This window comes from Lathyrus oleraceus, chromosome 2 (assembly GCF_024323335.1).
Source record: "Lathyrus oleraceus cultivar Zhongwan6 chromosome 2, CAAS_Psat_ZW6_1.0, whole genome shotgun sequence".
NCBI lineage: Eukaryota > Viridiplantae > Streptophyta > Magnoliopsida > Fabales > Fabaceae > Lathyrus > Lathyrus oleraceus.
The window spans coordinates 132,520,447-132,664,625 of record NC_066580.1 but is presented as its reverse complement, the minus strand read 5'-3'; the positions used below and the strand labels follow the sequence as shown (position 1 = coordinate 132,664,625).

The following is a 144,179-nucleotide window of genomic DNA, read 5'->3' as shown; positions in this document are numbered from 1 at the left end:
TCCACTCTTGAACAATCCTTGCTTGTTGAAGACCCCAGAAGAATAGCTTATGCCAGCCCGGGACTTATTGTCTTCCAACTTGATCATTTTCCCCAATCCAGCAGTTGCGCCATGCTCAATGGCCAACTTTGCGTCTTTGTAGGAAGCAAATGAAGGAGTTCTCTTCTCAACAGGTTCAACAATAGATAAAGCTTGGAACGGAGTTCCAACTTCATCCTCAACATCTATATAAGAGAAGGAAGACAAATGGCTTACTAGGAGAGCCTTTTCTCCCCCTATCACCACCAGCTTCTTATTCTTTACAAATTTTAGTTTCTGGTGTAGGGTGGATGTCACGGCGCCAGTCTCGTGAATCCATGGTCTGCCTAGGAGACAACTATACGATGGGTGAATGTCCATAACCTGGAAGGTAATCTGGAAATCACTTGGTCCGATTTTGACTGGGAGATCAACCTCACCAATCACAGTTTTACGAGACCCATCGAAAGCCTTCACAACTACTCCACTCTACCTCATGGGAGGGCCCTAATATGATAATTTCGCAAGAGTGGTCTTTGGCAATACATTCAACGATGACCCCGTGTCCACCAGCACCTTGGACATGGCATCATCCTTACAGCTCATGGATATATGTAATGCCAAGTTGTTGTCTCTTCCCTCCTCGGGGAGATCAGCGTCACAAAAACTCAAATTGTTACAAGCGGTGATGTTTGCAACAATGCTGTCAAATTGCTCTATCGTGACGTCGTGATCCACATACGCCATATGCAACACCTTCTGCATAGCTTCTCGGTGTGGTTCTGAATTCAATAGCAATGATAACACATATATTTTGGATGGCGTTTGTAGAAGCTGATCTACAACGTTGTACTCGCTTCTTTTGATGAGCCTCAGCATCTCATCACAATCTTCTCTCGTATTGCCACTCGGGCCAGCAAAAGCAGGAGTTCTCAACATAGAGGAGGGCTTAGCAACAAGTGCCGGATTCGGAGCGCTCATAGTACTCCCAATCGGGGGTTCAACAAAATCAGCATCAACACTTCCTCGAGTATCAGCTTGAGGCTTCAACGGAGCCGAAAAAACACGACCGCTACGGGTCAAATCGCTGACGTCGGCAATATTAACGACAAATGAAGAGGGCAAGGACACTTCTTTCCCATTTTCCACTGCTACAACATTGTAGCGATAAGGAACCGCCTTCTCAGAAGAGTACGGTACAGGGCCGGCTGGCTTAATAGTCAAAGCAGGAGAAACCTTCTGCTTGCTACCATCATACTTGATGACAAAAAACTCAGGTATCCGGAATACCGGAGAAATTACGTTGACTTCAACAACATCTTCGTCAACATTTCTGTTTTGAAGGATCTCACTGACTCCCTCATCCAGCATTTCTTGAACATCTCTGCGCACCTGGCGACACCCTCTCTGATTAACAGAACAGACTCGACATCTATCGTGGTCATGCTCATAATGGCTATAGTCACACAGCAAGTGATGCATCTCAACCAGTGATTGTCGAATATGACTGACATATTTGACTTTATACTTACCAGGACATCCCTGGACCATATTGACAGATTTCCCATGCTCGGGCAATGGGTTCTTCTTCACGTTCGGACCTACGTCCTCGAAAAACAAAATCCCACTTCTCATAAGGTCTTGCACCTTGGGCTTCAAGGGATAACAATTCTCCACGTCATGTCCGGGAGCACCGGAATGATATACGCAATGAATTTCTGGTTTGTACCACCACTGGGGGTTAGCAGGTACAGCGGGAGGGTCTCGTGGAATGATTAACTTTCTATCAATCAAAGATGGATAGATTTCAGCATAAGTCATCAGAATGGGATCAAAAGTGACCCTCTTCCTCTCGTAGTTGGTGCTGGCATTGTTGTTGTTGTTTCGAGGTTGGTAGGCCTGTTGTTGTGGATGTTGTTGTTATTGCTGATATTGCTGAGATTGTGGTTGTTGATAATGTTGAGCTTCCCTGAAAACAGGTGCTATATGAGCCACCTGATGTTGGTTGTTGACTGGGCGGGCAATCTTCCTCTTCACAGAGGGTCTTCTCTTGACATGGGAAGACACAACATGTACCTCTCCCTCCTTCTTCTTTGCAAAGCCTCCATATCTCTTTGTTGAAGAGCCTTCCTCTTGAGTCAAACGTCCTTCACTGACCCCCTCTTCCAATCTCATTCCCATATTCACCATCTCGGTGAAGTCTGAGGGAGCACTGGCTATCATTCTCTCGTAATACAACAAACTCAAGGTCTTCAAAAAGATCTTGGTAATCTATTTCTCCTCAAGGGGTGGTACTATTTGAGCTGCCAATTCGCGCCACCTCTGGGCGTATTCTTTGAAGGTCTCTTTCTCTTTCTGGGACATTGCCCTTGGCTGGTCCCTATCAGGAGCCATATCCACATTGTATTTATATTGCTTGACGAAGGCCTCGCCAAGATCGTTGAAAGAGCGGATGTTCGAACTTTCCAGACCCATATACCACCGGAGAGCGGCACCGGACAGACTGTCCTGGAAATAGTGGATGAGCAATTTGTCATTATCAGTTTGCGTCGACATCTTGCGAGCATACATCACAAGATGGCTGAGAGGGCACATGTTTCCCTTATACTTCTCAAAGTTAGGTACTTTGAATTTAATAGGGATCTTCACGTTAGGCACAAGGCACAACTCAGCAGCACTTTTACCAAAGAGGTCCTTCCCCCTCAAAGTCTTCAGTTCCTTGCGAAGCTCAAGGAATTGATCTTTCATGTCATCCATCTTCTCATAAACGTCTGGGCCCTTAGATAGCTCAGAATGGTAGATGGTATCTTCAACTTTTGGTAATGTGTGCACGATGGGAGGTGGCACTGAAAGGACCGGGCTAGATGCCAGCAGAGAAGCAAGAGTAGGAGCAAAACCCTCTGGCACAAAATTGGCAGGCATTCCCCACGGGAACCCGGCTGACATGGATGACACAAAGTGGGCTGTTGCAGCAGGCATGGTAGAAGTTGCAATCTCAGAAATGACCGTCCTCTGGGGAGGAGTTGAGGGTGTTGGAGAAGACTGGCTCTGAGCGGCCAAGAATGACTTCATCAGGGCAGTCAATCTGGCTACCTCTTCTTTCAGCTCGCGGTTCTCTTGTTCCAAATGATCCATCAGTCTCGAAGAGTTGGCTCTGATGTAGTACCGGCGAGTCAGCTTGTCTTCAAAATAAATGAAGAACACAGAGTTAGACCATAGGACAAGAAGCCGGGAACAAAACCTGCTTATGCATATGATGCATGCAATGCTTGTGCATATGATTTGTTTTTTTTATACCAGAGGAACGTTAGAGTTCTATTTGCAAATTTTGGGAAATATTACACTTTTATCATATATGGAAACATCTCATAATATCTGGAAAATATATATATATATATATTTTACACCAAAGAAGTACAGCATTGGTAACCAAATACAAGAGAAAAGGAAAATAATCATCCTATGGATCCCTAGAAACAATCATTTAAAGCTCGAGAGACTGGAAGATAAGATGCACGAAACCTCTTCACCTCCTCCTCATAGGCTACCTCCATATTTGCCTTCTCCTTGGCGAGTCGATCGTACTTCCTCTTCCAAAACTTGGAAGACTGAGGAAGTAGAGAAGTCCATGCATCATCAGGATCATTAATAATCTGATGCTCGAGAAACTCAATCAAAGCATCCTTCTCTTTGATCTGCTGAAGCAACTCTTCTCATTCACGGATCCAAGCACGTGAACGGTCTTCATCTCTCAACTCCCCTACTCCTTGGTCAGGGAGGGTTGAAGGCCCAGCCATAACCAAAGGTGTAGGTTTCGGATACTCATAAGGCATGAGGTACTCAGAAGCCCTCCTCCAAACCCAAGCAGTGTAAGGCTCCAAAGCGATACAATTCTTCGGACCTAGCTCCTTCCTTCCTTTCCTATGAATCTTGCGCCAAGCGCGGACCATCTTGTCCTTCAAGCCTTGGGGATCTTTACCCTCCTGAAATAACACACCCTCTAACAAAATGTTATTGGGTTTATCCTTCAGGGGGAACCCAAGCTGACGACGTGCCAAAACGGGGTTGTAGCTAATCCCACCACATGTACCAAGAAGAGGTACATTGGAGAAATCACCACAAGAGTCGATAACCTGCACACCATCATACACACGGTTGTACCAAGAGATATCATCATTAGTGAAAGACATAAGTCTCGTGGACCACCGTAGACATCCTTTGTTCTCCTTGAAGGAGACCGTCTGCGGCAAGTGAGAAATAAACCACTTGTACAACAGAGGAAAATAACACACAATGGCACCACCGTCTTTTGCATTCCTCATATGCAAAGAGAAATAAATGTCACCCAACAGAGTCAGAACGGGATTAAGAGTAGAGAAAATCCTAATAGTGTTCACATCCACAAACTTGTCGATGTTGGGGAACAACACTAACCCATAGATGAGAAGTACAAATATGGCCTCAAAGGCGTCCTCACTCATGGCCTTCCCATACACAGTAGCTTGAGCAATGAGGAACTCAGAAGGGAGACCTTGAATTCCACCTTTGGTAGTCATATGAGCACCAACCAGAGATTCATCTATATGCAACATATCAGCTATCTCTCGAGAAGTAGGAATACTCTCCAAGCCACTGAACGGCAACTGGTCTAGAATAGGTATGCCCACAAGGTGGGCATACTCCTCAAGCGTGGGCAAAAGCGGAAAATCCGGAAAAGTGAAGCAATGGTACAAGGGATCATAAAACTGCACCAATACACTCATCAAACCTTCGTCCACCTGAGTAGTCAGAAGAGAAAGAAGCTTCCCAAAACGAGCTTTGAAACCCAAAGGATCTAATACATAGGATGTCAAATTCCTTAGCTCTTTCAAGTCTGGTTGTCTGAAACCATACTTCTTTGTATTCCTTCTTTTTCTTTCCATGTCTGAAAAATTTGCAAATAGACCTCTTAAGTTCCTTAAAGATTTTCTTATTATTTTGATGATATGGATGCAAATGGGTGCATGAATGCATGAATGCAACAATCCTACTCAAGGATCAAGCAAATCACACCAAACAAAGGTCATGGGATGTATCATGTTATCCTTAATATCAATCATCCATTTTGGTGGATTATGGTTTACACCTTATCAACACCCAAGTTCCATTGATATTAATGATACATGAACGGATCAACCACGAATCAAGGGTTTGTTGCAAGTCACGAGCATGGAGTCTCGGTTAAGAACCACCCAAAGGGAGTGTACTAGGGTTTAACCTGCCAAACATGTTCTACAAGAGGTTCCCATAGTCATCGTCCCATCTTTCGGATATTATCGGAGAAACGACTACTCGTATTCCAAAAATATTCTCAAGAGAGACTCTTATGAGTGTAGTATCGCGTAACAATCGTAGCAAATCTTACACTTGAACGACTTTCGCACTACATCCTAAGAATAGGCCAAGATGGGCTTGGTAAACTAAGGTCCTTGGCTTCTAAGGTCTAAATTGGAAAGAGTAATGTCTAACCACAACTACTTGTGTGACATTATTGATCCCAACATGACCTCCACCAAGTGAATGGAATTCCAAGTCAACTTGCTAAGGAATAACTCCATACAAGTCAACAAGGCTATGCCATTCTCCTATCCTAAGTGCACTCGAGTTCGGGTATAGAACTCATCTCACAAAGATCACCAAGCATACAAGGAATTAATATTCAAGCAATTCAATCATTACATACAATACAGTAATCCCAAATTGCACAAAGATATGTCACAAAACAATATACAATACAATACAACAAATATGAAAAGTAGGCAAAACCCACTAGGCAAAATAGTCCCCAGCAGAGTCGCCATTTTTCTGTAGCGGGGTATTCGTTACCATTAGAGATATTGACTAAATCCAAGGTAAACCATACAAGTCGAGTCGCCACCGCACTTCTATTTATCCAAAGGAATGGTTAGAAAGCGAACAAAAACCTAAAAGTTTTATCGAATCAAAAACTAGTAAAAATGTCAGAGATCTGGGTAAGGGGGTTGGTTATGCAATGGGAAGGTTTTAAGCACCCAAAACATCCTAGGTACTCCTAGGGAGCCCTTTTCACATTTGTTGTAAGGTTGGTATTTTGTGAAAATTTGTTTGTGCAAACATGATTGAAGAGATGAGAAGAGAATATACAAGTTTATTTACATTTTGTGTTTGGATGGATAAACCCATTGCCTACGTACCATCTTAAAAAAAGATTAGGATCAAAACCTCGTAGTTCGGGGTAAAAATCTCAAAATGAGTTGGTGAATTGGTTGGTCCAAAAGCCTTAAGGTCTTTTGTTATCCAAGGGAGAAAACTCAACCTAAAACCATAAATCCACCTTGTGAGGATAGCTTCAACATGCTAGTGAGGGGTTAACCCTATAATAAGCATGGAATACTCATTGTCCATCACTAAGAATATAGGTGAGTATTACATCTACCTCAAGGATAACTCAAACCTAATAGCTAAAGGTTATGAAAGGTTTTGATTAAGGAAGTGGCCATTGAAACCACAAAAGTATTTGAACGAGTTATATTTACCAATGAAAAGTATTTACAAAATATGGTCAAAGTTGATTTAAAAGTTCAATTCAAAATAAGTGTTATGAAAAGAAAATTTGAAAATCAAAAGCATAAGGCTTAGGTTTCTAATGTTTGAAAACAAAGGTTAAATGTTTGCACAAAAGTTTTCGCTTGGGTTAGAGTGGAGGGAAGAAGAAGAAAGGCTAAAGTCCTAATCATACAAGAGATAAGGGAAAAGAGAACAAGACCACAAATGGAGTTCCTTTCTTTAGATCATATTGATGATCCAAGTAGCTCCCATCCTTTGGAATATGCAAGCAAGATAAACAAACATTCAAGCAATCAAGCATACAATCACAACAAGCTCCTAGGAATCTTCCAATGGCTTTTGGATCTCTCTCTCTTAGAAACTCATGGCAATGGTTCCTCAATTTGGCTCAATGTTGGAATCCCTAGCACAAGAACACACACATTAAAAAGTTCTATAATGCAATCAAAGAATGGACAAGAGGGAGTTTAGAATTTAATCCTTTCAATGTTCATGTTCAAGCTTTAAGCATTCTAAAGGCATGAGGCCTAGTTGCTCTTTGACATTTTAAGCACTCTAAAGGCATGAGGCCTAGTTGCTCTTCAAACTCCATTAGCTTGGGTAAGGTCCTAATCATCTAAGTCCTTTTGTCAGTTTTTGCAATTGGTTCACAACAACCAAAACAAAACACAAGCACAATAAAATATACACAATTATGTGCTCAAGTGAGCAAAAGGAAAATTGCATTAACATAAACATGTGCTCAAGTAAGCAAAGGGAAAAGCAAATGAATAATATGTGCAAGAATAGTAAATTGCATAAAAGTAAAGAGCAAGAATTTAATGTTAATAGTCAATGGTTAATGTTAGTAGTTAGTGTGCCATAAGGCAAATTTAGCGCTATGTTAAGCAATCGTAGTTGGACTTATGTAGAAGTCACAACTATCTGAGGCCGATCAATAATAATGTAGGCAACAACACAAGTTAGAAGTCTTGATTAGTGAACCAAGTTCCAACAACTTGCCATGCCAAAAAAGAAGAAGAAAAATGATCTTGTATCGGTTTAAGTCCTTTGCATGATTTAGGAAGCAATCTATCCTTAATGCAAAGCCATTCACTTGATCAATTGATCAAGATGAATTAGATTTGAATCAAGGAAGATTAAGCCTCCCTAATCAATGCTAACTTATCAACCTTTAACTCATTGATCCAAAAGAAAAGAAGAAGATGAATAATGGAGATGAAGAATTAAAGTGCATGGAATGTACCAATCTATTAAGAGTTGACCAAAGACATTGAGGATCATGGCCAAGCAATCAAAAACAGAAGTGGGATGAAGATTGAAGGTCAAGAAATAAACAAAATATTTTTGGCATGTTTAATATTTGAAAATAAACTTGAATTAAAATATTAAAGAAAGGTCAAACTTCAAATTCACTTCAAATCAACTTTGAAAAGTCCAAGTGAATTATCCCAAGTTCAACAAGGTCAAACAAAGTTTGACAAAAAATTTCAGCATTTTTAAAAGTCAGAAACTATTTTTAATCTATTAAAAATGAATAAAAATAACCTAATTTAACTAAAATCTCAAATAAATCTCAAATCAATTAAAAAATTGATGAGAATATTTTTCATAGATCCATCATCATTCAAATAAGTTGAGAAAATATTTTTGTATTTTTTGAATATCAAAAACTATTTAAAATGAATTAAAAATAACCAGAAAAGAGAAAATTCACAAAAAAATCAAATGATAAAATAAAAAATATTAAAAATCAATTTTAAAAACTAGAATTAAAAAGAGAAATAATGCAATTGGTCCCATATTTTTTGGAATTAAAATGAAAGAGTTATGAATTTTTGAAGTTAAATGAAATAAAAGAAATAAAATGGAAATTATAAAAATCAGAAAAAACCACAGCGCTTGGATGGAACCTCATTAATTGACGTGTCCAATCTGATGGTCATGAAGCGCGCACGTACCAGAGGCTCAAGTCAATGCAACCACACACTGAATTAAAATAAGTCATATCATTGGAGGGTGGAGATTAGATCTGGGAATCAGATCCAAGGGCCCATATTCAACCTGGCAAACCGACGGTGGTGTACACCACCGTCTTCTCCGGCAAGCTTGCATTTTTCGATCAAAGTTGCAGGTCATAAAATCTCAACCAAAGGGGACGATCCTCATATCATTGAAAAGCTGGGGTGATGTACATCACCCCTGTACCATCTATTTTCACTCTAGATCTCCATGGTAAGAGAAATCAGAGGTTGAAAAATATGGTGTTCAACTGGAACTTAATGGATTTGTGAAATTAAAAGCACATTCAAGTTGCCTCTGATGAGAGGACTTCAGCCAAGCAAAAGGACACAAGAAACAAGCTATAAATGAAGAGTTTCGAAGCAAATAAGTTCTGATATCCACCTTTGAAATACAGATCTTGAGAGCACGATTCTCCTCAACTAATGCTTGTAGTAGGATCTAGTGATGAAGATGAAGCAAGGCCAAGGAATTGTAGGTCTGAAAATCAACCAAGGTAGTTGAAATTCATATCTGAATTTTTAAGAAGAAAGTGAAAATTCCTTTGAGTGTGGTTATGGATTTCAATCTTGCAGCATTCAGGCGCCTTCAGGTTGCCAATTGAATGAAATGGTTCTTCTATTTATAGATGGAAATGCAAGGCAAGGGTGATCAAACTCATGTGCATGAAGTTGGGTCCTCCATGCATGGGCCTGTACAGGCGCATGTGAGGCCCAAACTCCATTGCATTTGCATGTTGATGATCAAACAAATTGAAATGGACGTGCAGTTTGCAAGGCATTGGCTTGTGCATGGAAATTTAACATGAAATGCATAATTGGTCACAAAACTTCACCTCTTCGAAAATGCCACTTGAAAAATTGAAACATAGGCATGTGGGTAATGGTTGGAAAGGTATTGACATGAGGAAAAAATGTTATGTTGAACAAAAACTCATTTGGAGTGTGGAAATATATGAAAACAGACCATGAAGTTCAATGCACAAGATATGCCTTTGAGAATTTTGTCAAAATGAACTAACTTCAAGTCCTTCTGTTTTGATGATGCAAGCTCCAAATGGAAAAACCTCCAACATAAAGGTTTTAGATATTTTCAATAAAATCAATTTGGACTTAAATTCTACATCATTTGGATTTTTGATGAAGAAGTTATGGGCACTTGAAGTTGGAATTTTTTACATTTCAATGCATTTGGCCCAAAGTGACCTATAATGTTTTGCATTATCACATGTATTTATTTTGAGATTTTGAAATTTTGTTCAACATAACATTTGAATTAGACATAATAATATTTCCAATTCATTTGGTTCCACCTCAAAATCATAAAAAATGAATGAGTTATGTTCTTGGGAAGTTGACCCAAAATTAGGGTTTCAGTCAAAATGACCTATAATGTCTTGGAATGGATGATGATCTTCCAAACTTCAAATCCAATTTTGATGAACATGAAAGTTGTTAATATTGTCCTTAAGAACATGTTTTATCTTGGGATCATCTCCATTTGACCAACACACAAAATGTTAGGACTCAGTGCATTTCAAAATAGTCAGATGAATTGACTGATCAACTTCTCAAGTCCACAACTCATATCTTGATGAATTGATGATTGAGGACAATCAAATAAGTTCAAATATTCATGAAATGATGAATTAAAGAACTTACCTTGATTGTATTTGACCATGGGTTGAGGTTGCTTCATGAGCAAGGCACTGTTGATGAACAGATGAATTAGGGTTTCCTTGAGAGACAAACCTCAAACCCTTTGACTTGATTTGATCAAAATGATGAATTGAGATACTAGGGATGCATATTTGATGGATGAGATCTTTGTGAACCATTGCTATGTTTGCCTTCATCTTCTCTTGGCCATATCATTGCACAAATGATCACCTAGAAGCTTTTAGATCTTGTGACTGCTCAAGCTACAAACAAAAGATGTTAGTGACATATTTTTTTGCTTTTGGTTAGTAAACAAAATGAGAAAAGCAATAATATATAATTCAAGCATGCTTGGTGATCTCAAACCAACTCACAAGAGGTCCCACCCAAAGGGAAGAAGCCAAGATGCTCATGATCCTTGAGGCTTGGCAAATGCAATGTTATGATGCCATGAGGGATCTTAGGGCCAAAATTGGGGTCTTACAGTGACCTAGATGGAATTTGCCCATCCTGCGTAACAAGGATAAATGTCGATGGGCCCAATATTGAATTGGACAAGGATGACTCGGTCTATGCCTTGTGTTCAATATAGACATAAGGGCAAAAGGGTAATTGTACACATAAGTATTATCACAAAAGGATTTGTTAGATCACATGACATTTTTGTGTCTTGGGTAGCAGTGATGTGTTGCTAGATACCGCTCACTATTTATTATGTTAAATATGTGATTTAATATAATTGCCAATGCCGCGTAAACCTACAGGGTCACACACAAAAGGACGGATTGATGAGAGATAGAGTAACTAAGGAATATCGTAATGTACGGTGCCCTTAAGTGAATTATAGAACATCGTAAGGTACGGTGTACTTAAGTAGAATATGAAATATGGTAAGGTACCATGCGCTTAAGTGATTTTGGCATATTATAAGATATGGTCCACATACACTTGAGTGAGCTTTTTAGCTTGCAGCCCACACAAGTGGTTCTATAAATAGAACCCTTGTGTAGAAGCATTTGAGCAATTGCAATTTTCTCTCTCTCTCTCTCTCTCACTCAAAGCCTTCATTCATAGCAGCTAGCACTGAGATTGAAGGAATCTGTTCGTGTGGACTGAGTAGAGGCGTTGTCATCGTTCAACGTTCGTGATTGCTCTATAGATATGCATCAAAGGTTACAATCGCCACAAGAGGTAACGATTCTATCACTGATCATGCCCATTCATAAGGATCACTAAAGGAGAAATTTTAAATTCTGTTGCGCTTTGGTTCGCTCTTCTCCTTCATTACAGTCTTGCAAGAACCATCAAATGCTTTGACGATTACGCCACTATATCTCATTGGAGCTCCTTGATACGACAATCTTGACATATTTTATTTCCGAAGTACAATCAATGAAGAACCGATATCAACCAACATATTTGACAGAGCATCCTCCTTGCAGTTCATTGAAATATGTAGTGCTAAGTTGTGATTTCTGCCTTCCTCGGGGAGTTCTTCATCACAGAAGCTAAGATTGTTGCAGGAAGTGATGTTAGCCACAATATGATCAAATTGATCCACCGTAACATCATGCTCTACATAAGCTTGCTCCAATACTTTTTGCAATGCTTCTATGTGTGCTTCAGAGTTCATAAGCAAAGACAATACTGAAATCTTGGAGGGAGTCTGGAGCAACTGCTCCACCACATTAAACTCGCTTTTCTTGATTAACTAGAGTACCTCATCATCATCATCATTAGGCTTTAAACCGTTGGACTCACCAGACTGACATCTTGGAGCGCTAACTGGATCTACTACATGCACGACCACCTTCTTACCTACATACACATCTTCTACATTCTTAGGGAACACCGGCCCAAAAACTCGACTACTATGGGTCACCTTCGTAACATCAGCAATGCTCACAACAGAACTGGTCGTAAGTAAAGGAACCTCTTGACTATTCTCTAACATAGTCGCATTATACTGGTACGGGACAACTTTATCGGATGCATACAGGATTGGACCCGCTAATCGTATTACCAACGGCGATACCGATCTATTGCTGACACTATTACTGTTGTTGCTATCAAATTGAATTATTACTCTCTTTGGAGTCTTGAACACAGAGACTATTACATTCACATCGTCATCCAAGTGATGAGACTGAAGAATCTGGATCGTACCTTCATCCATCAACCTCTGGATGTCTCTTTTCACAATCACACAACCTTGAGGATTAACACTGCAGATGGCACAACCATCATGGTCATGCTCACAATCACTCACCATACAGATATCCTTGTGCATCCTCACAAAGGACCTTCTAATGAAACGAATATCATATATCTTGAATTTCCCGAGATAGCCGTCCACCATATTAATAGATGAATGAGCAGATAATGGGTTTGCTTTGAAATTCGGTGCGCGGTCCTTAAAAGACACCATCCCACTCTTGACCAACTTCTGAACTTCATATTTCACGGGGTAGAAATTCTCGATATCATGACCGGGAGATCCTTGGTGAAAGGAACAACGGAGTTCCGGTTTATACCACCATGGAAGTGGTTCAGGAATTTGTGGAGGATTTCTTGGTTGCAAAAGGTTCTTGAGGACCAATGATGGGTACAATTCATCATAAGACCTAGGAATCGGATCAAAAGTGACCTTCTTCCTCTCAAATATCTGTTGTTGTTGATTATTGTTGGTGTTGTTGTTGTAGTTGTTGTTTGTTTTTTGCGGTGGCTGTTGTTGACGTTGTTGTTGAATTGGTGTTGATTGATTATTAGAAAATATCGGAATAACATATGATACTTGATGATGGTGTTGACAGGGTTGTGGACTTCTTCTGACATGAGGCCTCCTCTGCCTCCCAACCGATACTGCATTAGTCTCACCTTCTTTCTTCTTGGAAAAACTGTTACCATACCTCTTGCTTAAAGATACCTCTTCTTTAGAAAACCGTCCTTCTCAGACCCCTTCTTCTAACCTCATCCCCATATTTACCATTTCGGTGAAATCACTAGGGGCACTGGAAATCATGCACTCATAATAAAATGAGCTCAGGGTCTTGAGGAAAATCTTGGTCATCTCCTTTTCTTCCAAAGGAGGGTTGATCTGAGAAGTAAGCTCCCTCCGTCGCTGGGTGTACTCTTTAAACGTCTCCTTTCAGCGCCAAATCCATATTGTATTTGTACTGCTTCACAAATGCTTCACTGAAATCATTGAACCTGCTGACACTCGCACTATCCAAACCCATGTACAACCTCAAAGCGGCACCGATCTGACAGTCTTGGAAATAATGAATCAGTAACTGACCATTCTCAGTTTGCGTCGACATCTTTCTAGCATACATGACGAGATGATTGATCGGACAAGTATTCCCCTTATACTTTTCAAAGTCAGGGACTTTGAACTTAATCGGGATTTTAACATTAGGAACCAAGAAAAGTTCTGCAACACTCTTACCAAACAAATCTTTTCCTCTCAAGGTCTTCAACTCCTTTCGCAGCTCAAGGAATTGGTCTTTTATTTCGTCCATATTTTCATAAACATCCGGACCCTCATACGGCTCAGAATGATAGATGGTTTCCTCGACATGAGACAAAGTATGAACAACTGGTGGCGGCATAGACATGACTGGGCTAGATGCCAACATGGAAGCTAAAGTAGGTGCAAAACCCTCGGGCAAAAAGTTGGATGGAATTCCCCACAGGAATCCGGCAAGCATGGTAGGCGTAAAATGAGTAGCAGGCACGGTTGAAGAAACAACCTCTGATATGACAGTCCTCTGAGGAGGAGGAGTTGCAGGTGTTGGAGAAGATTGACTTTGAGAAGCTAACACTGACTCCATCACGGCAGTCAGGCGGGAGATCTCGTCCTTCAATTCTCTGTTCTCTTTCTCTAGATGTTCCTTGATTCGCGGATGATTGGCGCGGGTATTATATCGATGAGTCAGCTTGGCTGAAGCATAGAAGAAGAACCAATAAGACATCTGGCGAAAGAGAAACCTGTTATGCAAATGATGCATGAAATGCAATTCTTTGATTGTTTTTATTTTCAAGGAACATACTATTTTATTTGCAAATATATAATAATAACAATTGCAACAATTTTAATTGACCATAAAATATCTTTTATTTATATAATTGGAGGGATTACACTGAGTACAATTTCTGAAACCAAAAATACAAAATACAAGAGAAAAGGAGACTAGTCATCCTAAGGATCCCTAACAACAATGTCATAATGTCGTACCTCGAAAAAGAAATGAGAGACACGACCTAACGAAACACAAATCACACGCTCGCCATGATGGACTGAACAGAGTCGCCACCGAACTTTATTTATTCCTAAAAGGAAAGGGGAAATATCGATAAAACCCAAGAAAGAACGATAATGATTATGGTCGTCGCAACCAAATCAGGGTTCAGGAGTCGATTGCGCAAGGGGAAGGTATTAGTACCCCTCACGTCCGTTGTACTCAACGGGAACCATTAGGTTAGTCGTGCGCGTTAGTGTTAGTTTGAAATGTAAGGCTTTCTCAAGTTATTAGGTGGGAAAGAAAGAGTATAAGAGAGAAGAATGTTTTTGGATTTTTGATGAAGGGGACTAAACCTAAGTTTTTTATTAATGGACCTGACAAGATTTATAAATCCTGCTCCTACGTATCTCAATGGAGAACTCAAGGCTTATGTAGTTCTAGGTAGAAAAATGTTTGTTTTTTGGTCGATTTTAGCGAAAGCTACTTTGTGTCAATCGACGAAAACATTGTTGGACTACCCAAAACAAGTGGAGAAGATGACATTCGCATCACGTCCGAATAGATTTACAAATCAACATTCGTGGGCAACGTCGCAAGCTTACTCACATGTTCAAGTGGACGAAACATTTCTTTGCATCATGTTGAAACAAAATACCTTTCGTTTGAGAAAGGGTTTAAGGGTCATTCGCACGGCGGCGAGAAAAAGGTTTGATTGGCTTGAATGTGTTTTGATTAATAGAGAGAACCTGGATGGACGAGATATCCATCTCGAATCCTAGTCTCAAGAGCTCGTGGTATCCACCACGTTCCATTTCCATCTTATTCGTAAAAGTGTTTAATAATAATTAAGTGTTTTTTTGAATTTGATTGAGAAAGGGTTTGAAGAAACCGCATTAACAAATTTGAATGATGGAGAGAGCTAAGATAGACGAGATATCCATATCGAATCCTAGTCTCAGGAGTGCGTGGTATCCACCACGTTTCATTTTCATTTTATTGAAGAAGTCTTAAATAGGAATTAAGTATTTTTTTGAGTTTTTATTGTGAAAATGGCTTGACCTTGGATCAAGAATTTGATGAGCGATTGAGAAAAATTCGAATGACATGGTTTGGAAGAGATGGAATTGATAAAAATGGATGAATAGAAATGGATGGATTTGTTTATTGAGAAAATACTCGACGTTGGATCGAGTTTTTATTTTTTTGATCTTTTTGAAAAGAAGTTGATTTTATTCTTGTGTTAGTAACTAGCTAAAGAATCAAGCAAATAAAGAAATAAAATAGTAAAATTATTACACATCATGGGAGTGGGGGTACATTTTGTCGAATGTAGATTCAAAATAATGAAAGAATTAAATCGGGCCCAATCAACGAATAAACAATACATGAGTGTAGGTGCGAGAGAACAGTCTCATTGTAAGAAAGCCCAAGAGTAAGCTATGTGAGGTTGATGGCGATGCTTAAAAGCAATCGACTTACAAAGGTATTTGAAAAATGGGCTCGACATTGAATCGAGAATCGTGTGATCTTTTAAATGGCTTAATGGTTTTGAATTGATGATGAAATGGAATTGATTATAAAATCGAGTTGGCATTTTGAAAATGATTGTGAAATGTGGAATTGGAGGAAATTATGGTGAAATGTTAATATAATTATTATTATTCTAAGAACATCTAATTCTAAAATCAATTTTATTCTTAGTCAAAAAAGAAGGGAAAATTAATCCTAATTCCAACACCCTCCTAAATTCTAAAAAAGTCCTAATATTCTAAAAATTCTATAAAAAAGGGGGTAATGCCCTAAAATTCTCAAATTAAATTCTAATATAATTTTTTTTATATAAATTCTAACATTAATTCTAAAGACTAACAAAGATTAATTCTAACACTACATGTTAAAATCTAAAAATTAAAGCAAACACGTTATTATAAAACAAAATTAAAATCTAACCATCAAAATTATTCTAAAGACTAAAAAATAAAAATAAAATTAACCTAAATCCATAATTACCACTAATTAGTGCTTATTGAAGTCTTTTTCTAAAACTGGAACTAAAATTGTCTAATACTTATTCTTTATAATATTAAACTATCTTACCATAAACTAAAAAATAAACCTAGTTATTTTAATAATAAAATTCTAAAACTATTTAATTTTATCATTATATGAGAGAGAAAAAAAAAAGATAGAGACCAAAAACACAAGGATACAGGAATCTCAAACTATAAATTCAATGAAACTAATATATGCTTATATAATGTGCATCTCAATATTGGAAAAATATTATATAAATAATACACACACACCCATGGTCAGGTTTATTATTTTAAAAAAACTATGAAGAAAGATATAACATGAACAAGTAACAATGCACTAAGATTACAACAGAGTTTCTTCGCAAACTCTTCCTTAGAACTGATGTCTATAAAAAAATTATAATATCCAAGTCTACATCACCTACTGTCATTTTCAAGTCAGGTGGCATTTTCAAGTCTAAAAACTTCAAAGAGTGAAGTTTCTCATTCTCACAACTTTTATTCCTAACAAAACAAATTCAAGTTTCAAATGCAGTTTAACCACACTAAAGCACATTAAAAATATAATATCAACGTAAAAACTTAAAATTCAGATATACATCAAATAAAATCAAACATTGGAGATAAAGTATGAAAAGAGACAGAAGCTACCAACGGTGCAGACGGATTTGCAGAGTGCGGAGGTGGTGAGCTGTTTGCGTCGGTTGAGAGCGAATCGAAGGAGAGTACGCATTGCCTTACTTACTGAAAAAAAGAAAACGGCAGGCAACGCAACCAATCAAGAGATCCAGATTCACACGGTTGGGTTTTCGACGGAAATGGCGGAATGAGGAAAGGATTTAGGCGGTTCGATGGTTTATGAACGAAGATTGTGTTTGAGTTGTTTTAATGGTGGTCTTGTGTGGAAGCAGAAAAATGAAATGAAATGAACGGTGGTTGAAGGAGTACGGTGAAGTGACGTGGGGAAGCGGAAAAGTGCTAGTGAAGGACGGTATGCTTTTCTTTTTTATGGTGTAGTGCGGTATTCGTTACCTTTAGATATATTGACTAAATCAAAAGTAAATCATACAATTCGAGTCGCCACCGTACTTCTATTTATCCAAAGGTCAAAAACTAATAAAAATGTCAGAGATCTGGGTAAGGGGGTTGGTTATGCAATGTGAAGGTTTTAAGCACCCAAAACATCCTTAGTACTCTAAGGGAACCCTTTTTGCAAATGTGTATTGTAGGTTGGTATTTGTGGAAAGATTTGTGCAAACAAGATTGGGGAGATGAGAAAAGAATATACATATTTACAATTTTGTTGTTTGAATGGATGAACCCATTGCCTACGTACCATCACAAAGGTAGGATCAAAACCTCGTAGTTCGGGGTAAAAAATCTCAAAAAGATTGGTGAATTGATTTGATCAAAAGCCTTAAGGTCTATTGTATCAAAGGGCCGAGAAAACTCAACCTAAACCACAATCCACCATGCGAGGAGAGCTTCAACATACTAGTGACGGATCCACCCTATAATAAGTATGGAGGACTTATAGCCCAATCACTAAGGATGAGGTGAGGTTTACATCAACCACTATGATAAATCAAACCTAATAGCTAATGTTTATGAAAAGCTTTTAACAAAAGTGGTCATTGGAACCACAAAAAACAAACTTGAGTGAGTTGGATTTACTAATTAAAAGTATTCACAAAATGAAGTCAAAGTTGACTTAAGGTTCATTTCAAAATAAGTATTAAGAAAAAAAGAGTTTGAAAAGTCAAAGGCATATGGCCTAGGTTTCTAGTTTGGAAAACAATGTCAATGTTTGCACAAAATAAATTTTACCTTGGGTTAGAGTGGAGAGAAAAAGAGAAGGGCTAGGTCCTAAACATGCAAAGATGAGAGAAGAGAAATAAAATCCCTTGGAGTTCCTTTCTTGAGATCATAAAGATGATCCAAGTTGCTCCTTTCCTTTGGACTTAGCAAGCAATAAGCAATTAACTCAAGCAATCAAGTAAATATTCAATCAAGCTCCTAGGATCTTCCAATTGGACTTGTCTTTCTCTTAACTTGGATGTTCATGACAACGGTCCTTCTAACTAGCTCAAGTTTGGTATCCCTATCACACAAGAACAAACAAATCAAAAATGTCCACAATGCAATAATAGAAATGGACAAAGAGAGAGTTTGGATTAGGGGTCCTTTCAAGTCAACATCAAGATATAAGCATTCTAAAGGCATGAGGCCTAGTTTCTCTTCAATAATTATAGCATTCTAAAGGCATGAGGCCTAGTTGCTCTTGAAACTCCATTAAGCATAGGTAAGGTCCTAATTCTAAGTCCTTTCTCCTTTTGCATTGGGTTCCCACAAACAAAGACAAAACAAGCACAAGGCAATAGTATATACACAATAATGTGCTCAAGTGAGAAAAAGGAAAATGACATAAACATAAACATGAGGTCAAATAAGCAAAGGGAAAAAGACAATATGAATAAATGAGCAAGAATTTAAATTTCATTAAAGTAAATTGCAAGAAATTAATGCTTGAATTAAAAGTTAGTAATTAGTAGTTAATGTTAGTGTGCCATAAGACAATTTAGCGCTATGTTAAGCAATCATAAGTGGACTAATGTAGTAGTCACACCTATCTGAGGTCGGTCAATAAAACTATAGGCAAATAAATACAAGTTAGAGATCATGACTAGTAAGCCAAGCTCCTATAACTTGCCATGCCAAAAGAAAAGAAGAATGACCTTGTGTGGATTTTAGGTTTTTTGCTTGACCAAGAAGCAACCTATCTTGGACACAAAGCAATTCACTTGATCTTTGATCAAGATGAATTTGATTTGGATCAAAGAAGGTTAAGCCTCTTATGTGTCAAGGCTAACCACAAATCTTAACTCATTGGTCAAAAGAAAAAGAAGAAGATGAAGATGGAAATGGAATATACAAAATGAAAGTTCAAATGACATAACCAAAACACATTGATCAAACATGAATAGAATCAACATCAATCAATGGTAAACAAAAGTGAAATGAAGCTTAAAGGTCAAACATATTTTTGGTATTTTTTGGAATTAAAATAATACATGAAATAAAATGAACAAATAAAGGTCAAACTTCAAATCTAATTCAAATCTAATTCAAATCAACTTGGATAAGTCCAATTGGATCATCATAAGTCTAACATAGTCAAACAAGGTTTGACAAATTTTCTCAACATTTTTTTTGAAAACAGAAACTAATTTTAAACAATTAAAAATGGGGAAAAATAACATAATTGGATTAAAATCTCAAATAAATCTCAAATCAATTAAGAAATTGATGAGAATATTTTTCATAGATTCACCATCATCCCAAGATGTTAAGAAAGTATTTTTGGAATTTTTGAATATCAAAAGGTATTTTAAATGAATTAAAGACAATCAGAAATGAAATAATTCACAAAAAATATTAAATGGAATCACAAAAATAATTAAAAATCATTTTATGAAACTAGAATTTAAGAGAAATTTTTTGCAATTGGTCCCATATTTTTGTGATTCCAAATAAAGAAGTTATGAATTTTTGAAAATAAATGGATTAAAAGAAATTAAAACAGAAATTAAAAAATAGAAAAAACCACAAGCGTCTAAGTAGAGCTCATTAATGAACGTGGCTGATCAGAAGGCTATGAAGCGCACGCTCATTGTGTTCCTTGGTCAACATCACCACACATTGAATTAAAAAAAGTCAAGTAAAGCAACATCCAATATTAGATCATAGCTCTTGGATCCAATGGCCAAAACGCTTCCACGTAAGGGATGGTGGTGGAAACCACCGTCTTCTCCGGCGAGCTCACTAATCCGGCCACCAGTTGCAGGTTTTACAACCTCAACCAAAACTCACGATCCATACACCAAATTAAAGTTAGGGTGATGTACATCACCCCTTTGACCTTATTTTTTGCTCAAGATTCTTATGGAGGAAGAAATCTGAGGTTGAAAAACAAGGTGTTCAATCTAAAGTTCACCAATTCATTAAATTAAAGCCACCACTGGCTTGCCTCTCACATGAGGACTTCAGAAATACAAACCAACACAAGCAATACACAATAATCAATGAGATTCAAAACAAAATAGTTATGGTATAAACCTTTGTAGTGCAGCTTTTATGAGCACAATCCAATCCAATCCTTGATTGCAGCTTGATCTTGAAGTGACAATGAAGCAAGGCTAAGGAATTAGAAGCTAAAGATCAACCAGGGAAGTTGAAATTTAAGCTTGAAAAGAGAAGTGAAATCTCAGAATTCCTTTGGTGAGAGGGTGGGAAATGATTTCTGCAGAGATTCAGGCGCCTTCAGGTTGAGATTCAAGTGAGGCAATGCATTCTATTTATAGATGGAGCTGATGCAAAGAGGTGGAAAACTCGTGTGTGCATGAAGTTGGGTCCTCCATGCATGGGCCTGTACAGAGGGATCTTAGGGTCAAAATTAGGGTCTTGCATATGGTGCCTTGTTGTTGTGTTGAAAAAACAAAAGAAAATGAAGCTCCTTTTCTCTTCCTATCTTTTTCAGAAGAGGTTTTTATGAAAAATGAAAAACAACAATATATCATGCAGGACCTCTTTCGTGTCCCCCTTCCTGATGTGTTGTCTCCTCCTTATTGGAGGGAGACTTTTTGTCCTCTTGCCAAAATCTTGAGAGAGAGGGAGAGAGGGTTAGATACCACATTGTGAGTGGAGAGACAAGGTGGGGGCGCGTTGCTTGAAGCTGATGGTGGTGGAAGGAAAGGAATTTTTTCTGTTTTATCTTTTTTCAATTCCAACTTGTTTTTCCTTTTCTGTTGAGAGAGACTATGTGAGGAGAGGAGCGAGTGGTACTATGGTTGGCAAAATGGGGTCCAATGAAAATACTGATCTTGTTTTTTTATGAAATAATTAATATCATTTTATTGCTAAAGAAAAGAATATGCTTATTAAAAATCTAATCTAATTCTAAACTAAATAATAGAAAAAAATCTAATTAATTAAGTTGGATATTTGGAAAAAGAAACAAAAATAAAAAGGACTGATTACGAATAAAAGTCGGGTGAAAATTTGCTCAAAAAATTAAATCGGACGCACTAGAATGATCAACACAAAATATACTTATTGAAAAAATACAATGTTTCTTTTAATTTTGAAATAAATTTTGACCGGTTAAAAGGCTTAGGCGGGTCAAAAGGTGATCGAAAACTTAGCCAAAAAATAAATCGAGCATACCAGATTAAACTACGTGAAACGTAGATTAATAAAAGTGGTACTTACAAGCTTGATTCGTAAATTTTTCGTCCACTTATTTGACGGACCTCTATTAATTATTTCAACCGATTTGACTGTAGTTCCAACAATTTATTTTGATTGATATTCTAGGCACTATGCGGTATGAAATGCATGGTAAGCTATGTGAGGTGCAATAGCTATGATGAATGTATTGAATCAGCGATTCGGGGTCAAAGTCGGGGTGTGACAGTTGCCCCTATTTAAGTATCTCCAACTAGAGAATATGAAATAGGACACCCTTCATATGATCGTAGTGGAAGATAATTAAATACTAAGAAAGCCCGTATTTTGATCCTGAAATGCACATGATGTGACATGATATGATATGCATGGATACAAGACTCTCTTATTTATTTTTTTGTAATTTTTATCTGCTAGGGATGTGGTGAATCTTTAACAGGAGACGTTATGCCAAACATACCAATTTGTGAGGGGAATGACGGTCACCAAGGTATTGGTGGGCCACCGGAAACGACAAAGATGATAGAAACTCGTTGGGGATAACAATCCTGTTGGAGAGTCAGGCACAAACTGGGGAATATTCAAAGTGAAAGTTGACAAACGAAACTTTAAAACGACACTTGGGATTGCATCAATAGGTTCAGACATGACCTGACAATGCTGGGGAATATCAAGAAGTTCTGACAGTAGGTTCAAACATGACCTGGAAACAATAGAAAATTCACAGAGACTATATCAATAAGTTCATACATGACCTGATGACAACTTAAACATTCTTTACAAAATCCGGAGATTTCTCACAAGAAAATCATCCGATCAAATTTTTTGGAAAATACTATCACTAAAAAAGTCAAAACGATAACTTTCTAGGAAGTGCTAGGTCCAAAAGGACAGAAAACTCTCTGTAGGCGCCAACGACAAATGGACTTGTACCATAAACATATATCACAACCAACCTCTAACGGATTAGTGATAGTTACACCTGAACTTCAAGGGTGTTGGTGACGACCATATTTAAAGATACCATTCACAAATAGATTTGACAGATGTCGGTGACAACCTTTCTTTAAAAGGATACCAGTTACAACTGGATTTTACAGTTGTTGGTGACAACCAGCATTTGAAATGATGCCAGTTATAACTAGATTTGACAATTTGTGCGTCAGTTACAACTAGACTTAAACAGATAATGCCAATAATAATTGGACTTAACACAAATGTTGGATACAACTAGACTTATCATACCATTGACAAATGGATTTTATCAAAGTGTCAGTTACAATTGTGCTGGAGGTACCAATTACGGTTGGACTTGAGATAAGATGTTGGTGACAACCAGACTTTAAAAAGATACCAGTTACAACTGGACTTCAAAATTTGAGCGCCAGTTACAACTGGACTTAACATGTAATGCCAATAACAATTGACTTATAAACAAATGCTGGTTACAACCAAACTTACAGGTACCAATTACCATTGGATTTTGAAAATAAGATGCCAGTTACAAATGGACTTGAGATACCAATTACAATTGGATTTGAGATAAGATGCTGGTGACAACCAGACTTTAAAAAGATACCAGTTACAACTGGACTTCAAAATTTGAGTGCCAGTTACAACTGGACTTAACAGGTAATGCCAATAACAATTGGACTTATAAACAAATATTGGTTACAACCAGTCTTACAGGTACCAATTACCATTGGATTTTGAAAATAAGATGCCAGTTACAACTGGACTTGAGATACCAATTACAATTGGATTTAAGATAAGATGCTGGTGACAACCAGAATTTAAAAAGATACCAGTTACTACTGGACTTCAAAATTTGAGTGCCAGTTACAACTGGACTTAACAGGTAATGCCTATAACGATTGGACTTGCAGACAGATGCTGGTTACAACCAGACTTTAAAGGATACTAATTACAACTGGATTTGATCAAAGACGCTGGTGATAACCAGACTTTAGAATGATACCAGTAACAACTGGTCCTAAAGGTCAAGGGATAAAAATCAACAATGAGACCGACAATTATGCAAGTGAGCACGAAGCACTTCGGGCTATGCATGGTTTGGATTTTGCTTATGTGCATGGTATATGAATGATCATGATATGCAAAATGCTGACAATATGCAGACTGGAGGTTTAAAGAAAGCTTTAATGGAGATACCGAATCTCCAACACCAACAAACTCAACCAAATGAGTGATGATAAATGCATCAAAAGAGAATGTATTAAGTTGAACAAGTTACAGCTGGCCCAATAATCCTTTTAGAGAATGATAAATTTGTGCTCTCTGGAGATATATGTGGGTTATTCCCGGAAAGGTCTTGCGACTTGAGACTTGTGGGGAAAGACAAAAGGTTTCCTTTTAATATTTCCACATGTCAAAGCAAAATTGTGTTTCTTAATATGTTGAAAAATTCTTTTTGAGTTCAAAATTTCATTATTAACAAATAAATGGCATTTTGCATAACAAAGAAAATCAGAGAAAAACAACAAATGATGGAATTTGATAGGCAAACTTGTATTTATTCAAGAATGGTAGCATACAAAATGGTGTAGCTCCATGGAATGTTACACATTTGAAAATGCCAATAGGGAAAGGTTTACATTGAATCGCAATGACTACTATTATCCCTAATAACAATGACTCCACAAAACCTTGCTTCTGAAGGGAGCAGTTGGATTGATCTTCCACCTTTAGCTCTTCTGTATTGATCAGTGACAATTGATGCAGTCTATGCCTTTTGTCCCTAACTTTTGCCTGGATCGCCCCTTCGGGTTTTCAATCCACCGGGACGCTCATTTTTGCCTAAGTCACCCTTTCAGGTTTTCAACTTAGCGAGCTACCATTTTTTTTATCCCTAACTTTTACCTGGACCGCCCTTTCGGGTTCTTAGTCCACCAGGGTTTGTTAGGCATAGTATCTTTTGACTGCATTAGAGTTCACAGGGTGAATGAGCTCTTCTCTATCCATAGTTGTGAGAAATAAAGCACCTCCAGAGTATGCTCTTTTTACAACATATGTGCCTTCATAGTTGGGAGTCCACTTCCTTGAACTCTCGAGGACAAACCTTTTTGTCAAACGCTTTCTTGATTTGTTGCTGGTACAATTGTCCATGGCACAGAGCGGTCATACGCTTCTCATCAATGAGGTTGAATTGATCATAATTATTCTGGATCCATTCAACTTCATCTAGCTTGGCCTCCATCAATATTCTCATTGAAGGTATCTCTACTTCGATTGGGAGAACTGCTTCCACCCCATACACCAAGGAGAATAGGGTTGCCCCTGTTGAAGTGCGGATTGAGGTCCGATATCCATGTAGAGAAATGGGTAGCATCACGTGCCAATCCTTATAAGTTTTCACCATCTTTTTCAGAATCTTCTTGATGTTTTTGTTGGCGGCTTCAATAGCACCGTTCATCTTCGGACGATATAGAGAAGAGTTATGATGGTCAATCTTAAAACTCTCACATAATTCTGTCATTGTCTTGTTGTTCAAGTTTGAACCGTTGTCGGTGATGATCTTGCTTGGGATTCCATAGCGGAAGATAATCTCCTTCTTGATAAATCGAGCAACCACATGTCTCGTCACATTGGTGTAGGAAGCAACCTCCACCCATTTAGTAAAGTAATCGATGGAAACCAGGATGAAGCAATGACCATTGGAAGCCTTAGGCTCTATGGCACCGATCATGTCGATGCGCCACATTGAGAAAGGCCAAGGTGATGTCAAAACATTCAACAGTGTTGGCGGTACGTGCACTTTATCAACATAAATTTGACATTTATGACATTTTCTAGCATAGCTAAAGCAATCGGACTCCATGGCCAACCAATAATAGCCAGCTCTCAAAATCTTCTTGGCCATGGCATGTCCATTAGCATGGGTCCCAAAGGATCCCTCATGAATCTCCTTGATCAACATGTATGCTTCGTGTCTATCCACGCATCTGAGCAGAACCATGTCATGTTTTTTCTTGTAAAGCACATCATTGCTCAAAAAGAATTTGGATGATAACCTCCTTAGCGTTTTCTTATCCAATAATGTAGCATCTTCTGGATACTCCTGACTTAGAAGATATCGCTTGATATCATGAAACCAAGGTTTACTGTCAATTTCTTCTTCAATCAATTGATAGTAGGCAGGCTCATCTCTTCGCTCGATTCGAATAAGTAGGGCTTTATTACGGAATCTGACTTGGTACATTGATGCTAATGTTGCCAAAGTTTCATCCACTTGATTCCCTACTCTTGGGATGTGATGGAAAGTGATATCATCAAAGTATTTTATCATCTTTACAACATGAGCACGATACGGGATCAGCTTCGCATCATGAGTTTCCCATTCTCCTTTGACCTGATAGATCACCAAGGCTGAATCTCCGTACACCTCAAGGATCTTGATTCAGAGATCAATTGTGGCTTCAAGACCAAGGATACAAGCTTCATACTCTGTGACATTATTCGTACAATCAAAGCACAACCTTGCTGTGAAAGGGTCAAAGCCACCATTTGGGTTTATCAAAACAGCTCCCACACCATGACCACTGTAATTGGAGGAACCATCGAACGCGAGCCTCCATCGAGATCCTGGTTCTGGTCCTTCATCTGGGCCTAGGATCTCACAATCCTTTATCACCATTATATCCTCATCGGGGAAATCAAACTTCAATGGTTGATAGTCTTCAACTGGTTGATGAGCAAGATATTCTGCTAACGCACTTCCCTTGATTGCCTTCTGGGTCACATACTGGATGTCACACTCTGACAAAAGCATCTGCCAACGGGCAAGTCTTCCAATCAAGGCAGGTTTTTCAAAGATATACTTTATTGGATCCATCTTCGAGATCAACAAAGTAGTATGGCAAATCATATACTGCCTCAAACGACGAGCGGCCCATGCTAGTGCGCAACAAGTCTTCTCCAAAAGAGAATATCTACTTTCACAATCAGTAAACTTTTTACTCAGATAGTAAATAGCATGTTCTTTCCGACCAGTTTCGTCATGTTTCCCCAACACGCATCCCATTGACCCTTCAAGTACAGTCAAATACATGATTAATGGCTTTCCTGGGACAGGTGGAATCAAAATAGGAGGCTCTTCCAAGTATTGACGAATCTTCTCAAAAGCACTTTGACAATAAGAATTCCATTTGATAGCTTGATCCTTTCGAAGCAATTTGAAGATAGGCTCATACGTGGTCGTCATATGTGAGATAAACCTTGAGATATAATTCAAACGTCCAAGGAAACCTCTAACCTCTCGCTCTGTGCATGGAGCAGGCATTTCTTGTATGGCTCGGACCTTGTCGGGGTCCACTTCAATTCCTCGTTGACTAACGATGAAACCAAGCAACTTCCCTAAACGGACACCAAATGTGCACTTTGCAGGGTTTAATCGTAATATAAATTTTCTGAGGCGTTCAAGCAGCTTCTTCAGATGGCTCATATGATCTTCTTCATTCTGAGATTTAGCAATCATGTCGTTAACATAGACCTTTATCTCCTTGTGTATCATATCATGGAAAAGAGTGACCATAGCTCTTTGGTAAGTTGCCCCAACATTTTTGAGACTGAAAGGCATTACCTTGTAGCAAAACGTGCCCCAAGGGGTAATAAAAGTGGTCTTCTCCATGTCATCTAGAGCCATCTTGATTTGATTGTATCCAGAAAAACCATCCATAAATGAGAATACAGCAAAACTTGCAGTGTTGTCTACCAGAGTATCAATGTGTGGTAGAGGGAAATCTTCTTTTGGACTAGCTTTGTTCAAATCCCTATAGTCAACGCACATCCTCACCTTTCCATCCTTCTTAGGCACAGGTACAATATTAGCTACCCATTATGGGTACTTCGCCACTACGAGAAAACCAACATCAAATTGTCGCTTGACTTCTTCACGAATCTTCAGAGCCATATCTAGTCTTGTTCTTCGGAGTTTCTGTTTTACTGGCGGGCAGTCTGGCTGAAGTGGTAGCTTATGCTCAGCGATGTCGGTGTCCAAACCTGGCATATCCTGGTATGACCATGCGAGTACATCCACATATTCTTGTAGCAGCTTGACTAAGCTCTCTTTGACGTTTGCTTCAAGTGTGGTGCCGACTTTGACTTCTTTCTTCTCTTCCTCTGTGCCAAGGTTGATTGTTTCCACCAGTTCTTCATGTGGCTGAAGGGCTTTGGACTCGTGCTCGAGCAACCTTGCTAATTCGCCGGGGATGTAACAACCTTCCTTACCCTCTTCTTCCGCTTGGTAGATAGGGGAGTCAAAGTTATGAGAGGGAGTAAATTCATTGGATTCAACGGGGTTATCATTTATTCTGCATGTTTGAATGATTGATTTCTTTTAGAAAAGTAAAACTAAAATATGCATAAATGAAAAGTTTTTTTTTTTGTTTTTGAAAAGATTGCCATTTTCTTAAGAGAGAGCAAAATAAATGAATAATAATAATTTAACAAAATGTCTTTCATTCACTGATAATGATTATTTGAAAATGAAAAGGGACCCTGCAACATGATCCATTAGCCTTGGGCAGAGCTAAGGATTTGAAAGCAAAAAAAAAATACAATTATTACTTTGACAAAGGAAAAATTTCGGGGATCTCAACCGCCTTCCAGTTGTTCAAAGCTATCTCACACCGGTAAACATACATGGCTCATCTTCGTCTTCGGTGCTATCTCCAATTGCATTGACCTAATCTCTATGGATGAATCATGTGCTGGGGAATACTTCCTGGATGCTTCGGGTGTTCTCCTTTGTAGGGACTCGGGCTCCTCTCGCAGTGGAAGGCACATATCTGAGACCAAAGCGATCATGCTTCTCACGAATATCAATAAGCTTACCCTAACCTTCAGGGTTTCCTACTTTAATACTAGACTTGGCGCTTTTTAGAGAAGCGAAAGATGAATAAGCTTTCCCAACAGGGTCCTTCATTTCTACAAAAGTGGCATGGGCTATTTCAAGAGCTTGGAAATAAGTTTCCAAAGCGTCCTCATCAACCTCGATATATCTGAAGGATGAAAGATGACTAACCATAAAGTCCTCTTCTCCATAAATGATGATCAGTTGATTGTCCACCACAAACTTCATTTTTTGATGTCAAGTGGAGGTGACTACCCCTGCCGCATGAATCCAAGGACGCCCCAATAAGCATCTATATGCTGGATTAATATCCATTACTTGGAAATTAATCGGGAATACATAAGGGTCAATCAATATGGGCAGTTCCACCTCTCCAATCACGATTCTCTTGGAACCGTCAAAAGCTTTCACTACCAAGGCACTAGGTTTCATAGCCGTTCCTTGATAAGATAACTTAGCGAGTATTCTCTTTGGCATAACATTCATTGAAGATCCGGTATCGACCAAAACTCTTGCCAAAGCATCATCTTTGAATTTTACCGAGATATGAAGAGCACGATTGTGATTTTGTCCATCCTCAGGTAATTCCTCTCTACTGAAGCTCAAAGTATTACAAGCTGTGATGTTCGCAACCACCCCATCAAACTGGTCTACTGTTATGCTTTGCGTTACATGAGCTTGGGCAAGCACCTTCAACAAAGCCTCCCTATGGGCTTGGGAGTTCAATAACAGAGACAAAATAGAGATCTTAGATGGTGTTTGATGCAGCTGATCCACCATTTTGTAGTCACTTCTCTTGATCAACTTCAAGAATTCAACAACATCCTCAGATGGGACCACTTCGGGTTCTTTAGCAGGAGTTGCAACTATAGATTCCTTAGCCGGCCCTTGAGGAGTCACGTTGAATTCAGGTGTATAGATTCGACCACTATGGGTCATTCTGCTCATTCCGACAATATTGGTGACATCCTCACTCACAGCTTTTGTCACTTCAACGTCTGCACTTCCTTCAACAACCTTGTCCTAAACGGTAATCTCATATTTCCAAGGTACGACCTTGGTGCTCTCGTATGGAAAAGGCGTGGGCATACATATCTCAACAGGCGACGGCTGACTATTCGCCGAAACCACTCCACCACTGTAATATGGGATTTCAACTGGTTCAGGTAAATTGAAGTAAGGTTCAATTACCAACACATCTTTATTCTTTGTAACGCTGGAGATATGAAGCACTCCTTTATTCATCAAGTCTTCAATATTATCCCGTTCCATCTGACTCCCCCTTGGGTATGTGGCACACTCTTCACAATTTTCATGACTAACATTAATCATACCAACTTCCACCAACCGGGCATGGAACGCTGCCAAAGGAGTCTTGACATCATCCACCTTCTCAACCAATACACCAACAAAGACATCTTCAATGGCGTTTACTGTAGGATCTCCATGGGGAGGAAGAGGATTGTTCTTCACATTCGGTCCCATATCTTTAAAAGATAGGATCTTGCTTTCAATCAGTTCACGAACCCTATGCTTCAGAGTGTAGCAACCCTCTAGGTCATGCCCGGGGGCACCTTCATGAAAAGGACAGTGTGTATTAGGGTTGTACCATGGAGGCAGACGATCAGGTAGAGGTCCCATAGGTCTGGGAACCACCAAACCCTTTTATAAAAGGGAGGGATAAAGCTCAATGTACGACATTGGGATTGGATTGAAGGTCGTCCTATCCCCTTGCCTCCTATTCTGGTTTTGAGCATTTTTCCTTGGAGCTTGAGCTCTCGATTGTTGATAGACAGGAGTTGCTGGTGCTTGTTGATAGACTGGAGGAACCGCAATACGTTGTTGCACTGGAGTTGGTCGATAAACCAGAGGCGCCTGATAAGCTTGAGCAGGTTGTTGATTGAAAGCAGGCTACACAGCAACTACGTACGGTTGCGGGGCGTACTGGACGAGATACATGGGTTGCTGATATGGAAAGGGTTGTTGAACATACTGTTGTTGTGAATATTGTTATTGTCTCCTTCTTGGAGGGGATCTTCCTTGGCCAACAGTCACAACATTTGTTTCCCCTTCCTTCTTTCTGGGAAACCCTCCAAAGAACTTCTTTGGATTAGCATTTGAAGTTCCAGCTACAGCCGCAAGTTTGCCATAAAATTGTCTAATACTTATTCTTTATAATATTAAACTATCTTACCATAAACTAAAAAATAAACCTAGTTATTTTAATAATAAAATTCTAAAACTATTTAATTTTATCGTTATATGAGAGAGAGAGAGAGAGAGAGAGAGAGAGAGAGAGAGAGAGATAGATGTCAAAAACACAAGGATACAAAAATCTCAAACTATAAATTCAATGAAACTAATATATGCTTAAATAATGTGCATCTCAAAATTGGAAAAACATTGCATAAATAATACAAACACACCCATGGTCATGTTTATTATTAAAAAAAACTATGAAGAGAGATATAACATAAACAAGTAACAATGCACTAAGATTACAACATAGTTTCTTCGCAAACTCTTCCTTCAAACTGATGTCTATAAAAAAATTATAATATCCAAGTCTACATCACCTACTGTCATTTTCAAGTCAGGTGGCATTTTCAAGTCTAAAAACATTAAAGAGTGAAGTTTCTCATTCTCACAACTTTTATTCCTAACGAAACAAATTCAAGTTTCAAATGCTTTAACCACATTAAAGCACATTAAAAATATAATATCAACATAAAAACTTAAAATTCAGATATACATCAAATAAAATCAAACATTGGAGATAAAGTATGAAAAGAGACAGAAGCTACCAACGGTGCGAACGGATTTGCGTGCGAAGGTGGTGAGATGTTTGCGTCGGTTGAGAGCGAATCGAAGGAGAGTATGCGTTCCCTTACTTATTGGAAGAAAGAAAATGGCATGCGACGCAACCAATCAAGATATTCAGATTCACACGGTTGGGTTTCCGATGGAAATGACGGAATGAGGAAAGGATTTCGGCGGTTCGATGGTTTATGAACTAAGATTGTGTTTGAGTTGTTTTTATGGTGGTCTTGTGTGGAAGCAGAAAAAAGAAATGAAATGGACGATGGTTGAAGGAGTACGGTGGAGTGGCGTGGGGAAGCGGAAAAGTTCTGGTGAAGGACTATAGGCTTTTCTTTTTTATGGTGCCTTGTTGTTGTGTTGAAAAACCAGAAGAAAAGGAAGCTCCTTTTCTCTTCCTATCTTTTTCTTTTCTTTTCTTTTCAAATGACAACAGAGGAGTTTTTTATCCTTTCTTTTGGGAAGGAATCAGAATAGGTTTTTATGAAAAATGAAAAACAAAAATATATCCTACAAGACCTCTTTCGTGTCCCCCTTGCTAATGCGTTGTCCCCTTCTTATTGGAGGGAGACTTTTTATCCTCTTGCCAAAATCCAGAGAGAGAGAGAGAGAGAGGGTTAGATACCACATTGTATGTGGAGAGACAAGGTGGGGGAGCGTTGCTTGAAGCTGATGGTGGTGGCAGGAAAGGAATGTTTTTGTTTTATCTTTTTTCAATGCCAACTTGTTTTTCCTTTTCCGTTCAGAGAGACCATGTGAGGAGAGGAGCGAGTGGTACTATGGTTGGCAAAATGGGATCCAATGCAAATATTGATCTTGTTTTTTTTTTTAAATAATTAATATCATTTTATTGCTAAAGAAAACAATATGCTTATTAAAAATTTAATCTAATTCTAAACTAAATAATAGAAAAAAACCTAATTAATTAAGTTGGATATTTGGACAAAGAAACAAAAATAAAAAGGACTGATTACGAATAAAATTCGAGCGAAAATTTGCTCAAAAAATTAAATCGGACGCACTAGAATGATCAGTACAAAATATACTTATTGAAAAAATACAGCGTTTCTTTTAATTTTGAAATAAATTTTGACTGGTTAAAAGGCTCTGGCGGGTCAAAAAGTGACCGAAAACTTAGTCGAAAAATAAATCGAGCATACCATATTAAACTACGCGAAACATAGATTAATAAAACTGGTATTTACAATCTTGATTCAGAAATTTTTCGTCCATTGATTTGACGAACCTCTGTCAATTAATTCAACCGGTTTGATTGTAGTTCCAACAATTTATTTCGATTGATATTCTATGCACTATGCGGTATGGAATGCATGGTATGCTATGTAGAGGTGCAATAGCTATGATGAATGTATTGAATCAGCGATTCAGGGTCAAAATCGGGCTGTGACACATAACATCTGGCCGCAGGCGCGTACTTCCTTTGGATGCGTCGGATCTCGGACTCAAAAGAAGTCTTCATCTGAGTTTTCTCGAGGACAAGCTGATCAACAATCTTCTTCCAAGCAACGAAAGACTGAGGTATACTAGAGGAAGGTGAAACCTCTGGATCTCTCTGTCTCTTCACTACTCTGTATTCAAGAAGTTCAATAAGCGCACCTTTGTCCTTAGACTCAAGCTGCAACTCCTTATGCTTTCGACTCAAAGCATGGAACTGCTCTTCCCACATATCCTTCTCTTGCTTCATCTTGGCGAGTGCGTCTTCCAACTCCTCTACATCTTGGTTAGGGAGAGTTAATGGCTCAGCCACAACCATGGACATAGGTCTCTCACAAGCATACGACATCTTCAACACCAAAGTTCTCTTCTTCACCCAAAGAGTGTAAGCTTCCAAAGCTACATAGTTGCACGAACCAAACTCGAATCTTCCTTTCCTATGCACATTATGACAAGCATGCACAATCTTCTACTTCAAATGTTGGGGATATTTACCCTCTTGATAGAAAAGACCTTCTAACTGAGTGTTATTAGGTTTGTCTCTCAAGGGGAACCCAAGTTGACGACGGGCCAAAGCAGGGTTGTAGTTGATTCCTCCTTGTGTACCAATGAGAGGCACATTAGAGAATTCACCACAATTATCAATAATCTCCAAACTACTCAATGAAGAATCATATCAAACTATATCATCATTAGTGAGAGACATAAGTCTCTAAGACCACCGTAGACGTCTGGGCAAGTGCGAAATAAACCACTTGTACAGAAGAGGAACACATCACACAATCGTTCCACCACCTTTAGAATTCCTCAAATGCAAAGAGCAGTATATATCTCCTAACAGAGTAGGCACATGATTCCCAATCAAGAAAATTCTAATGGCGTTAACATCAACAAAACCGTCAATGTTAGGGAATAAAGCCAAACCATAGATGAGCAATATAAAGATACATTCGAAAGCATCCACACTATCGGCTTGAGCAAAGGCAGTAGCTTCCTTGATGAGGAATTCAGAAGTCATCCCAAATAACCCTTCTTTCTTCACCCAATGAGCCTCAATCTCAGACTTCTTCAGATGAAGAGTGTAACACCTCAAAATTTGCCCTCCTCTTCTTGGGACTAGTTTAGCATATTGCATTTCATGTTTTAGGACATTAGGCATTTGCATATTTCATATCATATGGAAATAAAAGATCATCCTCCAAAGTCTTTTCAGAGATGGAGAAGGTACATGGTTCAAGCCTGAGGGTCTTAATGAATTGGTGATCAACCATCTGAGGGTGTTCACTTCAATAAGGGTTTCCTGATCCTTCAAAGGTGGAGTATTATCTTGTGTTCAAGGATATGTCACCATCATCATGGTTATGTCATCATACAGGGCTTCATGGTTCATGCTCAGGTTCCTCTGGATTAGGGTTTTGACCTCTGGTCAACCCTAATCAGTGCCATTCTTTCAGCCAGAGTTTATCAAGGAGATGAGGTATTTTATTGAGATGAAGATCACATGATCATTCTAAGGAGCTTACATGAGCTAGGGTTTCATCTCTGAGCCATTTTATCAAATGGTGGAGGTTCAAGCTGATCAGAGCATGCCAAGGTCATCTGAGGACCTATGCAGTCAACTGTGCAAGAGCTGAGGGCTTTGAGGTGGCGAGATGAGTTGAGACACCTCATTCATGTTCAAAAGAAGTTCATTCATCATTTCAAACATCTATCTTGAAGATTTTGGAGTCAGGACAAAAGTTTCCAAAAATGGAAAGTGACCTGTAATTGCAAGTTTCCAAAAATGGCAAGTTTTTGGTCCATATTCAACTGGATTTTCCAACATCAAATAAGCTTCAAATGGATTTTTGGTGAACATGAAAGTTTAATATCTTTCTCTCCTCTTTCCAAAAAGTCCAAGATCATGATCATCTGATGAATGGTTGAGATATTATGGTCCAATGATTGCCAAGTGTACATGGAAGTTCAACATGCCATAACTTTTGATCCAAAACTCCAAATTGAACCACTCTTTTTGCAAAATGCTTCTTGTGACCAAGAGATTCCAAATCCATCATTGCATTGCATTAAAATAGTTCACATGACCACTTTCTCATTCAAGTACATTTTGGAGGGAAAATGCATAATTCAAATTTGGTTGATCACATGAGCCAAATACCAATCCAATCATGTTCATGAGCTGATTTTAAGTGAAAATGGACCTTGCATGGCACTGTTCACGTGCACTTTTGCCATGCATAGGTGTATTTACCAATTTTGTCATGCACTTCATTTCTCATTAATCTTAATTAACCAAGCTTAAGTGGGATTAGCAAAGTGATTAGTACATGATATAAAAGCTAAATCCTAACAGAATTTGCTCATAATCACAATTCTAGATCTAGGATCCATTTTCCCTCCAAAACTCTCTCTCCTTGGATTTCAAATTTTCTTCACACAACCACAAGATTTCTTCATAGATCCTTCATCCTCATGGAATTTGGAGCATGATTCATCCATTTTTCGTGGCATTTGAGCAAGATTTCGTGTAGATTCAAGCACTCACATGTTAATGGAAGTTTGGAATTAAGGCGAATTCAGAAGGTTTTAGCTATTCATTTATGCACAAAGCTTCACAAGGAGATCATAGGAGAAGAATTGGAGCTTTTGGAGCCTTGAACACGTGGATTCCATCACTGCCATTCCAAGTAAGTGGAAATTTGAACCTCACTATTTTCCAATCCATGAACATAAACATGTAGATCATGATGTGCTGAGAATTCTGATGTACTTAGAATTTGATTTGGTGAAAAGATGAGTGAGATATGTGGAATATAAGTTTAGATCTAGGATCTTCTTTGCTTCGATTCGTGAAATACATGAGGAATTAGGCTTAGATATTATGATATTCATGCTCCTCGCTGAAAGACCTTTCCAACGGTATATAGTTTGTAAAATTCTGGAATAAAATTGGCGGAGCTCCGCCGGAGACGGCCGGAGAAGACGATTGCTCCACCGTCCTCCGCCGTCTGCAACATAGCACTAGGGTTTGCAGCAAAACGCTGCGTTTTGGCCTTGGAGCGCCTTTAACCTTAGAGGCGCGAGTTCGATTCCTGCTAGCATGTGTTTTCTTATTTTATTTTTGAGCGCGCCTGTGTCCATAGGAACCTGAGTTCGAGCCTTGGCAATGCATGTTTGTGGATTTTAATTTCAAGCGCTTCTTTGACCTTTGTTTCCTGTGTTCGAATCCTGGCCAGGCACATTTTCTCATTTCATTTTTTAGCGCTATTTTCAGCCTAGCACACCTGTGTTCAAGTCCTGGTTGTGGCATTTTGTTGAATTTCATTTTTGAATATTATTTTCCCTCCTATTTTCCATATCATTTCATTTTATTCATGCAACTTCTAAAAATAATAAAAAATGTTAGAATAGTCCAAATTAATTCAAACTTTTTTTCACATGTTTGTGTTGATGTCTTTTATTTTTTGATGTGATTTTCATGATTTTTGTGCTGCTGGATTTTCACTTTGTGACTTTTGTTTGAACATGATGCGAAAATGACATGTTGTGCTAATTGATTTGTGAAATGCTCATAGTTTGTCCAATTGCCTTGAAATTTGACATGCTGAAACCTAACATGTGACATGATGTTTTGGCTTTTGTTTGGCATTTTTACCATTTAATACCACTGTTTTGGACACATGGACATATGTTGTAACATTTGGTGTCATATTCTTGACCTTGTACTTGTGCATTTTCATTCACACACCATTTGTTTGCTTCTGGACCTAATTTTTGGTATGATGCTTGTCCATAACATGTTGTATTCACATAAAATATTTCATGATCATTGGATTCATTTCTGTTTTAATGTGGATTTTCTATGTTTGATGTCCAAATATGATCACATTGTTTGCCTTTGCCTTAGCTTGGTTAATTATTGGCTTTGCCTTATGATTTGGCTTTGATCCTTTTTAGGACATGTTCTTGCTTGATTAAATGTGTTTCATGTGAATTGTTGACTTCTGTTTTGACTATTTGTTGTGCCTTTGACCCTAGTCTTGGTACTAGTGGTTTGTACTCACCTTTTGAGCTTTGTATTTCAGGTTCAAGCATCTAGCTCTAGTGGTTGATGTGATCTCATTACTTGAGATGCAAATTACTTTGTCCACTAACCTTTGTTGTGTTGTAAGTCCCTTGGTGATGAACTCACTTGAGTTGTTTACACATAGGACTTGTATTGTGTACATATTGGAAGAGAACCACTGTGATTGTCTGTTTGGTTTGTCTGAATACAATATTGACTTGTTTGACTTTTGTACAGGTACATTAGTCGCTTTTAGCTCTTGCTTGAGCTTTGCTTTGGTTGTGGTTGGTATACCACCTAGGTAATCATTCTCTAACTCCATGTAGTCTGGAAGCCCTGTCGTTTTTTTTGGCAGGCGTTTGGCTGAAGTCCTCCTTAAGAGGCAATGACTGTGTTTGTTTACATTTGTGCTAAAGACCTCCTTGTCGAGGCATGTTACTTGTTAAGTCCTCCTAAGTGAAGAGGCAATTGACAGATAGAAGGGACTAGTAGCCAGTCCCCTGTTAGTCGTTGAGTCGTTCATTATGCTCGCACTACGTGCTGACGCTCTTGAACCTAACCCAAGATCCTTGTATAGAGTCGGTCAAGTGGAATAGGGTCCCTCATTCTGGACCCCCACGCTTCTTTGATTTGAGCTCACCCAGGCCAGGGTTAAGAGACATGAGGTCTAACCCTCATTACCTTTCATCTGCTCACCCTGACGGTCAATGTCAGTGGTTAAGAGCTTCAGCACACCCCTACAGTTTTGGCTTGTTTGTCGAGGTTGATATGACCCCTTGACTAAAGCCCAACCAATTTGTCTGAGCCTCTTGTTTGCATATAGAGTGTGATGATTGCTTTTGATGTTTATCTGCTTTCCACTTCTCATCTCCTTTTCTGTAGGAGTCGTACGTTTAACTTTCGAGGAAGTTGAACGTATGTAGAGTTAAGACTTGAGTCAACTCACTTCCTGTGTAAGTCAAACTCTTGTTAGAGACCTCAACCTAGGGTTATTGTTTGCATGACGACTATTAGGCTCGAGTCAGTCTCCCTTTTAGTTCGTTATTCCCTTGGTCTCTGGTTAGGAGAGTTTCTCCCCTGTTAAGGGGAACTACATCGCCCTGATCCTCATACTAGATGAGGTACGTAGGCAGGAGATCGTGCGAGATCTCTCCGGGCACCCTTTTTCTTTTTTGCGTGTGTTTTGCTTGACAACTAGTAGGCTCGAGTTCCAGACTCCCTATTAGTTTGTGTGTTCAACCTTCTTGGTTTCTTTTGACGTCTCAGCGTCTCCTTTTCCTTTTTGTGATAGCTATTAGGCTCGAGTTCCAGACTCCCTATTAGTTGGTCAATCTGATAACCTTTTTCTATGGTGTTCGCTGGTTAGCGTGTGCTTGTTTGGAGTCGGATGTAAGTCCAGGTTTGGCATTCTGTTTCCTTGTGTGTGTGTTTGGAGTCGGATGTAAGTCCAGGTTTGGCATTCTGTTTCCTTGTGTGTGTGTTTGGAGTCGGATGTAAGTCCAGCTATTGGCATTCTGATTCCTTTTTGAGTGTTTCTTCTGACGTCTCAGCGTCTCCTTTTCGTGTTTTGTTTCAGCGTGCGTTAGCCGAACTACGACAGCTCTGATTCTCATTCTAGATGAGATACGTAGGCATAGGATGCGATGTCCTAGCGAGCATGCCTCCATTTTCCCCGAACTACGTTGACTCTGATGTTTGTTTCTGACAAACTACGTAGGCCCAGGATGCGACATCCTGCCGAGTCCCCTTCCTCTGTCTTCTTTCACCTGTTTATTCCAGTGTGTGCATTCTTTGAGCAGTTATTCAGCAACCTTATCCTATTATTTTGAGCGTGGATCCCGTCGAGTACGACGGACGTAAGGGGTGCTAATACCTTCCCCTTGCGTAACCGACTCCCGTGCCTTGCAATCTCTGGTCGTAAGACCATTCCTTTCCCTTTTTCAGGTTTACTTCGAGCGTTTCCTTTCCCTCCTTTGGGATAAATAACGCACGGTGGCGGCTCTGTGTTATTTTTCCGCCGGTTGTTTTTCGCGTTGCGACAGATGGCGACTCCACTGGGGACTGAAGTTGACCTCTTGCTGGTCCATCTTCCCTAAGCGAGTCAATCCTAGCACTCTTTAGGATAGTTTTGGTTGCTTTTACTGCTTATTTATCGCATTTATGATTATTATACTATGATTGTATATATTTGCATATGTGTTTGCATGCATCATATTATCATTGTGCTGGATTCTGTAGAGGTTGGTTCCTCTGATTTGGGGTGGGTGTTCTGAGTGGGGCTAAAACCCAGGCCCGAGTGTACACCTAGGATTAGCGTGGTCTCATGATGCCTCTCATGTTAGGTCAACATGTTTTTGGCGACGTGACATACCACAAGCCGGACGAGGTTCTTTGGAGAGAACTCTTCCATTGTGGAGTATCCACTTTGGTTGGGTTACCTCTTCTGAGCTGTTGACTTCGGTGACCGTTCTTTCCCGGATCTTTGGTTTAGATGATCTTATGAGAGCTGCAACGGCACACCCGAAAAGGCAAACCCGTTGAGTATCTTGCCCAATTGTCGAGACCATTATCCGTCTTAGGATGACCTTGTTAGAATTCACCTGTGAGGGGAGGGTTGATTCGTACAGATGCATGTTTGGATGGTGACTTTGATGGTGACTAATGGTTCAGTTCTTGATCTGGGTCCTATTTATGAGTGGGATTTATGGATTTATTTCTGACACGCCGGAGTTCTGTCCGTGGTATTTATCAGCGGGTTCCGTTTATTTCGGATCCCCGGGTTGAGTTTGGAGGTTACTTGTTCAGAGGTGCTTGTCGTTATCAGATCAGTGGTTCTCCAGTGATGATGGTGGTATATCCTTCGGTCCCGTTTATTTCGGAACCCCGAGTTGGATTTAGGGTTATTCAGTCCCTCATATGGTTGTGATCAGTTCAGAGACCGGGGCTTCCGTACAGTGGATGTTCAGATGACTTGGAGGATGGCACAGTGCATTGCATTCATGCATCAGCATCATTCCCATTTTGCATTTATCCGCATCTAACTCATGTTTATCCATATGCAGGGGACATTCTTGATTGAGATCCTGGTTGAGAGACTTCTTTGTTCCAGATATGAGGGCCGGCTTGAAAGACGATGTTGTCTACAATTTCTATGATCCAGAGATTGGTTTGCTGAAAGATATGATAGCATTGATTACGCCTGACCGTGTGGGGATGTTCCGTGAGACTTATGGTGGTATTCTGAAGGTGGTTTTCAGGCTCACAGATACAGATAGGAGTGTCATCCATACTCTTATCCAGTTTTATGACCCGGGTTTGAGATGCTTTGTTTTCCCGGATTACTTGTTGGGACCTTTGATGGAGGACTATGCCAGTATTCTGGGTATTCAGATCAGAAACCAGATTCCATTCTATGTCACTAAGGGGGAACCTGATGTTGCTGAGATTTCTCGTGCTCTTTATTTGAGCCCAGAAGTGACTAAGGGGTGTTTGAAGGAGAAGGGAAAGTTGCCCGGTTTTCATCTGAGTTTCTTGGAGGCTACGACTAAGGAGCATGCTGTTTTGGGTAATTGGAAGGTTGTCTGTGCTCTGCTTGCTGTCAGCATTTATGGAATCATCCTATTCCCTAATCAGAAGAACTTTGTGGATATTAATGCCATCTGGTTGTTTGCTCAGAGGAATCTTATTCCTACCCTGGTTGGGGATGTTTATTACTCGGTCCATAATCGGAACGAGAAGCGGCGTGGGTGATTGATCAGATGTTGTGCTCAACTGTTGTACAAATGGTTCATGGGGTATTTGCCTTCCAGAGGTGCCTTTGTCTTTCTTGATCCTACTGTCAAGTGGGCGACCAGGTTGATGGGTTTGCGAGCCAAGGACATAGCTTGGACTCACAATGGTGTGGTTGGATGAGATTTCATTTACAGTTGTGGGAGTCTTCCCAATGTGCCTCTTATAGGAGTTCAAGTTTGCATTAATTACAACCCGGTGCTGCTTAGGAGACAAATGGGATTTGCTGTGGAGGGTCCTCCCCTCGGGCGAGAGATTCAGGAGTCTTTCTACTTCCCGATTGAGGGTAATCAGCCATTGTTGAGGCAAGTGTCTGATGAATGGCGTGACATTCAGAAGAAGGGCAAGGTTCCTTTTGGTAAGGTTAATAGCAGGTCTTTTCCTCCATTTGATGATTGGCTAAGAAAGAGGATTGAGCTCACGCATCTACCATTTCCTGGGGGTGATCCTTGGTATCCATTGATTGAGGGGCCATGTTCTTCTGTCAGCATGGAGGAGTTCCTTGAGATGAAGAGGGAGAGGGATCAGCTGCATGCAGAGAAGACTAAGTTGGAGATGAGTGTTGCTAGAATCCAAATGGCTAATCAGGACATCAAGAGGGAAACAGAAGACTAGGCTAAGAGACATGCTCTTGTGGTGAAGCGTTTTGAGATAGACACCTCTTATTATCGCAAGATCAGCCAAGCGTTAGAGTCATCTACAAAGGAGCACGACATTACCAAAGAGAAGTTGGCTAGAGCTTTGAAGGTCATTGAAGATGAGAAGAGAAGACAAGTCCTTGTGAAGACTCAGAGAGAAGCTAGAGCCAAAGTCCTTACCGCCGAATGGGAAGCAAAGTTGAAAGTTAAGGAAGAAGAGCAAGTGAAGATTGTGGCTGAGAGAGATCATTATCTGGATGAGAGGGACCATTATTTCCGACAGATGAAGATTCATCACAAGGAGGTTGGGAAGACTTCAGCAGGAGAATACTGAGCTCAGGTTTACTATGAAGTTTACCTGGATGGTTGATGGTGCAGAACCCTCCGTGGGACCTTCTTCAGTTTAGATTTTGTCGCAGTTATTATCATGTGTTGGATTACCATCAGGCATGTTGACGGAATTCACTTGCTTGTATTTCTTTCTAATTCTGGAGAATTGTACTTGATTTGTATCAAGCCTGATGTATGACTCTTCCACGTGTTGTGCACTTTTGATATACAGTGGTTATTGTCATTCATTGATTGATCTTCAAGCTTTATTTTCTTTTCTGTGCGCACTCACACAACACACACATGGTCGGGTGATGTCTTTGCTAAGTCATAACTCTCTGATCTATATGGTGAAACCAAATGATTGACGTCAGAATGTTGCTGTCAAATTATTATCTGTCTCGATGAAACCAGGATCCAAAGACAGAGTGGTCCTCATATGGATAGACACTGCATTCGTGCATGAATCATAATAACTTGTCTTCTATTTTGCAGGTGTCGGTTTCTAACGTGTTTGATTGTTTCAGGAATCATTGCTCGCGCACGTAGAATCATTCCTTTGCACGTAGCTCGTCCGCACAGATACCCTACCAGGCACAACAAATCCAAACTGATGGATACATCCAACGCAGATATTCTCGAGCTGAAAGAGAAGATGGGAGAGCTGATCAATGTTATGCAAGGGTTCGCCTTGGGGCAGAAGGCACTGGTTGAGAAAGTGGAGAAGCTTGAGCGGGCTTCTGCTGCCAACAATGGTAATAATCTAGAGGGTGTCTCCAATAACGGTCTCGGTGGTTCTAGGGATGGTGGTGATCCCAGAAAGAAGGCAACTACTGCTGGTGTAGTCCTCAACAACGGTGGTGGGTTTGGTTTTGCTGCAGGCGGTGGGCCAGGTCCTGTAGTCAATAATCTGAAGGATAATCAGTTTCCCCCTTTCTTTGGGGCTGAGGAGGATAGAGAAGAAGATCAGTTCTCGGTACTGAATGAGCAGTTTGGCCAGTATGGTGTTCAACCACCAAAGAAGGAGATTCAGGCACTGGCAGAGAAGATCAGGGCTTTGGAAAGCTATGCTACTCCAGGGGTTGTCAACATGTCAAACATGGGGTTGGTTGAGGGGATTGTGATCCCACAGAAGTTTAAAGCGCCTGTGTTTGATAAATACAATGGGAGTTCTTGCCCGGAAACTCATCTCCAGGCATTCGTCCGAAAGATATCTGCCTATACAATGGACCAGAAGCTCTGGATGTACTTCTTCCAGGATAGCTTGTCTGGGGATCTCTTGAGTTGTATACTAAATTGAGGTCATCAGATGTCAAGAGCTGGCAGGATCTTGGAGATGCGTTCTTTAACAAGTACCAATTCAATGCTGACATGGCTCCTAGTCGTACCCAGCTGCAGGGTATGTCTCATAAGCCAAATGAAGGGTTTAAAGAATACGCACAGAGATGGAGGGAGTTGGCTGCCAGAGTTCAACCTCTGTTGGTAGATCGGGAGATGTCTGATTTGTTCATGGGTACCCTTCAGGGGACCTTTGCTGAAAGAATGGTGGGATGCCCGGTTACCAACTTTGCAGACATTGTCGTGGCTGGGGAGAGAATTGAGAGCTGGCTGAAGATGGGGAAGATACAGGGTAATGCTTCGTCGTCTGGGTCGAAGAAGCCCTTTGGTAACGGTCAGCGAAAGAAGGAGGGTGACGCAAGTGCTGTGTATGCCCAGAGGGGACACGGTAGGGATCGCTACTACCAGCACACTGCTGCAGTAACAATTCCTGCTGGCAATCAACCTGCACAACAACAACAACAGCCATAGCAACGACATCCGTTTCAACAAAGAACACAACGGGCCGGGTATCAAGTGAGAGGACGAATGACTGATCGTCAGTTTGATAGGCCGCCTGTGACATATTCATTTTTGTTGAAAAAGTTGAAAGATCTGGGGTTGGTTCAGTTGAGAACATTGGCTCCGTTGAGACCGGATCAGAGGCCTGCTAATTATGATGAGAACGCCAAGTGCGAGTTACATTCTGGTGCCCCTGGACACAATGTTGAGAATTGTAAAGCCTTCAAGCATGTGGTTCAGGATCTGGTAGACTCCAAGGCCATCAATTTCGCACCATCTCCAAATGTTAATGCTAATCCCATGCCGGCGCATGGTCAGATGGGGGTGAATGCAATTTCTGAGGATGGGAGGACAATTGGGCTGATGAATGTAGATCAATTGAGGACTCCATTGGCTGAGGTCAAGAGACAATTGCTGAAGAATGGGGTTTTTCCGGGTTGTGATAGTTGTTGTGCTGCGTGCACCGTTGCCCCCAATGGGTGTGTTTTATTGAGGGAGGTTGTCCAAAGAATGATGGATGAGGGAAGCCTCAGATTTGAGAAGGTTGTTTTTGAGAAGGAGGATGTCTCCACCATAACCATCTATTTTGATCCGATCGATTTGTCAGCACTGGCAGATGCAGCTCCAGTTACCATCACGGTACCTGGGCCTATTCCATATGAAAACGACGATGTTGTGCCATGGGATTATGGTGGAGAGGTATACTGTAATGGGGAGAAACAGGAAGATCAGGCTGCAGGTGAAACCACCGTTTCAAAGGTGGATAATGCCGGACCTAGTGGTTTCACTCGCAGTGGAAGGTTGTTTTCACCCGACACATTAAAGAGTGGGGAGGTGGAAAAAGAAAAGAGAGATAAGGCCGAGGCTTTAGCCAGGGCAAGAGGGAAGCAGGTGGTAAGTGAGGGTACTCCTGTAGCGACACCGGCGCCTGGTGGGTCGGAAAAAGAACTTGATGATGAAGCTGAAGAATTTCTGAGGATCATCAAGAAGTCAGAGTATAAGCTTGTTGACCACTTGCAGCAGACCCCGTCTAAGATTTCAATCCTGTCATTGCTGTTAAGCTCCGAAAGGCATAGAGAGGCTTTGTTGAAAATATTGAAGAAAGCCTATGTCCTGCAAGAGATAACGATCAATCAGCTGGAGACAGTGGTGTCTAATGTCAATGCCAGCCATGGGCTGGGGTTCACTGATTTGGATCTTACGGTGGATGGGCGTAATCACAATATGGCATTACACATTGCAATGGAGTATAAAGGATCAGTGCTTTCGCACGTGTTGGTGGATATCGGCTCGTCACTCAATGTGTTTCCGAAGAAGGCCCTGGCAAAGTTGGATTGCGAAGGAGTGGTGTTGAGGCCCACTGACCTGGTTGTTAGAGCCTTTGATGGTTCTAAGAGGGCTGTGTTTGGGGAAGTGGAGCTCCCTGTGAAGATCGGGCCCGAGGTGTTTAAGTTTGTGTTTTATGTTATGGATATTCAGCCGGCATACAATTGCTTGTTGGGTCGACCATGGATACACGCTGCAGGGGCAGTAACTTCGACTTTGCACCAGAAATTAAAGTATATCTAGGACGGGCAGGTCGTAACCGTTTATGGAGAAGAAGATATCTTCGTCAGCCACCTATCATCGTTCAAATATGTTGAAATGGACGGTGAAATATGGGAAACACCAAGCCAGGCGTTCGAAACCGTTAAGGTGGAGAATGCCATTTTTGTCAAGGAAGAGAAAAAGCCATCCATTTCTTCGTATAAACAGGCCACTGAGGTGGTGAAGAGCGGAGAAGCCCCAGGTTGGGGAAGGATGATAGACATCGCCACAAGGGAAGACAGGTTTGGGGTTGGTTATCAGTCGGGTCGAGGCTCGTCTGGTCAGAATAGAGGCCATCGTCAACCGTTCACGTTCACCAGTGTTGGGATGCTAGATCCAAATCGCGTCTGTGCGGTGGGTGAAGAAATTGACAGTGACTGCGAGCTCGACTCGTGGATAAAACCGTGCGTACCAGGAATGGAGATCCAGAACTGGATGGCCGAAAAGATCATCACTGTCACTCTACGTGAAGAGTAATCTTTCTTGTTTTTCAATTCTGTCTGCATGAAAACCATACGTTTTGCCCGAAACGTAATGGTTCATTGTAAGGGCCACCTCATGTGTTTCATTTTACAATATTTGCATCATTAATAAAAGGATGTTTTTCATTAAAAGCGGTGTTCCCTGTTTTTCATTTATTTTTGCAGTTTAATATAAATAAATAAAAATGGCAATGTTTGTTTTCATTTTCCTTTTAATTTGCTTCGTTCCGGCTCTAAAGCAATGCATGAATCAACATTCATGCAGATGCGATCAGTCTCCGGATCTCATTGATAACAATCCTGTTACACCCTCGTATGACTTCAACAATCCGATCTATCATGCCGAAGAGGAAGGCGAAGAAGATTGTGAATTACCAGAGGAATTAGCCAGGTTGTTGAAACAAGAGGAGAAGGTGATTCAGCCGCATGAAGAGCAAGTTGAGGTTGTCAATCTGGGTACCGAGGAGGTCAGAAAGGAAGTAAAAGTCGGGGCCGCTTTGGAGGTGAGTGTCAAGAGCAGAATGGTAGCATTGTTGAAAGAGTATGTTGATATCTTCGCCTGGTCTTATCAAGATATGCCAGGGTTGGATACCGATATCATTGTGCACAAGTTACCATTGAGAGCAGACTGTCCTCCAGTGAAACAGAAGTTGCGCAGGACTCGACCTGAGATGGCCATGAAAATCAAAGAGGAAGTACAGAAGCAGTTGGATGTTGGTTTCCTCGCTGTCACTAATTATCCGCCTTGGGTCGCGAATATTGTGCCGGTCCCGAAGAAGGATGGAAAGGTGAGAATGTGTGTGGACTACCAGGATTTGAATAGAGCTAGCCCGAAAGATGATTTCCCACTACCTCACATCGATGTGTTGGTAGATAATACAGCTCAATTCTCGGTGTTTTCCTTCATGGATGGCTTTTCTGGCTATAATCAAATCAAAATGTCTCCAGATGATATGGAGAAAACAACTTTCATCACACCATGGGGCACTTTTTGTTATAAGGTGATGCCATTCGGTCTCAAGAACGCTGGTGCCACGTATCAGAGGGCCATGGTGACTTTGTTTCATGATATGATTCATCATGAAATTGAATGCTATGTTGATGACATGATAGCAAAGTTCCAAACAGAAGAGGGGCATCTGGTAGATCTGGCCAAATTGTTTGACCGATTGAGACAATTCAGACTGAGGTTGAATCCGAATAAGTGCACTTTCGGGGTGCGGTCCGGTAAGTTGCTGGGGTTTATTGTGAGTGAAAGAGGAATCGAGGTTGATCCTGCTAAAGTAAAAGCGATACAAGAAATGCCTGAACCGAGAACAGAGAAGGAGGTTTGTGGTTTCTTAGGTAGATTGAACTACATTTCACGGTTCATATCTCATCTGACAGCCACGTGTGAACCCATATTCAAGTTGTTGAGAAAAGATCAAACGGTCAGGTGGAATAATGATTGCCAAGCGGCATTTGAAAAGATAAAAGAATATTTGCAGGAGCCTCCGATTCTGATGCCTCCTATGGAGGGACGACCATTAATTTTGTACTTGACAGTCCTCGAGGGGTCTATGGGGTGTGTACTGGGGCAGCATTACGAGTCTGGTCGAAAAGAGCATGCAATTTACTAACTTAGTAAAAAGTTTACCGATTGTGAAACAAGATATTCACTGCTCGAGAAAACTTGTTGTGCTTTGGTATGGGCTGCTTGCCGACTGAGACAGTATATGCTGGTTCATACCACTTTGTTGATTTCCAAGATGGATCCGATTAAGTATATATTTGAGAAGCCAACATTGACCGGACGGGTTGCGAGGTGGCAAATGATTTTGTCTGAATATGATATCCAGTATACCTCTCAGAAAGCAATCAAAGGGAGTGTATTGTCTGATTACCTTGCCCAGCAACCCATTGAGGATTATCAACCAATGAAGTTTGAGTTCCCTGATGAGGACATCATGTTTCTCAAATTGAAAGATTATGAGGAACCGATCCCGGAGGAGGCGCCTGACCCTGAATCCGAATGGATTCTGATGTTTGATGGGGCCGTTAACGTGAATGGTAGTGGAGTTGGTGCTGTTTTGGTTACGCCGAAGGGATCCCACATTCCTTTTGCTGCCCGGCTAACATTTGAATGCACCAATAATGTGGCTGAATACGAAGCTTGTATCTTGGGGATTGAAGAGGCGATTGATTTGCGGATCAAGAACCTTGTTATCTATGGAGATTCAGCTTTGGTTGTGAACCAGGTTAACGGGAAATGGTATACGCATCAATCTCATTTAATTCCATACCGGGACTATACGAAGAGATTGTTGACGTTCTTCACCAAGGTGAAATTGCATCATGTGCCGAGAGAGGAAAATCCTTTGGCGGATGCTTTAGCTACTCTAGCTGCCTTGATTAAGGTGCGGTGGTGGAATCAGTTCCCTAGTGTTGAGGTGGGACGTCTGGATAGACTGGCTTATGTGTTTGTTGTTGACACAGCGCCCGATGATGAGAAGTCGTGGTATTTTGATATCAAGCGCTATCTGGAAACCCAAGAATATCCTGAGGGAGCATCCAAGAAGGACCGAAAGACTCTGAGGAGGTTGGCCATGGTGTTCTATCTGAACAAGGATGGGGTTCTGTACAAGCAGAATTTTGATTGGGTTTTGCTCAGGTGTGTCGATGACAAAGAAGCAAGCCAATTGATGAAAGAAGTACACGAGGGGTCGTTTGGTACCCATGTCAGTGGAAATGCAACGGTGAAAAAGCTGCTGAGGGCTGGATATTATTGGATGACGATGGAGGCCCAGTGTTTCAACTTCGTGCGGAAATGTCATAAATGCCAGATTTATGCTGACAAGGTGCACGTGCCTCCAAACCCGTTAAGTTTGATGTCATCTCCGTGGCCGTTTGCTATATGGGGCATTGATATGATTGGAAAGATCGAGCCTACGGCTTCGAATGGGCACCGGTTCATATTAGTGGCTATCGATTACTTCACCAAGTGGGTGGAAGCGGCCTCTTATGCAAATGTGACGAAACAGGTCGTTGCCAGGTTCCTGAAAAGAGACATCATTTGCAGATATGGGGTTCCCGAAAGAATCATTACTGATAATGGTTCTAATCTTAACAACAAGATGATAGCAGAACTGTGTCGGGAATTCAAGATCGAGCATCACAATTCTTCTCCTTATCGTCCAAAGATGAATGGGGCGGTCGAGGCAGCCAATAAGAATATTAAGAAGATTGTGCAGAAGATGGTCGTGACCTATAAGGATTGGCACGAGATGTTCCCGTTTGCATTGCATGGGTATCGAACCTCAGTGCGTACATCTACTGGGGCAACGCCTTTTTCACTTGTATATGGGATGGAAGCCGTGTTACCGGTTGAGGTTCAGATTCCGTCGTTGAGAGTCCTGATGGACGTAAAATTGGAAGAGGCTGAATGGATAAGGACTCGGTATGAAGAGTTGAGCCTAATTGAGGAAAAGAGGTTAGCGGCCATTTGTCATGGGCAGTTGTACCAGCAGCGGATGAAGCGTGCTTTTGACCGAAAGGTGCGATCTCGTGTGTATCATGTGGGAGATATGGTGTTGAAAAGGATCCTTCCTCCTCAGAACGATCGTAGGGGCAAGTGGACACCCAATTATGAGGGTCCATTCGTGGTCAAGAAGGTTTTCTCTGGCGGAGCCTTGTTGTTGACGACCATGGATGGCGAGGATTTTCCATCCCCAGTGAATGCGGACGCAGTTAAAAAATACTTCGTATAAGAGACCCGCTGGACAAAAAGAATAAAATAGTCCAGGCAAAAATGGGCATCCCGGTGAACTAGAAAAAATGAAAAAAGGTTCGGGCAAAAATTAGGGATAAAAAGAAGAAAAACTGTACACCCGGCAAGTCGAAAACCCCACAAGGGCGACTTGGGAAAAAAAGGGTATCCCGGTGGACTGAAAACCCGGAAGGGCGGTCCAGAAAAAAGAGGGAATGAAACGAACAACTGCGTCCAGCATGATCGTTTGTATTTTGGTTAAGACATGTGGATAATCGCCGACAGAGATCGGTCGGAAGCGTCTTGTTCAGAAGGCAGAAAGCACGGAGAGTCTTGAGGACATATGGGGTGTAACTGAGTTGGAACTCGATGAGATCACGGGTTCATATTGCCATTAGGATAGATTTTCCTTTTGTGTGCAATTACCTCTTTTCAGGAATTGCTTCCTGTGTATTGCTCAGTTATGAGCCACCTTTTCAATCAATAAAATGCATTATTCAGTCAAATAATTTTGTTTTTGTTTTCATTACCGCTTTGATTGCAAAAACATCAGTTTGTTTTGATAAGAATCTTTGCATTTTGAGATATGGAGATCCCTTCCAATGCATTTTTATAGGATTGAAAATTTGAAATCTTATTTGGAAGGTTGAGTGACCCAGGTGTTGAAATTTTGCCACGCCTGGGGCACGTTTTTATCTAACGATCTCTTTTGCAGGTGCTGTTAGATATTTTCACTCACTTGCAGGTTGTGATGTGAAGCTTTTGACAAAAGATCCCCGTGGAGTCCAATCAGGGACGAGAAATAGAAGAATGGTAAAGATGGCGAAAGGATGGCGACGATCCTTGAAGATTAATCAAGAAGACTCTTCAATGTCTGAAATAGAAAGTTGATACTTTGGTCAGATGGTGGATGTCAGTGTTCGACGAGTCGACAGGTGTTCCATGTCGAATATGCCGTACCTCCCCAGCAGGTTCGAGATCGGTTTCTTCGGCAGTCAAGCCTGAAGGTTGTTGTTTCCCCTAGCATGGTGGAGATTGTTATATCCCCAGCAAGCTGGAAGGTTGCTGTTTCCCCAGCGGAGGTGTGCGTTGGTGGCTGTCTTCCCCAGCGAAGTCCCCAAGCGGATCGGGTCCAGTGGAGGTCTTCCCTGGTGAGGGTTGTTCTTTCCCCAGCAGCGGTGCTATTCCCCAGCAGGGTGGAGATTGGAGTGGTATCAAGCTCCTCAGCAGAGTGCCTCGAGCTCCCCAGTAGAGTCCCTTGAGGGGGATGCTTTTTATGCATTCATCATTTAGAAAAGCATAGCATATTGCATAACTCATTGCGTAGCATTTCCATGGTTATGGAGCATTACGCTGGAAAAAAAGAAAAACTCATGCTTCAGCATTGCAAGCATAAGCTAGTCTCAAGCCGTGGTTACCGTTTGAGAATTGGTTTAGCTGGTTGGTGAAGATGTTACTCAAGCCGTGGTTACCGTTTGAGAGTTGGTTTCGCCGGATGGTGAAGATGTTACTCTGAGGAGTTTGGCATCGTGACGTTGAATCAACGGTATTCCCCAGTAGTGCGATATTGGAAGAAGATTTCTGTCGTGCGAGATGGAAGTTGGAAGATGTTACTCTGAGGAGTTTAGCATCGTGACGTTGGAGCAACAATGTTCCCCAGTAGTGCGATATTGGAGGAAAATTTTCCGTCGGGCGGAGATGGAAATGAAGATCAGAGAACGTTACGCGATCAGCGCGGAGAGCGGGGTTCAACTGGAGAAAAGGAAATGCTGGGCATTTTCTAGAGAACGGGGTTCAAATGGAGATTGGAGTTGAAGATGGTATCCGGGATGAGGTCCTCAGGATTGTCTTCTGATCATGTGTCACCTTAGACTTTGGCGCGGCCAGGAGAAGTCGTTATGGGTGTCTTCGGAGGAAGAAGCGCACATGTTACCTTCTGGTTGGGAAGGTGTACCCTCTAATATGTCTCCATCAGAGTGGTGTTTGGTGTTATTTCCGGCGTTGCCAGCGGAATTATCACAAGAGACTGGAGAGCGGGGTTCAAATGGAGAAAAGGAGACACTGGGTGTTTTCTAGAGAACGGGGTTCACAACAGCGATCGCGAGTTATCGTCAGGCGATCGGGGTTCAAATGGAGAACGGGGTTCATGGTTTGGCAGTAAGAGTGACATGAAGTTGTCAGGGTTCAAATGCGGTGATCAGGGATTATCCACGCAAAATCAAATCGAAAAGTTGTGGGGTTCAAGAAAAAAAATCAATCAAAGAAGTGCCAGGGTTCAAGAAAAGAAAAAGTCAGAAAGTTTTGGGGTTCAAGAAAAGCAAAAAATATAATAATCCCCAGCGGAGCGCAAATTGTTCGTCTGTTCTTGGTATTCAATCACTCTTCACTCTGATCATCTGAAAGCCGAGGCTGTTCATATCGACAGGTTCACAATGGATTGAATAGGGGCAGCTGTAACACCTCAAAATTTGTTCTCCTCTTCTTGGGACTAGTTTAGCATATTGCATTTAATGTTTTAGGACATTAGGCATTTGCATATTGCATATCATATGGAAATAAAAGATCATCCTCCAAAGTCTTTTCAGAGATGGAGAAGGTACATGGTTCAAGCCTGAGGGTCTTAATGAATTGGTGATTAACCATCTGAGGGTGTGCACTTCAATAAGGGTTTCCTGATCCTTCAAAGGTGGAGTATTATCTTGTGTGCAAGCATATGTCACCATCATCATGGTTATGTCATCACATAGGGCTTCATGGTTCATGCTCAGGTTCCTCTGGATTAGGGTTTTGACCTCTGGTCAACCCTAATCAGTGTCATTCTTTCAGCCAGAGTTTATCAAGGAGATGAGGTATTTTATTGAGATGAAGATCACATGATCATTCTAAGGAGCTTACATGAGCTAGGGTTTCATCTCTGAGCCATTTTATCAGATGGTGGAGGTTCAAGCTGATCAGAGCATGTCAAGGTCATTTGAGGACCTATGCAGTCAACTGTGCAAGAGCTGAGGGCTTTGAGGTGGGGAGATGAGTTGAGACACCTCATTCATGTTCAAAATAAGTTCATTCATCATTTCAAACATCTATCTTGAAGATTTTGGAGTCAGGACAAAAGTTTCCAAAAATGGAAAGTGACCTGTAATTGCAAGTTTCCAAAAATGGCAAGTTTTTGGTCCATATTCAACTGGATTTTCCAACATCAAAGAATCTTCAAATGGATTTTTGGTGAACATTAAAGTTGAAGATCTTTCTCTCCTCTTTCCAAAAAGTCCAAGATCATGATCATCTGATGAATGGTTGAGAAATTATGGTCCAATGATTGCCAAGTGTACATGGAAGTTCAACATGCCATAACTTTTGATCCAAAACTCCAAATTGAACCACTCTTTTTGCAAAATGCTTCTTGTGACCAAGAGATTCCAAATCCATCATTGCATTGCATGAAAATAGTTCACATGACCACTTGCTCATTCAAGTACATTTTGGAGGGAAAATGCATAATTCAAATTTGGTTGATCACATGAGCCAAATACCAATCCAATCATGTTCATGAGCTGATTTTAAGTGAAAATGGACCTTGCATGGCACTATTCACGTGCACTTTTGCCATGCATAGGTGTATTTACCAATTTTGTCATGCACTTCATTTCTCATTAATCTTAATTAACCAAGCTTAAGTGGGATTAGCAAAGTGATTAGTACATGATATAAAAGCTAAATCCTAACAGAATTTGCTCATAATCACAATTCTAGATCTAGGATCCATTTTCCCTCCAAAACTCTCTCTCCTTGGATTTCAAATTTTCTTCACACAACCACAAGATTTCTTCATAGATCCTTCATCCTCATGGAATTTGGAGCATGATTCATCCATTTTTCGTGGCATTTGGGCAAGATTTCGTGTAGATTCAAGCACTCACATGTTAATGGAAGTTTGGAATTAAGGCGAATTCAGAAGGTTTCAGCTATTCATTTATGCACAAAGCTTCACAAGGAGATCATAGGAGAAGAATTGGAGCTTTTGGAGCCTTGAACACGTGGATTCCATCACTGCCATTCCAAGTAAGTGGAAATTCGAACCTCACTATTTTCCAATCCACTGCATACGTATCTCATCTGAATATGAGAACCAGAGTCTTCGTAGCTCGGCTGACCTATGGGTTAGGGGGATGTGTGCTCGCTAAGACATCGCGTCTTATGCCTACGTATCTCATCTGGAATGAGAATCAGAGCAAGTCGTAGTTCGGCTAACTACGGGGTTATGGATTGGGTTTTGGACGAACGACGTTACTACGCAATCTACCGGATGCTCGACCTTTGGAGACTTACTCGCCTGTAGTAGAAGGAGTTAACGTGTTCTTAGGAGAAGGAAAATCAATGAAGGGTTAGGGTTTGGGATGCTCAAGGGCAAAAAGGCAGTCCTTGACGAAGGAACCGCGTTACTTGCAGGGATACGAACACATACAAAACAAACATGTATAAAGTAAACATGCCAACAAGGGGCTAAGAAGTAAATAAACAAAAGAAAACAAATGCCTCCTATCGAGGTCTTCCAACTAAGAAAGCGATAAAATGTGGAAAAAGAGGTAAAAGTACCACACGGATAAAGATCCGAAGTAACAGCAATTAAAGGAGTAAGAAACCCAGGGATCTCCCAAGCTAATGCCATCAAAGAAAGGTGAGTCAGTACAGGTAATCAGAATGAACCTCCAGGGAGTATCCCACAAATAAAGTGGGAAAACCACACAAACCATCTCTGCAAGAGTCTGTGAGCCCTCACAAAAACTCAACAAAAGGGTTAGTGAAACACGATAAGCATTTTTTTCATGGATAACAGTATGGTTTCAGAAACCTCAAACCCTGTGGCATACATTTCAGAAATCATGTGATTAAACATTCAAGGCATATGTTTCACCCATTCATGCATAATTAAACCTGTGGGCAAAAACATAATGAAATTCATCCATCATACCTCATACATTCAGATGATCCAAATTAAGAGCATAAAATTATGGGAATGAGGCAAACCTGATGGGAGAGACCGGTTGAAATGTTAGGGTTTGCGTGAGTGGGGGGTGCTCTGAGTTCTCTGTCAGGTTCCTCTCCAGGTTTTGTCCAGGGTTTTGTTTCAAGGAAACCTCAGAGTATTTTGCTTCTCTTCCTTTTTCTGTCTGATCTCCCTCTTTTATAACCTGATTTTCATGGCTTTGTGGGCTCAAATGAGAGAGGTTCAAGTCCAAGTTTTTTCTATTATATTTTATTTATTATTTTATTATTATTTTTATTTATTTATTTATTTATTTATTTTCATTTTTTTTTATTTTTTATTTTTATTTTTTATTTTTATTTTTTATTTTTTTTTTATTTTTTTTTATTTATTTATTTTGGATCTAATTCTGATTGACATGTTGAAATGCAATATGAAATGCTAAATGAATGCATGAATGAGAAGGGCAAATTTTGGGGTGTTACATGATGTGCTGAGAATTCTGATGTAATTAGAATTTGATTTGGTGAAAAGATGAGTGAGATATGTCGAATATAAGTTTAGATCTAGGATCTTCTTTGCTTCGATTCGTGAAATACATGAGGAATTAGGCTTAGATATTATGATATTCATGCTCCTCGCTGAAAGACCTTTCCAACGGTATATAGTTTGTAAAATTCTGGAAAAAAATTGGCGGAGCTCCGCCGGAGACGGCCGGAGAAGACGGTTGCTCCACCGTCCTCCGCCGTCTGCAACATAGCGCTAGGGTTTGTAGTAAAATGCTGCGTTTTGGCCTTGGAGCGCCTTTAACCTTAGAGGCGCGAGTTCGATTCCTGCTAGCGTGTGTTTTCTTATTTTATTTTTGAGCGCGCTTGTGTCCATAGGAACCTGAGTTCGAGCCTTAGCAACGCATGTTTGTGGATTTTAATTTCAAGCGCTTCTTTGACCTTTGTTTCCTGTGTTCGAATCCTGGCCAGGCACATTTTCTCATTTCATTTTCGAGCGCTATTTTCAGCCTAGCACACCTGTGTTCAAGTCCTGGTTGTGGCATTTTGTTGAATTTCATTTTTGAATATTATTTTCCTTCCTATTTTCCATATCATTTCATTTTATTCATGCAACTTCTAAAAATAATAAAAAATGTTAGAATAGTCCAAATTAATTCAAACTTTTTTCACATGTTTGTGTTGATGTCTTTTATTTTTTGATGTGATTTTCATGATTTTTGTGCTGCTGGATTTTCACTTTGTGACTTTTGTTTGAACATGATGCCAAAATGACATGTTGTGCTAATTGATTTGTGAAATGCTCATAGTTTGTCCAATTGCCTTGAAATTTGACATGCTGAAACCTAACATGTGACATGATGTTTTGGCTTTTGTTTGGCATTTTTACCATTTAATACCACTGTTTTGGACACATGGACATATGTTGTAACATTTGGTGTCACATTCTGGACCTTGTACTTGTGCATTTTGATTCACACACCATTTGTTTGCTTCTGGACCTAATTTTTGGTATGATGCTTGTCCATAACATGTTGTATTCACATAAAAAATTTCATGATCATTGGATTCATTTCTGTTTTAATGTGGATTTTCTATGTTTGATGTCCAAATATGATCACATTGTTTGCCTTTGCCTTAGCTTGGTTAATTGTTGGCTTTGCCTTATGATTTGGCTTTGATCCTTTATAGGACATGTTCTTGCTTGATTAAATGTGTTTCATGTGAATTGTTGACTTCTGTTTTGACTATTTGCTGTGCCTTTGACCCTAGTCTTGGTACTAGTGGTTTGTACTCACCTTTTGAGCTTTGTATTTCAGGTTCAAGCATCTAGCTCTAGTGGTTGATGTGATCTCATTACTTGAGATGCAAATTACTTTGTCCACTAACCTTTTTTGTGTTGTAGGTACCTTGGTGATGAACTCACTTGAGTTGTTTACACATAGGACTTGTATTGTGTACATATTGGAAGAGAACCACTGTGATTGTCTGTTTGGTTTGTCTGAATACAATATTGACTTGTTTGACTTTTGTACAGGTACATTAGTCACTTTTAGCTCTTGCTTGAGCTTTGCTTTGGTTGTGGTTGGTATACCACCTAGGTAATCATTCTCTAACTCCATGTAGTCTGGAAGCCCTGTCGTTTTTTTTGGCAGGCGTTTGGCTGAAGTCCTCCTTAAGAGGCAATGACTGTGTTTGTTTACTTTTGTGCTAAAGACCTCCTTGTCGAGGCATGTTACTTGTTAAGTCCTCCTAAGTGAAGAGACAATTGACATATATAAGGGACTAGTAGCCAGTCCCCTGTTAGTCGTTGAGTCGTTCATTATGCTCGCACTACGTGCTGACGCTCTTGAACCTAACCCAAGATCCTTGTATAGAGTCGGTCAAGTGGAATAGGGTCCCTCATTCTGGACCCCCACGCTTCTTTGATTTGAGCTCACCCAGGCCAGGGTTAAGAGCCATGAGGTCTAACCCTCATTACCTTTCATCTGCTCACCCTGACGGTCAATGTCAGTGGTTAAGAGCTTCAGCACACCCCTACAGTTTTGGCTTGTTTGTCGAGGTTGATATGACCCCTTGACTAAAGCCCAACCAATTTGTCTGAGCCTCTTGTTTGCATATAGAGTGTGATGATTGCTTTTGATGTTTATCTGCTTTCCACTTCTCATCTCCTTTTCTGTAGGAGTCGTACGTTTAACTTTCGAGGAAGTTGAACGTATGTAGAGTTAAGACTTGAGTCGACTCACTTCCTGTGTGAGTCAAACTCTTGTTAGAGACCTCAACCTAGGGTTATTGTTTGCATGACGACTATTAGGCTCGAGTCAGTCTCCCTTTTAGTTCGTTATTCCCTTGGTCTATGGTGTTCGCTGGTTAGCGTGTGCTTGTTTGTAGTCGGATGTAAGTCCAGGTTTGGCATTCTGTTTCCTTGTGTGTGTGTTTGGAGTCGGATGTAAGTCCAGGTTTGGCATTCTGTTTCCTTGTGTGTGTGTTTGGAGTCGGATGTAAGTCCAGCTATTGGCATTCTGTTTCCTTTTTGAGTGTTTCTTTTGACGTCTCCGCGTCTCCTTTTCGTGTTTTGTTTCGGCGTGTGTTAGTCGAACTACGACAGCTCTGATTCTCATTCCAGATGAGATACGTAGGCATAGGATACGATGTCCTAGCGAGCATGCCTCCATTTTCCCCGAACTACGTTGACTCTGATGTTTGTTTCTGACAAACTACGTAGGCCCAGGATGCGACATCCTGCTGAGTCCCCGTCCTCTGTCTTCTTTCACCTGTTTATTCCAGTGTGTGCATTCTTTGAGCATTTATTCAGCAACCTTATCCTATTCTTTTGAGCGTGGATCCCGTCGAGTACGGCGAACGTAAGGGGTGCTAATACCTTCCCCTTGCGTAACTGACTCCCGTGCCTTGCAATCTCTGGTCGTAAGATCATTCCTTTCCCTTTTTCAGGTTTACTTCGAGCGTTTCCTTTCCCTCCTTTGGGATAAATAACGCACGGTGGCGGCTCTGTGTTTTTTTCCGCCGGTTGTTTTTCGCGTTGCGACAAAGAGCTTCAGCTATAAGATGAGATCTGGGAGTCTCTTCCAATCCACTAAAAGGCACTTTGTTAGAAACAGGTATTCCCAAGAAATGGGCACACTCCTCCAACATAGGCTTAAGTTGATAATCGGAAAAAATGAAGCAACTGTAGGGAGGATCATAGAACTGAATCAATACACTCAAGAGTCCTTCAACCACATCAGTAGATAGAATAGATAGAAGCTTCCCATGATGTTGTTTGAAGTCCAAGGGATCTAATACAAAAGATGATAGCTTCCTTATCTCTTTCAAATTCAGACATCTGAAACTGTACTTCTTAGTGTTCCTTCGTCCACAATCCATGGTCTGAAAATATTTGCAAATAATACCTCAATTCCTCGAAAATTTTGGTGTGATCAATGTTATGATGCGCATGAATGCATGAATGCAACAATCACAAATAAGGGATCACACACAAGGCAAACAAATAAAGGTCAAGGGATGAATCAAGTCATTGTCTAGATCAATCATCCATTTTGGTGGATTATGGTTTTCACCTTATCAACACTCAAGTTCCATTGATATTGACAAGACTTGATTGGATCAACAAAGAATCAAGGGTTTGTTGGGAGTCACGAGCATGGAGTCTGGTTAAGAACCATCCCAAAGGAGTGTACTAAGAATAAATCTTGTAGATCATGTTCTAAAAAGTTCCCAGAGTCTTAATTCCATCTATCAGATATTATAGGTTAGGATGACTGACTCATCAACCCATAATATTCTCAAGAGAAACTCGTCTGAGTGTAGTATCACGTAACAACTGTTATCAAGTCTACACTTGGATAGTCTCCAACTACGTCCAAAATATCCCAAGAGGGGTTAAATGTTCTACGGTCCTTAGCTTCTCGGACCCCAAATCAGAGAAAGTAATGCCTAGCCACAAATAACTTGTGTGACATCAATAGCTCCAAAAGGGTCTCCACTGAGTAGATGGGTCTCAAGCCAACTTGTTAAGGACTATTCCACACAATTCGAACATGACTATACCATCCTCCTATCTTAATTTCACTCAAGTTCAGGTTAGAACTTATCTCACCACTCAGAGATCACCAAGCACACAAGTAGATTATATCTTACAAGGAAATATACATACATCAAATATACAATTACATACACACAAAAAGTAGGCTAAACCCACTGGAGACTACTCCCCAGCAGAGTCGCCACTTAATTTCTGTAGCGGTAAATTCATGACCATTAAGCTATGGATAAACTTAACGTCAATAAAACCAGAGTTGCCATCACGTTTTTATTGTTTCCAAGGGAAAATGGAAAAGTACGAACAAAACCCAAAGATAAGAAGTTTTCAAATCAAAACTAATAAAACGCCAGAGATTATAGGTAAGGGGGTTGGTTACACAGAGGGAAGATGTTAGCACCCAAAGTGTCCTAGGTACTCCTAGGGAGCCCTTTTTTGTGTGCATATGTGTTTTTGTACAAAATGATGTTTGCAATAAATAAAGTGTGGGAATGAGAAAATAATTCATTAATTATATTTTTGTGTTTGACAAGACCTTCAGACTTGTGCCTACGTACCAACATAAAAATGAGGGATCAAAACCTCGTAGTTCGTGGTATCAATTTCAAAGTGAATGAGTTGCTTTTAACAAAATTTTGAGTTTGAAAGAGGAACAAAGGGGCATAAAAAGGTTTGAATGAGTGTTAGTTCTTTTTGTCTTTTGAAAATTTTAAGTCAAGATGATTAGATTCATTTACAAGTTTGATTAAGAAAAAGATTTTGAAAATGCAATGGCATAAGGCCATAGTTTCTAATTTGAAATAAAGTCTAAGTTTAGAAATCACAAGCAAAGAAGATTTTAAAAGGAGAAAGAGATTTGAAATTTAAGAAACGGGGAGGAGATGAAGAGACTAATCCTAAGCAAAAATTTAAAAGTTAATAGTTGAAAATATCTGACCAATGGGATGCAATCCAATAGACAAGAATGTCATATAGAAACCCAATTTTCCCTTGGACTTTAGAATCAAGCAATATCAATACACAAATAGAAAGATGAATAGCAAGGAATATGCTTTAGACATAGGTTCAGATGAAATCAGAGATATGCTTTAGACATAGGTTCAAAGTAACAACTTCAATAAGATCATGTAGTAGATGAACTCAAAAGGGATCCCCAATACTTGCTTCAGATGAAGTTTCAATTCACAAGCACTTGGTTTCATGAAAGTTGGCATTGGCTAAGTCCTTTTGCATAAGGAGTGTTGCCTAATTATAAGTCCATTGTCTTAGATCAAACCCAACAGTCCACATAATTTTTTTCGGGTTTTTGTTGTTATTATGTACATTAAGGTCAAAATACCACAAACAAAATACACAAACAAGTATATACAGTCATAAAATATGGCTCAAGTGATCAAAGTGAAAATGGTATTAAAGTAAACAAGTTAAATGGTATAAATAATGACAAATGAATAAAGACTTTGAATTAAAGTGCATAAAAGTAAATGGCTTGAAATTAAATGTTAGTTGTTAGTTGGTTAGAAGTTAGTATTGCTTTTGCTTTTGTTTTAATTAAGTCATTCTTTGGAGAATACTCAACCTACTATTCACAAGCATGAATCCTTGAACCAAGACATCTTTCAAAGGAAGGAAAAACGGTCAAGTATCCACACAATACCATGAAATAGGGAAGACTTACAATCTCATTTACTAGAATGATATGCCTTTTGTGTCAAAATTTAGCGTTATGTTAAACAATCGTAATTGGACTTATGTAGAAGTCACAACTATTTGAGGTCGGGAAATAGAAATTTTAGTGTTAATGCATGTTAGAGATATGGTATTATGAACCATACTCCTAAAACATACCACACTTAAAAGAAAATGCAAAAGGGGTGGACCTAATCTCATCCATACTTATGTTGATTTTGCAGTCAACTAGCCTTAGGATATAGAGATATCATAGGTCCATGAAATGAATGAGAAGAGAATGAGATTGAGATGAAGAGAGAGGGGAAATGGAATCAACACAAAATTGTCAAAGGAAGACTTTTATCAAATTAAAATCATTCATTCATTTTGGGAGATGAAATGTACATTTCAGCAATCCCCTAAATCCAATGATTTTAACTCAACAAAGTCAAATCAACCTTGACCAAGGCCCAAAACACAAGTCAAACTCAACAAGTCAATATCAAAAGCTTAACACAATTTACTTTGCAATTAAACAATTAAAATCAATTAAAAAATTACATTAAATTAAATTATGGTTGGTCAAAATCCTAAAACCTCATCAAAACACCAAATAAATGGCCATGACATTTATCATAGGTCAAATAGGTCAAAGGGCCTTGGAGAAAAAATTTCATTATTTTTGGAAACCTAAAAGCATTTTTAAGCAATTAAAAATATTCGCAAAAACAATCAAATCATGAAAAATATTAATAATGATCCAAAAAATAATTTTAATTTAGAAAATGAAATAGGAATTTATTTAAATTTTTTTGGTGAAACTCTCATATTTTTTGGATCAATATTAAAATTAATATGAATTAATGAAAATAAACCAAATAAAATGAAAATCAGAAAATAGCAAAAAAACGTGGACCACTTGATCTCCCTCATTAATTGAGGTGGCAAATCAAGTGGTCTTCAGCGCGCATTCCATCACGGACACGAGTCAAAGCGCTGCAGGGATGGGATTTAAAACCAACACACGAGATTAAAATGTTTGCAAGGATCATATGGTCTGAGACGTGCCAACACACGGCCGGAGCTACAACTCCGGTCTTCTTCTCTGGTGGACCTCACCGGACTGGTCCACCTTCAACCATCACCAAAATAAAAAAGGAGGACATGAATTTCAAGAGAAAATGCTCAGGAGCTCGAATCTGGCCTCAATTTCTCCTAACTCCAAGTATATTGAAAGATAGAGGGAGTTGAAATTTGAGGATCACGATCTGTGTTGCTTCGATGTGACCTCAAAGCAACTCAATCTTGTTGCCTACATTGGTAGGACTTCAGACAACTAAAAATCAATAAGAATATGGAGAATTGAGTGAGAATCGAAGAGATGAAAAAATCTGAAAACCACCTTCAATGCAGGTGTGTATGAACACGATCTTGCTTCCAATTGCTCTTGATCTTGCTCTGGACACTTTATGGAATGGAATTGAATCAACAAAAGGCACATGACTCTTGGTGATTTGAATCTCAAAACAGTGGAGATTCAAACTCAATTTCCAATGGAAATTCTCAAGGTTATCCTTTGAATGAGAGGGTTTTGGAGATTGGTATTCAAAGCTAGCGTGCAGGGTCCTCAATTTAGAGTGCAAGGATCTCTATTTATAGTCAAATGATTGCTAGTTGCACACTTGAATCAAAGTTCCAAAAATAGCAATGTACATTGCATGGATGCATGGGCATCTGATAAGCCCATGTAATCATCCCTTTAGATCCAAAAATGAGTACAAACATTGCTGAAGTCACCTTGGTAAGCCATGCAATTGTGTATGAAAGATTCAAGCTTACTTATGCCAAATGGTGATCCTAGTTCAAGCCATGCGCAAGTCACTCATACCTTGTCCAAATAGAATGAAATTAGACTTTTTGGAAAGGTTAGATCAAAGAGGAAAAACTTTCATGTTGAACACTTTTTCATTTGAAGCTTGGATCATGATGAGTTTTGAGGCTGAAGTTGGGAAAATCAAACATATCAAAAAAAATTCTAAGTGTCAAGCCATATGTTCACTTATTCCACCTGGCTAACTTTTTATGTGAGCTTAAAATGAGAAAAGTCTTTTCATCAAAGTTGTAGATATTTCAAAGTCCTTCAAAATGGTCACAAAGTTGACCTCATTTGGATTTAAAATGAATGTGTTATGCATTTTTGAAGTTCAGGAAAATCACTTGTTCAATGGTATTGGTCCAAAATAACCTATAATGTATCCTCATATCACATGCTCATAAAAGTTGAATTAGATATCCCTCCAAACATAAAAGTGTGAGTAGACACCTTGATTTTGATTGTGCAACCTGGAAATCCTTGATCTCATAAAAATTGAGCATGTTATGACCTTGGGAAGTTGACCTCCAAATTAGGGTTTAGACAAAATGACCTATAATCTTTCACCATAAAAAATGAATTTCAAAGCAAAACTATCTCTAGACCTCAACATGAAAGTTTTTTGGAATGTCATTAAGAGTAACGTTTCTCTTGGAATCATTTTCATATGACAAATATTATAGGAGATAGGGTCTAGGGAACCCCAGTTTTGATCAGATGAATTCCTCTGGTCAACCACCATGAACCAACTTGCTAGCTTGCTATTATCTTGAATTTTGAGGCTCATGGGGGATCATATATGAATAAGATGATGAAAGTTTAAGTATCCCTTGAAATATTTGATCAATTGATGAAAAAGCTTGTTGAAGAAGTTACACAAGATACCTAGATGAATTAGGGTTTCCAAGGAAAACCAACTCCAAACTCTTGATGATTTCTTGATCAAAATAACATGTGAAGATCATGGGGATCCTTATATGATTCTTAGAGCCATAGTAAATTATTTCTTGATTGATCTCCTTGCAATGAGGGTCTTAAACCCTAGGTGTGAGCTTGATAGAGCATAGGTGAGCATGTGCACTACCTACGAAAGAGTTAAATTATACAATGACATATTTTTGGTATTTTGGTTAGTAAATAAAGAAAAATGAAGTATGATACAATCAAATGGTGCTTGGTGATCTCTCCCAATGCAAACCCAATGAATGAGGGGTAAAGAGGATACCAAGGTGTGATCCCAATGCTAATGCATATGATGAGAATAGCACGAGGGATCTTAGGGTCAAAATTGGGGTCTTACAATTAACATCACATGAAATTAAACTAGATTTAATTAATCTTTTCATAGTGCTAATATTTATATAGGCTAATCTACTAGGCATAAGGAAACAAACTCATTCATATAAGTAAAAATAGAAACTTCATTGATAATGTTACCAGTAGTATAAAGTTTAACTATTCCCTGAGTGGAATGACCCTTTCCCACAAATACACTATTACGGGTCAAGATTAACTTGACTGATTCATACATAAATTTAATACCTAGTTTTACTAAATGATTCCCACTAACAAGGTTCTTATTAATTTTGGGAACATGAAGTATATTGACAAGAGTAACTTTCTTTCCAAACGTGACGTTGGGTTCCATAGTTCCCATTCCAATGACCCTCGGTCGTCCTTCATTTCCCATTTTAATCTCTTGTCCATTAGTGACTTTGGAAGAGGTTTTGAATGTTGTTTTATCATAGAAAACATGGACAGTAGAAAAAGTATCATACCACCATCATTGTACCTTTCCTTTAATCTCCATAATTTCGCTCACCGTAGCAATTATGTTGTCATCTTGAAAAACATTTGCCTCATTTTTGGACTTGTTGTGCCTTCAATCTCGAGTATAATGATCGATTTTTTCATATACATAACATCTGCCTTTAGGTCCCTTTAATCCGCTAGTATTCTTGAACTTATTATGTTCCTTCTTACGTCCAAGATGGTTCTACATACCATCATATTTATTTTTGGCTTTAGCATTCACTACAGTTTCCTTCGAGTATCCAACAGACTTTGATTTTTGTCTATCCTTTGATTCCTCCTCAATTTGAAAATGTTTATGAATTTTCCCCAATGAAAAGTCCTCGGCATTATGTAACAATTTCTTATAGATTTTCTATGAAAATGAAAATTTTGAAATAATTGCACCAAACTGGAAAGCTTTGGGTATATCTATCTTTACCGCCTTTGGTTTATATACGAGGCCTTATAGCCCATGTACTTGCGCAAGAATGAGCTTTGAATTCAGCATTTTAAAATTAAAATATTTAAAAATTAGAAGCTAGAAAATTTTAGTAGCTTCCTCTTCAGCTTTGAATTTGTACTTGAGTGCCTTCCATATTTCTGTTGTAGATTAACTGTATGTGTAGAGATCATAGAGCCGATCAGATGAATAGTGTATTCAAAATGTGTCCACTATATAGCAATTCACCCTCCTTTCGTTTCTTGCATTCTTTATTAAGTTCCTCGGTATCATCTTCTGGCGGGTTTTTTTGAATTGCTTTCAAATCAGGATCCAGACTTAGTGAAAATGGATGGAAGATGGAATCTATAATTTTATATGAAGAGGATAGACTTATGTATTATTCTGAATTTGAACTGGCCTTTTTATAATGTAAGTAGTGTTGTTTACAAAGTATTGTAATACTTCACAAAGTGTCTCCATTTTTCAAATTCAAACTTCGATGCATTAAGCCTAATTATTCAAGTGCCGTCTACAAAGTGCCACTAACGCATCTATGCCCATGACCTCGGAGTCGAAACTGGAGTACCAGTGATGAAGGTGACATGTATCATAAAATTTGGGAGCACGATAATTATGCATGTGCCACTTTATCCTCTGTAACTCATTATTGAGTTAATAAATATAACTCTTTATAAATACTATTAAGTGAGTTCCATTTGAATGTTTGTTTACTTGCAATTTTCTTGTCATTTGAAAATACACAAATAGTGATTAATAATTATTATTAATTACAATATCAGAGTTTTGTAAATACTGCCTCTCCAAATTAACTAAGCAATCCGAGAGATATCCATCTTCAAATCGGTGACCACCAGAATAGAAAATTGTAAAAAAGAAAAAGACAACTTCATTGTTGAAATAAACAATTTTGAAAACAAAATCAATTTTGTTCAAAAGCAATTCAATATGTAAAAATAAATTTACACATTTATAATAAATTTTGAATATTGGAAACGTGAAAATAAACATGGGTTACAAGTCAATGCATGTAAATAAATGTAACAACTATTATAATATTGATGAAATCTAGCAGTTATGAAATATATATATTTTGAAAAATATATATATTAAAATATTAATTTAAATCAACTGGATCAAGGTTTCAATCGGGAGCAAACCACTTTTTTATAATATTTCAAACACTCTCGAATGTTTTAGAGTTTTTATGTAGTAATACATAAGATAATTCAATCTTTTTGATTTTGCACAATACAGATGAAAACTCGAATGTAGCGAAGAGTGTCTAGAATTTATTCCAGAGAATATGCGTTTCTGTTATAATTCTTCTAAATTCAGAATGTTTAACTTATAGGTAAAACTGATGTTATTTCATAAGGTTGCGACCCTTGAGGAAACACATACTTTCAGCAAAACTTTTCCTAAATATTGTACTATTTCGCCTACAACAACACTTTTCAAATGTTGCATTGTTTCTCCTATAACAACAGTTTTTAAAGGTTGTGCTGTTTCGTATTCTGCAACACTTCACAAAGTGTTGCCTATTTTCGAATTTAAAATTCAAAATACCTACTGCAACACTTCACAAGGGTTTCCTATTTCTGAATCCAAAAATTAATATTCACTTGCATATTTTCTTGTCATTTTGAAACACACTTAAGATTATTAATTCTTAATAATTTACAACAATCTCCCACTTGTTCTAAGAATGACAATACCAATTCTAGAAAAAGAGAGGAAACAAATGTTAATAAAGTTAAGTATCTTTCGATATGAACTTAACCTTAGTAAGGATAACACGAAGTTTAATTAAAATGTTAGATAGCTATGCTTTGATCCATTATCCCTTGTGATTATATTGGTGTTACGTTACACACGTTCTTAAATGATTATTCGCCTAAATCTCTTGCCTAGCACTATTTATGCCTATGTACTTTTCCTGTTTTCGTGAAATTTTCATGAGAGAAACTTCAACTCTCACTTTGGGACGACACCACCTTGATATTCATATAGGTGAAGTTCATTTTGTATCTATTTCTTGAGATGCATATCCTCAATATAAAACTTCATTAAGAATTTGAAAAAACTCTACCCTCAGTATATAATATTCAACATTGTCACAGAATACTACACAAACATCCAAATCAATGACTTGTTGTTACCCATTAAATCTTAGGTTAAGGTCTATTAACTTTAGATTGGGTTGATACCGTTGTCGGAATCCTTATTCAAGGAGTTTCAGTCCCATACATCTCGAGGTATTCATTACTAAGTCTCTGGTCAGTAGTTTAGTAAACAGATTATCTAAATTATAGCTTGTTTGTATATATGTCAGTGAAATAATCTCATCCTTAATCAATTTTCTCACGAAAGAATGTCTAAGACCTATGTGCTTATATTTTTTATTGTATACTTCACTTAATTCTCTATCTAGGGTGGCTTGACTATCACAATGTATCAACACTTTCAAAATATTGTCCTTAGTTAATTGAATCTCCAAAAGAAGATCCCTCGACCCTTATGCTTCTTGTCCAGCGAACGCAAGAGCCACAAACTCTGATTCCATGGCCGAGAGAGTAATGCATGTTTATTTCTTACTCTTCCAAGAAATTACACCTTCAGCTAATGTAAATATCCATCCAGCTATAGATTTATAATCTCCAACACTCGATATCCAACTCGCACCGGCATATCATTCTAGTATGGCAGGAAACCTACCGTAATGGAGGCCAAAATTTTTGTTTTTCAAAATATAATCAAAATTCTTTGTGATGGACTTCCAATGCTCACCATTTAGATTTCTAGTAAATCTACACATTTTACTAACTGCAAATGTCATGTCCGATACATTGCATCAAATACATTAGACAAACAATTGCATTTGCATATTTCAACTGAGCCATGACTCTTTCATCATTATTTTAAAATTTGACACTAGGATCAAATACAATACTCACTTTGAAATGTAAGTGTTTGAACTTATCAAGTACTTTCTCAACATAATGTGTTTGACTAGGTTCATAATCCCCACTATTTCGCTTTACTTTGATCCCCAAAAGTGACTAGTCCAAGATCATTCATCATGGATGTGGAAACTTCTTTGTTTCTAAAATTCAATTCATCTCATTGCTAACGATAAACATGTATTCAACATAATATTCTCACACAATATTGTGTATAAACACTTGTAAAAAGAATTAGATGAATAAGTGTTTTAGATAATCATGTATGATGATGCAAGAAGTTTTTTAGATGAAGTGAGAGATGGAATTATGAGCAATTTAAAGTAGTATAGTATAAATTTCAAAGATCACTTTATTTATGTTCACTTGTCTCAAATCTTCACTTGAATTTATATGCTAAACCTTATTGATCAACTTCATCATTGATGTGGATGACACTTTTGATCCTTTTCTTCTTTTATATTCTTTGTCTTCATAAAAATGAACTAGGTACAATATGTATTCTTCACAATCTCCCCGCCTTTTGATGATGACAAACTCGTCGAGTTCGTGTTTTAATAATGATTAAAAAGTTTTCCCCTAAGTTATGCATCTCCCTCTTAATTGATGAATCTTATGGTTGCTCCATGTAAATCTTCTCATCGATATCTCTATTTGGGAATGTTGTTTTGACATCTATTTGATGTACTATAAGGTCATACAATAAAGCTAATGCAAACGAAAATTTAATTTTCTTTGTGTTTGCTTCTAGTGCATATGTGTCAAAATAATTAACATCTTCCTTTTGTCTAAAACCTTTGGTTACTATTCTATACTTGTAGATGTTTGGTGTACCATCACAATGATACTTCCTTCTAAACACCCACTAGCATCCAACGAGTCTTGATCCTTTAGGTAGATCGACAAGTTCCTAAGTGTGGTTTGACATTATTGAATCTATTTCGTCTTGGATAACATCATTCCTAGAAGAGGAGTTCCTTGAAGCCATAACTTCCTTATAAGTACTAGGATCATCTTCCACCATAATAGGAATTTTACGAACAAAATTCCCAATATTTTCTTTTGCTAGATAAAAGAAATAAGTCTAGAATCAATTTTGTTCAGTCTTTGATCCTTAGCCTTTCGGGCTCTCTTGCGTATCCTAAGTTCAAGTTGTGTTTCAACAATCATGAAGAACTTTCGGTCTGTGTTTTAGTAATCTATGGAGAACCTTCCTCACAAGGTTCTTTATTTGTGAGAATCTTGAGTTTCTTATCCTCCGTAATAAGAATCTCAAAATTCCACATCTCGGTATTCAATAGTTACAATGGACTCAAATTTCAGAGGACTATATAAGTCATAATTCATCTTCGGATGATCTTTATATATCTTATAATAATAAATTTCATCGAACACAAACAAGTCACATATCATATACATCATAATTCAATTTGAAAATATAAACTTTAATGAATTTGAACACTTTGATGGTTAACAAATTCAACTTTGATAAATAATTTGAAAATTAATAATAATACTTAACGCACTAATTTTAATTATACTATACAGAATTATTATCATTGCAACTTTAATTGCACTAATCATGGTTCACTTCACTTGAACATGCATGAACGAAATTAAAATTATATATACTTATTGAAACAATGAATTATATATATAGACAATTACAAATAAATGAAATCAATAGTCATATTCATAATTGTTTCGAAAAAATAAAAAACAATTCCATTATAAAAATTCCAAATCCATAAACAATAAATCACACAAATGAATTAGTATGATTTTAAAATTACTAAATTTAATATATTTGACTACTTTAATAATTAACAAAATCTATTTTAGAAATTTTAAAATTTCAATTTATCATTTTATCGATTTACGACACAACTATTATATGTATATGGGATATTGCTAGCGGAATACTGCACTAACATATGGGATATTGCTTGCGTATAAAAAGCCAAAGCAATGCTAATAGCATGCCAGATAACAAAGGACCTTACATGTGACATATCTTCCAACAACAATGATTAGCAGTAGTAAACAAAATGAGTGGTGTTGGCACTCTGTAAGAGTCACTTCTTATCTGTAAACAATTAATAATATCTTATGGGACATTGAATATTGCTAGCCATATATATAGGCAGATAAAAATAATGTGAAGTTCCAACCCAATCTACTTTAAGTCTTGTGCTAATAGAATTGAGGTAGCATTTGCAAGCTATGGAATCCCCAAATGGAGAGGATGTTGCTTCCAATTTGCTCAAAGCACAAAGTCACATATGGAATCATATTTTCAACTTTATAAATTCCATGTCACTTAAATGTGTTGTTGATTTAGGCATACCAGATATCATACACCCATGTCACTCTCAAAACTCATTTCTTCACTACCCATTCATCCTTCAAAAAGCCCTTACATCTATCGTTTGATGCGAATCATGACTCATTCTGGCTTTTTCTCTCAACAAAGTGTTACAGATAATGAGCTAGAAATCGAGTACATGTTAACGGATGCATCTAGGTTATTACTAAAGGGAAATCCAATGAGTGTGACACCGTTTGTTCAGGCGATGCTTGATCCAGTTTTGACAAATCCATGGCATCAAATGTCTACTTGGTTGAAAAATGAGGATTCTTCCGCATTTGAAATCACCCATGGGAGGTATTTTTGGGATTATGCTGCTCATGACCCAATATTTAACCGTTTATTCAATGAGTCAATGGCAAGTGATGCTCGATTAGTGAGCGATCTGTTGATTGACAAGTGTAAGGGAGTGTTCGATGGATTGGAGTCATTGGTTGATGTTGCAGGAGGCACAGGAACCATGGCAAAGACTCTTTCCAAATCATTCCCACAAATGGAATGCATTGTGTTTGATCTCCCACATGTTGTTGATGGCTTACAAGGAAGTCATAATCTAAGCTATGTTGGTGGAGATATGTTTCAAGAAATTCCTCAAGCACATGCCATTTTGTTGAAGGTAAAATACTATTTTTCTTAACTTTAGTGGTAATTTAAACACTAAACAAAACATTAGTACTAGAAAAAACAAAATTAGTGACAAAAATAAAATATCTCATAAACTTTAGTGTGAAAATTAAGGTGTGTTCACGTGAATGGTTGCTAGATTTGTTGATAGAAATCCAAATAAAATAATGATACGAAATGAAATCCATGGGGAAAGAAATAACTTTACTTTATGTTATATGTTACAGATGCCTATAACCTCACTAATTAGATATTTATACAAATTAGAAAATAAAAAATAATTTTCCTTTTCATGTTCATATAGTATGTTTTAGTTTATTAATAGCTAAAAAAAGTGTTTTCATTTATTCATATTTTATTAATTTTTATAATTTTATAATTTTATAACTTCTCTAGCTTTCACTATTCATATTTTGAATGAAATCACAGTGGATATTACATGACTGGAATGATGAACAATGTGTAAAGATATTGAAGAAATGCAAGGAATCATTAAAAAATAAAGGTAAAGATGGAAAAGTGATAATCATAGAGATGGTGCTAGACAATGAGAAGGAAAATGTTAATGAATCAGTTGAAACACAACTCTTCTTTGATATGTTGATGATGATATTAGTCGTTGGAAAAGAGAGAAACAAAAGAGAATGGATTAATTTGATTTCTTCGGCTGGTTTTACGGACTATAAAATAACTCCAATTTTAGGTTTAAGGTCTATTATAGAGATCTATCCATAACAAAAAATAATGTAATACTTTGATCCGGAGGGTATATGTAATATTAGTATTCATGATATCAGTGTCTATCAATGTTTTTAATGATTTTAATGAACAAATCTTCATACCATGTTTATTTGGCTTATAATCGAATGTGAGCAAAATACACAAAACATGATGTTTGAATTATGTTATTTTGAAAAACTTTTTCTTTTAAAACTTGGTTGAAACTAAATATCTCAGGGTAAAACATAACATAAAGAAGAGGAAAAGGAAATAAGGAGACATGAGAAAATTATTTTGGTTCACAACAGAATTTTGTATCTATATTCGTTCTTTACACACAAGAAGGATTTTTTTTCTTACTATTATCGATCTGATTACAACCACTAACATATATCTTTATCAATTGAAAATACCTTAAATTTCTCACCCAAGAACTAGACTTAACCATGTCTCTTTGTTTTCTAAAATGTCCAAACATCAACTAAGCACATTGAGAAAATCCAAATTAAAATGAAAATTTATTGTTTGAGTATTTACAAATATAACTCTCACAAAAAGAGTATAAAACTATTATACTACAAGTGTTTAGCCTCTACACGCTTTTTGTAGAGTTAAGTTTTCTTGTATTTTCACTTTCTACGCATCAAATTATTCTCCCTTAAAAAAATTTCGATGTCTTATTTGGAACAAAATTCACTTATAAATTTAATGTGTTTGCCTCCATAGTGGATACAATTTGTCGTAAAATTGAATTTCTCAGACACACCAAAGACTTTAATGTATGGGACAAATAATCGACAACAAAAATAAATGGATTTAGCAAATTTAATGTGCCAAATAGTGTGAGTAAATTCACACGAGCAAGGATAAAAACAAAATACGGTAACACATATGATTTGTTTATCCAGCTCAATCAAACCAATCTACTCTAGGAAGAGAGAATCACTTTAATTCAATGTATTTCAAGAGTTACATTAGATTACAAGATGAGTTATGAGAAAAAGTCTTCCAAATTCACAATATATCTTATATTTTCTACCGAAGTATTTCCCAATTTCTCCTTCTCTAAATACATTAAACACAAAAGTCCAATGTGTTAAAAAATGTTTCTCAATCCCTTTATTTATTCTTTTTAGCTTCTTCCAACTCATCTTTCACTAGTAATTTATCTCTTCCCCACCTTTGGAGTAGTTGGACACCCTTTAAGGTGATTGTGTTCTCGTGGAAGTTTCTTCTTAATAGGTTCTCCTTTAGAGAGAATTTATTCAAGAGAAAAGTGATTGGTGACCCTGGTTTTATCATGTGTCGTTTTTGCAATGTTTCAATTGACTCGGCTTCTCAATTGTTTGTCATATGTGACTTAGTTAGTACAATTTTACATAGATTTTTTAATTTTCTAGGATGGAAAATAGTCATTCCTTGGGATCTTAGTCTTCTCTTTGAACGTTTATTTTTTTTTATGGTAAAACAAAGTCTAGAGGGGTTTCCATTTTCTGGTATGTCGTTGTCCGGATAATTTGGAAGGCACGAAATGAGATTGTGTTTTTTGGTCATCAACAAACGTGAAAGAAGTGGAGTAGAGATGTATTTTTTTAGATTGTAAATGGTGTTTTGGTCGATCAGGTGGAATTCTCGCACCTTCATAGATTGACTTCAAAACCTTATCCTTTAGATTAATCAATAACGAATTGGAACTTCGGTCAAATAGAAAGTGTTTGTGTTTCATCATTGCTCTTTTCTTGGTGATTTTTGATTCAGTGTTGGTGGTGGCTCAACTGGCTTGAACTCTACCTCTATCCTCCTTTTGTGTGCTATTTCTTAGAGGATGTTTCTCATGGAGTTTCATTGGTATGGTTTGTTTTTTTAGCTTTATAACTTGAATTTTTTTTTTAAATATCCAAAATTTAAAAAAAAATTTCAAAATTAACCATTTTTTCAAAAAAATTACACAAATGGGCAAAATTTGCCCTAATTGTGTACATAGGCGCCACCCTAGTTGGCGCCTACCCTTAATGGGTAGGGCAAGTCGCCACTAGGAGTGGCGCCTATGCCCAATCCCTTTTTTTTTTTTTTTTTTTTTTTTTTTTTTTTTTTTTAATGTTTTATTAATTTTTTTTTTATTTTTTTTTTAAATATTAGATATTTGATAAATATATTTTTTTTATAAATTATATTAATTTATATTAACACTTATATATAAATAAAATTATTACAAGATATATATATTAATTTATATATATATTAATTTATATATATATATATATATATTAATTTAATTTATAAACAATTAATATTATACACATTTAATTAATATATATAAATATTTATTTACAAGATATATATATATATATATATATATATATATATATATATATATATATATATATATATATATATATATTAATTTATATATATTAATTTAATTTATAAGTAAATAATATTATTTATAAATTTTTGGGAGAATTAGGGTTATTCATGTTAAGGTTAATGTATCAATTATAATTAGGGTTTATTGATCGGTTATAATCCGAGTTTGGTAGTTATGACCTAATTGAAACCCTAATTAATCAAGTGCGACACTAATTAGGGTTAGGTAGACTGGTGTACAACCCAGATCTTTTCCTATAAATAAAGTGTTATTTCCTTGCATTTTCTTCACCACTGTTTCCTACCACCTTCTGTATCAAGTTGAGTTCATGGCATCCCCAAGACCGTCGTCATGGCAGCGAACATCATCAGTATTCCCAACCCCGAAGATGCAGCTGTTTGGACAGCAAAAACGGCCATAATGCGGTTCACCACTGTGGAGATGCACCAAAGTGACCGTGTCAAGCTTCAATTCGGAATGCATCAAGACATCCCAGGCCCCCCAATGTCCATGGAACCTTGGCATCTAAAAAAAGTCAGCCACCAGTGGTATGCCCAAAATTGGAAGGAATTTGCTAAGGAGTTTCGAAAAATGTGGAAAGACCGTGCCCACTATGTTCTACAATTTCCGGTGGCGCCCAACGAAATGAAGCCGACAAGAGAATATGTGGAATGGTATAGAGCAAATACCAATCCAGAAATGATTGTGTCTGACCCGTTCTATTTGGACGATCCCCGGATGCAACAGCCATATTTCCAACAACAACAACCACCACAGTATTCCCAACAACAACAACCACCACCTTATTACCAACAACAACCACCACAACCATTTTACCAACAACAACCACCACCACCTTATTACCAACAACAACCACCACCACCATATTACCAACAACAACAACCACAACACATGTCCACCCCCCAACCAAATCAACAATACATACCACAAACTCAATCCCAATACCATGAAGACTACCAACAACAAACTCAACATTCCCACCACCATCAACAGTCCCAACACCTACCACAATATCAATCCCCCTACTTCCACCAATCCCAACACTTCCAACACGACAATTTCCCAAGCTCTTCCAGTCCCCCACCTAGCCCCGACACGGGTATACAAGAGGACTACCAACAGGACTACTACACACCACAACAAACATTGCACTTTGGCCAACCCGATTCAACCCTAAACTACCAAAGACCACAATTCGAGGGCGCACCCAGCAGTAGTCAGTTTGTCCCACCGAGACAAAGCTTCGAGGGCGCAGAGGGGACCCGTCTTTCCTACAGCACTGAAGGGACTTCGACCGAACCACAACGGCAAGCGGCAAGGGGGCGTGTTAGGGCAAGGGGTGGTAATAGGGAAGCACCTCCACCACGTGAACCGTCTAGGCGAGTAACTAGACCTCCCCCGTGCGGATCGTACAAGGGACCGCATCATATGTGATTAATCATATCTTTGTAATATTTGCCTTGTCTATTATTTAAATAAAATTATTTTCTGTTTATTATCTTTATATCTTTATCTTTATCTTTAAAAATATTGTCTATCATATCTTTATACATATATAAAATAATTTTTTTTCCAAAAATTTACAAATAATATTAATTACTTATAAATTATATTAATATATATATATATATAAATTAATATATATATATAAATTATATATATATATATATATATATATAAATAAAAAAATTTATTTATATATATGTGTGAACATAAATTAATATACTTAATAAAAAACATAAATTTATAAATAAAAAAAAATTAAAAAAAAAAAAAACATTAAAAAAAAAAAAAAAAAAAAAATGGATTGGGCATAGGCGCCACCCCTAGTGGCGACTTGCCCTACCCATTAAGGGTAGGCGCCAACTAGGGTGGCGCCTAAGTGTAAAAAATGGCCAATTTTGGCCATTTGTGTAATTATTTTGAAAAATTGGATATTTTTGAAATTTTTTTGAAATTTTTGAATATTTAAAAAAAAAATTCTTATAACTTTCATGTCTTTTTTTGTTGTTGTTAGTATTTCTTATACTAATAGATTACTCAGTTTTATATTGATTGGGATGTTATCCTTATCCTACTTTTTTTTTAAATCACCTTAAATATTTCAAAGGTTTTTCAATTCTTAAAATAATTGAGTCTTAAATTTTTTTTATTCCTGTCTCTCTAAATTTTTTTGGATTTCACCGCATCTTATGTGTTATTTATTTATTTATTTATTTATTTTTAGTATCTATTTTCTTTTGAATCTTTTTCCTAATCTAACATGAAATTAAGCAAAAAAGTAACCATAATTTCTTCTTATGATTTTTGTATGAGTTATAAAAGTAGTAATTAGAAAGATATATGTGCACCGATACTGATAAATTTATTTAATACGATATAAATTGTATTCCAATATACATGTAAATTTAAAATGGATTACTTAAGTGTAATAATCGATAATAATATAAAATCAATCTTATTTATACAAAAAGAAGAAAATGAACCGTGAAATGGAGAAAAAAAAAGAATTTTGATATCTAAAAATAATAATTTTATATCTCAAATAAAAATAATTGTTAATTATAGTAAAATAGATATTTTGCTACATGTGGAAAAAAGAGAAATTTTGATATTTAAAAATAAGAATTTTATATCTCAAATAAAGATAATTGTTAATTAAAATAAAATAAATATTTTACTAATAGTGTCACGTGGAAAAAAGAAATATTTTGACATTTAAAAAATAAGAATATTATGTCTAAAATAAAAAAAATTTGTTAATTAAAATAATCAATTTTTAAGAACAACAATGTCATTCTGCGAGATAGTTTTCAAAAGTAGAATTTTTTTTTCAAAGTTGGTATACTAATTTCTTAACTAATAAATAAATGTAACAACAACACACAACCTTGAAAGATTTCCTAACTATTTAAGAAATCTTACAAGATTTTTCTATGTTGTAATTCATTCCAGAAAATGATGTTTACGAGATTAGATTGGTAACAGATGAGTTAGATTAGGGAAAAACATGAACGAATGCTTTTATAAATAAAATAGAGTAATTTTCCCTATAAGTGATTAGTTTAACCGAAGGAATATATTACTTAATATTTAAATGAAACATAAAATAAAAACAAACGGCGTCATTAAAAAAGAATTAAAAACATGAATTGCAGTTGTTGGGATTCGAAATATATTCTTTAGTTAATTTTTCTCTTGGTGATTTATATCATTCGAGGGAATATATTCGAGAAAATATATTGCATTTAAAAAAATATGGTTTATCCAGAGTTCTTTATTGGAAGGAGGAGATAAAAAATTTATTATAAAATATATTATTTATAATAATGACAATGTCATAAATAGATAGTAGGCCTGAGTTACGCATGAATAAAAGATAAATTAAAATGACAAAATGAGAGTCGGCCATCACATTGATATACTAATAGGCATGCAAAATATAACATATGAATTAATTTTGAGAGCAGTAAGCTTACCTCTTTGTCTTGAAGAACCTTTTTGATAACCAAGGTTTCACCCGTTTCCAACAACATTAGAAATAAAGTCTTGATAGGCTACTATGTTGAAATTATAAAGTAGGATAATTTCTTTTTCCACCGGCTCATATTTTTGAAAACTCAAAAATACTTTGACATTTTTAAAAATGCATATCCGAATACATTTTAAATCTTCTTATCATTTGTAAATCAAGCAGCTACATTATTTTTGTTAAAAAATATTTTGTATATTCATCTCCGAAATTTTCTAAAGTGAATTCAGAGATGCATCGTCGAAAACACCCCAAACATATTTACATAATATTTTTCATTAAAAATAATGTTGTTGTCGAGGACTCTGTTGATTTTAATCAATATTAGAGTCATAGGAATTGTATCCTCGCGTTCTGACCCTTGCGTTCATGTCGTTTCTAGCCTTTACGCGACCTAGCGTAAAAAATTCGATTTTCTAAAAAATTCAACTCTAAATCGAAATTTTACCATGTCATTACATCAGGGATTAAAGTCCCCTAAATACGGGACACCACCCTAAGAACCATAAATTCCTTGTTTTTCTATTTTATTTGATTTATTTTATGTTTTCATATTTAAGAAAAAATCCAAAAAAATGTGTAGACTCTTAATTTAATTTTTGATTTTTAGTTGTATTTTCAATTTTTATAATTTTATTTTAATTATTTTTTTATTTTTCAATTGTTTTTTTTCAATAGAGACATCGTTGATAGTTACATATTTATTGTATTGTTGATGCATGACTATTAGGTCTACCTATCCGATACATATCATATTAAATAAAAAACAAAACATAGCATTATACAAAATATACATATTCTAAAATATCATTTTTCTTATAAAAAAATGGTGTATCCGAAGATGCACTCTAAAAATACCTTTTACTTATTTACGTCTAATTTTTTAAAAAATAATTGTGTTCGAAGATGAATCTCCAAAGTATAATAATTTTTTAAACATTTTATCAAGAATTTGGGAGAATTTAAAAGAATGTATAAAGGTGGAAAAAGAAATTTCTTAAAATAGCGCATATTATAGGGATCCATGTTGTTACCCATAAAAGAACTACAAAGTGATCCATGTCATACTCTTTTATATAATAGTTTGAATATTAAGAAAATAAAAAGTTTTCCAATCTAAAAAGAAATGTAAAAAGAAAATATAGAATATATAAAATTAAAGAAAATACCATAAAAATATGAAATTGTCACCCTATCCAGCTGAAGCATAGTCACTTATTAACAATTGGTGAGATTAGAGCAGTCAAATAAATCCTATATTACAAAACCTTAATTATTCCACCTCACTAAAATCTCATTATCCTATTAAGGGGCCTCATTTTACCACACTCCACTCTCATATCTAATACTACTACAAATACTAATAATACTAGTAGTTTGTTTACAACTTTACTTTTAAGGAAACTAAAATTAATATTATACTAAAAAACATTAAACTCCTTTTCTTCCGAAATTACCTCTATCTTGATTTTTTTTATTGATTAAAGTTTTATTTCCCAATTTTATGTGATTGTGTGAATTTTTACAATTTTTTTTTAATTTCCATTGTTGTTTATATTAAAAGAGAAATAAAATTCGTAAAACCTAATTTAACAGAAAAATGACAACAATTTAGATTGAACAATTGATGTTAATTTCAAATTTGAAACTTCGAAGATGTGTACTAAAGTTTTTAGGAGTTATTATTATTTTGTTCATGTATAAAAATAAAACTAAAAAAGAAACAAATAAAAATAGCATTCATCATATATGCATAACATGACAACCAACAAGAGTTCCCACCTTCATACTACCAATAAATTGTCCACAGTCCCAAATTGGAAATTATTGGTCTCATCTTCTGACGATAAACAATTTTAATTAACCACTTTAACGTTTTATTGCTTGTCTTTATTGCTCCTATAACAAAAGGAGACACCACTCCCATTAAAAGACAGGAAGAAAAAAAGTACAACAGTGAAAAATACACCAAGATATGGTTCCATCAACTCAGATTTTTATGTTTTGAGATAAAAAAGCATACCATGTGGGATTACAGGTCCACAACTTCAACAACTATTCCCATAATAGCCACTCCATTATCATTTACGTCAGTTTCTGTCTCTCCTATATATATTATTTTATATAGTATTCTCATAGCGGGTCAATCCAGTATAAATTTTATTTCTAATATTCATACCTATGTTTAAGACTTGATAATTCTTTATCCATGATTCATGAGATGTGATCATCAGTTCATATACATAATAATCTTAATTCTTTAATATTATCCCACTTCACAACAAAGCTCGACTACGGATACTTTAATAATAATGTCCTTATGTTTAATGGGATCTTATGATTAAGTCACACTTGATACATTAAACGCACTAGCTATTCTAGGGACCTTATTAAACAAACATAATAAAGAAAAAACATTTTATTATTAATAAATAATTCGATACAAGTATCAAAAGTATTGACCTCTAGGGCTTACACCAACATAACAATCTCATAACAATTAAACATGCTATAACACACAAATTAAATCATGACATAACTATTGGACACAATTTTCACACATTTCATCAAGAACACGTGAACACATCAAGATTGGTAGAATAAAAATTAAAATCTAGAAGAGGGTGATGATCCCTCTCTACCCTTCATACAATATACACTCATAGAAGTGTAATCTCCCTCTTACATGAATTTTCAGCAAAGCAAGCTCCAAACTCCCCAATAATGGTGTTTTCTTCCCAAAACCTAGGTGACCTATCTTGCCTCATTTCTCTTGTTCTAAAAAATAAGATGTATTGTTAAGGTTCATCCCTCACTCTTTTCTATTTAAAACAAAACCTGATTCCCCTTAATTAGGTTATTCCCTTATTCCCATCAACTTACTCCCATATTCCCTATTTTTCCCTTACTCCTCTTACTAACTCCAATTTCCTCTATTTTAATTTCTAATAATTCAATTATCCATCAAATTTTATTATTCCTCTTGTTTTTCTACAACTACCTTATTTTTAATTATTCCACTCAACTTAAATTAATTAAAATTAATCTAATTAATTCCTACCATTCCCTTAACTCTCTCCAACATCCTTAAAAACACATAGATTCTCCAATTATCCAAATAAAAGCATATGAATTAAATTAAATAATTAAATAAAATGCCACTAAATTTAATTAACTAAATTAATTGAATTCGGGGTGTTACAGTTTTGGTAGCGTATTTGTGTGTGTTGGTCGATTTTGATAAATGATGCTTAGTTCGCACTCGAGCGGAAATATTGATTGCTACCCAATCATGAAAGTAGGGAACGTTGTAAGTTGCATTAGAATGAACAATATAACTTGGAAACTCATAGAGTTATGTTTTCATCGCATTCAAGCGGAAAACGTTATTACTTCTCGCACATGGCAGGAATGAAGCTTTGTTGGTGAAATTCTCGTACGCAGATAACCGATGTTGTATACGATGTCACGAAACTAAGATCAATATATTGTCACAACACAAATAATTACAATGTTAAAGTAAATACCAGGAAGTAAATAACACATGTCAATTCTTAACTCAGTTAGGTGCAACTTCACCTACATGTGAGGGCATCCAAGCCAGGAAGGAAATCCAATATAATAGTATTAGTTTGAAGTTCTAAACAATCTCTGATTTTACAAACTTCTCACATAATCACTACCCTTGGAATTTTTATCTAAGACTCTACTAGATATGAGACCCTTCTCACTTCCCTTCAATCACACAACAGTGATAACAACTTCCAAAAATAAATAGAAGACACACTTCCAATGAAACAAAATTCACTCTAACTTAAAAACTCATGAGTGATTCACAATTACAACTTAAAAACTCTATCCAATTCAAGCATCTAAGTGATACGAGAATGGCTCACAAATAACATGAACAAACTAAACCCTAACAAAGACTATCACATACGAAGCTTAGTTGTTTTCTTAGATTTAGAATCGTCCTTTAAATAGCCCCAGAATAGCATGGGCTCCGGGCTGAATAATCAGCATATCCAAATCAGACTGCTTCACAATCTTCTGCAGAATCAAATCTAATCAAATCAAATCTGAAGTCTCCTTAAATATTTTGACATCTTTTCTTATGAAACAAGGCATATATGGAACCGATCTTTGAGCTTCTAAAATAAGCACTTTGAATGGCATAATGCATGATTCAAATCATCAAAGAATCTTCACTAATCTCACGCTGAAAAACAAATCTTCAAAGAATGTAAAACCACAACATGCCACGATGTCGTACAAGCATGTCAAGACATCTTGTCCAATATCTTACACAAAGCCACATATGGAGAAAATGTTGCTTCCGATTTGCTCAAAGCTCAAAGCCACATATGGAATCACATTTTCAACTTCATGAATTCCATGTCACTTAAATGTGTTATTAATTTAGGCATACCAGATATCATACACAACTATGGCAAACCCATGTCACTCTTAAAACTCATTTCTTCACTACCAATCCATCCTTCCAAAAAACTTTGTATTTATCGCTTGATGCGAATCATGACTCATTCTGGTTTTTTCTCTCAACAAAATGTTTCAGAGAATGAATTAGAAATTGAGTATATGTTAACGAATGCATTTAGGTTATTACTAAAGGAAAATCCAATGAGTGTCACCCCATTTGTCCACGTCATGCTCAGCCCGATTATGACAAATCCATGGCATCAAATGTTTATTTGGTTGAAAAATGAGGATTCTTCCGCATTTGAAACCACACATGGGAGGTATTTTTGGGATTATGCAGCTCATGACCCAATATTTAACCGTTTATTCAATGAGTCAATGGAAAGTGATGCTCGATTAGTGAGCGATCTGTTGATTGACAAGTGTAAGGGAGTGTTCCATGGATTAGAGTCATTGGTTGATGTTGCAGGAGGCACAGGAACCATGGCAAAGGCTCTTGCCAAATCATTCCCACAAATGGAATGCATTGTGTTTGATCTCCCACATGTTGTTGATGGCTTACAAGGAAGTCATAACCTAAGCTATGTTGGTGGAGATATGTTTCAACAAATTCCTCAAGCAGATGCCATTTTGTTGAAGGTAAAGATATTAAGTATTCGTTTATATGTTACTGCATTAGAAATGGCAAAAAAAAAAAAATTAACACGATGAAATCCATTCAAAAAATTATTATGATTTTATTTAGTTAGATCAAATGCTTTTCAAACTACTTTCTTTTGGGTTGAAACTGTGAGTTACATTAAGGTTTTCTTAGTGATATCATCTTTGATTTTTATAAAATTTAATAATACTCCATTCCTTTATATCAGAGACAAATATTTTTTAGGTTTATTTAATAATTAATATATTTTATCAATTTATAGATTATATAAATCAATGATTTAATGAACTTAAAAAGTGAATTATCTCTTATAAAAAAATAGAGATAATATTTTTAATTCTCGTTATTATTTATTATATATAATACTTCAATACTAATTATTTTTTATTTATATTTGTATTTAATTTATACTTACATATATTATATAACTTTTTCCTTTAATATTTTCTCATAACAAAAGTACCGCTAATCACAGAATTTTCTTCACAATCATTATATTTTCTCTATCTTTCTTTTATAACTAAATAAAATATAAATGAAATCACAGTGGATCTTGCATGATTGGAATGACAGGGAATGTGTGAATATTTTGAAGAAATGCAAGGAATCATTGGAGAAGAAAGGTAAAGAAGGAAAGTCGATTATCATAGATATGGTGTTGGACATTGAAAACAATAATGAATCAGTTGAAACACAACTCTTCTTTGATATGTTGATGATGATAATGCTCACCAAAAAAGAGAAAAATGAAAAAGAATGGGTTAATTTGATTTTATCTGTCGGTTTTAGTGACTATAAAATAACCCCAATTTTAGGTTTAAGGTCCATGATTGAGATCTATCCTTAATAAGTATAAGTGAATTGTTGTAAGCATTGAAAATGCAATCACATTAACTTATGGTATCACTTACTTGTTTTGATGTTTTTGTCAATTTGAATGTAATTTTTATAATTTGTTTACGTATTTGTAATTTAGTTATTATTTAATATTCGCGTGGTTGCACTTTATTCACATTCGAGTTTTAATGTAATTGTTTCGGCTTTGTAAAGATTGTACCATTAAGACCCCTAATTACTCAACATAATTAGAGTGTTTGTACCATGATAATTGTCACACCCTAAAGTTTTTTTTTAATATTCTTCATTTGATAACCACTTCTAGTTCATACACATCATCATCATAACATGGTCATTCATTTGGTCACTCATCACATTTGCATTGCTAGTGTTGATAAGTTAGGTGTCATTTTAGAATAAAAAGAAAAGTTCCTTTTGCATCTATACATTTTCATTTGTCATACACTTTGAGCAATTTGTCATTTAACCTTCATCATTTTGATCTTCATTCTCATTTGAAAAGGAGTATTAATGAACTTAAACCAACTCTTTTGATATCATTAGCTCCATAGTGATTGTTCCCTAATTTGGAAACCAAGTTGTTTGTTAAACTTATACCATTTCCATTTTTTTTGATGGACATTTACTTTAATTAAGCCTTTATTAGGGCACATCCATCTTTGATTGAATTTGTTTGTTGAGATTAAGAGTTTTTATTGGAAGAATAATTTTGTTCATTATAAAAAAACCATGCCACATTCATTACCATTTACCCATAACATAAAACCAAATGTTGATAAGCATAAAAAGCTACCTTTTTCCTTTTATGCATCATAATATCTCACCATGTCATGCAATTTGATTTTGTGTTGCAAATAGAAAAAGAAAATATGCTGTGAAATTTGGCATCATGAGAACTAAAGGACAAGTTTTTTATCCATCCCACATACATAGACTAAAATTTTGCAAATGAAAAAAAGAGAATTAATTTGCCATTTGATTTTCATTCTGTCATGAACATACCAACATGCATACATTGCCAAAATATAACATAGGGTAAAATAAAAACAAAAGATTGAAATTAAAAAAAAAGTTGCTTGTATTACATTATTTTGAACATTCAACACACACAAGCTACACACTAGCATAGTCATGCCATTACATTCCATACAATAATTATAAAAAAAACAGAAAAATGAGGTTGGACTTGGCAGTCACGAGCTCTTTGCATTCACCTTGCACACATTCGTTCATTAACAAAATAAATCAAATTTAAAAAAAACTAAAATTGAATCAGTAAACACACACATCATCCACACCTCATAGCATCATTCATACATAACAAATAAAAATGAATTGGAATTAAAATGAATTGAAGCAAGAGAAAAATGTGTGCAGACTCCATCCCTCACATGCATCTCCATCACATGTCACACAGATCACTAATCTCCCCCCCACCCCACCCACACACACACAAATCACCCATCAACAACTTTATTTTCCCCCTCACACACGAGTTGCACCACCCCACCCCAATCCTCTCCTGTAAAAGAACTCCATCAATCAATCTCTCTAACACACGAAAAAACCTAACAAATCTCTGCTAAATTAAAATCCACAGCCTTTACTAAAGCTCTTCAATAGAAGTTTCTCAAGTTCATCATGTGAACTTGAGCAAGCTCTGGCTTAGACCACTCACAAACTCATCGGATCAAACATAAAGAATATGAAGGAGATGGAGGGAATTGCACAAACAGAAGTAGAAAGAAGAAAATGAATACTTACATGAGGTTGGCTTTGTCGAAGTTCTCGTCAGAGTTTCAGGATCCGACGAGGCTCCATCCTTCATTTTCCTTTTGTTTTTCATGCTTATCGTTGTGGGTTTATCATTTTCGGCCCTTTGAATTTTAGTTCTCACAGACATAGATGGAGAAGAGTTGACACATCTCGTCAACTATGATGTCGTCAAAAAGTATTAAATGTAAGAAAAAGAGATGGATAATAAAAGCACGCTAAGTTGAAAACCTGAAAGGTTGACTAAGGCACAAAATGAGCACCCCAGTGAGTTAAAAATCCGCAAGGGCGACTCAGGAAAAAATAAGGGATAAACAAAAAAGTTAAGCCCAATAAGTTTAAAACCTGAAAGGCCGACTTAAGAAGAAAAGGGTAAAACTCCCGGTGAATTAAAACTCTTAAAAGCAGTTCATGCAAAAGTTAGGGAATATCCAAAGGCATAAGACTGCAGCACACAAGTCTACACTATAACAAAACTCAGATGGAAGGGGATTATCTAATCACCATCTCCATAAGCAAAGTAATGAGGATTAAAGGACATAGGGGAAAATAACAAATGTTGTATTATTTTTATTCTTGATAAAATAAGACATTAAAACATGAAAATAACAAAGCTTTTAAAAACTTTAAATTATTTTTATTTTTAAAAATGACGAAGGAATATTTGTTGGTTTACAACAATGTATCCAATTCCACAAGATGTGAGACATCTCATTGATTATCTTATCGATCATCTTGATCTAAGAAAGCCAGAAACAAGAATTAGTACAGAGCCTCCAGGTGGAAAAACAGAAATCTGAGTATTGCAAACAATCTTTATGGTGTCAAAACTATTCAAGACCAAGGGTGTCAGGGAATAAGAGCTTGATACCCACAAAATGCATAAACTAGTATATTCATACATTTATTTTACTTACATATCATGAGAAGAGCATACATGCATAAACCTCTCAGGAAAGTTCAGTGTAATCCTCAGTAGAAACAAGAGTCAAGAAGGGTTCTCAAGAGTAGAACAATTTTTTTCTTCAAGACAAGTTGCTTTCAGAAGTCAATCATTGCTAGTGATTATCCCCAAGACGAGTTTCTTCCCCAACAATGTGATTGATATCCCCACAGAGTTTCCATTGGAAGTTTCTCTTGCCAAACTTCATGAATTAACCAAGCGAGTTTCATATCAGCAGGATTCCTTAGAAAAGTATCCCCAACAGCATTATCCTCAGCAGGTCTCTTCGAGGTAGTTGTATAAAATGGAAATCTCTTCACACAGATAACTCAAGTTAGTAATATCCCCAATAAGTCTAATGGACATAATTCCCCAACAAACAAGCTTTAATGAATGATTCTCAGTATGTCTCCAGCAAGTCTCATGTGTGTTTATTCCCGAAAGAGTCTTTTTCCCAACAAATTTTATTTTCAACCAAGAGTAGATAAATATATTGTTTTCATATATTAGTTTCAACTAAGAGCGGTTGAATACCATATTTGCATAGATTTGCCTTCGACCAAGAGTAGCTGAATGAAATAGCTTCAACCAAGAGCAGTTTAATGCAATATTTTCATCCAAGGGCAGTTGAATGCAACAGTTTCAGCCAAGTTCAATTGAATACATTCTTTTCATATATTAGTTTTAGCCAAGATTAGTTGGATACTATATCTATACAGATTTTCTTTCAGTCACGAGTAGCTGGATGCAATCGCTTCAACCAAGAATGCAATAATCTCAGCCAAGAGTAGCCAAGAATGATGTTTCAGCCAAGAGTAGTTGGAAACATTGTTTATATCTATATATATATATATATATATATATATATATATATATATATATATATATATATATATATATATATATATATATATATTCATCCAAGAGTAGTTGAATATTAGATTTGCACAAAAATTTCTTTCACCAAAGAGTAGCTAGATACAATAGCTCCAACCAAGAGTAGTTGGATGCGATCAATTTCAGCCAAGAGCAACTGAATATGACATCTTTAGCCAAGAGCAGCTGAATATGATCATTTCTCCACCAGGAAAGTCTACCTTCAACGAATAAAGATTGAAGAACAGTAGAACATGATACTTTGTAATAAATTCATCCCTACAGGAGTCTAATGTCAATCATGAGCAAATGTACATGATTGTCTAATCCCCATAAAATTTGCATAGCATTTAATGATTACAAAATCAACAGTATTTCTTATTTCATTCATATCAATATCATTTCATGATTAAGAAATCAAGAATATTTCTTAATTCATTTGCATTCATTCAATCATCTGATGATTAAGAAATCAATAGTATTTCTTATTTCATTCATATGATCATCATCTGATTATTAATAAATCAAGAGTATTTCTTAATACATTTTCATTCATATTTAAGGAGTCAAGAGTACTTCTTAACCTTTGTATTTGCATCCATTGATTAAGAAATCAAGATCATTTCTTAACTCATGTGCGATCATTTTTAATGAGTCAACAATACTTCTTCTCCTTTGCATGGTCATCCATTGATTAAGAAATCAAGAACATTTCTTAAATCGTTTGTATTCATTTTTAAGGAATCAATAGTACTTCTTAACCTTTGCATTGTCACCCATTGATTAAGAAATCAAGAGAATTTCTTAATTTCATTTGGATTCATTTTTAAGGAGTCAAGAGTACTTATTAACCTTTGCATTGTCATCCATTTATTAAGAAATCAAGATTATTTCTTAATTCATTTGCATTCATATTTAAGGAGTCAAGAGTACTTCTAAACATTTATATCATTGTCATCTATTGATTAAGAAATCAAGAGTACTTCCTAACCTCAATTACATTTATATCACTATCATTTCATGATTAAGAAGTCAAGATTATTTCTTAATTCATTTCATTCAACTATTTGATGATTAAGAAGTCAATATTACTTCTTAACCTTCATTACATTCATTTATATCCGTATGATGATCAAGAAGTCGAGAGTATTTCTTAAACTCTTCATATTCATTCGTAAACCACAATCATAAGATGTTTAAATAGGGACAACTATTATATCCTAAATTTTATCCCGAGTTTCTCACTTGTATCAGCATAGCAAAATCATTTCATTTTACCATACATGACATCAGTCAAAAGAAATCGTCAGGGTTTAGATGAAAGGTTAGGAGTTCTTGCATTTTACCTAGTCTTGATGATATTCATTCAGTCATTTGGTGATTAAGAAGTCAAAAGACATGTCTTCTAAATCTTAGTGTATTTTCTTTTCCATTGCATCATATGTCAAAGCTTCAGAGGGTGACGGTTAAGAGTAGTATTGTCATCTGAATCTTTTATAGGGTTTTAATTGTGATTGAGAATTAGAAGCAAATGATCCCAGTGTGATTCCTTTGCATCTGATTCTTTATTCACAAATCTTCAATCAGTACATTTATGTTCGACTTAATGGTTAAAGTATTAACCATAACAAATTTTCGGATCTACACACATGCTGGTTGAATCAATTTTAAAACGTACGTAGAATTAGCGGGCGAAAAATTTCAAAATCGAGTTTACAAACGTCAGCATTATTAATCTACGGTTCACGTAGTTTAACCTTTCATGTTCGTTTTATTTTTTCGACTCCGTTTCCGATCACATTTTGATCAGCCCGAGCCTTTTAATTCGATCATTTTTCACTTCAAAATTTGATAAAAATCAGTATGTTTTTCAGAAGTTTATTTTGCGTCGTTCATTTTGACACATTCAGTTTAATTTTTTGGACATTTTTACGCCGAATTTTTATTCGTTTTGAATCGTTTTATTTTTATCTATTTATCAAAATGTTCAGAATAAATAAAGAGAATTATTGATGTTTTTAGTTCAAATTTATTTGATTTATTTCCCTTTTAAGATCAGATAAAAGGAACAGACTCCACTACTTTCATTTTTAGTACTAAACCAAGAGAAATACTTAAGTAGAAACAGATGTAAATTCATAGATGATATGACATACTTTGCTTTATTAGGTATTTCATTATATGGAAAGTAAAATCCTTTGGTAACTTGTATTGAAAAAAAACCAATGTCTTACAATATTGAAAAAAGTTCATATATTAAAGGTGTTGTTTAGACCCTCTTCATATGAGAAAGTCAAAGTGAAACTTTCTTGAGGTCGGTCTCTAGAATTCTACAACAATAATCATATATTTGTATCGTTAGTTAGGACTGAGGAGACAACTCTTTTAGATCGGCTAAAACGATCCAACAAGACTCATCCAATATAAATGCTCAATTCATAATATCCTGAACAAAGAATGACAAATAGGTGTACCCTAACTAAGGACCCACACACAGAAATCAAACCTTGCACTCATCTCAATAATTGAAATCCATCAAATACTCCTATCTCCCACACACTGCATTCACTGGGGGCGATTCTAATTGTAGTTCATATATGTATGATTTCGCGTCAGATAGGGGTACGTTTTATTACTTGCTTGCAAAAAAATTCACTTTGACTTCAATATCTTGAATGTTGAGGTGTTAATCTTACAGGTACATTCTTCTCTCTATCCACCGAAGACTTCCATCATCATACAAAGACCTTCTATAATAGACTTCACAAACACATCATCAATTTTTTCCACCTCGAAATAACTTCTAATTGGGAACACAGAGTCATGGCAAGTTCTATATTAGAAATCTCAATACAAAGGTCTTGTATAAAATAATTTTAAAATTTAAATTAATAAAATTTATTTAAACCTAATATTGTCTCCATATGTGTTGGGTTGGCGGCCTATTCTTGACACTAAATAACAAATTAAGTATAAGTTAGCTATCAAAGGGATGTATTAATGTAAACCACACAAACAACCCATAACTAATTCTAAAAAATCTTAACAAACTATTTATACAAAATGTTTGATTTACATGGGAAGTACTACTTTAAAAAGAGCCACTAGGATTAAAACAGATTAACCTTTGATTTGGACTTGCTTTAGTAAAATTAAAACAAGACACAAATTTGGAGAATTCTGCCCCATGTACTATGAATATTACACTTTTATTATATCAATAATAGAGAACTTCAAGTCAAGAAAATAAAATTGCAAACTTATCCAACCGATATTGGTTGTTTCCTTATTGATTGGTCTTTTATGAAGTAGTTTTGTTCATGAAAATTATGGATGATCTCTCCTACATATATTGAATAGGGATTACCTAATGTTGCTTCCAATTTACTCTAAGCTAAAAGCCACATATGGAATCACATTTTCAATTTCATGAATTCCATGTCACTTAAATGTGTTGTAGATTTAGGCATACCAGACATCATACACAACTATGGAAATCCCATGTCACTCTCAAAACTCATTTCTTCACTACCAGTCCATCCTTCCAAAAAACCTTGCATTTATCGCCTGATGCGAATCATGACTCATTCTGGTTTTTTCTCTCAACAAAATATTACAGAGAACGAATTAGAAATTCAGTATATGTTAACGGATGCATCTAGGTTATTACTAAAGAAAAATCCAATGAGTGTCACCCCATTTGTCCACGCCATGCTCAACCCGATTATGACAAATCCATGGTATCAAATGTCTACTTGGTTGAAAACTGAGGATTCTTCCGCATTTGAAACGATACATGGGAAGTATTTTTGGGATTATGCAGCTCATGACCCAATACTTAATCGTTTACTCAATGAGCCCATGGCATGTGATGCTCCATTAGTCAGCAATATGTTGATTGAGAAGTGTAAGGGAGTGTTCGATGGATTGGAGTCATTGGTTGATATTGCAGGAGGCACAAGGAGCATGGCAAAGGCTCTTGTCAAATCATTCCCACAAATGGAATATATTGTGTTTGATCTCCCACATGTTGTTAATGGCTTACAAGGAAGTAATAACCTAAACTATGTTGGTGGAAATATGTTTCAAGAAATTCCTCAAGCACATTCCATTTTATTAAAGGTAACATCACATTGAGCAGGTTGGATCTCTCCCACCGCTCATATAGTGCGATTGTAGCTGGAGTATTTTCATCTGTAATTGCAGGTGGTTCGTCTTTCCTAATAGCATAATCTATGTCCATCCATCCTAGATGGAGGAGAATTCTTTCCTTCCACACCTTATAATTATCTCCTCTGAGCTCGGGAATATCACATCGGATATCAGAAAAATTAGCAGGTTGAGAAGCTAAAAAGATAAACAAAATTGATGTCAAAATTTGAGACATAAATATTATCCAAATTGTATGTATTATCAATATAAACATACCATAAAATAAATCTTGCAACATAAAAATTACCGGTGGGCTAAATTTTAATGTAATAAGATTTAAAAAAAATTGATAGATTTTTCAAACCTCACAATTTACGTGCATCATATAATCTTGTTTTTCTATCCAAAATTAATACTTTATGGTAAAACAATCAAATTATGTACCAATTCATAATTCCTGTGGGCAAGTTATGAAAATATTTTGACATTTTATCCTAATTAATCATACAAATATAATAAAAATTCTTGTAGGATAAAATTCATTATACCACGTATAATCAATTACAATTTTATGTCTAACAATTTATGTGATCTCAAAACTTTAAAAAAAATAATCTCAATTAATTTAAGGATGTTGTGGCTAATCCAAATTAATCAAAATTATAACGATCACCAGACATAGTAACTCAATTTTATTAGAGAACAAAATTAAATAAATAAGATCTCATATACAATTGCTTAACAAAATAATAACATTATATATCAATTTTAATTTATGCACAAATTTAATTCAAAGATTAAATAATAAGGCATAATAATCAGTAAAAATGAAATCATATGGATATGAACAAAATCAAAATACATGTTTAACAAAGCAGCCCAGCGGTAACATTCATGAATGCCATAGCAAAAACAGAAAAATAATTTTATTACTGTTCACGCGATTACTGTTCATGCCGTAAGTTTCCAGAAAAAAAAAAATCTAGAAAGTAAATTATTTAATCTTTTGATATGTTTTGAAACATAATGTTCTAAAATTCAAAACTCAAAATTAAATCACAAAAAATACCGAATATGGAAGAACCATTCGAAAATAAGGCAGAGGCAGTAGAGACTCTGATACCAAATGTTATATTAATATATATATATATATATATATATATATATATATATATATATATATATATATATATATATATATATATATATATATATATATATATATATATATATATATATATATATATATATATATATATATATATATTGATCCTGTGTTCCTGATAAGAAAAGAATAAAAAGATCAATAAAATAAAATGCGGAAATAGATTTAGAGGTTTTACCTCCAACCATTCTTGTAGTGTTGTGAGTGCACTGCCTTTGATTCTTCCAAGCTCTTGCTCTCTCAATATAGATGGTGTATTTCTTTTCTGATGAGAGAAAGCTTTGGGAAAAAAATACTATTTATAGGCTTGATTCTACCATCAAGAATTTAAAGTCATTAAAACTCATTACCACACAATTAAATGGTCATATCGATTTACATTAAAACCAAAATAAATCTTACCCTTTTCAGAACCAAAATCCCAAAACTATGGACCATATTAAAATTGGTTTTTTTATTATTAATAATTATTATAATGAAAATAAGAAACGGTTACATTCTCCCACTTGGGCCATAGAACTGATTATTGGCATAAATGAGTCATGTAAAACTTACTCAAGAAATAAATATGTGAATCATAGAGATAGTCCCTCTTAAAGCGAGTAGTCTCATCTATGTATTACAACATGTCTATTTTCAAGTATATATCTGTAATGTGGTAACTAACTTGATGAATAAACCAATGTTTACTCTTGGTCCAGAGGTAACATATTTTCTCAAACTGATGTGTGCATGAAAATGAGAAAACGTCACAATATAAGAGTTTTATTAATAAACTGTATGTATACAATCATAAGGAGGACCCAAGTCCCATGTTCTCTACATGATCCTTAAATTTTATTGGTGGCATGCCCTTAGTCAAAGGATCAATGATCATTAAATCATTACTAATATGATTAATAACTACTATTTTATCTTTAACCCTTTCTCTAATGGCTAAATACTTTATGTCGATGTTCTTGCTTCGACTTCCACTTTTATTGTTCTTAGCCATAAAGGTAGCTGCTGAATTATTGCATAAAATCTTCAGAGGCTTAGAAATAGAATCCATGATTCTAAGCCCAGAAATAAAACTCTTAACCCATACACCATGAGAAGTAGCCTCAAAACAGGAGACAAACTCTGCTTCCATAGTAGAAGTAGCAACCAAGGTTTGCTTAGTACTTATCCATGAAATAGCTCCATCAGCCATCATAAAAATATATGTTGATGTTGATTTGCGAGTATCAACACAACCAGCAAAGTCGGAGTCTGAGTAGCCGATCACATCAAGATTGTCTGCCTGCCTATACATTAGCATGTAATCTTTTGTTCCTTTAAGATATCTCAACACCTTCTTTGCAGCTTTCCAGTGATCCATACCTGGATTACTCTGATATCTTCCTAAGATTCCAATAGCAAATGCAATGTCGGGCCTTGTGCATACTTGAGCATACATAAGACTTCCAACAACAGAAGCATGTGGAATGTTCTTCATTTGTTCCCGCTCAAAATCATTCTTAGGGCATTGATTCAAATTAAATCTATCGCCCTTGACAATGGGTGTAACACTTGGTGAACAATTTTTCATTCTAAATCTCTCTAAAACTTTATTGATGTAGGTTTCTTGTGATAGACCCAAAATTCCTCGAAGTCTATCTCTGTGGATCTTAATGCCAATGACATAAGATGCCTCACCCATATCCTTCATATCAAAGTTTTTAGAGAGGAATTGTGTCACCTCTTGTAGAAAACCTTTATAATTTGTTGCAAGTAATATGTCATCCGCATACAAAATGAGAAAACAAATTTTACTCCCACTGACCTTCTGGTATATACATTAATCCATGAGGTTTTCAATAAACCCAAATGAGGATATCGTTTCATGGAATTTAAGATACCATTGTCGAGAGGCTTGTTTTAACCCATATATGGATCTCTTAAGCTTGCAAACCAAATGCTCACCACTATTAGAAGAGAAACCTTCATGTTGTTTCATATCAACCTCCTCCTCTAAATCACCATTAAGAAAGGCGGTTTTCACATCCATTTGATGCAACTCAAGTTCAAAATGTGCAACTAATGCCAAGATGACACGAAGAGAATCTTTCTTAGATACAGGAAAAAACGTATCAGTGTAATCGATTCCCTCCTTTTGAGTAAATCCCTTAGCAACGAGTTTGGCCTTGTATCTCTCAATGTTGCCTAATGAATCTTTCTTGGTTTTAAAGACCCATTTACAACCAATGGCCTTTGCCCCATCAGGTAACTTTACAAGATCCCATACGCCGTTGTTTTTCATGGAATTCATTTCATCATTCATGGCATCATACCACAAATTTGACTCTTTGCAACTCATGGCTTATTTAAAGCTCTCAGGATCATTCTCAGCTCCAACATTATAGTCAGATTCTTGCAGATACACAATGTAATCATTAGGAATAGCTGATTTTCTTGTCCTAGTAGATATTCTTAATGTTTGATCAACATTTTCTTGTGGATCTTGCTGCTCAACTAATTGTTCATCATCTTGATGACCAACTTGATTTACAGGATCATCAGTTACTTGTGGAGTCTCGATGATTGATTGATCAACATCCATTTGAACTTGAGGGATGTTGTAAATAGTAACCAATCTATTACTTGAAGTGGAAGGTTCATACTCTATATGATCATGCACATAAATTGAATTTTTGATTTGATCCTCCCACTAGTCAAATGATTTTCAAGAAACTTTGCATTTCTTGACTCCACAATTCTAGTTGTATGAGATGGACAATAAAATCTATAACCTTTAGACCTTTCGGCATATCCAATGAAATACCCACTAATGGTCATCGAATCAAGTTTCTTTTCTTGTGGGTTATAAATCCTAACCTCATACGGACATCCCCAAACGTGCATATGTCGTAAACTCGGCTTCCATCCTTTAAATAACTCAAATGGTGTCTTTGGGACAGTCTTGGATGGAACCCGGTTTAGAATATTCATATCCGTCTTTACTGCTTCATTCCATAATGATTTAGGAAGATTAGAGTTGCTAAGCATACTCCGCACCATGTTCAATAATGTTTGGTTTCTTCTTTATGCAACACCATTTTGGTTCGGAGAACCGGGAATGGTGTATTGGGCAACAATCCCATGTTCTTGAAGAAACTTAGCAAATGGACCAGGTGCTTGCCCACTCTCAGTGTATCTACCATAGTATTCACCACCCCGATCTGATCTCACTATCTTTATTTGTTTTCCACACTGTTTCTCAACTTCAGCCTTAAAGACTTTGAAGGCATCTGATGCTTCATATTTATTGTTAAGCAAATAAATATTCATATATCGTGAGTAATCATCTATGAAAGTGATGAAATATTTCTGACCATGTGCATCCATATCAGGACAACATATGTGTGTATGAATTATTTCTAATATACTTGAACTTCTATTGGCACCTTTCTTAGATATGTTGGTGTGTTTTCCCTTAATGCAGTTGATTACTGATTTTTTCCTAATGAATCGACAAAAAATCGGAATAATCTGAGACAATTTGTTTAAAAACAGATTTTTTTTTAATCCCAAACCGCAAAAAAGACCAATACGTAAGTTGGACGAAACTGCGAGGAAACTAGGACCTATACGCTTAGACACTAAACCTATGACTCTAAAAATGATTAAAAGAAACAAGAATCCCCGGCAACGGCGCCAATTTGATCCGCTGTCGCACGCGGATCAAAACGAGTAGTTTTTCAAAAATGTAGTTTAGCGACAAATTGACTCGGATTATCGTTCTCACAAGGATTCTTGAATGAATTAACCAATGATAGTAACGATTAATGGGGTTTTGGTTGGTTTAGGATTCAATTAAAAAAATAGATTAAAATAAATGATTATTGAAATAAGCTGTAGCAACAATTTACTGATTCGGTCTTTGCCTATCATCGACTATCGTAATTCCAACCGCAAATTAACTATTCCTATTCGATTATAATATCAACTGACAAGCGCAATTGATAGTATAAGTTGTATGTTCCTATTATCCGAATTAAGCAAACGGGGTTAAGTTTCATGAATTAAGCAAACATGAATTAAACGGACTCGATAACGAATTAAGCAAACGAAATCATGACTATAGTTAGGATCACACAATCAATCGGATTAAATCAATATAGCATATGTAAATCGGATTAAGCAAACAAAATACATATATTAATATTGAAAGGAATAAAAAACCTGAATAAGAATTACTAAAATCTCAAGGTATCGGAACCCGAATACAGCAAATTGTTTGGATCGACTAGTTCTCCATGAGAATTCTGAACAAAGCTTTTAAGTATTTCGTGAATAGTGATTCCCCCTCATGTTATGCGGCTTCTAGGTATATGGAAAACAAGGAATTTGGTTTACAACCCAACTGGATCGAAAACATAACCCAAACCCAAAACTAATGACCCAAAACTTAAATAAAACTAATGCTGCAACTTCAACGAATTTTCTGGCCCTGCTACAATCTGATTCAGATCTCGACTTCTGAAACAAAAGTTGTAGATCTTTTTCTTAGCTTTCCATCGACTGGTAGCACGTCTCAATTCGATACTCCTAGCTCAAGATATGATTTTTCTCGCGAAAACTGCTAATGCTGAAAATTAAATACGAAAATTAAATAAGTGCAAAAATAACATAAATTATGAAAACACATTAAAACATAAAAATAATCAAAGAAAACCGAATAAATGCTTGAGTACAAACATGAAAGAACATGCATCAAAATGCACTGATCAGCAGTCAACACAAGTTTCAAAGTCAGCAAAATCTAGAGTATTAAGTACCCCATCTTTTACTAAGCTTTTAATTCTCTCTATGGAGATATGACCTAATCTCCGATGCCACAGCATAGAAGACTTCTCTTTAATATTACACCGCTTAGTGCTAGTTTGAACATGCATTGAACTATAAATGGATTCGATTTGTAATATAATACGATAAAGACCTACAGACAATATATCATTCCCAACACTTTCCGAATTATAAAATAATTCAAACAAGGTGTCTTTAAAATTAAAGGAATATCCAAAAGGTACAAGTCTAGAAACTGAAATCGAGTTTCGTGAGAAACTTGGTACATAAAAGGTCCTTTCTAATTTCAAAACAAAACCATTATTCAAAATTAAATTGCAAGTTCCAATAGCTTCCACATGTGAGCCCATTCTGCTTCGTGATAGGACAGTACGCTAACTTCCCACTGGCTTCCTTAGGTTTTGCATACCCTGTAAGGAATTTTTTATATGGATTATTGATCCAGAATCAATCCACCAGGTGTTAATATTAACATCGGTCATATTAGATTCATAATAAACAAATGAAAATAAATTACCTTTCTTCTTAAGCCATTCTTTTAAATCCAGGGAATTCCTTCTTCATGTGTCCTCCCTTTTTACATAAGTAACACTTTGCTTCTTTCTTGATATCACCTTGCGATGGTATTTTGAATTTCCCTTTCTGATTGGCTTATGACTTGTCAGTTTTGAAAGCTTTGTTCTTCTCACGAGTGCTTGTCAGCAATGCACTCTCACTCTGTTCCATTACAAGCCTTTGTTCTTCCTTAACACACATGGTCACTAATTCATTGATTGACCATTTGTCTTTATGTGTATTGTAGGAGATCTTGAAAGGCCCATACTCAGACGGAAGAGAGTTCAGAATATAGTGCACCAAGAAAGAGTCAGACAAATCAACATCAAGTTTCTTAAGTTGAGCTGAAATGTCACGCATTTTCATTATGTGCTCACGCACACCTTTCACACTAGTGAGTCGGTAGGAGAAAATTTTCATAATTAATGTGCTTGCCAAAGCCTTTTCAGAAATGACGAACTGATCGTCGATGGCTTTCAGCAAATCACAGACATTCTCATGCTGATCGACAGAACCACATATTCCACTTGTGACCTTAGTCTTAATGAACATCACACTGAGCCGGTTGGATCTCTCCCGCCGCTCATATAGTGCGATTGCAGCTGGAGTACTTTCATCTGTAATTGCAGGTGGTTCGTCTTTCCTAATAGCATAATCTATATCCATCCATCCTAGATGGAGGAGAATTCTTTCCTACCACACCTTATAGTTATCTCCTCTGAGCTCGGGAATATCACATCGGATATCAGAAAAATTAGCAGGTTGAGAAGCTAAAAAGATAAACAACATTGATGTCAAAATTTGAGGCGTAAATATTATCCAAATTGTATGTATTATCAATATAAACATACCATAAAATAAATCTTGCAACATAAAAATTACTTGTGGGCTAAATTTTAATGTAATAAGATTTTTTAAAAAATTTGATAGATTTTTCAAACTTCACATTTTACTTGCATGATATAATCTTGTTTTTCTATCCAAAATTAATACTTTATGATAAAACTATCAAATTATGTACCAATTTATAATTTCTGTGGGCAAGTTATGAAAATATTTTGACATTTTGTCCTAGTTAATCAAGCAAATATAATTAAAATTCCTGTAGGATAAAATTCATTATACCACGTATAATTAATTACAATTTTATCTCTAATAATTTATGTGATCTCAAAACTTAGAAAAAAAAATCTCAATTAATTTAAGGATGTTGTGGCTAATCCAAATTAATCAAAATTATAACGATCACTAGACATAGTAACTCAATTATATGAGAGAATAAAATTAAATAAATAAGATCTCTTGTACAATTGTTTAACAAAATAATAACATTATAAACAATTTTAATTTATGCACAAATTTAATTCAAAGATTAAATAATAAGACATAATAATCAGTAAAAATGAAATCATATGGATATGAACAGAATGAAAATACATGTTTAACAAAGCAGCCCTACGGTAACATTCATGAATGCCATAGCAAAAATAGAAAAATAATTTTATTACTGTTCACGCGATTACTGTTCATGCCGTAAGTTTCCAGAAAGAAAAAATTTAGAAAGTAAATTATTTAATCTTTTGATATGTTTTGAAACATAATGTTCTAAAATTCAAAACTCAAAATTAAGTCACAAAAAAATAACGAATATGGAAGAACCATTCGAAAATAAGGCAGAGGCAGTAGAGACTCTGATACCAAATGTTAGATTAATATATATATTGATCTTATGTTCCTGATAACAAAAGAACAACAAGATCAATAAAACAAAATGCGAAAATAGAATTAGAGGTTTTACCTCCAGCCATTGTTGCAGTGTTGTGAGTGTACTGCATTTTATTCTTCCAAGCTCTTGCTCTCTCAATATAGATGGTGTATTTCTTTCTGATTAGAGAAAGCTTTGGGACCAAAGACTATTTATAGGCTTGATTCTACCATCAAGAATTTAAAGCCATTAAAACTCATTACTAAACAATTAAATGGTCATATCAATTTACATTAAACCCAAAATAAATCATATCATTTTCAGAACCAAAATCCCAAAACTATGGACCATATTAAAATTGGTTTTTTTATTATTAATAATTATTATAATAAAAATAAGAAACCGTTACATTTTCCCACTTGGTCCATAGAACTGATTATTGGCATAAATGAGTCATGGAAGCTTACTCAAGAAATAAATATGTAAATCATAGAGATAGTCCATCTTAAAGCGAGTAGTCTCGTCTATGTATTACAACATGTCTATTTTCAAGTATATATCTGTAATATTGTAACTAACTTGATGAATAAACCAATGTTTACTCTTGGTCCAGATGTAACATATTTTCTCAAACTGATGTGTGCATGAAAATGAGAAAACATCACAATATAAGAGTTTTATTAATAAACTGTATGTATACAATCATAAGGAGGACCCAAGTCCACGTTCTCTACATGATCCTTAAATTTTATTGGTGGCATGCCCTTAGTCAAAGGATCAATGATCATTAAATCAGTACTAATGTGATTAATAACTACTATTTTATCTCTAACTCTTTCTCAAATGGCTAAATACTTTAGGTCGATGTGCTTGCTTCGACTTCCACTTTTATTGTTCTTAGCCATAAAGTAGTTGCTGAATCATCGCAAAAAATCTTCAGAGGTTTAGAAATAGAATCCATGATTCTAAGCCCAGAAATAAAACTCTTGAGCCATACACCATGAGAAGTAGCCTCAAATTAGGAAACAAACTCGGCTTCCATAGTAGAAGTAGCAACCAAGGTTTGCTTAGTACTTATCCATGAAATAGCTTCATCAGCCATCATAAAAATATATCCTGTTGTTGATTTGCGAGAATCAACACAACCAGCAAAGTCAAAGTCTGAATAGCCGATCACATCAAGATTGTCTGTCTTCCTATACATTAGCATGTAATCTTTTTTCCTTTAAGATATCTCAACACTTTCTTTGCAGCTTTCCAGTGATCCATACCTGGATTACTCTGATATCTTCCTAAGATTCCAATAGCAAATGCTATGTCAGCCTTGTGCATACTTGAGCATACATAAGACTTCCAACAACAAAAGCATATGGAATGTTCTTCATTTGTTCCCGCTCAAAATCATTCTTAGGGCATTTATTCAAATTAAATATATCGCCCTTGACAATGGGTGCAACACTTGGTGAACAATCTTTCATTCTAAATCTCTCTAAAACTTTATTGATGTAGGTTTCTTGTGATAGACCCAAAATTCCTCGAAGTCTATCTTTGTGGATCTTAATGCGAATGACATAAGATGCCTCACTCATATCCTTCATATCAAAGTTTTTAGAGAGGAATTGTTTCACCTTGTGTAGAAAACCTTTATCATTGGTTGCATGTAGTGTGTCATCCATATACAAAATGAGAAAACAAATTTTACTCCCACTGACCTTCTGCTATATACATTGATCCATGGGGTTTTCAATAAACCCAAATGAAGATACCGTTTCATGGAATTTAAGATACCATTGACGAGAGGCTTGTTTTAAACCATATATGGATCTCTTAAGCTTGCACACCAAATGCTCACCACTATTAGAAGAGAAACCTTCAGGTTGTTTCATATAAACCTCCTCCTCTAAATCACCATTAAGAAAGGTTGTTTTCACAACCATTTGATGCAACTCAAGGTCAAAATGTGCAACTAATGCCAAGATGACACGAAGAGAATCTTTCTTAGATACAGGAGAAAAAGTATCAATGTAATCGATTCCCTTCTTTTGAGTAAATCCCTTAGCAATGAGTTTGGCCTTGTATCTCTCAATTTTTCCTAATGAATCTTTCTTGGCTTTAAAGGTCCATTTACAACCAATGGCCTTTGCCCCATTAGGTAACTCTACAAGATCCCATACGTCGTTGTTTTTCATGGAATTCATTTCATCATTCATGGCATCATACCACAAATTTGACTCTTTGCAACTCATGGCTTGTCTAAAGCTCTCAGGATCATTCTCAGCTCCAACATTATAGTCAGATTCTTGTAGATACACAATGTAATCATTAGGAATGGCTGATTTTCTTGTCCTATTAGATATTCTTAATGTTTGATCAACATTTTCTTGTGGATCTTGTTGTTCAACTAATTGTTCATCGTCTTGATGACCAGCTTGATTTACTGGATCATCAGTAGCTTGTGGAGTCTCCATGATTGGTTGATCAACATCCATTTGAACTTGAGGGATGTTGTAAATAGTAACCAATCTATTACTTGAAGTAGAAGGTTCATACTCTATATGATCATGCACAGAAATTGATTTTTTGATTTGATCGCTCCCACTAGTCAAATGATTTTCAAGAAACTTTGCATTTCTTGACTCCACAATCCTAGTTGTATGAGATGGACAATAAAATCTATAACCTTTAGACCTTTTGGCATATCCAATGAAATACCCACTAATGGTCCTCAGATCTAGTTTCTTTTCTTATGGGTTATAAATCCTCACCTCAAACGGACATCCCCAAACGCGCATATGTCGTAAACTCGGCTTCCATCCTTTAAATAACTCAAATGGTGTCTTTGGGACAGCCTTGGATGGAACCCGATTTAGAATATATACAACCGTCTTTATTGCTTCATTCTAGAATGATTTAGGAATATTTGAGTTTCTAAGCATACTCCACACCATGTTCAATAATGTTCGGTTTCTTCTTTCTGCAACACCATTTTGGTTCGGAGAACCGGGCATGGTGTATTGGGCAACAATCCCATGTTCTTGAAGAAACTTAGCAAATGGACCAGGTGCTTGTCCACTCTCAGTGTATCTACCATAGTATTAACCGCGCCGATCTAATCTCACTATCTTTATTTGTTTTCCACACTGGTTCTCAACTTCAGCCTTAAAGACTTTGAAGGCCTCCAATGCTTCATATTTATTGTTAAGCAAATAAATATTCATATATCGTGAGTAATAATCTATGAAGGTGATGAAATATTTCTGACCATGTGCATCCATATCAGGACAACATATGTCTGTATGAATTATTTCTAATATACTTGAACTTCTATTGCCACCTTTCTTAGACATGTTGGTCTGCTTTCCCATAATGCAGTCAACACAAGTTTCAAAGTCAGCAAAATCTAGAGTATTAAATACCCTATCTTTTACCAACCTTTTAATTATCTCTATGGAGATATGTCCTAATCTCCGATGCCATAACATAAAAGAATTCTTATTAATAATACACCGCTTAGTGCCAGTTTGAATATGCATTGAACTATAACTGGATTCGATTTGTAAGTTAATACGATAAAGACCATCAGACAATATAACATTCCAAACATATTCCAAATTATAAAATAATTCAAACAAGGTGTCTTTAAAATTAAATGAATATCCAAAAGGTACAAGTCTAGAAACTGAAATCAAGTGTCGTGAGAAACTTGGTACATAAAGGTCCTTTCTAATTTCAAAACAAAACCATTATTCAAAATTAAATTTCAAGTTCCAATAACTTCCACATGTGATCCCGCCTGCTTCCTGATAGGACAGTCCGCTCACTTCCCACTGGCTTCCTTAGGTTTTGCATACCCTGTAAGCAATTTGTTATATGGATTGTTGATCTAGAATCAATCCACCAGGTGTTAATATTAACATCGGTCATATTAGATTCATAACAAACAAATGAGAATAAATTACCTTTCTTCTCAAGCAATTCTTTGAATCCAGGGAATTCCTTCTTCGTGTGTCCTCCCTTTTTACAGAAGTAAAAATTTGCTTCTTTCTTGAGATCACCTTGCGGTGGTATTTTGAATTTCCCTTTCTGATTGGCTTGTGACTTGTCAGTTTTGAAGGCTCTGTTCTTCCTGCGAGTACTTGTCAACAATGCACTCTCACTCTGTTCCATTACAAGCCTTTCTTCTTCCTGAATACACATGGTCATTCATTCATTGATTGACTATTTGTCTTTATGTGTATTTTAGGAGATCTTGAAAGGCCCATACTCAGACGGAAGAGAGTTCTGAATATAGTGCACTAGGAAGGAGTCCGACATATCAACCTCAGGTTTCTTAAGTTGAGCTGAAATGTCACGCATTTTCATTATGTTCTCACGCACACTTTTCACACAGGTGAGTTGGTAGGAATCAAATTTCATAATTAATGTGCTTGCCAAAGCCTTTTCAGAAGTGATGAACTGATCGTCAATCGCTTTCAGCAAATCATAGATATTCTCATGCTGATCGACAGAACCACGTATTCCACCTGTGACCTTAGTCTTAATGAACATCACACTGAGCCGATTGGATCTCTCCCACCGCTTATATAGTGCGATTGCAGCTGGAGAACTTTCGTCTGTAATTGCAGGTTGTTTGTCTTTCCTAATAGCATAATCTATGTCCATCCATCAAGGATAGAAGAGAATTCTTTCCTTCAACACCTTATAGTTATCTCCTATGAGCTCCGGAATATCACATCAGATATAAGAAAAATTAGTAGGTTGAGAAGCTAAAAAGATAAACAAAATTGATGTCAAAATTTGAGGCATAAATATTATCCAAATTGTATGTATTATCAATATAAACATACCATAAAATAAATCTTGCAACATAAAAATTACCTGTGGGCTAATGTAATAAGATTTAAAAAAATTGCGATAGATTTTTCAAACCTCACACTTTGTGTGCATGATATAATTTTGTTTTTTTATCCAAAATTAATACTTTATGATAAAACTATCAAATTATGTACCAATTCATAATTCCTGTGGACAAGTTATGAAAATATTTTGACATTTTATCCCAATTAATCATACAAATATAATAAAAAATCCTGTAGGATAAAATTCATTACACCACGTATAATTAATTACAATTTTATGTCTAATAATTTATGTGATCTCAAAACTTTAAAAAAATAATCTCAATTAATTTAAGGATGTTGTGGCTAATCCAAATTAATCAAAATTATAACGATCACTAGACATAGTAACTCAATTATATGAGAGAACAAAATTAAATAAATAAGATCTCTTATACAATTGCTTAACAAAATAATAACATTATAAATCAATTTTAATTTATGCACAAATTTAATTCAAAGATTACATAATAAGGCATAATGATCCGTAAAAATGAAATCATATGAATATGAACAGAATCAAAATACATGTTTAACAAAGTAGCCCAGCGGTAACATTCATGAATACTATGGATCAGGACCTGGGTAAAATACCCAGCCATAGAAAAAACAGAAAAATAATTCTATTACTGTTCACGTGATTACTGTTCATGCTCACGCGATTACTGTTCATGCCGTAAGTTTCCAGAAAAAAAAATTTAGAAAGTAAATTATTTAATCTTTTGATATGTTTTGAAACATAATATTATAAAATTCAAAACTCAAAATTAAATCACTATGGACCACATTAAAATTGGTTTTTTATTATTAATAATTAATATAATAAAAATAAGAAATTGTTGATTGAGAAATATAAGGGAGTGTTCAATGGATTGGAGTCATTGGTTGATGTTGCAGGAGGCACTGGGAGCATGGCAAAGGCATTTGCCAAAACATTCCCACAAATGGAATTTATTGTGTTTGATCTCCCACATGTTGTTAATGGCTTACAAGGAAGTAATAACCTAAACTATGTTGGTGGAGATATGTTTCAAGAAATTCCTCAAGCACATGCCATTTTATTAAAGGTAAGATTTTAAGTTTTCGTTTACATGTTACTTCATTAGAAATGGAAAAAAAAAATTAACATGATGAAATCCATTGAAAAAATTATTATCATTTTATTTAGTTAGATCAAATGCTTTTCAAACGATTTTTTTATGGGTTGAAAATGTGAGTTACATTAGTGTTATGTTAGCGTTATCATCTTTCATTTTTATAAATTTTAATAATACTTCGTTCTACTCATATTTTAGGTTCATGTATTTGATCAATTTACATAGATATATTGACTATTTAATAATTTTTAAAAATGAATTGTCTCTTATAAAATAGAGGTAGTATTTTTTATTTTCGTTATTATTTATTATAATATATTAGCTTATCTATATATATAATATTTCAATACTATTTTTTTTTTATATTTGTATTTAATTTATACTTACATATATTATATAACTTTTTCATTTAATATTTTCTCATAACAAAAGCACCGCTAATCATATAATTTTCTTCACAATTATTATATTTTCTCTATCTTTATTTTATAACTAAATAAAATATAAATGAAATCACAGTGGATGTTGCATGATTGGAATGACAAGGAATGTGTGAATATTTTGAAAAAATGCAAGGAATCATTGGAGAAGAAAGGTAAATAAGGAAATGTGATTATCATAGATATAGTGTTGGACCTTAAAAACACTAAGGAATCAGTTGAAACACAACTCTTCTTTGATATGTTGATGATGGTACTGCTCATGGGAAAAGAGAGAAACGAAAAAGAATGGGTTAATTTGATTTTATCTGCCGATTTTAGTGACTATAAAATAACCCCAATTTTAGGCTTAAGGTCCATGATTGAGATCTATAAATCAATGGTTGTCGACATTGAAAATGCAGTCACGTTAGCATATGATATCGCTTACTTGTTTTGATATTTTTGTCAATTTGGATGTAGTTGTTATAATTTTTTTGCGTATTTGTAATTTACTTATCATTTAATATTTATGTGTTTGTACTTTATTCGCATTCGAATTTTAATGTAATTGCTTTGGCTAATTAGAGATTCTACCATTGAGACTCCTAATTACTCAGTATAATTAGAGTGTTTGATCCCTGATAATTGTTAAAAAAATTCTCTTACTATTCTTCATTTCTTAACCACTTCAAGTCCATACGCATCATCATCATAACATGACCATTCATTTAGTCACTCATCACATTTGCATTGCTAGTGTTGATAAGTTAGGTGTCATCTATTTATATATATTAAATCAAATGGTTCAAATTATTTTGCGACACCTAACACTAACTTCTTCAAAAATAATTCACATCATCTTATTAGATTATGTGTACACCTTCTACTAAACCACCAATCAAAACACTATTATTTGCCAACACCCAATTTTTTACTCTTTCTCTTCCAAAATCCCTATTTCACTTTTCCTAATTCTCCAATACCATGTTACAAATGACAAATTATTTTTCCTACTCATGCAAATATCTCAGAAAGTGTGATTGCTCTCCCATTAGATTTTCTTTTTTCCATCATTCAATTTTCTTCTTTCTATCGTTAGTGGCAAATAGATTTTGGAATTCTTCAATTACAGTTCAATTAGATTTAATAATTATTTCAATTAAAAATGATATTCATTTATTATTATCAAAAATCATATTTTACATATTTAATAATTAATTTTATGACAATTAGCCGTTCATTAGATTCTTACTGCATTACAATTTATAATTAATAATCAATATACATGATTTATTATCATTTTAATATACTATATTATTTATAAAAAAAGGATAAATAAAATATTACTTATGAGCTTGTTAAAATTAATGTCATAAATATTATTGAAAAAATTAATGTCATAAAAAGGAATTCCATCATTAAAAAATATTATAAAAATTATATAATGAATATAGTAAATATTTAAATTGTGTATTATTAACATTATTAATAAAAATTTAAAAATGTGTATGAATAATAAATATATTATTTTATTTCTAACCATTAAAAAAATTAATATGCATAATATTTTATTCCAAATATTAATAACATATAATGAAATGTTACACAAATAAAATATTTGTATTTATAAATACTTTAATAAAGACATGTATTAGTATTATTTTAAACATGTAATTCATTTAAAAAAATAAAACTCATGAAATACTTATAAATATAATAGATATTTTTTAGATCATGAAAAAAAAATTGATCTGTGGATGAACTTGAGTCACACATTTTAGTGAATATAATGTTAAACTTCCATACTGATTTAAGACTCATTATACCTCACAACTCATACTGTTTAAAATTGATTAATAGAGTTGTTTACTTATATTAATTGGATAATCAAAATAATATTTTTAATATTTTTATTAAATTTTAAATAATAAATGATTAATTAAATTATATTCAACAATATATATATATATATATATATATATATATAAACAAATATTATTATAAAAAATATTCATAATTAATTTTATTAAAATTTATCCATCACTTTTTAACATATATTATAGTTATATGAACATTGATATCCCTTAATTAAAATATTAAAATAAAATTCATTTGAATCATAATATAATAATTTAGTCTATGAAAAAAATAATATTTATATGTAATACTAATAAAAAATTGAATCTTGATAAAATATTTATAAGAAACAATATTTGAAATTGTTCACAATTAAATTTAATAATAAAAATAATAAATATTTAAATTATATACTTGCTAAAAATTTGAAAATTAACAAAACCTTATAAAATGTTACAAAAATAAAATATTTTCCTTTTATAGATCCTTTAATAAAAGCGTATATTACAATTATAAATATTTATACCATTTTTTTTACAAATATAAGACATGAAATAATGATAATAAATAAATTAAACTATTTTTTAAATCATGAAAGATAACTGTTACATATAATATTCATTTATTATTATCACAATTGCATTTATTTAGCCTTTTCAAAACTAAAAACATTGAAAAAACACATCAATGCAATCATAAGAAAAGTCATAGTAACATATTGTCTTATATAACTGACACTCAGTTAAATTTTTAAATACCTCACCATAACAATAATCATATTCGCATATCTATATTATCAGACAAACAGTAAGGAAAAAATTTAATCTTAGATATTAATACCGATCGTGATGATTGGTGTCTTCGAGTCAGAGTTGTTCGATTGTGGGACGTTATAATCTGAGAAACAATGAAGAACAAACATTCATAGAAATGATTTTGTTAGATGAGAAGCTATTAACTCTTTATCCCAAATATTTTATTTTTTTTGTTAGCAAAATATACTTTTATATTCTAAATCTTTAAGATTATTATTTTTTCTTTATAAAATTATTGGTTTCAATATTTTATTGTTATATTTTTTCTTTATGGAACTCCTTTACATGCAACAATAAAGAAATATCTTATACTACAATTTAGAGAATTGATACAAGAGAGAATTTATATACCATAAAAAATATAAAAATATTTCCGGCAATTGAAACATACAAACAAGTCAAAGGCTTAAAAATGTATGGTTTTTGCGAACGACCGCTGTAACAAATATTCAAGACTCAAAATCTACAATTCCACGTCATTATTTTAAATTTGTTACTATAGAAATAATTTTTTAAAGAGTTTGAGACAACAATGTTCTCTCTGGTAGTGTTATACACAAGTTATCCTACAATAATATAAATCATATTATATAACTATATTCGTGTTTGTTTTCAATCATAGTTGAAGTACTTCATGCTCTTGGACATGAAGAACACGTTTATGTACAAGAAAAACCTACAAAAATTATCTGACATGAATTGAGGCTACAAGAGTAAGATTTCAACTACACGTATTCACTTATTCATATATCATATATAAACCAAGTATATTAAATTAAAATTAATCTTAACATTCTAATCATAATTTATTCATAGGAATAAAAATTTTAAGGTCACGTTATGGAAAAAAATAGCTATTGAATTTGAAAATTTGATGACAACTCAACACAAAAAATCATTATTGTTGCAATCACCTCTACAACACTCAAGATGTTTAGAGGTACCTACTCCAAATAAGGGAAAAGAGGGCGCTTATTTTGGCCTATAACAGCGCTTTTAAGCGCCCTCTAAAGTGGCGCTGGCATAGGTAAAGACAGCGCTTTGTTTTCCTGGAGAAAGCGCTGTCTAAAGGGCCACATTATAGTGCGCTTTATGAAAAAAGCGCCCTCTGGAGTGGTCCATAAAGGGACACCTTAGAGGGCGCTTTCTGGAAAAAGCGCCCTCTAAAGTTGTCAATGTAAAGTGTTTAGAGGGCGCTTTCTGGAAAAAGCGCCCTCTAAAGTTGTCAATGTAAAGTGTTCAGAGGGCGCTTATTTTTTTAAAATAACTAACACTTTAGAGGGCGCTTTCTGCAGAAAGCGCCCTCTAAAGTTGTCAATGTAAAGTGTTTAGAGGGCGCTTTCTGGACAAAGCGCCCTCTAAAGTTCTCAATGTAAAGTGTTTAGAGGGCGCTTCCTACAGAAAGCGCCCTCTAAAGTGTTAGTTATTTTAAAAAAATTTGTTTGAAAAACAGTGGATATTTAATTGGTAACCTGTTCGCATGCTGCAAAAGTGTAAAATTCATATTGATTTCATCCTTTAATCCAATGTTATACATCATTAATCCATTGATATATACAACATGAATCCATTTATATACAACATTAATCCTCCATATATACAACATTAATATATGATTCTTTGATCAACAATATACAACAACATATTCATGATTTAGTAAAAGTACAACAACAATATACAACATATATACAACAACAGCATACAACAACAACATTCCATACATATATGTACAACAATATACAACCTAGCTATATGATTCTTTGATCAACAATGAATTGACACAATTCATCCTTCATTTCATCCAAATGAGCTCTTGAGTAAGATTTGTATTCCTCAAAGTACTACAATTAAGAGAATAAAACATATTCATGATTTAGTAACAAATTAGATGAGTTATCCGATAATATTAAAATAAACCCTAAGTTATTTATCCATACCATTTTTGGGATGTCTATACGATTCAATGCAATGATATCTCTCATAAATCTCAATACAAAAAATCCGCAATCGACCGAATTATTTTGCTGAGGACACTACACAGAAAAACAAACAATATATATATATAGTTAATTTCTTACAAACACTATTATAAGCAAAAAAACAAACACTATTATAAGCAAAAATAAGATACTTAATATATACCTGAACTCTGACCCAGGTAATGTCCTTCCTATTGCGATAGGGGTGGGTCTTGTAGGAGTCTAACATTACCATGTAATAAGGATTGATTAAATATCATAATTGTAGCTGAATTGAAATGTGAATACTAAATATTCATAATCATTTAGAACATATATACCTCGGCATCAGGGAAAATTAGATCTGACGGCCAACCAACAAAGGATTCGACTGCATCTCGCATCAACGTTGTCTCTGAAACAACGTCGGGTAATGGTAGACGGGCGTCCGTATCTAATACGAGGTCAACCGAAACTTTCATAAATCCCACCGGGAGGGGATTATGGTGAAGTAATTCACCCGAAGTATTGTGCACTTTTCCCTTGCCAACCATGCGATAAGTTGGTGACGATAGATACAGCTGACAAGGTGAAATGCCCTAAACCAATAATAAATGTTATTGTTAACTTGTATATGTGTCAAGTAAAAAAGTGCTATTTTAATTTCATAATAACATATATAATTACCTCGGGAAATTTCGGTTGATGATTGATACTAGCTCGGTCACTAGTATCTTTTGCCTCGGAAGCGCACCTTTCCTCTCTATACCTTGCATTCTCGTTTTGCAGTTGGAGTACTTGTGCCCTTAACTCCGCCAAGGTCTCCATCACCTCTTTGTTGGTAGGATTTTTTGTTTTTGTTTTTTTATAAAATGACGACGGAGTCACACCAAAACCCTTACCCCTCACACGACCGGAATACTCAGGAACATTTAGTACTCGACTAAGTACGCTCCTGCAATCCTGGACCTCGGTTGAAGGTACGGTTTGGGATAAAGTCTCCTGAAATATTATTAGAGGAGATTAAAAATGAATTATATGTCTAACAAAATTTTCGATATAATTAAAGAAATAATTTTACATATACTTACACATTCGTCATAAACATTTTGGACCGCTTCAACGACAGCCCCATCCTTCCCAACCCGAGCAGCCTTCCATAATACGTGCTCCGGAAGAGATGTTGCGTCACTTTTCTCCTCGGTTAGCTACACATTGAATTAGATTATAAGATCATCAATTATAACATATTGTGACAATGTATAAGCTCATAGCATTTGAATATACTCACAATTCTTTGTTGTAACCGTGCATAACCCGTACGCCCTTTTTTGTACGGATACGCGGGTTTTGATGCCCTTTTCCTATTTATGTCGCTTACTTCCTGGATAAAAAGTTTAAGGCATATTAGAACCAAGTAACTTAACAATTGTATAATACCATAATTAATAGACATTACATGGAATTTTTCGTTTCTTCGTTTGGCGACAAAGTTATCCCATTCATCGGCTGAAATAATCTCGGCATACTTCATTGGCCGTTCTCCTTCAACAAATTTTCCTTCCTCATCCTTGAGAAATTTGTTGCACAAAAAGGATCGAAATCCTCGGAGTCTTTTTCCGGCCAATTGAATACAATATTTTTGCCGGCTTTCATCGATGTGAAAGGATCTCTAAAAAACATACAAATGGAGTGTGTTATTATAAAGTAATATTATAACAATATATGGTTAACAAATAGTCAACAAAAAAAACATATAACAATATATGGTAAGTACCTGTATCTCCGACCATATTTTTCCTTGCCAACCTTCAAGTCCGGACTTCTCCAATTATCACATGTAATCGGAATATGTTGGCGAACAAGGAAACCAATGTAACTTGCCAACATTGAACCGTTAGGCTCAATTAGTTGGTCTTCAGCACTCCAATGTACTTCAAATTTTACACCCTTGTCTCTTGCACGAATGATTGACTTCATAACAGTCAATCCTCGTTTGATTTCTTTTTCAACATTGTTACGTGATTCATTCGCGGCATGGGTATCGTCTTGGTTAGCCATTTTATCTGTAATATAGAAATGATTCAATAAGACCCAAGTAAGACAATGATTCAATACGTGAACACATTTACTGCATGCACAAACTTACTGCATACACATTTACTCACACACACCTACTGCATGCAAAAGACCAATGCAAACTTATGGTGTTTGGAACATGAACAAACTTGCATCCATAATCATCAAACTTCCAAGCACAAGCTCAAACACACTTCAAATATATCAGTTTTCAATCAGAAATAAAAAACTCAGTTTGCCCTAAACAACATTAATCAACATAATACACAAAATGAAAAACTAAGTTTAGAAAATGCCCTAATCAAACACATGAAGAAAGTGAACGGTAACGATGGAGAAGAGAAATACCTTAAAGGTGACGGTAACGATGGAGAAGAAAGTGAACAGTGACGGTGGAAGAGGTTAACGCAGTGAACGTGAACGGTGAGGGAGGGAGAACGAACGGCGACGATGACGGTGAGGGAGGGAGAACGAACGGAGGACGAGAGTAATCGCAGTAGAGAGTAATCGCAGTTGAGAGAAAACCCAGTTACGTAAACGAAATAGCTTATAGAGAGGGAAAATAAAGAGACATGCAGTATATGTTATAATTTTAATGTTTACTAAAGGGGACTTAGAGGGCGCTTTTTAAAAAAAGCGCCCTCTAAAGGGGGCCTAAGAGGGCGCTTCTGAAAGCGCTCTCTAAGGCTTTCCAAAAGCGCCTTCTAAACTGGAAATGTACATGGACTTAGAGAGCGCTTTTTCAAAAGCGCCCTCTAAGGGTAACCTTAGAGGGCGCTTTCACAAAAGCGCCCTCTATTGTTGTCCCTCCATTTTTTTTTTGGCTTCACTTTAGAGGGCGCTTTGTTACAAAAGCGCCCTCTAAAGGGGGCCTAAGAGGGCGCTTCTAAAAGCGCTCTCTAAGGCTTTCCAAAAGCGCCTTATAAACTGGAAATGTACATGGACATAGAGAGCGCTTTTTTAGAAGCGCCCTCTAAGGTTACCCTTAGAGGGCGCTTTCAATAAAGCGTCCTCTATTGGTGTCCCTCCATTTCCTCATTATTTTTTCGCTTCACTTTAGAGTGCGCTTTGTTACAAAAGCGCCCTCTAAAGTGCGCTGTCTATTCCAATAGTATGCTCCTTATTTTTTCTCTTTACTTTAGAGTGCGCTTTTGTAATAAAGCGCCCTCTAAGGGGCGCTGTCTATTCCAGTTTTTGGCGTAGTGGGTAACTGTATATTTAACCGTTATAGATATTTTTTCACTCAAATGATCACCATTCTCACGGATAAATTATCAGTGGTATTCCACAAATGAATACTCGATCAACTCAACTTCAGCTACCTGGGTTTACATCAATCTAGAAAATCCATAATTCTAACGCCTAAAAAATAATGTACCCATCGAATATACTTCATTCGTTAAATGCTAACATTTTTGAATTATCCTTTTAAATAACTGAAATTTAAAGTTAGACTTTCACTATCTCTTTTTATTTTGTATAAATTATACATTCCATCAAATGACCAACTAGAAATAAAGGAGATTTTAATCACTTAATTTTCAAATATGTGACCTCCAATGAGGATTACTCAAAATAGAATTACACTGCAAAATATAATGGCAATGACATGCGAGTCAGATACACATCTACACTATAAATTTTATTTAAATACTCTCTTTTGTAAATAAAATTCTAAAGTTATTTTACTTACCAATTTTTCTAAACTTTTAAATATAGGAGGTTTTCTTCACAGTTTGAGCAACTAAAATGAAATTGATGATACATTTGAATATCATTACATTGAATGTGAAAAATGTATGAAGAAACTTAAACAAGAAGGCCATGAATTGAAATATCCTTCGTGTGAAACACCTTCAAAGTGTCCAAAACCAAGGTAAGACATTTTAAATCATAAACCATCTTATCAAAAATATTATTAGTAATATAATATAAAAACATGTGATCACAAGTTCAAGATAATGCTAAAAGTGTTCGATGAAACCGCTAAAGCGACTTTAACATTGTTTGATCAAGATGCACAAAAGCTACTCAATACAACGACTCAAATGCTCTTGCAACAACAAGCTAACATGTCTACACCATCAATACTACAGAATCTCTGTCATCGTACTCTTATTTTTGAAATAAAGTTATCTACAAAAAACTTAAAAGAAGGGTCGCAAATCTACACAGTATCACGAACTTTTGTACCAATTGATATTCTACAAGAACCAATTCTAAAAACACCTATTAAACATTTATTAAATTTGTACTATAATCATACAAATAGATTCTAACTTTATGAATACTAATCATATACTTATTACATATAGGAGTCTATATCACCATCAATAATTCAAAATAAATAAGACCACCAAGAAGATGAAAAAGAAGAAAAAGAAGAAAAAGAAGAAGAAGAAGAAGAAGAAGAAGAACGTGGAATAGGAAATGATGGTGACGATGTCAATGGTAAACCATACAAGAAAAGGAAAATAAAAACTCGCAGTGCTAAACAAAGGCTAATCATAACATCATTAGATGATGAAACACATATCAAAGGGAATTCAAAAAATAATAGTAGCAACAATAAACTTCAGATATTATCCTCTGATGACGAATCACTTATCATATACAAATAAAAGACTAAAAAATCCATTAAAACAAAACAAAGGAACAACAAAGGCTCATCTAAGAAAAAAATAACCAAAAACCATAAAAATTGATTATAATTTTGAAGTCTTCTTTCATGTTTTAACATTTATTTTGATGTCTCACGTTGCATTTCCATATTTATAAATATATTACTTTTCAATTAAAATTAGACTATTTCATTTTGTTATGCTAATCTTATTATCTATATTAGAATTTTTATAGTAAATAATATCTACCATAAAGAAAGTTTTATTTTATTTCAACAACTTCTATTTACTATCCGCGTGATCGTCTTTACCACCCGCGCATCGCGCGAGTCCTAATCTAGTTTTAGAATAAATAAAAAAGTTCCTTTTGCATCTATACATTTTCATCATTTTGATCTTCATTCTCATTTGAAAAGGAGCTTTTATGAACTTAAACCAACTCTTTTGACATCATTAGCTCCATTTTGGTGATTGTTCTCTAATTTGAAAACCAAGTTGTTTGTTAAACTTATACCAATTTCATTTGTTTTAATGGACATTAACTTTAATTAAGCCTTTATTAGGGCACATCCATCTTTGATTGAATTTGTTTGTTGAGATTAAGGTTTTTTATTGGAAGAATAATTTTGTTCATTATAAAAAACCATGCTTCATTACCATCTCCTCTTAACATAAAACCAAATGTTGATAAGCATCAAAAACTACCTTTTTCCTTTTATGCATCATAATACCTCACCATGTCATGCAATTTTATTTTGCGTTGTAAATAGAAAAAGCAAGTATGCTGCGAAATTTTGCATCATAAGAACCAAAGGACAAGTTTTTTATCCATCCCACATACATAGACTAAATTTTTACAAATGAAAAAAAGAGAATTAATTTCCCATTTGATTTTCATTCTGTCATGAACATACCAACATGCATACATTTCCATAATATAACATAAGGTAAAAAAAAAGATTGAAATTAAAAAAAATTGCTTTTATTACATTATTTTGAACATCCAATACACACAAGTTACTCACTAGCATAATCATGTCTTTACATTCTATACAATGATTATAAATAAAAAACAGAAAAATGAGGTTGGACTTGGCAGTCATGAGCTCTTTGCATTCTCCCTGCACACATTAGTTCATTAAAAAACTAAATAAATATGAAAAAAAACTAAAATTGAACCAGTAGAGAAACACACACAATGTCCACATCTCATACCAAGAGTAGTTGGATGCGATCAGTTTCAGTCAAGAGCAACTGAATATGACATCTTTAGCCAAGAGCAGCTGAATATGATCATTTCTCCACCGGGAAAGTCTACCTTCAATGAAGAACGATTAAAGAACACTAGAACATGATACTTTGTAACAAATTCATCCCTAGAGGAGTCTAATGTCAGTCATGAGCAAACATACATGATTCTCTAACCCCTAGAAAATTTGTATAGCATTTAATGATTAACAAATCAATAAAATTTCTTATTTAATTCATATAAATATCATTTCATAATTAAGAAATCAAAAGTATTTCTTAATTCATTTGCATTCATTCTATCATCTGATGATTAAGAAAACAAACAGTATTTCTTATTTCATTCATATGATTATCATCTGATTATTAATAAATCAAGATTATTTCTTAATACATTTGCTTTCATCTTTAAGGAGTCAAAAGTACTTCTTAACCTTTGTATTGCCATCCATTTATTAAGAAATCAAGATCATTTCATAATTCATGTGCATTCATTTTTAAGGAGTCAAGAGTACTTCTTATCCTTTGCGTTGTCATCCATTGATTAAGAAATCAAGAGCATTTCTTAATTAATTTGTATTCATTTTTAAGGAATCAATAGTACTTCTTAACCTTTGCATTGTCATCCATTGATTAAGAAATCAAGAGAATTTCTGAATTCATTTGGATTCATTTTTAAGGAGTCAAGAGTACTTCTTAACCTTTGCATTGTCATCCATTTATTAAGAAATCAAGAGTATTTCACAATTCATTTGCATCATATGTAAGGAGTCAAGAGTACTTCTAAACATTTATATCATTTTCATCTATTGATTAAGAAATCAAGAGTACTTCTTAACCTCCATTACATTCATATCACTATCATTCCACGATTAAGAAGTCAAGAGTATTTCTTAATTCATTTCATTAGATCATTTGATGATTAAGAAGTCAATATTACTTCTTAACCTTCATTACATTCATTCATATTCGTATGATGATCAAAAAGTCGAGAGTATTTCTTAAACTCTTCATATTCATTCACAAACCACAATCATACTATTCTACTGCATAAAAGGGGAAAATTTAGGTATGTTTGACATTTAAACTATCTTTCACCATGATGATTTTAGGATAAGAATTCTTCACATTCTCTAGTTTAAGATGTTTAAATAGGGTCAACTCTTATACCCTATATTTTATCCCGAGTTTTTCACTTGCATCACCATAGCAAAATCATTTCATTTTATCATACATGACATCAGTCAAAAGAATTCGTCAGGGCTTAGATGAAAGGTCAGGAGTTCTTGCATTTTACCTAGTCTTAATGAGATTCATTCAGTCATTTGGGGATTAAGAAGTCAAAAGACATGCCATCTCAATATTAGTACATTTTCTATTCCATTGCATCCTGCTTCAGAGCTTCAGAGGGTGACGGTTCAGAGTAGTATTATCATCTGAATCTTTTATAGGGTTTTAATTGTGATTGAGAATTAGAAGCAAATGGTCCAAGTGTGATTCCTTTGATCTGGTTCTATATTCACAATTCTTCAATCAGTAAATTTTTGTTTCGCATAATGGTTAAAGTATTAACCATAATAAATTTTCAGATGTACACACATGCTGGTTGAATCAATTTTCAAACGTACGTAAAATTAGCAGACGAAAAATTTCAAAATCGAGTTTATGAACGTCATCATTATTAATCTACGGTTCACATAGTTTAACCTTTCATGTTCGTTTTATTTTTTCGACTCCTTTTCCGACATTTTGATCATCCTGAGCCTTTTAATTTGATCATTTTTCACTTCAAAATTTGATCAAAATCAGTATGTTTTTTAGAAGTTTATTTTGCGTCGTTCTTTTTTACACATTCAGTTTAATTTTTTGGACATTTTTACGCCCAATTTTTATTCATTTTGAATCCTTTTATTTTTATCTATTTATCAAAATGTTCAGAATAAATAAAGAGAATTATTGATATTTTTAGTTCAATTTTATCAGATAAAAGGAACGGACTCCACTACTTTCATTTTTAGTACTAAACCAAGAGAAATACTTAAATATAAACAGAAACAGATGTAAATTCATAGATGATATGACATACTTTGCTTTATTAGGTATTTCAATATATGGAAAGTAAGCCATTGCATGATTAATCCTTTGGTAACTTGTACTGAAAAAAAGCGTCTAACAATGTCGAAAAAAGGTCATACGTTAAAGGTGTTGTCCAGACTCTCTTCATATGCGAAAGTCAAAGTGAATCTTTCTTGAAGTCGGTCTCGAGAATTCTACAACAATAATCATACATTCGTATCAATAGTTAGGACTTAGGAGACAACTCTTCTAGACCGGCTAAAACGATCCAACAAGACTCACCCAATATAAATGCTCAATTCATAATGTCGTGAATAAAGAATGACAAATAGGTGTACCCTAACTAAGGACTCACACACATAAGTCAAACCTTGCACTCATCTCAATCGTTGAAATCCATCAAATACTCCCATACACTGCATTCACAATGGACAATTCCAATTGTAGTTCATATATAAGTATGATTTCGCATCAGATAGGGGTACGTTTTATTATTTGCTTGCAAAAAAATTCTCTTTGCCTTCAATATCTTGAGTGATGAGGTGTTAATCTTTACATGTACATTCTTCTCTCTATCCATCAAAGACTTCCATCATCAAACAAAGACTTTCTGTAATAGACTTCACAAACACATCATCAATTTTTTCCACCTCGAAATAACTTTTCCACCTCGAAATAACTTCTAATTGGAACATAGAGTCATGGCAAGTTCTATATTAGAAATCTCAATACAAAGGTCTTGTATAAAATGATTTTAAAATTAAAATTAATAAAATTTATTTAAACTTAACATTGTCTCCATATGTGTTGGGTTGGCGGCCTATTCTTGACACTAAATAACAAATTAAGGAATCCTAAATCCTATACTTTTGTTGTCTACACGCAACCATTTATTGAAAGACAGGTGTATCCCAAAGACATATATACCAAACTTGTAAGTATAAGTTAGCTATCAAAGGGATGTATTAATCTAAACCACACAAACAACCCATAACTAATTCTAAAAAATCTTAACAAACTATTTATACAAAATGTTTGATTTACATGGGAAGTACTACTTTAAAAAGAGCCACTAGGATTAAAACAGATTAACCTTTGATTTGGACTTGCTTTAGTAAAATTAAAACAAGGCACAAATTTGGAGAATTCTGCCCCATGTACTATGAATAATACACTTTTATTATATCAATAATAGAGAACTTATCCAACCGATATTGGTTGTTTCCTTATTGATTGGTCTTTTATGAAGTAGTTTTGTTCATGAAAATTATGGATGATCTCTCCTACATATATTAAATAGGGATTACCATATTGTGGACCAACTTTTTTGTGCAACTAACATGATACGTCATTTCAGCTAGCCCTAACGCAATAAAAAGACCCAAACAGTGTGAGGTTTCAATCCACATTGCATATACTTTAAGTCTTATTCATAGAATTCAGGTACCAAGTATGGAATTCCAAAATGGAGATGATGTTGCTTCCAATTTGCTCAAAGCTCAAAGCCACATATGGAATCACATTTTCAACTTCATGAATTCCATGTCACTTAAATGTGTTGTTGATTTAGGCATACCAGATATCATACACAACTATGGCAAACCCATGTCACTCTCAAAACTCATTTCTTCACTACCAATCCATCCTTCCAAAAAACCTTGCATTTATCGCTTGATGCGAATCATGACTCATTCTGGTTTTTTCTCTCAACAAAATATTACAGAGAATGAATTAGAAATTGAGTATATGTTAACGGATGCATCTAGGTTATTACTAAAGGAAAATCCAATGAGTGTCACCCCATTTGTCCACGCCATGCTCAGCCCGATTATGACAAATCCATGGCATCAAATGTCTACTTGGTTGAAAACTGAGGATTCTTCCGCATTTGAAACGATACATGGGAAGTATTTTTGGGATTATGCAGCTCATGACCCAATACTTAATCGTTTATTCAATGAGTCCATGGCATGTGATGCTCCATTAGTCAGCAATCTATTGATTGAGAAGTGTAAGGGAGTGTTCCATGGATTGGAGTCATTGGTTGATGTTGCAGGAGGCACAGGGAGCATGGCAAAGGCTCTTGCCAAATCATTCCCACAAATGGAATTTATTGTGTTTGATCTCCCACATGTTGTTAATGACTTACAAGGAAGTAATAACCTAAAGTATGTTGGTGGAGATATGTTTCAAGAAATTCCTCAAGCACATGTCATTTTATTAAAGGTAAGATTTTAATTATTATCATTTATTTAGTTAGATCAAATGCTTTTCAAACGACTTTTTTATGGGTTGAATCTTTGAGTTACATTAGTGTTATGTTAGTGTTATCATCTTTCATTTTTATAAAATTTAATAATACTTCGTTCTTTTATACAACAAACAACTCATATTTTTGATTCATGTATTTGATCAGTTTATAGAATAAATATATTGATTATTTAATAAATTTTAAAAAGGAACTGTCTCTTATAAAATGGGGGTAGTATTTTTTATTATCCTTATTATTTATTATAATATATTATGTTAGCTATGTATATATATATAATATTTCAATACTAATTTTTTTTATTTATATTTGTATTTAATTTATACTTACATATATTATATAACTTTTTCATTTAATATTTTCTCGTAACAAAAGCACCACTAATCATATAATTTTCTTCACAATTATTATATTTTCTTTATCTTTCTTTTATAACTAAATAAAATATAAATGAAATCACAGTGGATCTTGCATGATTGGAATGACAAGGAATGTGTGAATATTTTAAAGAAATGCAAGGAATCATTGGAGAAGAAAGGTAAAGAAGGAAAGGTGATTATCATAGATATAGTGTTGGACACTAAAAACACTAAGGAAACAGTTGAAACACAACTCTTTTTTGATATGTTGATGATGGTACTGCTCACGGGAAAAGAGAGAAATGAAAAAGAATGGGTTAATTTGATTTTATCCGCCGGTTTTAGTGACTATAAAATAACCCCAATTTTAGGCTTAAGGTCCATGATTGAGATCTATCCTTAATAAGTATAAATCAATTGTTGTCGGTAGTGAAAATGCAGTCACGTTAGCATATGATATCGTTTACTTATTTTGATGTTTTTGTCAATTTGAATGTAATTGTTATAATTTGTTTGCGTATTTGTAATTTACTTATCGTTTAATATTCATGTGTTTGTACTTTATTCGCATTCGAGTTTTAATGTAATTGCTTTGGCTATTTAGAGATTCTACTCTGATTACTTAATATAATTAGAGTGTTTGATCCCTGATAATTGTTTTATCCTAAAATTTTCTCTTACTATTCTTCATTTGTTAACCGTCCATACGCATCATCATCATAACATGACCATTCATTTAGTCACTCATCACATTTGCATTGCTAGTGTTGATAAGCTAGGTGTCATCTATTTATATATATATTAAATCCAATGCTTCGAATTATTTTACGACACCTAACACTAACTTCTTCAAAAATAATCCATATCATCTTATTAGGTTAGGTGTACACCTTTTATTAAACCACCCATCAAAACACTATTATTTGCCAACACCCAATTTTTTACTCTTTCTCTTCCAAAACCCCTATTTCACCTTTCCTAATTCTCCAATACCACGTTACAAATGACAAATTCTTTTTCTTACTCATGAAAATATCTCAGGAAGTCTGGCTGTTCTCCCATTAGATTTACTTCTTTCCATCGTTCAAATTTCTTCTTTTTATCGTTCAAATTTCTTCTTTCTATCGTTACTGACACATAGATTTTGGAATTCTCCAATTGCAGTTCAATTAGATTTAATATTTCAATTAGAAATGATATTCATTTATTATTATCAAAAATCATATTTTACATATTTAATAATTAATTTTATGACAATTAACCGTCCATTAGATTCTTACTGCATTATAATTTATAATTAATAACCAATATACAAGTTTATTATCATTTTAATAAACTATATTATTTATAAAAAAAAGGATAAATAAAATATTACTTATGAGCTTGGTAAAAATTAATGTCAAAAATATTATTGAAAAAATTAATATCATAAAAATGATTTCCATCATTAAAAAATATTATAAAAATTATATAATGAATATAATAAATAACTAAATTGTGTGAATTTTTTTTTTAAATATTCAAAAATTTCAAAAAAATTTCAAAAATATCCAATTTTTCAAAATAATTACACAAATGGCCAAAATTGGCCATTTTTTACACTTAGGCGCCACCCTAGTTGGCGCCTACCCTTAATGGGTAGGGCAAGTCGCCACTAGGGGTGGCGCCTATGCCCAATCCATATTTTTTTTTTTTTTTTTTTAATGTTTTTTTTTTTTTTTTAATTTTTTTTTATTTATAAATTTATGTTTTTTATTAAGTATATTAATTTATGTTCACACATATATATAAATAAATTTTTTTATTTATATATATATATATATATATATATATATATATATTAATTTATATATATATATTAATTTATATATATATATATTAATATAATTTATAAGTAATTAATATTATTTGTAAATTTTTGGAAAAAAAATTATTTTATATATGTATAAAGATATGATAGACAATATTTTTAAAGATAAAGATAAAGATATAAAGATAATAAACAGAAAATAATTTTATTTAAATAATAGACAAGGCAAATATTACAAAGATATGATTAATCACATATGATGCGGTCCCTTGTACGATCCGCACGGGGGAGGTCTAGTTACTCGCCTAGACGGTTCACGTGGTGGAGGTGCTTCCCTATTACCACCCCTTGCCCTAACACGCCCCCTTGCCGCTTGTCGTTGTGGTTCGGTCGAAGTCCCTTCAGTGCTGTAGGAAAGACGGGTCCCCTCTGCGCCCTCGAAGCTTTGTCTCGGTGGGACAAACTGACTACTGCTGGGTGCGCCCTCGAATTGTGGTCTTTGGTAGTTTAGGGTTGAATCGGGTTGGCCAAAGTGCAATGTTTGTTGTGGTGTGTAGTAGTCCTGTTGGTAGTCCTCTTGTATACCCGTGTCGGGGCTAGGTGGGGGACTGGAAGAGCTTGGGAAATTGTCGTGTTGGAAGTGTTGGGATTGGTGGAAGTAGGGGGATTGATATTGTGGTAGGTGTTGGGACTGTTGATGGTGGTGGGAATGTTGAGTTTGTTGTTGGTAGTCTTCATGGTATTGGGATTGAGTTTGTGGTATGTATTGTTGATTTGGTTGGGGGGTGGACATGTGTTGTGGTTGTTGTTGTTGGTAATATGGTGGTGGTGGTTGTTGTTGGTAATAAGGTGGTGGTGGTTGTTGTTGGTAAAATGGTTGTGGTGGTTGTTGTTGGTAATAAGGTGGTGGTTGTTGTTGTTGGGAATACTGTGGTGGTTGTTGTTGTTGGAAATATGGCTGTTGCATCCGGGGATCGTCCAAATAGAACGGGTCAGACACAATCATTTCTGGATTGGTATTTGCTCTATACCATTCCACATATTCCCTTGTCGGCTTCATTTCGTTGGGCGCCACCGGAAATTGTAGAACATAGTGGGCACGGTCTTTCCACATTTTTCGAAACTCCTTAGCAAATTCCTTCCAATTTTGGGCATACCACTGGTGGCTGACTTTTTTTAGATGCCAAGGTTCCATGGACATTGGGGGGCCTGGGATGTCTTGATGCATTCCGAATTGAAGCTTGACACGGTCACTTTGGTGCATCTCCACAGTGGTGAACCGCATTATGGCCGTTTTTGCTGTCCAAACAGCTGCATCTTCGGGGTTGGGTTGATGTTCCAATCCCAAATATGGCCTCCAAATAAACTGCAAAGAAAAAAGTAAATATGTTATTTATCGAGAATGCATGACATTAATAAATCAGTTAGAAGTTGATTGATTTAGTGGTAATACATCCTGTGCTCGGAGACGATCCAACAGTTGACGATAAAATATAATTTTATTTTTGGGGGTAAGACTGTAATCCAGTTCGGTTGTAATGAACCTAAACAAAAAAAGATAAATAATATTAGTTACAAATATTTATAGAATAAATATACAAAATGAAATAAGATCATAAATTTACCTAGTTGCGTAGGGGAAGGAGTAGTCATTAGGATTTTCTGGGGCTAGCCTCGGCAATCTCCACCACCCCCATGTTTGAAGCAAAAAAGCACATCCAGAAAATGTACAGTGCTCATTTTGTGCATTTTTACACAAAGAGCTATATAGGAATGCTAATACTGCAGAACCCCAACTATATGTGCTTATTCTATCAATGTCCCCGAGCAAACTCAAGTACATAAAATTTATGCTATTTCCCGTCCCTTCGGGAAATAGCAAGTTCCCAAACAATAGCATAATGTAAACCCGGGTTTTTATGACTTTTTCTTGTTCGGAGGATTCCTCAGTCAAAGTTATGGAGTCGTGGTACAATTGTAGGCTAGATAATTTAATACCCTGACCCCTTGCTTTGGCAGACCCCTCACCCTCGACCAGATCTACCCCCAACATTTGAACACATATTTGGTTAGGCTGTTGAACATTTCCGGTCACAGGCTTACCATCTATTCTAAGACCTAAAAGCATGTACACGTCCTCTAATGTGACGGTACATTCACCAGTTGGTAGGTGAAAGGTGTGTGTCTCAGGTCTCCAACGTTCACACAGAGCCAAAATGAATTTGGCATCAATGGTGGCATTTACGACATGCATTACATGACCGAAACCCGCACGCTCTATGTAAGGTACGCACCATGGGTCTGGATAAGGCATTGGGTGTGAACGTTGACGAAATTTCTTGGGATCCTTTAAAAACAAACAATATAAAAAATCATTATATTGGACTTTTAAAAAACTAATTACAAACATACGAAAGAGGCAATGTTCAAGAAAAACTTACGAATGAGGCAATGTTTGCCCTAGTTCCTCTGTGTTCTTGGCCCATGGTAAGAAGCGACATGACTGCAATGTAGGAAGAAGCTTGGTGGATGAGAAGTTTCGCCTGAGTTCTCTGAATAAAAGTGTTAGTGGTTGATGAAAACTTGCAAGAATGACCCTCTATTTATACTCGTTTTCAAGTAGACTGAATATGCAAAAATGTGACAAGTGTAAGGCATGCGTGGTAGTGTTGGCATGCATTGGTGGAATCTGATGATGCAGAAACGTGACAAGTGTAAAGCATGCGTGGGAATCTTGCATGCATAGGTGCAGACTAGGTGGGAGTTGTCTTGTCTTGGGGAAGACTTGGTGGAATCTGATGATGCAAAGGTGTGACAAGTGTAAGGCATGCGTGGGAATCTTGCAGAATAGGTGCAGACTAGGTGGCAGTGTTGGCATGCATAGGTGCAGACTAGGTGGGAGTTGTCTTGTCTTGGGGAAGACTTGGTGGAATCTGATGATGCAAAGGTGTGACACGTGGAAGGCATGCGTGGGAATCTTGCAGAATAGGTGCAGACTAGGTGGCAGTGTTGGCATGCATAGGTGCAGACTAGGTGGGAGTTGTCTTGTCTTGGGGAAGACTTGGTGGAATCTGATGATGCAAAGGTGTGACAAGTGTAAGGCATGCGTGGGAATCTTGCAGAATAGGTGCAGACTAGGTGGCAGTGTTGGCATGCATAGGTGCAGACTAGGTGGGAGTTGTCTTGTCTTGCAGTATAAATATTCACACACATTTTCAAAGGGATTCACAATATCTTCACAGCAATCTTCACAAAACCTTGACAATATCTTCACAAAACCTTCACAAAACCTTCACAAAACCTTCACAAAACCTTCACAAAACCTTCACAAAACCTTCACAATGTCTTCACAAAACATGTCATCTTCTTCACAATACAAAGTCAAAGCTCACGTCAACGGTGAGACTTATGAATGTGATATGTCTGGCTTCCTATTTAGAAACACCGAATGCACTCGGTTTTGTCTAAATAGAGGAGCTGACTTCTCTTATCTGAAAAGGAAGATTGAGTCCAAACTAAGACAACCCGTGTCCCAAAATTTTTATCAACAACCTTTTTTTTCAGAAAACAACTCTGTCAAGTTTTATAAGTCATTGATTCAAAATGACATGGAGACACAATACATGCTTCGTAACCATGAGTACTCTGGTTACGACTACATAGTGTTGTACATTGTGTTGGAACAACCTCAACCAACTCAGAATATTCAATCACAGGTTATTGATCCTGTGATTGATGACGAACAAGATGCTGAGCACCACGTTGAAGACGATGTGGTTGATGATGCTGAAGACGTGGTTGATGACTTGGTGAACCGTCATTCTGAAGACGAAGACCAACCTCAAATACCTATAGCGCAACGCTACTCACCTCCTGCGCACTTCACAACACTTAACTTGGGCGAGGATGAGCCCTCATCAGATATGTTCTACAACCCATATATGAGGTCTGATGAGGACTTAAAAAAGGGTGACCAATTTCGGACCAAGGAAGAGTGTCTGTTAGCAATAAAGAACTGGCACTTGAAAAATTGTGTTGACTACGATGTTATCAAATCAAATCCGGAAAGATACGTTATTGAATGCAAAAATCCGGAATGTGGATATAGGTTGATGGCATCGTACAAGAAGAAGCATAATGCGTGGGTGATAGGGTCCATATCTCAAGCTCACATTTGCGTCAACACCAACATGGCACAGGATCATCGCAAACTTAGCCATGACATGATCTGCCATTCCATATTACCTCTAGTTGAGGCTGACCCGTCACTGAAGGTCAAAACAATTATCTCCCATTGTGTGGCTCTTTTCAAATATACACCGTCATACAGAAAGGCTTGGTTAGCGAAAACCAAGGCAATTGAACTGGTGTACGGTAACTGGGAGGAATCATACAAACAACTACCACGCTACCTGGCTGCACTACGATTGTATTCACCTGGGACGGTTACTATAATGGAGACCTTGCCTGCACAATCCCCTGACGGAACTCGTCTAGAAGGTAATGGAATTTTCCACAGACTTTTCTGGGCATTCCGTCCCTGCATCATCGGGTTCACATTCTGCAAACCACTTGTTCAAGTCGATGGAACTTGGCTGTATGGGAAATACAAAGGATCGTTACTGATGGCGGTCGCACAAGATGGCAATTCAAATATTTTCCCAATAGCCTTTGCATTGGTGGAAGGAGAAACGGCTGCTGCATGGAGTTTCTTCCTTAAGAATCTTCGAACGCACGTGACTCCACAAGCTGGCATCTGCGTGATTTCTGACAGGCACGCTTCAATAGACAGTGCATACAATAATCCAGCAAATGGTTGGCATGACCCCCCGTCTACCCATGTTTACTGCATCAGGCATATTGCCCAAAATTTTATGCGGGAGTTCAAGGATAACTTCTTGAAGCAACATTTGATAAACGCGGGGTATGCCTTAAACCAACCTGGATTCCAATACTATCGCCGGGAAATAGTGTTGGCAAATTCTGATGCAGGGAGGTGGATCGATAATATCGACCGAGCGAAGTGGACTAGATCATATGACGATGGGGTGAGGTGGGGCCACATGACAACAAATCTTGTGGAATCAATGAACGGCGTCTTTAAGGGGATACGTAACCTCCCGGTAACCGCATTGGTGAGTGCGACGTATTTTCGGATGGCAACGTTGTTCGTAACAAGAGGCAGGCGCTGGAATGAAGTGTTGCAGACGAGTCAGGTATATAGTGATGCCTGCATGAAGTTTATGAGGCAGGAATCTGCCAAAGCCAGCAGCCATCGGGTTACGGAATTCGACCGCCATGGCCACACTTTTAGTGTCAAGGAAACAATTGACCACAACCAAGGGCTGCCCAGACAAGAGTATAGGGTCCTAATACCAGACCGTTGGTGCGACTGTGGTCAATTTCAGGCCTATCGTATGCCTTGTTCCCATGTCATTGCAGCGTGTTCACACAGCCACTTCGATGCATTATCGCTAGTGTCTCCAATCTACAAAGTTGCAACATTGCTCAATGTATACGACAATCCCTTTCCGGTGGTAGCATTGGAGGCGTATTGGCCAGAGTATGACGGGGAAATTGTTTGGCACAACGAATCGATGCGGCGGAATAAAAGTGGTCGCCCAAATAGCAGGCGCATTAGAACTGAAATGGACGTCGCAGAGAAAATGCAGAGGAAGTGTAGCATATGTAGACAACTAGGGCATAATAAGAACAAATGTCCATATCGTGGATCTAGTTCCACAACTTAGTTTTCACTTTCATAAATCTGTGTACCAAAATCATTTTAAATTAAAGTTTACTTTTTATTCCAAATAGAAGATGACACTTGAACAACAAACACAAACATCTAACATTACAACACCAATTACTAAAACAAAAACAAATACTGGAACAAAAACAAGTACTAAAACAAGAACAAGTACTAGAACAATAACAAATACAACAACAACATGACAAACAACCATTAAAATCTAAGAAATTACAACAGTTAACACTATGTCGTCTGATCCATGCATCATTTGGATGCAATCAATGTCGCTTTCAACTTCAACCCACCAACGTATCGTTTCTCCAGTTTCAAATGAGAACCTTGTTCTAAGCCTCTGAATCCTTCTGATGACTTCACCAGGTTGGTAATCTCCCTCTAACCAAGACATCAAGGACCTTTTTAGTTGGTCCAACGAACGGATGTTCCAAAATTTCATCTCCATTGGGGGTTTCAAAGGCGAGAAAATAACATGCCCATCCCTTTTTAAGATTACTGGTTCAGGATCCGGGCGCCTTGATGATGTTCGCTGCCATGACGACGGTCTTGGGGATGCCATGAACTCAACTTGATACAGAAGGTGGTAGGAAACAGTGGTGAAGAAAATGCAAGGAAATAACACTTTATTTATAGGAAAAGATCTGGGTTGTACACCAGTCTACCTAACCCTAATTAGTGTCGCACTTGATTAATTAGGGTTTCAATTAGGTCATAACTACCAAACTCGGATTATAACCGATCAATAAACCCTAATTATAATTGATACATTAACCTTAACATGAATAACCCTAATTCTCCCAAAAATTTATAAATAATATTATTTACTTATAAATTAAATTAATATATATATAAATTAATATATATATATATATATATATATATATATATATATATATATATATATATATATATATATATATATCTTGTAAATAAATATTTATATATATTAATTAAATGTGTATAATATTAATTGTTTATAAATTAAATTATATATATATATATATATATATATATATATATATAAATTAATATATATATATCTTGTAATAATTTTATTTATATATAAGTGTTAATATAAATTAATATAATTTATAAAAAAATATATTTATCAAATATCTAATATTTAAAAAAAAAAATAAAAAAAAAATTTAATAAAACATTTAAAAAAATAAAAAAAATAAAAAAAATAAAAAAAAGGGATTGGGCATAGGCGCCACTCCTAGTGGCGACTTGCCCTACCCATTAAGGGTAGGCGCCAACTAGGGTGGCGCCTATGTACACAATTAGGGCAAATTTTGCCCATTTGTGTAATTTTTTTGAAAAAATGGTTAATTTTGAAATTTTTTTTAAAATTTTGGATATTTAAAAAAAAAATTCAAATTGTGTTTTATTAACATTATTATTAAAAAATTTAAAATACGTATGAATAATAAATATATTATTTTATATCTAAACATTAAAAAATTAATACATATAATATTTTATTCCAAACATTAGTAGCATATAATGAAATGTTACAAAAATAAAATATTTTTATTTATAAATACTTTAATAAAGACATGTATTAGTATTATTATAAACATTTAATTCATTTTAAAAAAATAAAACTCATGAAATACTAATAAATATAATAGATATTTTTTAGATCATGAAAAAAAAACGATATGTGGATGAACTTGAGTCACACATTTTACTAAATATAATGTTAAATTCGCATACTGATTTAAGACTCATTATAACTCAAAATTCATACAGTGTAAAATTGATTGATAGAGTTGTTTACTTATATTAATTGGATAATCAAAATAATATATATATAGAGAGACATAAATAAAAACAAATATTATTATAAAAAATATTCATAATTAATTTTATTAAAATTTATCCATCACCATTTAACATATATTATAGTTATATGAACATTGCTATCCCTTAATTAAAATATTAAAATACAATTCATTTGAATCATAAAAAAAATTTAGTCTATTAAAAAAATATTTATATGTAATACTAATAAAAAAATAGAATCTTGATAAAATATTTATAATAAAAAATTATTTAAAATTTTTCACAATTAAATTTTATAATAAAAATAATAAATATTTAAATTTTATAGTCTTGCTAAAAATTTGAAAATTAACATAACATTATAAAACGTTACAAAAATAAAATATTTTCCTTTTATAAATACTTTAATAAAAACGTGTATTACAATTATAAATATTTATACCAGTTTTTTTTACAAATATAAGACATGAAATAATAACAATAAATAAATTAACTATATTTTAAATTATGAAAGATAACTGTTACATATAATATTTATTTATTACTATCACATTTGCATTTATTTAGCCGTTTCAAAACTATAAACATAGAAAAAACACATTCGTTGCAATCATAAGAAAAGTCATAGTAAGACATTGTTCTATATAACTAACATTCAGTTAAATTTTTAAATACCTCACCATAACAACAATTATGTTCACATATCTATATTATCTGACAATCAGTAAGGAAAAAATTTAATCTTAGATCTTATACCGATCGTGATGATTGATTGCTTCGAGTCAGAGTTGTTCGATTGTGGGACGTTATAATCTGAGAAACAATGAAGAACAAACATTCATTGAAATGATTTTGTTAGATGACAAGGTATTAACTCTTTATCCCAAATATTTCATTTCTCGTTAGCAAAATGTACTTTTATATTCTAAATCTTTTACATTATTATTTTTTCTTTATAAAATTATTGATTTCAATATTTTATTGTTATATTTTTTTTCTTTATGGAACTCCTTTAAATGTAACAATAAACAAATATATTATACCACCATTTAGAGAATTTATACAAGAGAGAATTTATATACTATAAAAAATATAAGAATAGTTCCGGCAAATGAAACATACAAACAAGTCAAAGGCTTAAAAAATATATGGTTTTTGCGAATAACTACTGTAACAAATATTCAAGACTCAAAATCTACGATCCCACGTAATTATTTTAAATTTGTTACTATAGAAACAATTTCATAAAGAGTTTGAGACAACAATGTTCTCTCTAGTAGTGTTACACACAAGTTACTCTAAAATAATATAAATCATATTATATAACTATATTCGTGTTTGTTTTCAAACATAGTTGATGTGCTTCATGCTCTTGGACATGAAGAACACATTTATGTACAAGAAAAACCTACAAAAATTATCAGACATGAATTAAGGCTACAAGAGTAAGATTTCAACTACACGTATTCACTTATTCATATATCATATATAAACCAAGTATATTAAATTAAAATTAATCTTAACATTCTAATCATAATTTATTCATAGGAATAAAAATTTTAAGGTCACGTTATGAAAAAAATAGCTATTGAATTTGAAAATTTGATGACAACTCAACACAAAAAACCACTATTGTTGCAATCACCTCTACAATAGTCAAGATGTTTAGAGGTAACTGTATATTTAACCGTTATAGATATTTTTTCACTCAAATGATCACCATTCTCACGGATAAATTATCATTTTTATCCCACAAATAAATACTCGATCAACTCAACTTCAGCTACCCGGATTTACATCAATCTAGAAAATCCAGAATTCTAACGCGTAAAAAAATAATGTACCCATCGAATATACTTTATCCGTTAAATGCTAACATTTTTTAATTATCATTTTAAATAACTGAAATTTAAAGTTAGTCTTTCGCCATCTCTTTTTATTTTGTATAAATTATACATTCCATCAAATGACCAACTAGAAATAAAGGAGATTCTAATCACTTAGTTTTCAAATATGTGACCTCAAATGAGGATGACCCAAAATAGAACTACACTGCAAAATATAATGGCAATGACATGGGAGTCAGATATACATGTACACTATAAATTTTATTTAAATACTCTTTTGAAAATAAAATTCTAAAGTTATTTTACTTACCAATTTTTCTCAATTTTTAAATATAGGAGGTTTTCATCACAGTTTGAGCAATTATAAATGAAATTGATGATACATTTGGATGTCATTATATTGAATGTGAAAAATGTATGAAGAAACTTAGACAAGAAGGCCATGATTTGAAATGTCCTTCGTGTGAAACACTTTCAAATTGTCCAAAACCAAGGTAAGACATTTTAAATCATAAACCATCTTATCAAAAATATTATTAGTAATATAATATAAAAACACGTAATCACAAGTTCAAAATAATGCTAAAAGTGTTCGATGAAACTGCTAAAGCGACTTTAGCATTGTTTGATCAAGATGCACAAAAGCTACTCAATTTAATGACTCAAATGTTCTTGCAACAACAAGCTAACATGTCTACACCATCAATACTACAGAATCTCTGTCATCGTACTCTTATTTTTGAAATAAAGTTGTCTGCAAAAAACTTAAAAGAAGGGTCGCAAATTTACACAGTATCACGAACTTTTATACCAACTGATATTCTACAAGAACCAATTCTAAAAACACCTATTAAACGTTTATTAAATTTGTACTATAATCATACAAATATATTCTAACTTTATGAATACTAACCATATACTTATTACATATAGGAGTCTATATCACCATCAATAATTCAAAATTAATAAGACCACCAAGAAGATTGAAAAGAAGAAAAAGAAGAAGAAGAAGAAGAACGTGGAAGAGTAAATGATGGTGACAACATCAATGGTAAACCATATAATAAAAGGAAAACAAAAACTCGCAGTGCTAAACGAAGGCTAATCATAGCATCATCAGATGATGAAACACAAATTAAAGGGAATTCAAAAAATAATAGTAGCAACAATAAACTTCAGATATTATCCTCTAACGACGAGTCACTTCTCATATACAAATAAAAGACTCAAAAATCCATTAAAACAAAACAAAGGAACAACAAAGGCTCATCTAAGAAGAAAAAAATCAAAAACCATAAAAATTGATTCTAATTTTGAAGCCTTCTTTCATGTTTTAACATTTATTTTGATGTCTCACCTTGCATTTCCATATTTATAAATATATTACTTTTCAATTAAAATTAGACTATTTCCTTTTGTTATGCTAATCTTATTATATATATTAGAATTTTTATAGTAAATAATATCTACCATAAATAAAGTTTTATTTTATTTCAACACCTTCTATTTACTATTCGCATGACCTTCTTTATCACCTGCGCATCTCGCGGGTCCAAATCTAGTTTTAGAATAAAAAGAAGAGTTCCTATTGCATCTATACATTTTCATCATTTTGATCTTCATTATCATTTGAAAAGGATCTTTGATGAAGTTAAACCAACTCTTTTGACATCATTAACTCCATTTTGGTGATTGCTCTAATTTGGAAACCAAGTTGTTTGTTAAACTTATACCAATTTCATTTGTTTTGATGGATGTTAGATACCCAAAAGTGCTTATTTGAGCTATCAAATATGGGCATCTTTCACTCCGTTTCCTTGCTAAAGTGTTCGAAACCACCTTTGTTTTTGATGAATTGCAATACAATGATAAACGATCTTGGTACCTTTGATTTGTGTGTTATTGTGCAGGAATTAGGCATGAAATAATAGAAAATGAAGCCACAAGAAAGTTGGCAAAGGGACCAAAGAAAAGATGCATTCATCAGCTTGCTCGCTAGGCGAGGGCTGTGGCGAAGGGCTCGCTAGGCGAGCGCCCAGCGAAAAGCTCCAGTATTTAACAGGGGCAAACATCAACAAACTCGCTAGGCGAGCTGCCAGCGAGGTGGGTAGCGAACACGTCCAGACTTGGTGAAAAGCGCAGCCAGCACTCACTCGCTAGGCGAGCCATTAGCGAGCTCCCAGCGAGCATTCCAGTAGCAAAACCTCTCAAGCTCGCTGGAGCGAAGGTTGAAGCGTGACCTTCCCCTAACGAAGGTTTTGTTCGCCGTGCGAACATGACAGTCTGTCAAAGGTTATTTCTCTGGGCACAGGTGCCTCAGGTGCGTCATTTAGGGGCTCGCTAGGTGAGCCATTCTGCTCGCCTAGCGAGCATGACAGCTCAATAGCAGCTCTATAAGTAGCAAGGGCTACTTTTTGGAGCCATACTTTTGCACCTCCATACTTTTGTACTTTTTAGATATTTTTCCAGCATTGCTCTTAGAGGATCTTTTGTGATCTAGAAATCATTTCTCTTCATCTCTTAACAATCTTTTACAAAAAGAAGGTGGATTCCCATCCAATCTCGATTATTCGACTCGGATGTTGATCAACCTTCTTCCGAAACTTGTTGAACAAGCTACCATGAAAATGAGTAGCTAAGTCCTTCATTTTGTCAAGGTTAGATGTAGATGATCATTAGCTTTGTGTGTAAATGTAAAGATCTTCATTTGTAAACTCTTTAATGGTGAATATATGGTGAAAACTTTGTTCTTATTGAAAACTCTTTGTGTTGGTTTATGATCGAGAGATGTTTACCAGCTCTTAACCTAGGTTTTCATCCAATCTTGTTTGTTAGCTAGAGATAGTAATGAATGATTTTGTTCACCATAAGGTTGAACCAAAAAGTTGTCATTTTGATAGATTGTGTTAGAGATAAACAATGGATTAAAATGGGAAAACTCACAATGTGTGTTAGAGATAAACACATTGGGAGGACTTTGTGAAATAGTTTATCATCTAAAGGAGTTTATAATTTTTGTTGATCGAACATATACATGCAAAGTGATCGTCGAACCCTAACTTTGGCAATATTTCTCAAATATTCAAACCAAAACTTTTACCGCATTTTATTACACTTTTATGCAAGATACCGTGACAAACACCAAAACCCCATTGTTACCTTAAGCTAAGAATTGAAACAACTGTCGAAAGGCGGTGATATCTCACAATCCCTGTGGAGACGATAACAAAAACCCGACACTTAAAATTACATTCAACAAAATGGCGTCGTTGCCGGGGATTGTGAATTGATATTGCGAGCATCGCAATGGTTGCTTAATTTTTAGCTTTCAAATTTTTGACTTGTGCTTGTAATTTGTTTGGTTTAGTGTGCAGCTTACGTTTTATGCGAGGGCAGATCCCTGTAGACGAACTTCTTTTTGATCCCGAGATCGAGAGAACCGCAAGGAGGCTTAATAGCAAAACGAGACGAAGGAGGCAACAGGCTAGACAACGTCAAGAACAAGGAGAAAGTTCTTCTACCACACATCCACCACCGTTCATACCTACCATGGAACCACCACCACCGCCCATTTCCACTTCATGCATAAACAGTCCAAGAAACACTGCTCAGTTTGCCAACCACACGAGAAGGCAAGCTGAGATGAAAACGGGAACTCTCAATTTATTATATGGAAGTCCATTCACCGGAATGGACCATGAAGATCCCTTTGCTTTTCTCACAAAATTTTATGAGATAGCATTGGCGGCTGGAGTGGATCAGGCTCAGGAGCTACCGTTGTTCAGAAGATTATTTCCCCACGCTTTGCTCGGCAAAGCAAAAGATTGGTACTTAGATCAAACACCAGCCGTCATGACAGACTGGAACGTGTTAGAAGAGAAGTTCATCGAAAGATTCTTCTCCCATAACCGGTTCATGGAATCCAAGACGACCATCTCAGTGTTTGCACAAGGAATCAATGAATCCTTAAATGAAGTGTGGGAAAGATTCAAATCCATGCTTCGGAAGTGTAAAGGGCATGGATTTGATGAATTGACTCAAATCCATATTTTCAAAATGGACTTCAACCAAATTGCAAGACGTTGTTGGATGCTACCTCGGGTGGCTCTTTATTGTCTAAAAGTGCCGAAGAAGCTACAAATATCATAAATCGAATGGCTCTAAATGATCTTCAGAGTCAAAGTAGAGGCAACTCATTGAAGAAGCCGGGAGTGCTTGAACTTGGGACGAACGATGCCATCCTTGCCCAAAACAAGCTCATCTCACAACAAGTGGAACTCTTAACGCAGCAAATAAAAGAGTTGAGAGAACCTTCTAAAGCTAAACAAATAGCTTGTTGTGAGCTTTGCAAAGGTGAGCATGACACCGGATTCTGTCCACCTCCGGGGTTCGAAGACGTAAACTACATGGCAAACCAACGGGACTACCAACCGAGACAACAACAACAACAACCTTATCAACCACACCCTCAAAATCAACAACAACATTTCCAAGGGAACCAAGGGTTCCAACCTAGGAGTAACTATTACCATAACCAAGGTTATGGAGGTGGTTCTTCTAGCCGTCAAAATCCTCCCCAAAATCCTTATCAACCTCAACAACCGCCGGTCGTAACTTCTAAGTTGGAAGAGACATTGACACAATTCATGCAAATGTCAATGGAAAATCAAAAGAGCAACGACGCGGCTATAAAAAATCTCGAGACTCAAGTTGGGCAACTTGCTAAGCAACTCGCGGAACAACAACCCGGTCCTTCATTTTCGGCAAACACGCAAACAAATCCTAAGGAACATTGTAAGGCGATCATGACGAGAAGTGGGAGGGAGTTGATTAGTGAGAATAAAAAAAGAGATGAGAAAGAAAATGAGGAGGAAATTTTGGAGGAAAATATTGATGGTGAAGTGGGGGAGTGGAGTGAGGAGGAAAAAGTTGAAAAGAACGAAAAGAATGGTGAAGTTGAAAAGAAAAAAAGTGTGGAAATTGAGAAAAATAAAAGTGATGAAGTGATGGTGGAGGAAGTGAAAAAGAAAAGAGCAAGAAGTTCTAGAGTTGCTAAAGGAAAGGAGGTAGTGAGCGCTACTCCGATCCAAAACCTTCCTTATCCACATGCTCCATCCAAAAGGGAGAATGAACGGCATTACGCCCGGTTCATGGATATTTTTAAACAATTGCAAATCAACATTCCATTTGCCGAAGCCTTGGAGAAAATGCCCAAGTATGCCAAATTCATGAAGGACATACTTACAAAAAAACGGAGGTATACGGAACCGGAGACCATCGTCCTAGATGCGAGCTGTAGTGCAATTATTCAAAGGACGCTTCCGAAAAAAGAGGTTGATCCGGGAAGAGTTACTTTGCCGGTTAAAATTGGTGATATCTATGTCGGGAAAGGACTAATTGACTTGGGGTCAAGCATTAATCTTATACCTTTGTCTATTATAAAGAGGCTTGGCAACATTGAAATTAAGTCCATCCGAATGACGTTGCAATTGGCAGATAAGTCGACTACCCATCCTCATGGCGTAGCCCAAGATGTTTTGGTTAAAGTCGACAAATTCTTTTTCCCGGTCGATTTTATTGTTATTGATATGGAAGAAGATGATGATGCTCCGCTCATCCTGGGCCGACCATTCATGAAAACCGCGCGAATGATGATAGACGTTGATGACGGTTTAATGAAGGTGAGAGTCCAAAATGAGGAAGTAACATTCGATCTATTCGAAGCAATGAAGCATTCAAAAGATAGAAATGATAGCTTTCGCATCGATGTGATCGAAGAGGCAATTTTGGAGGTTTCTAAGCATATTCATGAGATATCTCCTATGGAGTTAGCTCTTGACGACTCATTTGAAGTTTTCACCGCTGAAGAAGAGCAAGCTCTGGATGAATGCTTAAGGGAACTTGATGATTTAAATGAACTACAACCGTGGGAAGTTGAGGAAGAAGACTTGAAGAAGGAGGTTAATGACGAAAAAGCGCCTATTGAATTGAAAATACTACCTTCTACTTTGAAGTATGTATTCCTAGATGAGACCGAAGCAAAGCCGGTCATCATAAGCAACCTTTTGACAAATGATGAAGAAGCCCGTTTGATCAACGTGCTGGAAAAAAATCAAGAAGCCATGGGTTGGACTCTTTCCGATCTAAAAGGAATTAGTCCTTCCTATTGCATGCACAAGATCTTGATGGAAGAGGATTTTAAGCCGGTAGCTCAACCACAACGCCGCTTAAATCCTACCATGAAGGAGGTTGTTCGAAAGGAAGTTGTAAAGCTGTTGGATGCGGGAATGATTTACCCGATCTCGGATAGTCCATGGGTTAGTCCTGTGCATGTGGTTCCGAAGAAAGGTGGAATTACCGTGATCCGAAATGACAAGGATGAATTGATCCCTACTAAAGTTGCAACGGGGTGGCGAATGTGTATTGATTATCGGCGGTTGAATACCGCAACTCGAAAGGATCATTTTCCACTCCCGTTCATGGATCAAATGCTCGAAAGACTCTCGGGGCAACAATACTATTGTTTCTTGGATGGCTATTCCGGGTATAACCAAATTGCGGTTGACCCGGCCGATCATGAAAAGACGGCTTTCACATGTCCGTTTGGAGTTTTCGCATACCGAAAAATGCCCTTTGGGTTGTGCAATGCACCAGCGACTTTCCAACGATGTGTGCAAGCCATTTTTGCCGACCTTATTGAGAAAACAATGGAAGTCTTCATGGATGACTTCTCGGTATTTGGTGGATCCTTTAGTCTATGCTTGGCAAACTTGAAAACGGTGCTCGAAAGATGTGTGAAGACCAACCTGGTGCTTAATTGGGAGAAGTGTCACTTCATGGTGACCGAGGGGATCGTGCTTGGCCATAAAGTCTCTTCAAGAGGGCTTGAAGTTGATCGTGCTAAGGTTGAAGTGATTGAAAAGTTACCTCCTCCGGTGAATGTGAAGGGAATCCGAAGCTTTTTGGGGCACGCCGGGTTCTATCGGCGCTTTATCAAAGACTTCTCAAAGGTGGCTAAGCCTTTGAGTAATTTGCTAGCTAAGGACCAGGTATTTCTCTTAACCGATGAATGTTTGCAAGCTTTTGAAACTTTGAAATAAAAATTGGTTACCGCTCCAATTATAGTCGCTCCAAATTGGAATTTAAATTTTGAGCTAATGTGTGATGCAAGCGACTATGCAATTGGAGCGGTACTTGGCCAAAGAAAAGAGAAAAATTTTCATGCGATACATTATGCAAGTAAAGTTCTTAATGAGGCTCAAATTAACTATGCCACAACTGAAAAAGAATTACTTGCGATAGTGTATGCGCTTGAAAAGTTTAGATCTTATCTTATAGGGTCTAAAGTCGTAGTGTATACCGACCACGCGGCGATTAAATATTTGCTCACCAAACCGGATTCGAAGCAAAGGCTCATCCATTGGATCCTCTTGTTGCAAGAATTTGATGTTGAAATCAAAGACAAGAAAGGATCGGAAAATTTAGTGGCAGATCATTTATCCCGCTTAGTGAATGTGGAGGTTACCGCGTCAGATAAGGAAATCCGGGAAGAATTTCCTGATGAAAAACTTTTCAAAGTTCAAGTTAGGCCGTGGTTTGCAGACTTTGCGAACCACAAGGCTAGTGGTTTTGTGCCTCCCGACCTAACTTCGAACCAAAAAAGGAAGTTTCTTTCGGATGCCAAGTATTACGTATGGGATGACCCGTACTTGTTTAAGTTGGGTAGTGATAACCTTTTAAGGAGATGCGTTACTGGCGATGAAGCACAGAGCATCCTTTGGCATTGTCACAACTCGCCTTACGGCGGACACTATAATGGGGTGAGAACGGCCACTAAAATCCTTCAGTCAGGATTTTATTGGCCCACTATTTTCAAAGACGCACATATCCATGCGCAAAGTTGTGATAGTTGCCAGAGAAGCGGTGGGATTGGTAAGAGAGACGAGATGCCTCTCCAAAACATCCAAGAGGTCGAAGTATTTGATTGTTGGGGCATTGATTTTGTAGGACCATTCCCACCCTCTTATGGTAACGAGTATATGCCTGTCGCAGTTGATTACGTTTCTAAGTGGGTTGAGGCGATTGCCTCACCTCGGGCGGATGCGAAAACGGTGATAAATATTTTGAATAAAAACATATTTTCCCGTTTCGGAACCCCCCGAGTGTTGATAAGTGACGGAGGGTCACACTTTTGTAATGCACCGTTGGAAAGCATTTTAAAACATTACGGTGTATCACACAGAGTGGCAACTCCGTATCACCCACAGGCTAATGGGCAAGCTGAGGTCTCTAATCGTGAGATTAAGAGAATCCTCGAAAAAACTGTGTCAAATTCGAAAAAAGAGTGGTCACAAAAATTGGATGAAGCGTTATGGGCATACCGTACCGCCTTTAAAGCTCCAATTGGCCTAACTCCTTTTCAATTGGTGTTTGGTAAAACTTGCCATTTGCCGGTCGAATTGGAGCACAAAGCCTTGTGGGCTCTGAAATTTTTAAATTTTGAAAATGATTTGGCCGGTGAGAAAAGAAAGGTGCAACTGCTTGAGTTGGAAGAGATGCACAATGCCGCATATCACTCAAGTTGGTTGTACAAAGAGAAGGTAAAAAAATACCATGACAAAAAGCTCCGAAAGAAAGAATTTGTGGCCGGACAGTTGGTCCTCTTGTTCAATTCCAGGTTAAAGTTATTCCCCGGAAAGTTGAAATCAAAATGGTCCGGGCCATTTCGGGTCAAAGAAGTTAAGGAGTACGGAGCTATTGTCATTGAGGACCTGGAAAAGAAGGATAGTTGGACCGTTAATGGCCAACGTTTGAAGGTTTATCTTGGCGGTCATGTGGATCGCGAGAGCTGTGCTATTCCTTTGGATGCTCCTCTGTGAGCATCACACCGTCGAGCTTAGCCGACGTTAAACAAGCGCTTGTTGGGAGGCACCCCAACATTGTAAGTATTTACAGTTTTTCTGTTCTGTTGTAGTGGGATTCCAATTGTTAAAACCTTGCTGAATGTACCAAGAATGTTGTTTTTGAAAAGCCAAATGATGTCATGCTCGCTTGATGCTCGCTAGGCGAAGCAGTAGCGAGCAGATTCGCTAGCTGCTCGCTAGGCGAAGCAGCAGCGAGCGCTGCGTGACAACACTAATTTAAATTCTCAGCAGGCCACTCATTTTAGGCCCAAACACAATTTTCTTTTTTTACAACTCTGCTGAGGCAATCGCACGAACACTCACCACACTCTCTCATTTTTCATTTCTCTCACAAACACTCAAACCTTAAACTGAAGCATTGCAAACTTCACTGCACTTCAAATTCAATCAACCCATTTTGCTAAGGTTTGCCCTAATGCCATTTCTTTATGTTTGAACTTTGTGAATTTCTGATTTGCATGTCATTTAGGGTGAATTTAGGGGAATGGGGATTTTAGGTTTTGCATGTGGGAAATTTTAGGTTTTGCATGTGGGTTTGTAATTACATATAGCATAGAACGATTCTTTTCTTGATAGATCGTTTTGTTCTGAAATTGACACCTTGAGAACGTGGGTTTAGGGAAAATTTCACTGTAAACATTGCAGAACCCAAAAACCCGTAAGGTTCGCTAGCAACTCGCTAGGCGAACCAGTGGCGAGCGTTCGCTGCCACTTCGCTAGGCGAAGCAGCAGCGAGCATGGCAGTAGTTTGAATTTTGTGTTGCTTTCTAATCTGTTTTTGTGTTGTGTTGGTTTCCTCTCTATGTTTTGCAGATGGAATCCAGATCCGGAGCTTCGAAAAAGAGAAAGGGCGGGAACACTTCCCGTCCCGTACCAATACAATTCGACACCGACAAATTTGTTGGGCCGAAGCAAGCCGCAAAATACGTTGCTTTGGAAAAGCGAAAAATTCTACCGGAAAAGAGATTCATCATCAACCCAGAAGGCACGAACCGAACATTCGCCGGGTTGATTGACACCAAAAAGTGGGATCGGTTAATTTCCCCCCTAGAGCATTACGATATCGCAACGGTGCGTGAGTTCTATGCGAACGCACTGCCGGATGATGACTAGCCATTTACATGGACATCTAGAGTGTCCGGTCGTCCTGTTGCGTTTGATCAGGATGCAATTAACCGCGTCCTTGGTGAACCGCTCCAACTGGGAGCCGAGGAGAGAGACACCTACCACCAGGAATTAAGGCTTCACCGGGATACGGATGCAATTTCTGCTGCCCTGCTTTTGAGAGGGAAATCAGTTGAGCTGAACCCATCTGGGGTTCCCATGAGATACCATAGGGAGGACATGACTCCCTTGGCTCAACTGATCCTGTTGTTGGTTCTTACAAACATCAAACCTAAGTCCCACACTTCTACCGTGCCGATCCCAGTGGCACACTTGGTACACTGTATCCTCACTAACGTCCAGATCGATGTGGCGAGGATTATTGCTTATGAGCTTAAGTCCGTGATTGAAAGCGGGCTAAAGTCGGGGGCAAGAGTGAATTGTCCCCTGGCTTTCCCTTGCCTAATCATGAGTTTGTGCCTGCAAGCGAGGGTGAGGCTACCCTCTAGGGGTCAAGTAAGGATCCCGCCACCCATTGATGAGCGTTACGTGGCCAAGTATTGCAGGGCGAAGAATGTACGAGGTAGTTCAGCTGCTGAGGTTACCGGGGCTTCTGATGGTCCTGGTACTTCTACTCTAGGATCCGATCCTTTGCAGCAGGCGATCTGCAACTACAACTGGGACTGGATGGCGGCAACTCAGCGTGCCATGCTCGATATGCACGATTCTATGCAGCTGTTACAGCTGCAGGGACGTGACCCCACCGGTGATCATTCATTGATGACGCGTGAGCAGTTTCTGCTTAACGCTAACTGGCCTGTGGACAGGCCTGTGTTTGGAGAGGGGGCGGGTGCTGGTGCTTCTTCTGGTGCTGCTGATGGAGATGATGATGATGATGATGAGGCTACCGGTTCTGAAGCCGGTAGTGATGAGGGTTCTGAGTCCTTGGAGGGCTAAGTTATTGTATTTTTCATGTTATGTTTTATTTCTATTGTATTTTCAGAATTATGTATTTTGATTTTGGCTATGTACTTTTGGGGTGTTTTGTCCCCCATGAACAATTTTAAATTTTGAAGTTAATGTTATTATTTATGTTTTAAATTTTGTTTGTTTTAATAAATTTTTGGTTGGTTGAGTGGCAAACCTTCTAGATTGGTTGCTCCTCAAAGAAGTATCCAATGAAGGTGCATCCGAGCTTGGATGGCAATGATAAAAATAAACAAGTGAACAAGGCTAAGGTACATGGTTACCTCCGACTAGAATTTTAGAATGCACTAAGAACTTTACTCTTTTTTGTAATTGAGTATTGTCTTTTTGCAACATAATTGAATGAATGTTTCATCTAGGACTTAAAACCACAAATTGTGAGGAAACCTCCATTTTACACTTAAATGCTGGATTCTAATAAGCTTTGTTGATTCATTTGATTCATGCTTTGTCTTTTATTATTGTGAATATGTGGAAGCAATTAGAAATGATCAAGGCACTTGTTTTCTATCGAGCACAACCAGTTCCAAATACAACTTACCTGTGAGCAGAGAGAGTATTCGTTAACCCCTTTGAGCTTAAACAGTTGAATCTTAGCTTGAAATAAAGCGAGATTTCAAAAATCTTTTTCTTGAAACCCGGAAAATTTTGATAATTGTTCTTTTGCCGTAAAAAAGTCAAGAGCATTCACTTAGGGTGAGTAAGAAATAAGTTGGGGAGAACGAAAATGAGAATCGGTAAGTGCCACAACTCTTGAAAAACCGAGCAAGCATAAAAATATATATATATATATATATATATATATATATATATATATATATATATATATATATATATATATATATATATATATATATATATATATATATAACATAGAAAAGAGAAACATCTGTTTTGTAAATATGATGTAAAAGAAAAGAAAAAAAAT

The 144,179-nt window shown here is 35.9% G+C and overlaps 3 protein-coding genes and 1 long non-coding RNA gene across 4 annotated transcripts; 2 read left to right on the top strand and 2 right to left on the bottom strand.

Annotated features, from left to right (window-relative positions):
• Nucleotides 1-69,668: 69,668 nt before the first annotated feature.
• Nucleotides 69,669-121,672, top strand: LOC127121037 (probable O-methyltransferase 3). The gene is made up of 3 exons (XM_051051655.1): nt 69,669-70,078; nt 119,967-120,622; nt 121,128-121,672. Exons 1-3 carry the CDS (start codon nt 69,961-69,963, stop codon nt 121,425-121,427), a joined length of 1,074 nt encoding a protein of 357 aa, XP_050907612.1. The 5' UTR covers nt 69,669-69,960; the 3' UTR covers nt 121,428-121,672.
• Nucleotides 81,907-83,318, top strand: LOC127121039 (probable O-methyltransferase 3). Its single transcript, XM_051051657.1, has 2 exons — nt 81,907-82,449; nt 83,019-83,318. Exons 1-2 carry the CDS (start codon nt 81,907-81,909, stop codon nt 83,316-83,318), a joined length of 843 nt encoding a protein of 280 aa, XP_050907614.1.
• Nucleotides 84,366-85,655, bottom strand: LOC127121040 (uncharacterized). The gene is made up of 2 exons (XR_007803288.1): nt 85,094-85,655; nt 84,366-84,543 (listed from the first exon to the last, which is right to left on the bottom strand). It is a non-coding gene; the product is annotated as an uncharacterized LOC127121040 (long non-coding RNA).
• Nucleotides 121,673-122,292: 620 nt separating the features above from the next.
• LOC127122251 (uncharacterized) lies at nt 122,293-124,311 on the bottom strand. The gene is made up of 3 exons (XM_051052616.1): nt 124,288-124,311; nt 123,177-124,200; nt 122,293-122,303 (listed from the first exon to the last, which is right to left on the bottom strand). The coding sequence occupies exons 2-3, from the start codon at nt 124,117-124,119 to the stop codon at nt 122,293-122,295; spliced, it is 954 nt and encodes a 317-aa protein (XP_050908573.1). The 5' UTR covers nt 124,120-124,200; nt 124,288-124,311.
• Nucleotides 124,312-144,179: the final 19,868 nt, after the last annotated feature.

What these genes read in the sequence shown, in the direction of transcription:
- LOC127121037 (XM_051051655.1), top strand. Translation starts at nt 69,961, where the DNA reads ATGGAATCCCCAAATGGAGAGGATGTTGCTTCCAATTTGCTCAAAGCA. An exon ending in TAAATGTGTTGTTGATTTAG is followed by an intron (nt 70,079 to 119,966) that starts GCATACCAGATA and finishes TTGTTGATTTAG; the next exon opens with GCATACCAGATATCATACAC. An exon ending in CACATGTCATTTTATTAAAG is followed by an intron (nt 120,623 to 121,127) that starts GTAAGATTTTAA and finishes ATGAAATCACAG; the next exon opens with TGGATCTTGCATGATTGGAA.
- LOC127121039 (XM_051051657.1), top strand. Translation starts at nt 81,907, where the DNA reads ATGACTCATTCTGGTTTTTTCTCTCAACAAAATGTTTCAGAGAATGAA. An exon ending in CAGATGCCATTTTGTTGAAG is followed by an intron (nt 82,450 to 83,018) that starts GTAAAGATATTA and finishes ATGAAATCACAG; the next exon opens with TGGATCTTGCATGATTGGAA.
- LOC127122251 (XM_051052616.1), bottom strand. Translation starts at nt 124,119, where the DNA reads ATGCGGTTCACCACTGTGGAGATGCACCAAAGTGACCGTGTCAAGCTT.